Below are 144,179 nucleotides of genomic sequence, written 5' to 3'. Positions count from 1 at the left end.
TATTTACTGAACAGTGCTTAGGAGATAATAGTTTATGCACAAGTGTTTTTATTTCTTTGGGAAAATCTAGGTTCGAAGTGAAAGTATTTAGTGTCCTTTTTATCTTGGACCCCCAAATCCAAGAGATTTATTTGAATTGTACCAGGAGTCCTCAAAGAACATACCAGGGTTCTTTTCTTGTAAATTTCCTGATGACTTACAAATACTGACAAGAATTTATCAGCACAGTGTTGAATTGCTTGTTGAAGTATACTAGTTTAAATCAGTAGTCTTGTTCTCTATCAATCTTATTCACTACTTTGGTTTTCCCAATATATCATAGATTCTCCAAAGGTAGGAGATTGCAGAAGATACCTCAAGAGGTCTGCAGTCCTTCTCTCATCCTCAGAGACTTACAAATCTTTCGAATCATTTAAATTTATCAAGGGTATTTAAACGATAAAGAGAAAGACATTCTAACATCTCTGTTCAATATTTAACATACTTATTGAGGCTAAGTGATTCGAGCTTCAGCTGAAACCTGTTTTGTTGTTGGTGGTTGTTTTCCTTAGGATATGGGAAAGGGAAAACATGATTATTGTCCTGTTATTCACATACAAAGAAACCTAATAAGCAATAGTAGATAATATCTCATTGGAGATGACAGTAAATAATTTCCCACTATGCTAATACTCTTGCCAGGAAAATTCCATGGCCAGAGGAGCCTCGTAGGCTACAGTCCGTGGGGTGGCAAGGAGTCAGACACGACTGAGTTACTTCACTTGTCACTATGCTAATATATTTCACTTGATTCACTTCAAACAAACAAACAAACAAAAATGTGCCATATATTTTCCATTTCTTTCTTGGCCTCAAGTATTTGACCCTAATAAAATACCAGTTAATATGATTTTTCATATTTCGGGCTACATGTCCTCAGTCGTTACATGTTATTTTTATTTTTCCAGTTCTCTTTTTTTCTGTTGTCTTCTTTGGTGCAGAAAACAAATGGATCAATGAATGCATTTTCTAACTGAGAACTGGATTTCTTTTGAATGGAGCAACACATCAGTCCTTGAGATGTGATGTTCTATGCCACAAAGAATAATGTGTGATTAGAAATAGAAGAGAGGGAGAGGAGTTAGAAAAATAAGAGGAGGCAAAAATCAGATGAGGAAACAGCTCCTTTCCTTTTGAAGCACCTGATTAAAATTATGCAGTGATAATATGACTGATTAAAAAGAAAGTGATGGTTATGCATGTTTTCTCAAATACAATTTTTGTTTCCTCTCAAACAGATATATTCATCTATAAAGGTAAAGTCTTTACCTAAATCACTAAGTGACTGTTAAAAGAGTTAATTCTAGAAGCGTTGCTTGTAGATCGATTTTTAAAGTGACCTTTTTGTTTATTTACCACTGGGCCAAAAACCCTCAGAACAATGTTTCTCAATGATGATCAACTGATGAGAGATGTTGGAATTCTGTGAGATTCTCTCTTTTTCAAGGGATCTTTTGTTGTGGTTCTATAATTTGTTCTATTTTTTACATTCTACCTATGAGTGATAAGATAGAGCATTTGTCTTTCTCTTTCTGACTGATTTCACTAACCACAATGCTGAGTCATACATGGTGTTGCAAATGGCAAAATTTAGTTACTTTTTATGGCTGAGTGGTCCATTGTGTATTTATACCATATCATCTTTATCTATTCATCTGTTGATGGGTACTTAAGCTCTTAGGTTGCTGTCATATTTTGATTATTGTAAATAGTGCTGCTATGAACATTAGGGTACACATACCTTTTCAAATTAATGTTAAAGGGGCTTTTTTCTTTATTATGAAAAAAATGTTATTTATCCTTTAAAATATGACAGAAAGTTAAGTTCTTAAATATTCTACCTCCTAGATAATTTATGCATTTGTTTTTGTGTATAAGATGTTGTGTAGTTAGTAATTTAACCTGCACCACAGAGGGGTCTAGTGTTTGCCTTGTTCTTCTGAAGGTAATCTCTGTATCCCTTGAATGCCATATTTGGTAGGAGTAGTTTTGTTTGCCTGGGACCTTGGGCCATCCAGATAGTAACAGCGTGACCCATGGTGGGGTCATTGGGTTACGTGGTATCAGTTAAATCTCCTGAGGAGCTGACAGATATGTCAGTTGAGCATTCAGTTATCCCTCTGTGATGGAACCCTGATTAGGAATCTGGGTACCAAGACTCAAGCGGACTCCCTGGTTGTCAAGACTCCAGCATGTTGTCACACACTGATGCTCTGAGAGTGCTGCTGTCCATGACTTCAAGAAAAAGGATAGCAGAAGCTCCACATTTAGAACTTCCCCTAGACTCTGCCTTTTGCCCTTCTCCCCTTGGCCACTTTTAATGTAACAGCTCTCAGTGAGTTCTGTGAGTCCTGCTAGTGAAAGATCAAACCTAAGGGTAGTTTGGGGAACTCCTAACTTAATGTCAGAAGTGAGGGTGATATTGTGCCTTCCTAAACTGTACAGCTGGAGGAATTTTACAGACACCTATAAAACAGCAATATTTACTATAAAATTCTAAATATGAACAAGATACTGTATAGCATATAATAAAAACAGATATATCATCAAATAATGCTGAAGCCTCTGATTACTTTTCTCCAAATTCATTTCAATCCTTCTCTCCTAATTTTGTATTTATAACCCCAGATCACTAGAATTATTTGCATAAACAATATATGGTCTCTTTCATGAGTTTAAGCTTCATGTAAAAGATACCACCCTGCATATATTATTATTTTATTACCTGGTTTACTTTAAGCATGTTGTGTATTTCCCTGAAATCACTGTGGCATCTTCCTCTTCCCAGGCTTTCAAGTAGCTCATAACCAAGAAAAAATATCAAATGTCTTTGAATTAACAATAGTTCAATTAATTATATAAACAACAATATAAAAACCCTACTGAATTAACCAAATAGGCTGCTTTTCTTATAGGCATAATTCTATTATTTAAACAAGCACATGTTTTATTAGGTATATGAGGAATTAAAAAAGCATTTTCATGGTGAAAAATAAAAACCATCCTAATTCCTCATAAACAAAATTATGGAAATCCTTGTTGCCCACAAAGTCAGTCTTTATATCAGTTGTAATAGATGGAATTCAGTAGATTTAGTTTCCACTATTAAATAATCTGATTTTATTATAGATAATTAGTTTGCACTGGATTTAAGTATACCTTTAAAGCAGTATCTTCATGTGCTAAACGTGCTGTATAAAGTGCACTTCTTAGTTTCAGAATCATACCAATGCGTTGTAAGTAACAGAAGTAAAACCCAATGTCACTAGGAAACTGACTACAAATTATAAAATTCAAGAACACTGACTGCTCTGATGGTTCCTTTTGTACTAGCTAGCTTTAATGATCGGAGAAGGCAATGGCACCCCATTCTAGTACTCTTGCCTGGAAAATCCCATGGATGGAGGAGCCTGGTAGGCTGCAGTCCATGGGGTCACTAAGAGTTGGACGCAACTGAGTGACTTCACTTTCACTTTTCACTTTCATGCATTGGAGAAGGAAATGGCAACCCACTCCAGTGTTCTTGCCTGGAGAATCCCACGGGCGGGGAAGCCTGGTGGGCTGTCGTCTATGGGGTCACACAGAGTCGGACGCGACTGAAGTGACTTAGCAGCAGCAGTGAGGTAAATCCAAAGCTTTAGTCACATACCAGCGGTACATTTCATCATGGTCTGAAATGTAAGATGATTTCATGTTCGATAAAAGTAGTTTTCCATCCCTCTGGGGAAAAATGGCACAGACTCTCTGCTTGTCCTTTCTGCTTTAAGCTTTGACTATTTCCTGTAATCATAATCTTTTTTATAATATCAGGGTATGTTTTCTAACGGCAAGTTTGGTCTTGAAGATAAAACACATTAAGAGATAAATAATATTGTTTGTTATTAGTGAAGTTACTGCAAGTAAAGGAATCAAATAACAATGTTATTACAAGGAGAGCAGACAGAATATGAGTCAGTTAGTCACTAAAGCCTCAAGCTAACCATTCTATAGATATACTCAGTAGTAATTATCTCAGTTAAAAAACATGGTTTGTGCTGAATATTCTTAAGAATGTGTCTGCTTAATGCTTTTTGCCAATCTGTTGAGTCAGATTAAATAGGATTCTATTAGAAATTACAAGGAAAGGGAGAAGAGTTTTCTTTAATTGCTTAGTCTCAAGAATAGTTTATTTCCAAAATGAAACACTAATAGTATTCTACATGATATATATACATTAGATTTTATGATAATAAAAGTATATTAGGGATAAAAAACAAATGTGATTTGGAAAATAAGACATAATTGTTGACTCAATTTATCTGATTTAAATGAAATTTTAATATACCCATTATTGCAATGTTATGCATCCAATAAAATGTTTAGTTGGTGTTCTTAAAGAACTTTGTCAGACTGCTGCCTGTGTATGAATTTGATGGTAATAGAATCACTTTAATATAACGTTTAAAAATATGAAACGTAAGGGCCTCAAAATTGTACTCTGAAAAGATTTGACATTCTTTTGCTTTTCCCGTTTCATCTCACTTCTGTGGGACCAGGGAGGGGGGAACAAGCAAACAAGCATGAGCTGATCTGGGTAATACATAGAAGTAATCGATCCATACTGCTTCACCCACATTCTGTAAGTCAATGTGATTTTCAACTTTTGGGAAAGGGAATCAATAGAGAGATACAGAGGTTTCTCATACTTCCCTGTTCTTGGACTGGCATAGCTTCCCCCTTTATCATCATTGTGCCCAGAATGGTACAATTTTAGCCAAGAATGAACTTACACTGATACATCATAATCACAGTTTATAGTCTTGCTGTTGTACATTCTATAGATTTGGATAAATGTATATTAAATAGAGTCACCATTTTATCACTGCTTTTTTAAAATTAATTTTATTGGACTTTATTTGCAATGTTGTGTTAGTTTTTGCTGTACAGCAAAGTATATCACTATGTTTTTACCTGTTTATTTTCACTTAACTCTTTACTAGTGTGGTGGCTTTGAAATGTGTCAATTTGACTTGGTTTGGTGAGTTAATACAATACTTTTTGTGACATTCTGGGAGAGTGGAGAAGCAGTAGTCACTTTGTGGCTTATAACTTGCTACTTATCTGCTGGGTCACCCTGGTTTGGAGTTTCTTTGATTCCTCTACAGTGTGTCTTTTACTCGATAATGAAAGGTGCCAGTTTCTTTTTTTTTTTTTGCTTTTGTTTTCCTTTACAAACACACATATGTTAAGGAGAGGGACAACTAGAACTGACAAAGGCTTCAATCTATCTTGATTTTAGGTTCTAGCTCATACTCCTAGATTCCATGTTGTCCCTATTCTCACTTACTTCACACCCACCCATACTTTTAAAAATGGCCTGCTCAGTGGCCTTCAGCCTCCAGCTTCAGACTCACAGACAACAACATGACATAAACTGCTTTCAACTTCCCACAGTTGCATAAAGACAAATCTCTGTAAGAAATGTGCATGCGCCTGTGTGTGTGTTTACATGCACACTGGTGGTTTTTTTTTTTGGTGATTAACTTCTGATAAAATTAGTTTGTATTTTGTCACGTGGCTTTAAAATTTTTACCTAAGTATAAAAATTATGAACTAAAAATATTTGACAAGACAGGCACAGATGGAATTTATAAGAAACCCCCACACCAATATAATTATCAAAGTAAAACTAATATTAATTACACTTTTATAATGTGCCAAACACTTCATTAGGGCCATCTTTTTTAATCCTTGTAACTAAGGATGTGAGAGTTGGACTGTGAAGAAAGCTGATCACCGAAGAATTGATGCTTTTGAACTGCGGTGTTGGAGAAGACTCTTGAGAGTCCCTTGGACTGAAAGGAGATCCAACCAGTCCATTCTAAAGGAGATCAATCCTGGGTGTTCATTGAAAGGACTGATGCTAAAGCTGAAACTTCAATACTTTGGCCACCTCATGCGATGAGTTGACTCACTGGAAAAGACTCTGATGCTGGGAGGGATTGGGGGTGGGAGGAGACAGGGACGACAGAGAATGAGATGGCTGGATGGCATCACCAACTCGATGGACATGAGTTTGAGTGAACTCCAGGAGTTGGTGATGGACAGGGAGGCCTGGCATGCTTTGATTCATGGGGTTGCAAAGAGTCGGACACGACTGAGTGACTGAACTGAACTGAAATAAGGATTTGTAGTAGGTACTGTTATAACTGTTATTATTTCCATTTTGCCCATATGTTCACACATTTATTGAGCTTCAAAGTCCAGAGTAGAATTTTCAAGTCTGAAAATTTGTCCTCTGCAATATAATGTTTTTCACTTTAATATTAATCTTAGTGTATGGTAACAGGGAAGTGTTATAGGTATTAACTATTTCTCACCTTGAAAGAATGAATAAATGGTATAAATTTTATGAATTAGTTTAACAGTTCAATGAGTAATGATTAAGAATATGTTACATATACATATATAATCACATATAATATCAAGTTTATACCAAAATATAAGGACACCACAATTATATTAATGCATACCCATAAAATATTAACAATTAAATCATATGACCACATCTATCATATTCTTTGTCAATGCAACCAATTGTAGGATATAAGACTTTGTAAATTATTCATAATACTGTGCTTAGTGGCTCAGTCATGTTCAACTATCTGTGACCCCATGGACTATAGCCCACCAGGCTCCTCTGTTCATGGGGATTTTCCAGGCAAGAATACTGGAATGGGTTGCAATGCCCTCCTCCAGGGGATCTTCCAAAACCAGGGATCAAACCCAGGTCTTCAGCACTGCAGGTAGATTCTTTACTATCTGAAACACCAGGGAAGCCCAAGCAGCCAGAAATATTAAAGACACCATCAAAAAGCAGGTTTTTAAAAAATTTTATTTAAAATACTCACATAGAGAAAGACAATGCTTGACATTTCAGTTGTTGGAGGATTAGCAGGTGGAAGCATATGGCTAAACCACCTTGCCAACAATTTGATAGCTTTTAAATTGTGCTATACTTCAGAATAGTGATTATATTTTATGCCTTAATTTTATTTCTCCAATATTCTAATGTGTGACTCATAAAAATAATTATGTTTTCAATGTTTTTCATTTTTCTTTTGCAAAATGGAAGTACTGAAAACCTATTACATAAGACTGTATCAGTAATAAATCAAATGTCTGTATAAGTGTTTTGCTAATTTAATTATATCCTTTTTAACTGTGAAATGGATTTGGGGTGAAGTTCTTGAGAACTGGTAAGATGGAATACAAATATACATAAGTATTCCTGTTGCTTGTCTTAGAGTGTTCGTTTTCTGAGTCCATCATTTGAATAAAAAGAATGAGAGGTCAGTCAAATATCAGATGGAAGTGAAGTGAAAGTTACTCAGTCTTGTCCAACTCTTTGTGACCTCATGCACTGTAGTCCATGGAATTCTCCAGAACCAGAATACTGGAGTGGGTACCCTTTCCCTTTCCATGGGATCTTCCCACCCCAGGGATCGAACCCAGGTCTCCTACATTGCAGGTGAATTCTTTACCAGCTGAGTCACAAGGGAAGCCCCAAATAGACATTCTATAATATGTAAAGAACACCTTTAGACCTAGGTATTATTTATTCTTCTAAGCTTATTTCTTCCCAGAGTACAATTAACTGAAATGCTATAGTACATTTATTTAATACCAGATAAGAGTTCCTAGACCTCTGGAGAAACCTCTTATTTGTATGATTCATATTTGGAGCTGGATTATCTTGGAAAATTCCACGTTCATATGGATATGTGACTGAACCCCATTGTTTCAGTTGCTGTCAGTGGGGAATCAGGTCCTAGTTTCCCATTTCTGATTCTTATATGTGGACCCCTGAAAATTCAAGGCCAAAGGGAACTGTTAAATTCTTCCAGTTGCTTCAGATTTCTCTAACTTCTCCTTTTGCCACTAGGCAGAGATGATTTCTATTCATATGCTTGTGTGATTAGATTGAGCCCATGCAGATTGCTTCCCTTTTGCTATGTAATAAAAGATAATCATGGACGTACTATCATTCTTCACAGATTCCACCTACACTCATTGGAAGGCCAATGGTCTTTGGCAATCATTCTCTGAATTCTGTCTCCCACAGAAATAATTTTAGCATTAATATTACTCAGTATTCCCATGTGAAGGAGTCTTTGTGAGCGCTTTGTGAAATCCTGCCTTGTAGGAAGTTGAATAGCTCGCCAGACTAAAGATTTGTTAAGACTGTTAGTTTCATTTTTTTTTAGCAGAGTCCTTTTCATTTTTCTTCAAATAACATATCATGTTTTCAGAAATTACCTCAATATTTCATTTCTGAAAATTTTACCACTCTTCTTTAGGAAAAAAAAATGTCCTGTAATTTTCACAAATCATCAGTATGAATCAGTATGAAGTTCACTTTGAGCTCTTGCATTGCCTTGTAACAGCCTATAGCTATTGTAATAAATAGTGACACTTAATAGGTTTTAATTATAAATAATAATAATAATCCTAGTAAAGTGTAACTTGAAAGATTCTCCTCAATTATTCAAATATATTGGTTTCATATGCTTCATTTCTTCATCTCATCGTTATCATCTTTTCCTCTTTGATGTGACTGGAGTAAAAAAGTTCCTGCTTGTAACAAAATTCTGCCTCTCTCAGACTGTTTAAATTTACTTGCTATTTAGTTGTAACATGACCTCTGCAGTTAGATTAAACATGCAGCAATTTTAAGACTATATTAAGATATCAGATTATTCTGACATGGAATAAAGAAAAGACCAAAATAGTTCTCCTTAACAACATCAACGTACATTGAATCACCAGAATTTTACACTTGTTCAACTGCTCAGTCGTGCCAGATTCTTTGCAAACCCGTGGACTGTGGCACGCCAGCCTTCCCTGTCCTTCACGGTCTTCGGGAGCTTGCTTAAACTCATGTCCATTGAGTTGGTGATGCCATTCAACCATCTCATTGTCTGTCACCCCCTTCTCCTCCTGCCCTCAATCTTTCCCAGCCTCAGGGTCTTTTCCAATGAGTTGACTCTTTGCACCTGGTTGCCAAAATATTAGAGTTTCAGCTTCAGCATCAGTCCTTCCAATGAATATTCAGGGTTGATCTCCTTTAGGAGTGACTGTTTTGATGTTCTTGCTGTCCAAGGGACTCTCGAGAGTCTTCTCCAGCATCAGAGTTTGAAAGCATCAATTCTTTGGTGCTCAGCCTTCTTTATGGTCTAACTATCACATTCATACATAACTACTGGAAAACCATAGCTTTGACTAGATGGACCTTTGTGGGCAAAGTGATGTCTCTGTTTTTTAATATGTTGTCTAGGTTTGTCATAGCTTTTCTTCCAAGAAGCAAGTGTCTTTTAATTTCGTGGCTGCAGTTACCATCCACAGTGATTTCAGAGCCCAAGAAAATACAGTCAGTTGTTGTTTCCATTTTTTCCCAATCTGTTTTCCATAAAGTGATGGGACTGGATGCCATCGGGAGAGGGAACACATGTACACCCGGGGTGGATTCATGTCAATGTATGGCAAAACCAACCAATATTGTAAAATAATTAGCCTCCAATAAAAAAATATATATATATAAAAAAACCCATTGAGTTTTAATCCAGTCTTTTCACTCTTCTTTGTCACCTTCATCAAGCGGCTCTTTAGTTATTTTTCACTTTCTGCCACTTACAACTCATCTTAGCCAAAAGGCCAAGAAGGTCCCCAGAGTTTTGCATAACCATTTTTCTCAAATCTTTTTCTTCTTTCTTTTCAATTGGCATACAATCTTTAATCATATATATTTTTCCTTATTGTACTCTGATCTATTCTTTCCTTCACTCAGTTGTAAGAATTGAAATGCCTAGAAATTAGCAAATGCTTCTTTGAGGAACTGAAAGTAACTACAAAGGAAAAATTGCACAGCACTGGTTTTCTTGAAATTTAAATGTCTGTGGCCCAGCAAAGTTTTTTTTTTATATAATTCTTGAATACATCAAGATATGTTATTAAATTGGTACTCTTTTCCCAGTAAAACCTTAACATATTAGCAGCATATAGTTGTTTTATTCTTTTCTAAATAAGTGTTACAGTTATAGGGACAACAGCAGGAAGACACTGAAAAATGTGAGTGATTTTCCCTTGATCCCCTGATTGGTTGATGTTTTAGCTTTAGTATGTGGGCATGCTACTGGGAGATGGTGTCAGGGATTCTAGGTGTCATGTTATATATATAGGAGACTAAATCTGTATTCAACATTTTAGCTCTGGATCAACACTTTCTTGGATATACTCCTTTGGGGAAATAAGGAAATATGGTTGAGCTTTATTTCCTTTCTTTGCTGTGTTTCTTCTTTTTGGCAGCAACTTATAAACTTGATATCATTTTGATTACCAATTATGGTTTCTCTCTTACATATTTTTCTAATAGACCTTAAACTCTGTGAAGTCAGAGACTGAATCTGTTTTGTTTATCAATGAATGCCCCAGACCCGGTGATTCACCAGGCAAAGACCTGGGCTGGCCTTCCTCCGTGGTGCTTTCCCTTTCCTCTCATTGCGCCCTCCTTCCTGCTGCACTCTGCCCTCTTGGTCTGTACACCGGAGGCAGCCCAGACCTGGGAGTGCACGTGCAGAGACGGGGGCGGGGGTGGTGGTGCACGGGTTGGGAGCAGGCGTAGATCTAGCAGGGGCAGCTGGTGTGGACGCGCAAGGAAACTGGCTTTGGGAGGGGCTACGCGTGGGTGGAGTAAGCGGTTTGCGGGCATAAGACATGATTTGAGAGAAGCTAAGAAAGTGTGGCCGAGAGGAGCTACCCTTCTCCCAAGGTCAGGGGTGATGGCACAGGAGTGGCCTAGAGGAGCTATTCCACGTTCAAGGTCATGAGGGGCAGCGGTGAGGAGATACCACTTGTCCAAGGTAAGGAGCAGCAGCTGCCCTTTGCTGGAGCAGCCGTGAAGAAATACCCTACGTCCAAGGTAAGAGAAACCCAAGTAAGACAGTAGGTGCTGCGGGAGGGCATCAGAGGGCAGACAGACTGAAACCTTAATCACAGAAAACTAGTCAATCTGATCACATGGCTAACTCCATGAAACTAAGCCATGCTGTGTGGGGACACCCAAGATGGGCAGGTCATGGTGGAGAGGTTGGACAGAATGTGGTCCACTGGAGAAGGGAATGGCAAACCACTTCAGTATTCTTGCCTTGAGAACTCCATGAGCAGTATGAAAAAGCAAAATGATAGGATACTGAAAGAGGAACTCCCTGGGTCGGTAGGTGCCCAATATGCTACTGGAGATCAGTTTAGAAATAAATCCAGAAAGAATGAAGGGATGGAGCCAAAGCAACAATACCCAGTTGTGGATGGGACTGGTGATAGAAGCAAGGTCTGATGCTGTAAAAAGCAATATTGCATAGGAACCTGGAATGTTAGGTCCATGAATCAAGGCAAATTGGAAGTGGTCAAACAGGAGATGGCAAGAGTGAACATCGACATTCTAGGAATCAGCGAACTAAAATGGACTGGAATGGGTGAATTTAACTCAAATGACCATTATATCTACTATTGTGGGCAGGAATCCCTTAGAAGAAATGAAGTAGCCATCATGGTCAACAAAAGAGTCTGAAATGCAGTACTTGGATGCAATCTCAAAAACAACAAAATGATCTCTGTTCATTTCCAATGCAAACCATTCAATATCACGGTAACCCAAGCCTATGCCCCAACCAGTAATGCTGAAGAAGCTGAAATTGAACAGTTCTATGAAGACCTACAAGACCTTTTAGAACTAACACCGAAAAAAAATGTCCTTTTCATTATAGGGGACTGGAATGCAAAAGTAGGAAGTCAAGAAACACCTGGTGTAACAGGAAAATTTGGCCTTAGAGTATGGAATGAAGCAGGGCAAAGGCTCATAGAGTTTTGTCAAGAGAACGCACTGGTCATAGAAAACACCCTCTTCCAACAACACAAGAGAAGACTCTACACCTGGACATCAACAGATAGCCAACACCGAAATCAGATTTATTATACTCCTTGCAGCCAAAGATGGAGAAGCTCTATACAGTAAGCAAAAACAAGACTAAGCTGACTGTGGCTCTGATCATGAACTCCTTATCGCCAAATTCAGACTTGAAGAAAATAGGGAAAACCACTAGACCATTCAGGTATGACCTAAATCAAACCCCTTATGATTATACAGTGGAAGTGAGAAATAGATTTAAGGGACTAGATCTGATAGATAACAGTGCCTGATGAACTATGGACGGAGGTTCGTGACATTGTACAGGAGACAGGGACCAAGACCATCCCCATGGAAGAGAAATGCAAAAAAGTATAATGACTGTTTGAGAAGGCCTTACAAAGAGCTGTGAAAAGAAGAGAAGCAAAAAGAAGAGGAGAAAAGGAAAGATATAAGCATCTGAATGCAGAGTTCCAAAGAATAGCAAGGAGAGATAAGAAAGCCTTCCTCATCAATCAATGCAAAGAAATAGAGGAAAACGACAGAATAGGAAAGACTAGAGATCTCTTCAAGAAAATTAGAGATACCAAAGGAACATTTCGTACAAAAATGGCTTGATAAAGGACAGAAATGGCATGGACCTAACAGAAGCAGAAGATATTAAGAAGAGGTGGCAAGAATACACAGAAGAACTGTACAAAAAAGAGTTTCTCGATCCAGATAATCACGATGGTGTGATCACTCATCTAGAGCCAGACATCCTGGAATGTGAAGTCGAATGGACCTTAGAAAACATTGCTATGAACAAAGCTAGTGGAGTTGATGGAATTCCAGTTGAGCTATTTCAAATCCTGAAAGATGCTACTGTGAAAGTGCTGCACTCAATATGTCAGCAAATTTGGAAAACTCAGCAGTGGCCACAGGACTGGAAAAGGTCAGTTTTCATTCCAATCCCAAAGAATGGCAATGCCATAGAATGCTCCAAGTACCGCATAGTTGCACTAATCTCACATGCTAGTAAAGTCATGCTCAAAATTCTCCAAGGCAGGCTTCAGCAATATGTGAACCATGAACTTCCAGATGTTCAAGTTGATTTTAGAAAAGGCAGAGTGACCAGAGATCAAATCGCCAACATCTCCTGGATCATAGAAAAAGCAAGAGAGTTCCAGAAAATCATCTGTTTCTGCTTCATTGACTATTCCAAAGCCTTTGACTGTGTGGATCACAATAAACTGTGGAAAATTCTGAAAGAGATGGGAAACCCAGACCACCTGACCTGCCTCTTGAGAAACCTATATGCTGGTCAGGAAGCAACAGTTAGAACTGGACATGAAACAACAGACTGGTTCCAAATAGGAAAAGCAGTATGTCAAGGCTGTATATTGTCACCCTGCTTATTTAACTTATACGCAGAGTACATCATGAGAAACGCTGGGCTGGAAGAAGAACAAGCTGGAATCAAGTTTGCTGGGAGAAACATCAATAACCTCAGATATGCAGATGACACCACCCTTATGGCAGAAAGGGAAGAGGAACTCGAAGGCCTCTTGATGAAAATGAAAGAGGAGAGTGGAAAAGGTGGCTTAAATCTCAACATTCAGAAAACTAAGATCATGGCATCTGGTCCTATCACTTCATGGGAAATAGATGGGGAAACGGAAACAGTGTCAGACTTTATTTTTTTGGGCTCCAAAATCACTGCAGATTCTGATTGCAGTCATGAAATTAAAAGATTCCTTGGAAAGAAAGTTATGACCAACCTAGACAGCGTATTAAAAATCAGAGACATTACTTTGCCAACAAAGGTCCGTCTAGTCAAGGCTATTGTTTTTCCCGCGGTCATGTATGGATGTGAGAGTTGGACTGTGAAGAAAGCTGATCACCAAAGAATTGATGCTTTTGAAATGTGGTGTTGGAGAAGACTCTTGAGAGTCCTTTGGACTGGAAGGAGATCCAACCAGTCCTTCCTAAAGGAGATCAATCCTGGGTGTTCATTGGAAGGACTGATGCTAAAGCTGAAACTCCAATACTTTGGCTACCTGATGTGAAGAACTGACTCATTGGAAAAGACCCTGATGCTGGGAGATGGTGGAAGGAGGAGAAGGGGATGGCAGAGGATGAGATGGCTGGATGGCGTCACTGACTCGATGAACATGAGTTTGGGTGAACTCCAGGAGTTGGTGATGGACAGCAAGGCCTGGTGTGCTGCTATTCATGGGGTAGCAAAGAGTCAGACATGACTGAGCGACTGAACTGAAATACATGTTGCCTGAGAAACTGGCTAAATTCTGAAAATACCTACTCCAGAACAATGTGGTAAGAATCAAACAATGTAATGTTTGGGAAAACATTTGATAAAGCACCCAGTATTTAATTTTGTGTCTCATTTAGGATAAAACATCAGTAGCAAGTTGTTTAGGGTAACATTCAACCCCTTAAGAGGTAAAATGTGTGAAGATAGGGACTCTCCACAAATTATTATTTTGTTTATAAATACTCTTTGAAAGAGACAAAACTAGTCAATCCTCAAAGAAATCAACCCTGAACGCTTATTGGAAGGACTGAGGCCGAAGCTGAAGTGCTAATACTGTGGCCACCTCAGTTGAGAAACAGACTCATTGGAAAATACCCTGATGCTGGGAAAGATCGAAGGCATAAGGAGAGAAGGGTGGCAAAGGTTGAGCTGGTTAGATAGCGTCACCGACTCAATAGTTATGTATTCGAGCAAACTCTGGGACACAGTGAAGGACAGGGCAGCCTGGCTTGCTGAAGTCCACAGAGTCTCAAAGAGTTGGACTCGAGTTAGTGACTGATCAGCAACAACAATGTGGTTTGGAATGTCTCTAAGTGGTATCTTAGAAGATACAGACTTTCGTTGGCAATCCATCCAGGAAGAACCTGTAACTGAAGGAGCTGGAGAGCCTTTCATTGGAGATGACCTGTCATTTTTTATCTGGACATTCCTCACCGAGTTGGTTTTCCAAACTGGAAGTTTGCCTTCTTGATTTTTACTATGAAATGTTGATTTCCTAAAAACTTTGGTAAAAATATGTTTAAAAGGCTGGCATTAAGCTTAGCGTCTTGACAATTTTACTTTACTATACTATTTTGAAATTGTTCAGCAGATTTTGATGAGAGGTCAAAGTTGTTAACCTCAACTACCTACTTCAAACAAGAACACCTTGTTCTTTTACTCATTTTTAAAATAAAATTTTCTGAACACTTAGATTCACATTCTGTTGTATTATCTATAGGCCCTCCTGATGAAAATTACTATTCAGCTGCAAATTAAAGGACAGTTTTGATGAAAGTAATTATAATTTGGAGCACAGCCCTAGGATAAAACAGTTCAAAGGATAATTTCTTACTAAGTATGTGGCAGAGGTTTACGAAGTTGATTAAGAAACTGTCAGAATCTGTCTTCCACCATGAAAAAGGGCTATTGAAATTATAATTATTGATACCATGTGCCTTAGTAAAATTAAATAATGTTTTAGAAATTATGTCTCTTAATATGAGACAATATAAGATAAATAAAATAGAATTTTTATATTAAGAGAATACAACAATTTTACATATTTAGATATTTACAAAAGGCACAGCTACATAATATGTCTCATAATATACTTTATATTAGAAGTTGTGCAGTTAAAAAAATACCATTTTCTCTGAGGTTCTACATCAGCTTGGATATGCATTCTTAATATGCTTTTATCACATTGCAGTGCCCCTAAAGCACTTGTATAGTGAGACCTCCCATTACTGAAAGTGCTTGCATTGATAATAAATCACTTGCATTCCTGCTGTCTAACATCTTTCTTAACCTAGTACTCCACTCTTTCACTGACCAGAATCATTTTGTATAATCAGCTTAATGTTCTGCTGAACAGAGAGATGCTTATTTGTGTTTCACACAATGTTCTATTGGATTGATATTTAAATGCAGTGCAGTAAATGGAAAACTTGCTGGTTTGTGGTCATACCTTGATTGTGGTTAACCACCGTGTCATAAATCCATAATTCTAATTCTGTTCTGTTCAAGGGAGTCAGTTAACAAATAAATTTCAAAAGAATACTGACTAGTCAGGAAACATGAAAGGACTATTATTTTAATAAAATGAAATGAAGGATTATATGTCTATTCAATTAAACTGATTTTTCCTTAGCATATGTTATTGACTCATTTGTATCCGCTAGCATTTTGCTGCTTCTTTGAGGTATTCAACTTAATTCACATAACCTTACTCTATAAGAAAATTCAGTCATTTTTGGAGCGATAATATTTAATGTTTTCCCAGAACTATAAATTTATGAAGGAAAAACACAGTACAGAGTACTAATGTAAACTCAAGCCCATTGCATTCCTTTAGATTATTTCCTAATGATAATACTTTTACTACTAATAGTAATTTATTACTTTTTATCCTATACATTATGAGTTAGAACTTTGCACATTTTACTCTTAGATAATGACCATATATAACAAAATTATTTAATGAATATATACAATGGCTGATCACCAGGGAAAAGCATCCTAATAAAGAAACATATTAAATTGCAGGAAATTATCTCTCTAGAGAAGTTGTACCAGCCTTACTGCCTAAATCATGTGAAACTGGACTGGAAATAAAGAGTACTAGAAAATATATCAGGGGGAACAATCCTGCTTTAGCAAGAAAAGAAAGTAAGTGATGTAATGGTTGCTTTTCTTCCCTCTGCTATAAAAATCTTTAACTTGCCTCTCAGAGAGTCCCTTCCTTTTTTTTTTTTTTTTAGTTTCAGGTATACAACACAGTGATCCAGTTATATATACACACACACACCAACCTAGACAGCATATTACAAAGCAGAGACATCACTTCACCAACAAAGGTCCGTCTAGTCAATGGTGGAGAGTCCCTTCCTATACATTGGTGGGTTCAGTACAATCAACATATGAATCTTTTATATCTCCTTTGGAAATATTGACAATTTAGACTTATGGAAATGTATGTGTTGGGCTTCCCTGGTGGCTCAGATGGTAAAGAATCTGCTTGCAGTGGAGGAGACTGGGGTTTGATCCCTGGATCAGGAACATCCCCTGGAGAAGGAAGTGGCTACTTACGCCAGTATTCTTGCCTGGAGAATTGCATGGACAAGAGGAGCCTGGTGGGGTGCAGTTCATGGGGTCACAAAAAGATTTGGACAAATAAATGTATGTAGCAGTGATAATTATATTAAAATCAGTATGAATAGTCATAGTTATTTATTCTCTATTATTGCTGCTGCTGCTAAGTCACTTCAGTCGTGTCCGACTCTGTGCGACCCCATAGATGGCAGCCCACCAGGCTCCAACATCCCTGGGATTCTCCAGGCAAGAACACTGGAGTGGGTTACCATTTCCTTCTCCAATGCATGAAAGTGAAAAGTCAAAGTGAAGTTGCTCAGTCGTGTCTGACTAGTAGCGACCCCATGGACTGTAGACCACCAGGCTCCTCTGTCCATGGGATTTTCTAGGCAAGAGTACTGGAGTGGCTTGCCATTCTATATTATTCAGTTCAGTTCAGTCGCTCAGTCGTGTCCGACTCTCTGCGACCCCATGAATCACAGCACGCCAAGCCTCCCTGTCCATCACCAACTCCTGGAGTTCACTCAAACTCATGTCCACAGAGTCGGTGATGCCATCCAGCTATCTCATTCTCTGTCGTCCCCTTCTCCTCCCACCCCCAACCTTTCCCAGCATCAGAGTCTTTTCCAGTGAGTCAACTCGTCGCATGAGGTGGCCAAAGTATTGCAGTTTCAGCTTTAGCATCAGTCCTTCCAATGAACACCCAGGACTGATCTCCTTTAGAATGGACTGGTTGGATTTCCTTGCAGTACAAGGGACTCTCAAGAGTCTTCTCCAACACCACAGTTCAAAAGCATCAATTCTTCGGCGATCAGCTTTCTTCACAGTCCAACTCTCACATCCATACATGACCACTGGAAAAACCATAGCCTTGACTAGACGGACCTTTGTTGGCAAAGTAATGTCTCTGCTTTTTAATATACTATCAAGGTTGGTCATAACTTTCCTTCCAAGGAGTAAGCGTCTTTTAATTTCATGGCTGCAAAGGGCAAAATGATAGGATACTGAATGAGGAATTCCCCAGGTCGGTAGGTGCCCAGTATGCTACTGGAGATCAGTGGAGAAATAACTCTAGAAGGAATGAAGGGATGGAGCAAAAGCAAAACCAATACCCAGTTGTGGATGTGACCGGTGATAGAAGCAAGGTCCGGTGCTGTAAAGAGCAATATCGCATAGGAGCCTGGAATGTTAGGTCCATGAATCAAGGAAAATTGGAAGTGGTCAAACAGGAGATGGCAAGAGTGAACATAGACATTTTAGGAATCAGTGAATTAAAGTGGACTGGAATGGGTGAATTTAACTCAGATGACCATTATATCTGCTACTGTGGGCAGGAATCCCTTAGAAGAAATGGAGTAGCCATCATGGTCAACAGAAGAGTCCGAAATGCAGTACTTGGATGCAATCTTAAAAACGACAGAATGATTTCTGTTCGTTTCCAAGGCAAACCATTCAATATTACAGTAATTCAGGCCTATGCCCCAACCAGTAACGCTGAAGAAGCAGAAGTTGGATGGTTCTATGAAGACCTACAAGACCTTTTAGAACTAACACCCAAAAAAGATGTCCTTTTCTATATTATTAGGTTGGCCACAATATTTGAGTTTTTCCATAAGTTGTTATGAATGCACTTTTTGGCCAACTCAATAGATAATATCTCAGTGGAATTAAATGGAATTTAAATTTAATATTAAAGATACAACATATAGGATTATGGATGTCATGTGTTTTATACTTTTCATTTAACTTAATGTATTGGTGATAAATACTTTGGCCACCTGATGCGAAGAGCTGACTCATTTGAAAAGACCCTTATGCTGGGAAAGATTGAGGGTGGGAGGAGAAGGGGACGACAGAGGATGAGATGGTTGGATGGCATCACGGATTCAATGGACATGAGTTTGAGTAAACTCCAGGAGTTGGTCATGGACAGGGAGGCCTTGCATGCTGCAGTCCATGGGGTCGCAAAGAGTCGGACACGACTGAGAGCCTGAACTGAACTGAACTGATTGGTGATAAAAAAGAAAGTAATTTAACATCTTATTTACTGCAATAGAGGACTTACAGCCTAACAGGGGAAACATATTTGGCCTCTTATAGCTAGAGTGGAGAGAGAATTGTTAGGGAAAGCAAAAGCATAAACAAAACAAAAAATGTATATTTTCAAGTGTGTGAAAATTAGGCTCGTGCCCTTTAGATCTTATAATATCCTGAGAATTTTAGAAAATAAATCAGTCATCTGTTTTATGAATTGACCTGTTTAAAGCAAGTCTGAGTGAGCTGTGGGTAGAACTTTAAAGTACAGAAAAGCCTGTCAACATCGTTCTTATTTTTGTACTTTGGTTATTTCCTCCTTCAAAAAAATACGGAACAACTACTCTGTACCAGCCACTAACCTTATTCTTAAGCACACGGGGCACTATGGGGACCAAAAATAAGCCTAGTTGCTTTTTTTTTTCATGGCACTTGGACACTAGTGAGAAAGAATATGAACTAAAAAAATTTCACGACTGAGTGACTTTTTCAGTATTCTCAAGTACATACTCTGAGGGAGAGTGACACAGTTCCGTAACAGCAGTAAGCAAAGCTGCCTGAGGAAAACTTGGAGGAAGCGAGGTGGACAGTTAGGATGTGACCTAACAGATGAACAGGTATAACTCAATGAAAAGAAAAGAGAGGAAGGTAAGGAGATTATCTTCTAAACAGAGACAGCAGCATTTGCAAAGATCGTGTAGAAGGGGAAGATTTAAATGTGTTAACTGAAGGAAGGCACAGTGGTGCTCCAGTATAGAGAAGGAGGATGAGAGACTGGCAAAGTGGGCTGTACAGAGTACCCTGCTGGAAGTGGGAGTTGTGTGGTTAAAAGATCAAATTTGCATTTTAGAAATCTCTCTCTGAATTCCATGGGGAGAAAGATTGGGGTCAGGCCAGTTAGGTTAATAGGTTATTGCTCTCAATCTAGAAAAAAAGAAAGTTTACCTGACCTAAGATATTGATAATACATAATTCAAGGAATGGAGAATTTTGAATGACAGTTTCAAGGTGTAAAATAGGTGAGAATTTTTGATGGCTTGGACCTGCATGTTGAGATAGAGGTCTTGGAAGAATACTTAGGTTTTTGGTTTGCATAGTTGGATGGATAATGGTTAATGTTCATTAAAAATGAATCACTGAAAGATAAGCTGTTTTGAGAAGGAAAACTATGAATTTTTGGCATGAGTGTGAGTTTTCGATATTTTGAGATGTCCAAAGTAACAACATGCAGTTGTCATATCAGTTCAGTTCAGTTCGGTTCAGTCGTTCAGTCGTGTCCGACTCTTTGCAACCCCATGAATCACAACAAGCCAGGCCTCCCTGTCCATCACCAACTCCCGGAGTTCACTCAAACTCATGTCTATCGAGTCGGTGATGCCATCCAGCCATCTCATTCTCTGTCGTCCCCTTCTCCTCCCGCCCCCAATCCTTCCCAGCATCAGAGTCCTTTCCAGTGAATCAACTCGTCGCATGAGGTGGCCAAATTATTGCAGTTTCAGCTTTAGCATCAGTCCTTCCAATGAACACCCAGGATTGATCTCCTTTAGAATGGACTGGTTGGATCTCCTTGCAGTCCAAGGGACTCTCAAGAGTCTTCTCCAACACCACAGTTCAAAAGCATTGATTCTTCGGCGATCAGCTTTCTTCTCAGTCATATAACATTTACCATATAATGTTGATATTTTGTAGGACAAGTTAATATATCAATGATCTTATATGGTACAATCTAACAGATATAAGGGTTTCCCTGGTGGCTCAGCTGGTAAAGAATCTACCTGCAATGTGGGAGACCTGAGTTTGATCCCTGGGTTGGAAAGATTCCCTGGAGAAGGGAATGGTTATCCACTCCAGTATTGTGGCCTGGAGAATTCCAAGGACTGTATAGTCCATGGTGTCACAAAGAGTCATATATAAATATTTAGAGTTTTAGATTCAGATTGGGGATTAAAGGGTGAGAATTAACTAACAGTGGACAGAATCAAAGCTGGTGTGTGTACAACACTGGCTGTGGAACAAGTATCCATGACGAAGGGATGAGTCTGAGGCAAAGAAACAGAACATTTAATGGCTGAGGGGGAAAAATACAATAATCACTGACTGAAGAAAACTTAGAAAGAATGGCCAGATATGGTCTTGACAAAGTAACATTTTTCCCATTTTACTCCTGTACCCAAGACTGTCTGATGAACTAATCTCTAATGGTGAGAATAGCTTTGCTAAGGACTCAGAGCAACGTGAGAGTCACTGTTTTGTTTCTGCTGGTAACACGCGGACTAAAAAAGCAGCACGGGAGGGGAGATGATGAGGTGATGTTTGTGTTTGTCTATTAGGGCCCATATAACAGAAATACCATGGACTGGGTAGCTTGCAAACAGCAAAAAACACAGTTGGAGGCTGGCAAGTTCAAGACCAAGGTGCCTGCAGATTTGGTGTCTGGTGAGGGCACACTTACTTGGTTCATGGATGGCGGCTGTCTTCTTGCCACATCCTCACATGACAGCAAATCCTCTCTGTGGTTTCCATAAGGCCACCAATCCTATACATGAGGGATCTTAAAGACCCAGGCACCTCCTCAAGGCCCCATCTCCTAATGCTCTTTTAAGCACCCATCTCCTAATGCACCTTCTCAAAGCCCCATCTCCTAAGCACTGGGGCTTAGCATTTGACGTGTGAGTAATGAGAGGACACAGAGAGTGTTCAGTGGTTATCAAACTTCAGCTATGCAAGATGCATAAGTTCTCGAGGCTGTTGTTCAATACTGTACCTGTAGTTAACAACACTAAATTATACACTTAAAGATCTGTTGAATAGACCTCATCTCAAATATTCTTACCACAGTTGTAAAAGAAAAAGAAGAAATGAAGGATAAAACAAGGCAGTGGGTGGACAGGTACTGATGTATTGGCATTTTGCCAAGTCCTGCAGCACAGAAATGGACACCCTCTGTTCCCAGGGAGGGGTGCTAATTGTTCTCTTTCCCCTGTCCTGCCATTATTTTGAGCAAGATGGGAACAATTTTACAGAACAATTGCTTGGGCATTGATGAGTCTAAGTAGCCACCGTTTACAGCCATTGTGGGGGAAATTCAGCACTAAGACCTGGGGACTTTGGGGCTTTTGGAAATCGCAATTATTTCTGGGTGAAGGAAGCCACCTTCCCTAGGCATTTGGCCATAGACCTTCTCTTTGGAATGCAGAGGTTAGACAGTTTCTGAAAATAGATTGCATGGGTTTACATACCAGTTCTGAAACTAATAGCATGTGAAATTTGGGGCATGCCACATATGGTGTTGGAGAAGACTCTTCAGAGTCCCTTGGACTGCAAAGAGATCCAACCAGTCCATCCTAAAATAAATCAGTCCTGAATATTCATTGGAAGGACTGATGCTGAAGCTGAAACTCCAATACTTTGGCCACCTGATGCGAAAAGCTGACTCATTTGAAAAGACCCTGATGCTGGGATAGATTGAAGGTGGGAGGAGAAGGGGATAACAGAGGATGCGATGGTTACATGGCATCACCGACTCAATGGACATGAATTTGAGTAAACTCCAGGAGTTGGTGATGGACAGGGAGGCCTGGCATGCTGCAGTCCATGGGGTCACAAAGAGTCGGATATGACTGAGTGACTGAACTGAACTGAAAGACCTCTAATAGATCAATTTCAGCTCATGAGTTATAGATTCTAAGAAAAAGTAATCAATTGTATAATACGACTTTTTCAAATTTAATTTTTTATTAAAGCATAATTGCTTTACAGAATTTTATTGTTTTCTATCAAACCTGAACATGAATCAGCCATATATATATATATCCCCTCTCTTTTGAACCTCCCTCCATATCCCACCCCATCCCACCCCTCTAGATTGATAGCTCATGTTTGAGTTTCCTGAGACATAGAACACATTCCCTTTGGCTATCTGTTTTACATATGGTAATGTAAGTTTCCCTGTTACTCTTTCTATATATCTCACCCTCTGCTCGCCACTCCCCATGTCCGTAAGTCTATTCTCCATGTCTGTTTCTCAATTCAGTTCAGTTCAGTTCAGTTGTTCAGTCCTATCCGACTCTTTGCGACCCCATGAATCACAGCACGCCAGGCCTCCCTGTCCATCACCAACTCCCGGAGATCACTCAAACTCATGTCCATCGAGTTGGTGATGCCATCCAGCCATCTCATTCTCTGTCGTCCCCATCTCCTCCCACCCACAATCCCTCCCAGCATCAGAGTCTTTTCCAGTGAGTCAACTTGTCGCATGAGGTGGCCAAAGTATTGGAGTTTCAGCCATTCAGTTCAGTTCAGTTCATTTCAGTCGCTCTGTCATGTCCGACTCTTTGTGACCCCATGAACCACAGCACGCCAGGCCTCCCTGTCCATCACCAACTCCCAGAGTTCACTCAAACTCATGTCCATCAAGTCGGTGATGCCATCCAGGCTTCTCATTCTCTGTTGTCTCCGTCTCCTCCTACCCCCGATCCCTCCTAGCATCAGACTCTTTTCCAGCCATTACTGTTCTGTAAATAAATTCTTCAATACCATTTTTCTAGATTCTGTATATATGCATTAGAGTACAATATTTGTCTTTCTCTTTCTGACTCACTTCACTCTGTATAATAGGTTCTAGGTTTATCAGCCTCATCAGAACTGACTCAAATGTGTTCCTTTTTATGGCTGAGTAATATTCCATTTTGTACATGTACCACAACTTCTTTATCCATTCATCTATCAGTGGGCATCTAGGTTGTTTCCATGTTCTAGCTATTGTAAATACCACTGCAATGAGCAGTGGGATATATGTGTCTTTTTCAGTTTTGGTTTCCTCAGGGTATATGCCTTAGGATTGCTGGCTTATATGGTGGTTTTATTCTTAGTTTTAAAGGAATTTCCATACTGTCTTCCATAGTGGCTGAATCAATTTATATTCCCACCAAGAGTGCAAGAGAATTCCCTTTTCCCCACAGCTTTCCCAGAATTTATTGTTTGTAGGCTTTTTGATGATGGCTATTCTGACTGGTGTGAATTAATATCTCATTGTAGTTTTGATTTGCATTTATCTAATAATGAGTGATTGTGAGCATCTTTTCACGTATTTTTTAGCCAACAGTATGTCTTCTTCAGAGAAATGTCTGTTTAAGCCCTTTTCCCACTTTTTGATTGGGTTGTTTGTTTTTCTAGCATTGAGTTGTATGAGCTACTTATATATTTTGGAAGTTAATCCTTTGTCAACTGTTTCACTTGCTACTCTTTTTTCCTATTCTGAGGGTTGTCTTTTCACCTTGCTTATAGTTACCTTGCTGTGCAAAACTTCAGGTCCCACTTGTTTACTTTTGTTTTTGTTTCCATTACTCTAGAAGGATCTTGCTTTGATTTATGTCATCAAGTGTTCTGCCTATGTTTTCTTCTAAGAGTTTTATAGTTTCTGCTCTTACATTTAGATCTTTAATCTGTTTTGAGTTTATCTTCATGTATGGTGTTAGGAACTGTTCTAATTTCATTGTTTTACATGTAGCTGTCTAGTTTTCCCAGCACCATTTATTGAAAAATCTGTCTTTGCCCCATTGTATAATCTTGCCTGCTTTGTAGAAAATAAGATTCCCATAGGTGCATGGGTTTATTTCTGGGCTTTCTGTATTGTTCCATTGGTCTATATTTCTGGTTTTGTGCCAGTACCATACTGTCTTGATGACTGTAGCTTTGTGGCATAATCTGAAGTCATGAAGGCTGATTCTTCCAGCACCATTTTTCTTTCTCAAGACTACTTTGGCTATTTGGGGTCTTTTGTGTTTCCATATGAACTGCAAAATTTTTTGTTCTAGTTCTGTGAAAAATTCCATTGGTAATTTGATAGTGACCATATTGAATAAGTAGATTGCTTTTGGTAGTATATTCGTTTTCACAATATTGATTCTTCCTACCTAGGAACGTGGAATATCTCTCCATCTGTTTAGGTCGTCTTTGATTTCTTTCATTAGTGTCTTATAATTTTCTGTGTACAGATCTATGTCTCGTTAGATAAGTTTATTACTGATATTTAATTCTTTTTGTTGCAGTGGTGAATAGGATTGATTCCTTAATTTCTCTTTATGATTTTTCATTGTTAGTATATAGAAATGCAAGTGATTTCTGTGTATTGATTTTGTATTCTGCAACTTTACTAAATTCACTGATTAGGTCTAGTAATTTTCTGATACTACGTTTAGGGTTTTCTATGTATAATATCATGTCATCTGCAAACAGTGAGGCATTTAATTCTTCTTTTCTGATCTGGATTCCTTTTATTTCTTTTTCTTCTCTGATTGCTGTAGCTAGGACTTCCAGAAATATGTTGAATAATAGAGGGGAAAGTGGACACCCTTGTCTTGTTCCTGATATTAGGGGGAAGTCTTTCAGTTTTTCACCATTGAGAATAATGTTTGCTTCAGGCTTATCCTATATGGCCTTTACTATGTTGAGGTACATTCCTTCTGTGCCCATTTTTTGAAGAGTTTTAATTATAAATTGGTGCTGAATTTTGTTAAGGGCTTTTTCTGCATCTATTGAGATTATCATATGACTTTTATCTTTCGATTTGATAATATAGTGTATCAAATTGATTGATTTGCATATATTGAAGAATCCTTCTAGGATTTGAAATAGCTCAACTGGAATTCCATCACCTCCACTAGCTTTGTTCATAGCGATGCTTCCTAAGGCCCACTTGACTTCACATTCCAGGATGTCTGGCTCTAGGTGAGTGGTCACACCATTGTGATTATCTGGGTCATGAAGATATTTTTTGTATAGTTCTTCTGTTTGTTTTTGCCACTTCTTCTTAGTATCTTCTTCTGTTAGGTCCAGGCCATTTCTGTCCTTTATTGAGCCAATGTTTGCATAAAATTTTCCCATGAAAGTGAAAGAGGAGAGTGAAAAGGTTGGCTTGAAGCTCAACATTCAGAAGACAAAGATCATGGCATCTGGTCCTATCACTTTGTGGGAAATAGATGGGGAAACAGTGGAAGCAGTGTCAGACTTTGTTTTTTTGGGCTCCAAAATCACTGCAGATGCTGATTGCAGCCAAAAAATTAAAAGACGCTTACTCCTTGGAAGGAAAGTTATGACCAACCTAGATAGCATATTAAAAAGCAGAGACATTACTTTGCCTACCAGGGTCTGTCTAGTCAAGGTTACGGTTTTTCCCGTGGTCATGTATGGATGTGAGAGTTGGACTGTGAAGAAAGCTGATCGCCAAGGAATTGATGCTTTTGAACTGTGGTGCTGGAGAAGACTCTTGAGAGTCCCTTGGACTGAAAGAAGATCCAGCCAGTCCATTCTAGAGGAGATCAATCCTGGGTGTTCATTGGAGGGACTGATGCTAAAGCTGAAACTCCAATACTTTGGTCACCTCATGCGCTCTGGAAAAGACTCTGAGGCTGGGAAGGATTGGGGGTGGGAGGATACGGGGATGACAGAGAATGAGATGGCTGGATGGCATCACCGACTCTGTGGACATGAGTTTGAGTGAACTCCGGGAGTTGGTGTTGGACAGGGAGGCCTGGCATGCTGTGATTCATGGGGTCGCAAAGAGTCGGACACGACTGAGCGACTGAACTGAACTGAACTTCCCTTGGTATCTCTAATTTTCTTGAAGAGATCTTTAGATTTTCCCATTCTATTGTTTTTCTCTGTTTCTTTGCACTGATCACTGAGGAAGGCTTTCTTATCTCTCCTTGCTATTCTTTGGAACTCTGCATTCAATTGGGTATATCTTTATTTTTCTCCTTTGCTTTTAGCTTCTTTTCTTTCATAGCTATTTGTAAGGCCACCTCTGACAGCCATTTTGCTTTTTTTGCATTTCTTTTTCTTCGAGATGATCTCACCCCCTGTCTCCTGTACAATGTCACTAATCTCCATCCGTAGTTCATCAGGCACTCTGTTATCAAATCTAGTCTCTTAAATCTATTTCTCACTTCTCACTGGTCCCATCACTTCATGGCAAATAGATGGGGGAAACAGTGGAAACAGTGTCAGACTTTATTTTTTGGGGCTCCAAAATCACTGCAGATGCTGATTGCAGCAATGAAATTAAAAAACGCTTACTCCTTTAGATTGCTGGGAGAAATATCAATAACCTCAGATATGCAGATGACACTACCCTTATGGCAGAAAGTGAAGAGGAACTCAAAAGCCTCTTGATGAAAGTGAAAGAGGAGAGTGAAAAGGTTGGCTTGAAACTCAACATTCAGAAAACAAAGATCATGGCATCTGGTCCCATCACTTCATGGGAAATAGATGGGGAAACAGTGGAAACAGTGTCAGACTTTATTTTTTTGGGCTCCAAAATCACTGCAGATGCTGATTGCAGCCATGAAATTAAAAGACGCTTACTCCTTGGAAGGGAAGTTATGACCAACCTTGATAGTATATTAAAAAGCAGAGACATTACTTTGCCAACAAAAGTTTGTCTAGTCAAGGCTATGGTTTTTCCCGTGGTCATGTATGGATGTGAGAGTTGGACTGTGAAGAAAGCTGATCGCCGAAGAATTGATGCTTTTGAACTGTGGTGTTGGAGAAGACTCTTGAGAGTCCCTTGGATTGCAAGGAGATCCAACCAGTCCATTTTAAAGGAGATCAATCCTGGGTGTTCATTGGAAGGACTGATGCTAAAGCTGAAACTGCAATACTTTGGCCACCTCATGCGACGAGTTGACTCACTGGAAAAGACTCTGATGCTGGGAAAGGTTGGCGGCATGAGGAGAAGGGGACGACAGAGTATGAGATGGCTGGATGGCATCAACGACTCTGTGGACATGAGTTTGAGTGAACTCCGGGAGTTGGTGATGGACAGGGAGGCCTGACATGCTGTGATTCATGGGGTCGCGGAGAGTCGGACATGACTGAGCAACTGAACTGAACTGAACTGAACTGAACTCCTTGGGGGGAAAGTTATGACCAACCCAGACAACGTGTTAAAAAGCAGAGACGTTACTTTGCCAACAAATGTCCATCTAGTCAAGGCTGTGTTTTTTTCCAGTAGTCATGTATCAATGTGAGAATTGGACTATAAAGAAAGCTGAGTGCCAAAGAATTGATGTTTTTGAACTGTGGTGTTGGTGAAGAATCTTGAGAGCCCCTTGGACTGCAAGGAGATCCAACCAGTCCATCCTAAAGGAAATCAGTTCTGAATGTTCTTTGGAAGGACTGATGTTGTAGCTTAAACTCCAAATCTTTGGCTACCTGATATGAAGAGCTGACTCATTTGAGAAGACCCTAATGCTGGGAAATGTTGAAGGCAAGAGAAGAAGGGGGCAACAGAGAATGAGATGGGGAACAAAGAAAATCAAATTTTATATCTCCCTGAACAAAGCTAACTAAAGCACAAACAGGAAAACAAAACAAAGCAAGGTGCCAATTGGGGAATAAAGCAATGAAAATAAAACTAACACATGTGTTGAGAGGAATGGAAAGAAAGAATAGATATGCAAATGTAAATAGAGGTAGATAAAGAAGATTTATATCCATTAATGATTATCTGCAAGGGGAAAAGAACAGTAGGAAAAGCAAACAAAGCAATAATTGTAGAAATAATGATAAGTTTAAAAAATTAAAAAAGGGGAAAAAAAGAAAAGGAAAACTCCACAGAAATGCAAAAGCTAATATAGAGACAGAGGTTTACACATAATAAAAAAATATGACTGAGAAAAAAAGAAAGCTCAAAAGCTTAATTAGATTTCATAATGTCATTAAAGTCAACAACTATAACACAGGGGGTAAAAGAAAAAAGATCCAAAAGAAACTACAGAGCAAGTCAAAACATAAGAATAATAGATGTGTTTCTTGAGTCACTGCTGTCAGAGTCCTTTCCCTCACTGGGAGTCACAGTCCACCTCACCTCCCTAGGATGCCCTCCAACACTGTGCTGATCTCTGGACCTGCTGTGAAGGCACCTCAGATTCTTATCTGGTCCTACTCCAGTGTATCCAATGTCCACAGCTATCAGAACTAGTGTGTATTATTTTGTGGGAGCTCTCAATGACCTTTTATATATTCCTTAGAGTCTGCTGAGTTAATTTTGTGGATTTAATCTGCAACTTGTACAGCCTGTGGGAAGGTTTTGGGTCTTCTTCCTTAACCACACTGCCCCTGGCTTTCAACTGTGGTTTTATTTCCACCTCTGCATGTGGGTTGTCCACTGTGATTTGCTCCTGAGGCTGCCCTGGAGGGTTTGCCCCAGGGAGGGCCAGGTGTGGAGGGTGCAGCTGCTTGGGTCACAGGGGTTCTGGCAGCACCAGGTACTCAGGGGAGTTGGCGGCTAAGGCAGCAGGAAATATAGTGCTCTAGAAGGGTATGGCAACCAGTATTGGCCAATACACTCCAGTATTTTTGCCTGGAGAATCCCCCTCCCTGACACTTAAGCCTGGCAGGGCCAGTCTGTAGTGTCCCAAAGAGTTGGACACTAATGAAGCAACCCTGCGCACACAGATGCAAGACTTTTTCCCCCTGTGGCAGCTCTGCCCCAGTGCGAGTTGAGCATGAAGGTGGTGGAGCTGCTTGACTTGTGAGGACACTGACATGCCAAGTATGCTGGGACATGGACTGCCTCCGCCACAGGAGTTATGACCCTATCAGAGTCTTTTCTTGAGCCTTTTGTAGCTGGCAATCAGAAGGCATCTTTAGCCAGTCTTTCTCCGTAGCTCCGCCCGTTCAGGAACTTAGAGGGATCCCTTGCCTGGGGTCCTTCTCTGTTGTTCGGCACCTCAGGCACATAGAGGGGCCCCCTGACTGGGGTCCTACTCTGTGGATCAGCACGTCAGGCACTTAAAGGGGCACCCTGTGTGGGGTCCTACTATGTAGATAGATCCATCAGTCACTTAAAGGGGCACACTGGGTGTTGTCCTGCTCTGTATTTCAGTGCATCAGGCATTTGATGGGCTGTCCTCTGTATTGTTCAGCTGCTGATGCTCGTGTGTAGGGGGAGAGAGGCTATGGTGATGGCTCCACCCCTTTTGCGTGACTCAGCAGCATCTCCTTGCTTCCATAGCTGCCTAGCTTTCCTCCACAGGCATTTCCCCCCACAATCTCCTCCCTCACATCCCCTGGATTGGTCTCTCCACATTCAAGAGCAGCCCTCGCCCTGGGATCACTCCACAATCTCCAAACTCCAGCCCCCAGCCTCTGTGGCTTCCACGGGACCTGCGTCTCTGTCCGTGGTATGTGTGGCTGTGGCAAGGACTGTCTGATTCTCATTCCATTTAGGCTGCCACAGATCAGCTGTTTCACTCTCAGCCTTAAATGTTTCTCCTCTGACTCAGACAGTTACCCCGATGTGGGGATCAGACTCCTGCTTCAGTTCCCCCACCCACTGAGGGCAGGTCCAGTCCTACTAACACTCCTGTTTCTCCCCCTAGTTCCTTCACCCTATTGAGTTTTATGTGGGTCTATATATTCTTTTCCTCTGGTCAGGTACTCCTGTCCGTTCTCAGCTGGTGTTCTGCATACACTTCTGTGTCTGAAGGTATATTCCTGATGCATCCGTGGAGAGAGATGTACTCCATGTCCACCTACTCCTCTGCCATCTTGTTCTTTTCTACAGTATGACATTTTGAAAATGTTTCTGTTTTATAATCAGAGAATGAAATCATTAATATTAACCAATTTCTATAGTTGTAAATATAACAACTATTATCATAAGAATATTTAAGACTGCATATGGCATTTAATTTTACTTTGAGACTTAACATAATTTTGAAAACTGTATTACAAATGATAGTATTTATATGATAATGTATAAATGATAAACAAGAGAATGTTCTGTGTCAGTCGGTAAACTCAGAATGCAGGTTGATTTGAATTACATTTAGAACCTTAAATGGAGTTCACTGGATTGACTTGAAAACCTAGTTAGAACTTTGGTTTATGAAGCACTTAATTTCTACTGTGATTTGGGAGCAGTTTTAGAAGTTTAAAATTATTTAAAGCACAAAACATATAAAGAACTTTTCAAATGCCCATGCAAAGTTTTGGGTTAAACTTGGCAAGCTCTAAAATCTGCTCTGAGGTAAGAAATTAAGGCTAAATAATAGAAACCTTGGAAATCACACTAGATCCAGAGCTAAAGAAACACATTGCTAATTTTCAGAATACATAGGTGACTCAAAATCCACTCAAAACCCATTGTAACTGCTGAAATACAATTAGAATAGGGATTTTACCTCCCCTTCCTCATCAAATACATAAATTAAATTTCATAGTTTTAGGTTCAAATGCCAGAAGTCAGGAGAAAAAGCAGGATTATCATACACCTGACTATCATTACCAGGTCTTTGCACAGTATTATTTTGTTTTATTTTTATTGTGTTGAATGGCTTCCTCTAGTCCAGAGAATCTAAGAGAGAGAATCTAAGCTCATCTCTTGAAATACTCAGTGTCCCCTGTTTCCTATGTTAGTTGCTCAGTCGTGTCTGACACTTTGCAACCCCATGTTTCCTATACTGTTGAATAATAACCTGAAGACAATCTCTAAACGCCAGTATTATTACCTATATTGCATTGAGTCCTGGCTTTCTGATCTTGTACCTCAGTGGTAAGTGAGTGATAATGAAAGTAGGTAGTAGGATGTACCCCAGAATTCTTGTAAAAGACAGAAAATAATGGTTATTGTTCTGTGGAACTATGAATAATGATATCTTTAGTTAACTGATTATAGCATTTGTATGTAAGAACCCATGAAGACATGGAACACATCTTGGATCTTTGCCAGTGGGAGTTAATATTACAAGATTTAGAGAGTAAAATAAATATTTGTCTATGCTGCGCCCATTCTTTCAACAATATTTATTAAACATCCACTGGGGAGAAGATACGGTGTGCTTTGAGGCACACAGAGATAAATCAGATGAACATTCTGCCTTCTAGGAGCTCACGTAGGATATTGACAAATGAAGTGTAATATGCAATCAAGGACAACGTTAAGGTGTCAGATAAAAATAGATATTGATTGTGCATGTAGACTAGATAAAAAGACTAAGGCAGTTCAGAGGAAGAAGGCTTTACTTTCAGAAGTGAAATAGGAAACAGAGCACCTGGAATTTATTGTAGGTTCTCATGTAGTGTTTGAATACTGTAATAAAGAAATCCCAGGACAAAGATGGACACAGTCCTAATAATGGAGACTAGGTTAAGGATGGTGAACATAGAATAGTTCAATTTGGCATCACTGGAAGCACTGTGATGTGGCACAGTGGAAAATAAATTTGGGAAAGTAAAGTGAAGGCAAGTATTTGGTATTCTGTTTTCAATGTATAACATGATGGTTAAGCACAGGTCTTGAAAGGAAAACAGACTGTCCTTGTTTAATTCCTGGCTATCTCACTTCTGCCACAGAGTTGTGATCAAACTGCTTCTAAGACTCAGTTTTCACATCTGTAAAATAAGGGTAATAAGTAATACCCTACTTGATTTTGATATGAATAATGAAAAATGCATACAAGTATCAGGTATATGCTAAAGATTTAATACATATTATAGAGAAGTTTTTTTAAACAATACAATAAGGAGTTGCTAAATAGTTAATGGTAAGATCAAAATTATACTTCTGAACTAAGAAAGCAGGTTGTGAATAAGTCATTTAATGATGAAAAATAGAATACTGAGAGAAAAAACTGGAGCCAGAGAGAGTAGTGATAAGGTTATTGCTTGTTTCCCACAGGTGGAGTAGTATTAACAGTATCGACATAAATTCTAAGGGGTAGGTGCAAAATATTTGTCTGCATCATTGATAGGATTTAGCAATTGATACTGCATTCATGATCACTGGGGGCCAAGGATGGTAGCACTTTATGGGCAGTAATTCCTGAATCATCTTCCATGAAAGAAAAATACAAAAGAGATGTTTCTCTATTTAGGGATGTATTTAGTCATGTTACTATTAATACTATTTATATTTTTCCATTATATATTTACCTTTCTTTGGAACTACTTAGAAAGAAAATTAAAAGATCTTTAGTACATAAAGAAATATGGCATTGGGTCATCCAATTACAATGTGAATAAGAATTAGAAATTTTCCCCAAATTTAGCTTGCCAGAATGTCTGAGTCATAGTGCCTTCCTAGCTAATTGACTCAAGTTCATTGCTTAGTTTACTCAAATCATTGAGGTTTTTTTTTTTTTTCATTGTTTTTTAAGGTCAGGCTTGGGAGTAACATGATACAATCAGAAAGGGAATAACTAATGAAGCTTATTCTGAAGGGTCTCTCATACTAGCCTCTTTCAAAGCCTTGATATTAATTGATGATTGTCATTTTTAATCATTTTTATTAAGATGGGCTTCTAATTCTGCATGTCTTTCTTCATATGGGCTCCATGAGAACCCACAAGACCTAGATTAATCCCTGGAAATAATCATGAGTTCTTGTGTTTGTTGTATAGGTTTCAGATGACTTAGGAGTCCTTTGAAGTTGTTGGTGACCCTTTGTATCTATGAGCTTTTGTTGAGAAGGCTTAGGGACTTTATCTGATTTTCTAAGAGATCTGAAAACAACAGCAAACTTAAAGAACTTAAAGAAAAAAGTTAAAAGTTGGGATTAGAAGAGAGGTGAGCTGGAGGAGGAAAGGGATAAGGCAAGGCATATTTTAAAAATCCCTGGATAATTCTAGTGTGCATCCTGCTTTGACAGTCATGGACATATTGGGTTGGCCAAAAAGTTTATTCGTTTTTTTTTCTGTAAGAGGTTATGGAAAACCTGAATTAACATCTTGGACCACCCAGCAGTATTTGTCATCCTCGAACTGTGTTGGAATGGTTAGAAAGAAAGAGTCAAGATTTTATGGTTGAAAAAAAAATCCCATTCCAAATTTTGTGAAAGATATTCAACCCCCTCTGAGCTCTAAATTCTACATTAGGAAAATCAATATAATAGTATGAGCCTTGTTATCTAGCATAGGTAGAAATGCTAAGTGAGGAGGATAATTGAGAGTAAAGAATGGTAGTGTCAACAGATAGGAGGTTATGGTAACCAATGTGTCTTTATTTTGGAGTCAGGATATTAGATAATGTAAATGAGGAAGTGGAATTGAAGAAGAGAAATAAATTGTTAAAATGGTATTAGAGTGACAGATGTGTGAAGCCAATATTATTGATAAGTCATCTGCTGGTAATGATGAAAATTATGGCATGACCATGGAAACAGATGACTGAGTTTACACACATGGGATTTTTGGAGATGAGGAAGAATGGAACTGACTGCTCAGGGACTTGGAAGGATTTTCCATTGGTTTCTTGTCAATTCCAGTGGTTATTGTCAAGAAATTATCAACAAATGAAGAAAGTAATCCCAGATTCTGTACAAATAATCACATTTATGTTTTCCATGCCAAGAATATTTTTTAGCATTCCTATTGTTAGAAGTTTATTAATAACCCATAAAAAGTTTTACTTTAAATTGTTATAGTAAGAAACATAAAAAATGTAACCAATATGTCCTCCTGCAAAGAAAAATATTGGGTTGGCCAAAAAATTTGTTTGGATTTTTCTATAATATCTTACAGAAAAACCTTTATAAACTTTTCGGTCTACCCCAAAGATCAGTGACATACATCGATTCATTATTTTTCTTCTTGCTAAACACGAGGTAAATGACTGTTGTCTTTTTCAGTCAATAAGTCATATTTGATTCTCTGCAACCCAGTGGAGTGCAGCATGCCAGGCTTCTCTGTCCTTCAGTAAATAATTAAGGTGTTGTTAATCCTACCATTAATCAATCAGACCAATTTTTATTAATATTGAGTAAAGGGGAAATAATTTGGGGATTTAATGTTAGTCGGTGCAACTGTCAGTCTCAGTGTAACACTTTCTCAAACACCACTGAAACAAAAATCCGACATAGTCCTAGAACTGCCTCTAACGGCTTAGCTGGCAAAACAAACAAACCCCTTGTTCAGTCAGTATTTTGCAGACTGTAGAAAGAAGATTCTTGTTTGTTTTTCCATTTATTATGCTTCTTAATACTATTTCTCTGGAATTTCATACAGGAAATTGAGATAATTAAAGGGGGTTCTCCCAGGTTTCCAAAGCTCCTTGCTGACACAGCTGATTTTTGAGGCCTGTCAGAGCTTGTCACAGAAATGTTTGTATGTCCCCCAACTGCTAGCATCCTGTCCCTCCTCCAGCTGACTTAACACTTACACAGTTAATTGGGCACACAGCTTTCCGAACTTTCCATGTCTTAAGCTCTGCTTAACTTCAAGGGAGAATTCACCAATTATTTCCTCCCTGTAGCAGTGTCCTTTATACTCCCACTGTCATCCCTACTCTGAACCAGCTAAATGTTTTTTTTAAATAATAATGCCTGTCAGTTTTTATGCTCTTTAAATTCTCTAGGAGCTATATATCAATTTTCTGCTGTTGTGCTATTTAAGACATTTTAATTCTTTAACTGTCCAACTCTGTCTGACATCCTCACTCCTCTCAGCCAAGGAACTTCTCCAGAGGGAAAACAATTGTGTATTGCACTCTGTCTCATTTGACAAGTAATAAATGAAATCTTTAAAGGGGAAAGACCAATGTTTTCTTGCTGAACATTGTGCAAATAAATGCTGTGAGTCAAGTTTCCAATTTTTTTAGGGGACTGTGAAAATGTAGCACTTTTCCTCCTGTAAAAGTTATACTTTCTGAAAACATAGTTAAGTAGTTAGATCATGTTTTGTCAACAACTCCTTGTCTATTTACTATTTACTTAGAATTTCTGTTAAATTTGACAAAATTTCATTTTCATAATAGGATTTACTGAATTTTGTGTAAAGTGAATTTTTATTTATGCATAGTACTTTAGTATTTTTCAAGTGCACCACACGAGTTACTTGATCTAAAAAATACTAAAGATACCAAGTTATTATTTATACTTTGTACAAATATGGAAATTTAGATTCAGGGAAATTAAATGACTTTAATTCACACAGGGTTAAAACTAAGCTATTCTTGACATTTAATTATTTTCTCTTTGTACTCAATATTACCTCATTTTGAAAACTTTATAGTCATTCCTACAGAGATCCTTCATATATGTAATATTTATATATACCTGAAATTTGTATATATGAATTGGCTAAGGAAGTCAGATTTCAAATATACAGATATTATTCTTTATTTAAATAAATTCTGAAATGAAGTTTGCCAAATTTAAAAATGTTTTGTTAGTGTGACTCATGTATTCTGAATAACTGTGATACAAATTAGAACATCTTGCATAGCTTATGAAAGTAATTTAACCCAGTATGGTGAGTAAATTTTTCTTTATCCTTTTTTTGTTTGTTTGTTTACCTGTAAACAAGATTGAAATCACTGCCTACATATTATAGTTTGCATTTACTTTGGTATGAAAAAGGATTGTATCTTATACTTATCTACTCTTTGTTTCTAAGAGAAGGAATTTTTTTTAACCACTCTTTTAATTTCTCTCCATTCCTTTATTATTCTGCCTCTAGACATTTAAGTAATCTCCCAAACTGGCCCTTGTATATTCTGTCTTGTTTCAAACATGTATTAATTCCTTCAAAACTATTTCTTTTTGAAATAGCACATATTGTTCTAGGAATTGAGTATGGAGGGTTTTTGTTTGTTTTTTTTTTTTTTTAAAGCAAAGTAGGGAAGAGTTTACAGAATGTCAAGAAAGGCTTCTCTGTTGCTGATATATGGTAGATATTTTAAGGAAAAGAGAGGGTATCCTGTAACATTCAGAGCGAGGAAGGTTTTCTGCAGAACAGAGGTCTAAGTAGAAAGGTCCTGAGACAAGAGAATGTGTGGGTATTGAGGCATATACAGGAGGTGATTACAGCCTTAACAGCTTGATCAATCGTGATTGTGGCTAATTCTGTGACTCCACTTCTGTAGGCTCATTTATAACATTTGTTTAAACTCCACGTATAATCAATATCATATGATACTCGTCTTTACTATCTGACTTACTTCACTCAGTATGGCAATCTCTAGGTCCATCCATGTTACTACAAATGGTGCTATTTCTTCCTTTTTGTGGCTGAGTAATTTTCCATTGTATATATGTACACGGATGTAGAAAAGGGGAGAAGTGGGGATAAGTTGGGAGATTGGGACTCACATAGCCAAACTACTGGGTCCTGCTAAACAGCACAGGTAACTCTATGTAATACTCTGTAATGACTATATGCGGAGAAGGCAATGGCAAGCCACTCCAGTACTCTTGCCTGGAAAATCCCATGGATGGAGTAGCCTGGTGGGCTGCAGTCTGTGGGGTCGCTAAGGGTCGGACATGACTGAGCGACTTCACTTTCAATTTTCACTTTCACATATTGGAGAAGGAAATGGCAACCCACTCCAGTGTTCTTGCCTGGAGAATTCCAGAGACGCGGGAGCCTGGTGGGCTTCTGTCTATGGGGTCGCACAGAGTTTGACACGACTGAAGTGACGCAGCAGCAGCAGCAATGACTATATGGGAATAGAATCTTTAAAAAGTGGGTATATATATGTATATATAATTGTCACACTTTGCTATATAGCAGAAACTAACACATTGTAAATCAACAAAAATGAATATGAATATGGCTAGAAATGGAAATTTCTAAAAGGTATCCAGGAATCAGAATATGTAACGCATGTCCAAGGTTAATAAGAACTTTGAATTTTATTCTAAAAGTGGTTAGAAGCCATTGGGAGAAACAGGGGAGTAAAATAAACTAACAAAGTTCTGCATCCTATATCTGGAGGTATGAAAAATAGAAATGAGGGCTCCGCTTCAAAGTTTGTGGCAGTGTTTTAGGAAGGAGATGAGGTGGCTTTCAGGTGGCCCTGGTGGTAGTGAGAAGTGATTAGATATATTTTAACTATAAGTGATAACAACAGAATGGCTATTGGACTCAATATGGGTCTTGAAAAGTGAGAGAAATAAAAAAAATTCCCTTTAACTTTTCAGTTCAGTTCAGTTCAGTTCAGTCGCTCAGTCGTGTCCGACTCTCCACGACCCCATGAACCACAGCACGCCAGGCCTCCCTATCCATCACCAACTCCCGGAGTTCACTCAAACTCATGTCCACAGAGTCGGTGATGCCATCCAGCCATCTCATTCTCTGTCGTCCCCATCTCCTCCCGCCCCCAACCTTTCCCAGCTTTAGCTTTTAGACTAGTACAATTAAATGAGTATTGTTGCTCTTCATTGAGATGTATGGACTGAGTTAGGAGCTAGTTTTCTGGGGCATGGCAGTGGATTGGGTATGTTGAATTTATAATACATACTGCACTTTCAAGTGGACATGCCAGGGTGCCAGTTGAACTTATGAACTGGCATTGGTGAGTGGGGTTGTGCTTAAACCTCTAAGAAGGCAGTGAGTATAGTTTGAGAAGAAAGGGCATCTAAAGGTTGAACTCAGGAGCACTACAACTTTTAAAGGTCAAATGAGGGTAAAGTGAGACCATAATGGTATAAAAAGAGCAGACAGAAAGGCAGGCAGAAAAGCATGTAGTTTCCTGGAATTCAAGTGAAGAAACTGTTCAAGAAATAAAAATAAAATCAATTGTTTTGAATGCTCCTAAGATTTCAGGAAATGATAATTGAAAATTTCAGGTCTGGCAATATCAGGGGAATGGTAATTTAAGGAATAGTTTATTTTTGGTATTGTTGGTGGAAAAAAAAAAAGTTGAATGGGGTGGGTTTAGGAGAGACTAGAGCATCAGGAATTGCAGATAGTAAATATAAGCAACTTTTGAAAGTTTTGCTATAAAGGGAAGAAGAGGAATAAGGTAGTATTGGAAAGGAAAATTGAACCACAACTCTGTGCTTTGTTGTTGTTATTGCTGGTGCTGTTATTTCTTCGGATGGAAGACGTTTCAATATATCCATAGCCTGATAGAAATGTTCAACTAGAAATTTGGAAAAAAAAATGATGATGCAAGAGATAAAGAAATGGATTGTGATAGATTCCTTGAATAAATAGATAAACAAATATTCTCTTGAGTGTTCTAGCTGCCTTAGGAGCAGAGAGACTTTTAGATAAGAGAAAATAGAACACAGATATAGAGAAGTTGTAGATTCAGAGGGGGATCATAAAGAAATCATCCTTGGATTTTTTCTTAGTTCTCAGTCAAACGAGCAAGTTCATCATCTGAGAAAGATGAGAAAGAATAATGTATCAGAGAAGAAAGAAGGTGTAGAATGGTATGCACTTAAAATAGAATATAAACTCCATGCTGAATTCCTTCTGAATTTATTTTAAATTCCAAAATGAAGTTACTATTTGAGATGGCCTCAGTGTATCTCCGTATCTTCATCTGCAACCACCCTCTACTTCCTTTTCTCACTCTTCCAGCAAATCAAATTCAGCAACCCTTAAAAAAAAGCACAGCACAAACAGACACCATCCGTAGAAACGTATTCCAACTTTAGAAAAGTAGTATATTACTATAGTTCCCTCATATTAGCTCAGAGATTAAAAACATGATACTCAACATATAAACATAGTCTTTGACCAAATGTAACCTTCAAATTGTATTAAATATAAATAATTGGACATTCCTGTAGCATTGTATAGCATAATGCAATACTGTTGTTCAGTCGACAGTCGTGTCCAACTTTTTGTGACCTCATGAATTGCAACATACCAGGCTTCCCTGTCCCTATCTCCCAGAGTTTGCCCAAGTTCATGTTCATTGCATCAGTGATGCTATCCAGCCATCTCATCCTCTGATGCCCTCTTCTCTTTCTGCCCTAGGTCTTTCCCAGCAGTAGGAATTTTTCCAATGAGTCATCTGTTCGCATCAGATGACCAAAATACTGGAGCTTCAGTTTCAGCATCAGTCCTTCCAGTGAAAATTCAGGTTTGATCTCCCTTAAGATTGACTGGTTTGATCTCCTTGCTATCCAAGGGAATTTCAGGAGTCTTCTCCTGAAATTAATATATTATTGATACAATTAACATAGTATAATCAACACAATATAATTGTTATCATATAGTAAGTGTAATAATAAACCATGATGAAGCAATAAAAATTTACTGTTAAAGTTAAGAACAATACGGAGATATACTACTAATATGTATTATTATAATTGGTCTGGAAGTAATAATATATTTAATTAGACTACACAAATAGCAACAAACAAGCTGTAATATTAACAGATATATAGTAAAAGAGCCAACACAATCATTATGGTGTGAATGAATGAATTTGTAGAATAGCTGCTATCTCCCTTGCTCCTTGGAAGAAAAACTATGACAAACCTAGACAATATATTGAAAAGCAGAGACATTACTTTGCCAAAGATGGTCTGTCTAGTCAAAGCTATGGTTTTTCCAGTAGTCATATACAGATGTGAGGGTTGGACCGTAAAGAAAGCTGAGTGCTGAACAACTGATGCTTTTGAACTGTGGTGTTGGAGAAGATTCTTGAGAGTCCCTTGGACTGCAAGGAGATCCAACCAGTCCATTCTAAGGGAGATCAGTCCTGAATGTTCATTGGAAGGACTGATGCTAAAGCTGAAACTCCAATACTTTGGCCACCTGATGTGAAGAACTGACTGATTTGAAAAGACCCTGCTGCTGGGAAAGGTTGAAGGTGGGAGGAGAAGGGATCGACAGAGGATGAGATGGTTGTATGGCATCACCAATTCAATGGACATGAGTCTGAGCAAGCTCCAAGAGATGGTGAAGGACAGGGAAGCCTGGTGTACTGCAGTTTATGGGGTCACAAACGGTTGGACACGACTGAATGACTGAACAGCAACATCTCACTTAAACTTAATGACCTTCTGAGGTTGGTCCTCTTTTTCTTTTTCTGAGTCTAGTAGATGAAATAACTGAAAGTAAAAGAGTGAGCATGATACAAGTATTGATTATCCATGTGTGATTTGAATTGAATGTAGATAATTTAAATCTAATCTGTACCACTCAAGATGTGAACATGTGAAGAAGATGAAACTTAGTAACACTAAAATTGAAAGGCTATCACCTTGTTTAAAAGTAGATGTGAGTGTAAGTCAAGATTTCCAAAACCACACTAGTTTTTTGGCACCATTCAAATCATACTTAAAATAATGGTGGACATTTTACTACCAATTTGCCTCACTGTATTAGACATAGTCCCTGAATGTGGGATGCCATTCCAAGTATTTTTGTGGAGTCTTCTTGGTATCACCTGTAAATCACCCTCTCATACTTCACATCTAAATTACAGGTACAACATTTTATTCCACACAGAAAAAAAAAAAAGGAAAAAGAACAGAGTGGGAGAGAAAAGAGCAGAGTAAGCTTTTAAGACAGATGAAAATAAATTATTACATTGAATTTGAATATTTTTTTAAACAATGAATGTAAGAGCAGAACAAGATGTATATAGAGAAATTTATGATACCTGGGGAAAAAAATGTCCTCTCAAAGAGCAATGGATTTCGTCAAAACTGAATATAAGCTCAACGTAAAAATTAAGGAACAGATGTCAGCATTTTATATTTTTTGAAATAATAACCTATGACTATCGGAAGATCACTGAGTTTTATTTTATTTTTTTTTCAACTTTTTTTCTATATTTTATGGTTTTGGATTTTGATACAGTTTTGTATTTTATTTATTTATTTATTTTTATTATTTTACAATATTTTATTGGTTGGTTTTGCCATACATTGACATGAATTCGCCCCAGGTGTACATGAGTTCAGGGTACGTCAGTTCAGGGTTGATGCATGTTACAGGATGCTCGGGGCTGGTGTGCGGGGATGACCCAGAGGGAGGATAAGGGGAGGATGGAGGTGGGAGAGGGGTTCAGGAAGGGGAACTCATGTACACTGAGTTTTAAATGAATCATAAAATATCCCTTAACGTTAATTATATCCTTAGTTAATTCAATTTGTTTAATTTATTCTTTCGATATGGCTCTAGGTGTGCTATTTTTAGTGTGAAATTTATGATGCCTCTTCTCTTTAAGTGATAAATACCTGTATAAATAAGACGTGCTTGGGAAGCTTATACAAGAGTAGGTACGTGCCTGGATGTAGATAGGGTATCATGGATTAATTTCTAACTCTGCCATTTAATGTTAATAGCTGTATGACCGACCTTGTGAAAGCTGCTTGACTGACCTGTGTTTCATTTTTTTCATCTGAAGTTGAGATAATAAAATTTTCTACCTCATAGGATGACCTGAAGTTTAAACATGATAATACATGCAAAACAATTAAATCAATTCCTAGTCTTTATTAAGGTAAAATTGCAGTAACATTTGTAGGTGAGTGTTTGTGTGTTTATTGCCATCTCACATGGCACAGATTTATTTCATCAATATTTTTGGAAAAATATATCAATTTTAATTATCATGACAGAAAGAGTGAGTTAATGTATACTGAAGCACAGTGCATTCTGGATTCTTATTTAATCACATCCTCTATCCAGTCCATTAGCCTGTCTTGTTGATGCCACTTAAAATGTACCTAAAATTAACCATTCCTCATTATTCTTTCTCTTCACCCCACTACAGGGTACTCTCCACATGGTACTCATATAAAATGAATATATAGAGATCACTCTGGGTATTCTTATTGCTCATTTTTTAAAAGAAATTTATTGCAAATCAAAACCCCAGTGTTATTTAAGAAAAAATAACACCACTCTGAAATTTCACTACTCTATTAAAATTGATTAATAAATCCCAAATTCATATTTCATAGATTCAAAAATTAAGATTAACAGTTGTGCACAAAAAGCATTAAATACATTAGAAATCTGACAGTTCTCCATAGCACCACATTAGCTTTAAACTGTGTAATGGCATAATTACACAGTTAAAACAATTAAACTGTGTAATGGTGAAGCTGAACAGGATTCATGTGATTGATTCAAGGATACCTTGCCTGATTAAAAGTTGAAGCTTTTCTTTAGAGTGTTTTTCTATGCTGCTACTGCTGCTAAGTCACTTCAGTCATGTCCAACTCTGTGTGACCCCATAGACAGAAGCCCACCAGGCTCCCCTGTCCCTGGGATTCTCCAGGCAAGAACACTGGAGTGGGTTGCCATTTCCTTCTCCAATGTGTGAAAGTGAAAAGTGAAAGTGAAGTCGCTCAGTCGTGTCCGACCCTTAGTGACCCCACGGACTGCAGCCTACCAGGCTCCTCCGTCCATGGGATTTTCTAGGCAAGTGTACTGGAGTGGCTTGCCATTGCCTTCTCCGGTTTTTCTATGAGAGGTTCACAAATTTATGGAGTGAAAATGGCTTATGTTGATTCCTGGATGAGAACCAAAGTATTATTCCTGAATCTTGAAAGAGGAGTCAATTTTTAGAGACAATTTAGATAAAAATTGTAATCAATACAAATGAGAATTTATTCCAAAAGCTATTTAGATTATTTTGTATAAGATTATTTTTATATTCTTTCTTTTTAATTTTATTGAATTAGAGTTGATTTGTAATGCTGTGTTAATTTCTTCTATACAGCAAAGTGACTCAGTTATATGTGTATACATATTCTTTTTCATATTCTTTTCCATTATGGTTTGTCATAGAGTATTGAATATATTAATGATTCCCTGTGTTACAGAGTAGGACCTTGTTGATCATCCATCCTATATGTAAAATAGTTTGTCTCTACTAATCCTAACTGTATACAGCGTTAGTTAAGAAACAAACCAAATTCATGGAAAAATAACAGGTTCTGGTTTTCTATTGAAGGAAAAACACTACTCTGGCTTATCGTTGTCATCCGTTTAGTTGTCACATCATGTCCGACTCTTGTGACACTGTGGACTGCAGCCTGCCAGGCTCCTTTTTCCAAGGGATTTCCCAGGAGAGAATACTGGAGTGTGTTGCTATTTCCTTCTCCAGGGGCTCTTCCCCACCCAGGGATCAAAGCCAGATCTCCTGCATTGCAGGCAGATTCTTTATGACTGAGCCACCATGCTATTTTAAGTAATGGCACTGTATACTTTAAATGAACTAAAATAAACAAGATAGCTAACAATAACCATTTCAAGTTCTTCACTAACATTTTAAACCCATAGTGTGTCTAGTTTAGACAACATTTTTCTCAATCAGAAAAGCTGTGTTTGTGAGACTGTCCAAGTCATAATACTATGTGTAGAAAAACCCAGTGGTTCTACAATTCTGTAGACCTAGAGCCCAGAAGATTGAGTGCTTTCTTTGGAAATCTTTGTGGCTTCCATTGCAGATATAGCTGATCAATCAATGCCATATGGCTTTCAAATTGTTACCCAATCATTCTAAAGACATTTTAAGTCATGATACCTTTGAATAGGAATGCTACTTTCTAGTTTCTGCTGATAGGCATATGGATTGTACGAACCCAAAGACCTCATTATTGTGGCAAGAAATCAACTTATTCTGGGCCTATAGGTGCCCCTTATCATGTGCATACTAAATCATTATAGTTGTAATCAGAGCTATGGAACTATGTCTTAAGGAAAGTCAAAATCTCTGATTTTCAGTTTCCTCTTTTACAATATTGGAGGTTATTAGATGTGACAGAGACATTATTTTGTAGAGTAGTGATAATATTAGAAGGAATTTATGTCTTTTCTGAAAATAGTGAATTATCAACAATTAAAAAAATAGGTTTTATTATCGTAGAGCTTCTACTATGGTGCAATTGCACTCATCTCACATGCTAGTAAAGTAATGCTCAAAATGCTCCAAGCCAGGCTTCAGTAATACGTGAACCATGAACATCCAGATGTTCAGACTGGTTTTAGAAAAGGCAGAGGAACCAGAGATCAAATTGCCAACGTCCGCTGGATAATCAAAAAAGCAAGAGAGTTCCAGTAAAACATCTCTTTCTGCTTCATTGACTATGCCAAAGCCTTTGACTGTGTGGATCACAACTGTGGAACATTCTGAAGGAGATGGGAATACCAGACCACCTGACCTGCCCCTTGAGAAACCTGTATGCAGGTCAGGAAGCAACAGTTAGAACTGGACATGGAACAACACTGGTTCCAAATAGGAAAAGGAGTACGTCAAGGCTGTATATTGTCACCCTGCTTACTTAACTTATATGTAGAGTACATCATGAGAAACACTGGGCTGGAAGAAGCACAAGCTGGAATCAAGATTGCCAAGGGAAATATCAGTAACCTCAGATATGCAGATGACACCACCTTTATGGCAGAAAGTGAGGAAGAACTAAAGAGCCTCTTGATAAAAGTGAAAGAGGAGAGTGAAAAAGTTGGCTTAAAGGTCAACATTCAGAAAACTAAGATCATGGCATCTGGTCCCATCACTTCATGGGAAATAGATGGGGAAACAGTGGCTGGCTTTATTTTCTAGGGGCTCCAAAATCACTGCAGATGGTGATTACAGCCATGAAATTAAAATATGCTTACTCCTTGGAAGGAAAGTTATGACCAAACTATTACAGCATATTACAAAGCAGAGACATTACTTTGTCAACAAAGGTCTGTTTAGTCAAGGCTATAGTTTTTTCAGTGGTTATGTATGGATGTTAGAGTTGGACTATAAAGAAAGTTGAGTGCCAAAGAATTGATGCTTTTGAACTGTGGTGTTGGAGAAGACTCTTGAGAGTTCCTTGGACTGCAAAGAGATCCAACCAGTCCATTCTAAAGGAGATCAATCCTGGGTGTTCATTGGAAGGACTGATGCTGAAGCTGAAACTCCAATACTTTCACCACCTGATGCGAAGAGCTGACTCACTTGAAAAGACCCTGATGCTTGGAAAGATTGAGGGAAGGAGGAGAAGGGGACAACAGAGGTTGAGATGGTTGTATGGCATCACTGACTCAACAGACATGGTTTTGGGTAGACTCCGTCAGTTGGTGATGGACAGGGAAGCCTGGCATGCTGCAGTTCATGGGGTTGCAAAGAGTCAGACACGACTGAGTGACTGAAATGACATTAAATATGGCAGAATAGATATTGCCACTTTTACCCTCTTTTTCTTTTAATAAATAGACACAAGATGACTCCTTTAATGTCTTAAGTAAAATATAATTCTGGTTTCCAATTATATGGATATAATACCTAAAATACCAAATCGTTAAGGCAGAGATTCATATGTATATACCTTTTTATTATTACCATTGATTTCTGTTGAAATAAAATTAAATGAAGCAAGGTCGCATGGAGTAGCAATTGCTCACCCTCATAGAAGACCACCATCTTACAGAATGCCTTGAGAGATAAGTTGATGAATTCCTTCAGTGATGTTATAGAAAAAATGAAAGGCTTGGGTTTTGAGAATAAGCAAGAATTCCCAGTAAAGAAGATAAATTTGATTTAAATTCTCATTATTTAATATCTCTGTGCTTGGAATATATATATATATAGAGAGAGAGAGAGAAAGAGAGAGAAATTATATTATATATATATATATATATACACACATACATACATACACACACATCATGTTTTTTTGAAAAATAGTTTTGATAGATGGCATAATAGTATGGTCTTTGCTCAGTGAGTAGATCTTTTGTGTTCTCATCCTGCCTCCTGAAAGTTGTAATTTTGTGAAATGATGACCACAGTTTAGCTGACACATCCATCACCTCACACAATTACCACTTTTGGAAGGGGGAGTGTAAACATTATAGCTGTGTACATAATTTTACTAAATTTACATGCACAGTACATCATGCAAAATGCCAGGCAGAATGAAGCACAAGCTGGAATCAAAATTGCTGGGAGAAATATCAATAAGCTCAGATATGCAGATGAAACCACCTTTATGGAAGAAAGCGAAGAAGAACTAAAGAGCCTCTTGATGAAAGTGAAAGAGGAGAGTGAAAAAGTAGGCTTAAATCTCAACATTCAAAAAACGAAGATCATGGGATCTGGTCCCATCACTTCATGGCAAATAGATGTGAAAACAATGGAAACAGTGAGAGACTATTTTTTGGGCTCCAAAATCACTGCAGATGGTGACTGCAGCCATGAAATTAAAAGATGTTTGTTCCTTGGAATAAAAGCTATGACCAAACTAGACAGCGTAATAAAAAAACAGAGACACTTTGCAAACAAAGGTCCATCTAGTCAAAGCTATGGTTTTTCCAGTAGTCATGTATGGATGTCAGAGTTGGACTGTAAAGAAAGCTGAGGGCCATAAAATTGATGTTTTTGAACTGTGGTGTTGGAGAAGTCTCTTGAGGGTCACTTGAACTGCAAGGAGATAAAACCGGTCCATCCTAAAGGAAATCAGTCCTGAATATTCATTGGAAGGACTGAGGCTGAAGCTGAAGCTGCAATACTTGGCCACCTGATGCGAAAAGCTGACTCACTGGAAAAGACCCTGGTGCTGGGAAAGATTGAAGGCAGGAAGAGAAGGGGATGACAGAGGATGAGATAGTTGGGTGGCATCACCAGCTCAATGGACATGAGTTTGAGTAAGCTCTGGAAGTTGGTGATGGACAAGGAAGCCCAGCTTGCTGCAGTCCATGGATAGCAAAGAGTTGGACAGAACTGAAGGACTGGACTGAACTGAACTGAACATAATTTTAGTTTGTCAATTATACCTCTATAAATTTGGGGGGATAAGCACAACCATAAAAATTCAAATATATATCAAATTTAGAGTTTCTTGACTCAAGTCTTCTCATTTTTGGGCCGCTTTTAACAATAAGAACCACCTCTGCATTTCTCTGGTGAATTATTATCAGTTGTGTTGGCAAAAAGTGAAATCCATATCTTTTATTTCAAGATTGAGATCATTACCCATAATTAATGTTGAACAATGTTAGGTGTCAAGCTCAGAGTTATGCAGGTTTAAACAATTTGCAAACATCTTGACCTCAGGATGAAGCCCTATTGTTTTCGCTGTGACTATGAACTGGAAACTGTAAACTAGAATAATTTGGTTTTCACCAAATTAAAAAAAAAGTCACTCTGTAACCTATGCAGATATCTAAACATTGAGTTACCTGGTTCATCAGCAACTGACTGTCAATAGTACCGTTTCGTTCCGTCGCTCAGTCGTGTCCGACTCTTTGCGACCCCATGGACTGTAGCCTACCAGGCTTCTCCGTCCATGGGATTCTCCAGGCAAGAATACTGGAGTGGGTTACCGTTTCCTTCTCCATAGTACAAGTGATTTAAATTTAAATTCTCAATAGTACAAATGATTTAAATGGAGCTCAACCATATTTTCTTGTTCCCTAACCTCTCTAAAACTTACTAATTATTTGGAATTTTAGAGGCATGATGATTGTGTATTTTACTAAATATAATATATATGATGTTCATTAATGATATTTAGTAATTAACCTAGAAAACATTAAAGTGAAAGAAAGTGAAAGTGAAGTCGCTTAGTCGTGTCCGACTCTTTGCACCCCATGACTGTAGCCTGCCAGGTTCCTCTGTCCATGGGATTTTCCAGGCAAGAGTACTGGAGTGGGTGCCATTTCCTTCTCCAGAAAATCTTCCTGACTCAGGGATTGAACCGGGGTGTTCAGAATTATATACACAAGAATAAGGAGCATCAGTTCAGTTCAGTTCAGTTGCTCAGTCGTGTCTGACTCTTTGCAACCCCATGGGCTGCAGCACACCAGGCTTCCCTGTCCATCACCAAGTCCCGAAGCGACTCCATCGACTCAGTGATGCCATTCAACCATCTCATCCTCTGTCGTCCCCTTCTCCTCCTGTCTTCAGTCTTTCCCAGCAACAGGGTCTTTTCCAAGGGGTCAGTTCTTCTCGTCAGGTGGCCATAGTATTGGAGCTTCATCTTCAGCATCAGTCCTTCCAAGGAATATTCAGGGTTGATTTCCTTTAGGAGGGACTGGTTGGATCTCCTTGTAGTCCTAGGGACTCTCGAGTCTTCTCCAACACCACAGTTCAAAAGCATCTGTTCTTCAGCGCTTAGCTTTCTTTATAGTCCAACTCTCACATATATACCTGACTACTGGAAAACCATAGCCTTGATTAGATGGACCTTTTTGGTAAATTAATGTCTCTGCTTTTTAATATGCTGTCTAGGTTGGTCATAGCTTTTCTTCCAAGGAGCAGTGTCTTTTATTTTATCATTATTATTTTTCCGCAGTGTCTTTTAATTTCATGACTGCAGTCACCATCTTCTTTGCATTTAATAGCACATGTTAGGAATAGCACAAAGATCCATCAGATTCACTATATTCACTCAGTGGACTACAGCATTGTGCACTTCTTAAATATAATGTCATGACTTTTAATATATAGAAATGGAAGGGTTATGCAAATTCATAGTAAAGTTAAAATTGTTAGTATAACCTGAATTTGGGGAAGAGTTTTACAAACAAGCAAAAAATGCTATTAGCACTAATGTACTCCATATTAGCTTATATATACACAAAGAAAAAAGTGAGAAAATATTCATTGAAAGTGTTTGTCATTGTCCTTGGGATTAAAATTACAAGGATACCTGCTATTTTATGTACTTTTGATTTTTGATCTATTTTGACAACAAATAGCCCTTTTTTGTAATTAGAATATAAAATCAATATAATGTGAAGTATTATGAGAAGTAACACAGAGTTTAAATATTTAAAAAAATTTTTTTACAGAAGTACCTGATTAACTTATGATATAGTGATTCTTTTATTTAAATGATATAAAAGAAACTTTAGTTTGAAGCATCGTAGAGTTTTGTTGAATTTACAGAATTATAGTTGATGGTACAAACCCTTGTTATTTGAATAAGAATATAAGTTTTGTTAGGTTTTCCTTGAATTCAAGTCAGAATATTTTCATTTACTTTTAATAAACTTGAATTTCAATATTACTTAACAGCAAGAATGATATAATTTACAGAAAGCACAAAACCAACCTTAATGGTTAGATGAGTTAACCAAGAAGGAGTAACTCTTTCTTGATAGCAGTAATAATACTTTTCATTTGTATAGATTTTATAGTTACCAAATTGTTTATACAAGCATTTATTTGTCCAAATCTTACAACAGCCTTTGCTAAAGCAGGGAAAAACTAAATCAATACCAAAGACTAAAATGCAGGCAAGTTATTCAAAGGGACCAGAACACAGGTTTACAGATTATTTTCTAATGACTTTGCAAATCAATGAATGTCCTATATCTGAAACCATTTCTATGTTGCATTTCCGGTGTGTGCTCTTATGCTTTCATATATTAATTATCCATATCCATATACTTTGAAAGTATAAAGTATTTTAAAGTTAAATGCTATTAGGGATTCTTATATATTGATAATAATAACTTTTAAGCAACCTTCCTGTTATGTGATGAACATACTTCAGATAATATCAGGTAAACATAAGAAATATTGATATTAAGCATCATTTATTTTTCATCAATTACTGTTACTGTATTATAAGCATTTCTGAAATGTCAGACTTTGACCTAGACACAGGTTATATGAAAATATTAAAAAAAAAATCTTTCATAATCACCAGGTGTTTCAAATTTTACAAATTTGATCCCACTTGTAGAGGAGTCTACACATCCTCCTTAAATTTGCGAGCATACTTTGAGAAAGTTATAAATAAACTGATTTGTTGATTACTTAGATAAAGCAGTTCTCTTTCTCTGCTGAAATGTAGTCATTCTTGCTGAATGTTATGGACAATATTTGAACCCACTTTTTCATTTCTGGAAAGTTTTGATTCGGTCTTGTATGCTAGGTCATTTATTCCTTTATAATATTCATCACAAAAAGTGCTATCAAGACTTTAGTTGCACACTACATATAAAGCAGATCTGTAGGTTATATGTGATATATTCCCAAATTTGTCAAGTTGGAAATATAAGTCTTTAATGCATGATGTTGTTTTCATTTGTGCAATTATAATACTGCAGTTGTGATTTGTGCCTTCAGTAATTCACAGTGTTCATCAAATTTCATATTACAGAATAAATATTACTGCTGATGTCATACTGAAAATATAGGGGTTTTATATATACCATCAGAAGATTTCCACAATACATGAAACCCCTAATGCATCGACCTGCTGTAATGACCTCTTGTTAAATATGAGATGGATTCAGATACAAGCTGCAGGTTATATTAGTTCATTGCCGATTTGTCAATATGTGAAGAATGGATTTGTTCTGTATTTTTGTGTTCTGTTCTTACTTTCTTCTCTCTCTTTTCCCTCCCTCCTTCTACAAAGCTTTACTGTAGAAATATATTTGATGGAAAATTGTAGTGAAATCTAAATACATGAAAATACAATTTTGGGGACATTAATACTAAATGATATTGATCAGTGAAATTTGTATCAAAGGAAAAACATCTTGGAGAAAGAGAATTAGAAACTTTCATAAAGCTCCAAAGAAAACTCTTGGGTTGTTGTTGTTATTATTTTGTGAGAATTGCTTTGAACGTGCAAGTTCAAAGATGTATAAGAGAATGATAAGAAAGATAATGGAAAGAAAATTAATTTAACGTTTATAGACCTCAATAAAGAATTTATTTTCAGAAGGGTCAATTGGTTGAGCTAATTTGCTCAGCCCTAATAATACTATTTTAAGTGATTTTAGATTCAGTGTCTTTAACGTACTGGAAAATATTTGTCAAGACTAGATACATTCTATTCAAATATTCTACTTTCTTTTATATCTACCAGATAACACTTCTTATGGTCCATGAAGGTACTTTTTGGAAGTTTAAGGAAGTATTGTAGAAAGTGTAATTTTTAAATATATATTTTATCATGTGTTTGTTAGCCATCTTTATGTCTTCTTTGGAGAAATGTCTGTTTAGTTCTTTGGCCCATTTTTTGATTGGGTCATTTATTTTTCTGGAATTGAGCTGCAGGAGCTGCTTGTATATTTTGGAGATTAATCCTTTATCCATTGCTTCATTTGCTATTATTTTCTCCCATTCTGAAGGCTGTCTTTTCACCTTACTTATAGTTTCCTTTGCTGTGCAGAAGCTTTTGATTTTAATTAGGTCCCATTTGTTTATTTTTGCTTTTATTTCCAATATTCTGGGAGGTGGGTCATGGAAGATCCTGCTGTGATTTATGTCGGAGAGTGTTTTGCCTAAGTTCTCCTCTAGGAGTTTTACAGTTTCTGGTCTTACATTTAGCTCTCTAATCCATTTTGAATTTATTTTGGTGTATGGTGTTAGGAAGTGTTCTAGTTTCATTCTTTTACAGGTGGCTGACCAGCACCAGCACCACTTGTTAAAGAGACTGTCTTTTCTCCATTTTATATTCTTGCCTCACCACTTGTTAAAGAGACTGTCTTTTCTCCATTTTATATTCTTGCCTCCTTTGTCAAAGATGAGGTGTCCATAGGTGCGTGGATTTATCTCTGGGCTTTCTATTTTGTTCCATTGATCTATATTTCTGTCTTTATGCCAGTACCATACTGTCTTGATGACTGTGGCTTTGTAGTAGAGCCTGAAGTCCGGCAGGTTAATTCCCCCAGTTCCATTTTTCTTCCTCAAGATTGCTTTGGCTATTCGAGGTTTTTTGTATTTCCATATAAATTGTGAGATTATTTGTTCTAGTTCTGTGAAAAATATCGTTGGTAGCTTGATAGGGATTGCATTGAATGTATAAATTACTTTGGGTAGTATACTCATTTTTACAATATTTATTCTTCCAATCCATGAACATGGTATATTTCTCCATCTATTAGTGTCCTCTTTGATTGCTTTCAGTAGTGTTTGAGAGATGCAAATCAAAACCACAATGAGATACCATTTCACACCAGTCAGAATGGCTGCTATCCAAAAGTCTACATGCAATAAATGCTGGAGAGGATGTGGAGAGAAAGGAACCCTCTTACACTGTTGGTGGGAATGCAAACTAATACAGCCACTATGGAGAACAGTGTGGAGATTCCTCAAAAAACTGGAAATAGAACTGCCATATGATCCAGCAATCACACTCCTGGGCATACACACCGAGGAAACCAGAATTGAAAGAGACACATGTACTCCAATGTTCATTGCAGCACTGTTTATCATAGCCAGGACATGGAAGCAACCTAGATGTCCATCTGCAGACGAATGGATAAGAAAGCTGTGGTACATATACACAATGGAGTATTATTCAGCCATTAAAAAGAATACATTTGAATCAGTTCTAATGAGGTGGATGAAACTGGAGCCTATTATACAGAGTGAAGTAAGCCAGAAAGAAAAACACCAATACAGTATACTAACGCATATATATGGAATTTAGAAAGATGCAAATGATAACCCTGTATACGAGACAGCAAAAGAGACACAGATGTATAGAACAGTCTTTGGGACTCTATGGGAGAGGGTGAGAGTGGGATGATTTGGGAGAATGGCATTGAAACACGTATGTTGTCATATGTGAAACGAATCACTAGTTCAGGGTCAATGCATGTTATAGGATGCTCGGGGCTGGCATGCGGGGATGACCCAGAGGGAGGATAAAGGGAGGAGGGAGGTGGGAGGGGGGTTCAGGAGGGGGAACTCATGTACACCCGGGGCAAATTCATGTCAATATATGGCAAAACCAACCAATATAATATTGTAAAATAATTTGCCTCCAATAAAAAATAAATTAATTACCAAAAAAAATAAAAATAAAAAGCAGAAAAAAAAATCTAAAAAAAAAATAATAAATATATATTTTAAGATTTTTTAAAATACAAAATTAATGTAAATAATATGAGGATCTTAAGACAAGTGAAAGTGGTTCTCTTCATCTTTTAAATATTCTGTTAGCATTTCAGGTATTTTTGCATGAGAACTAAAAAGGGAAATTGACTAGCAATCAAAGTGAAACTGCCTACTCTGTATTCATTGTCTAAAGTCTACTGTGCATATTTTATAACTTTCCAATCAGTTCCCTTCTAAAGGCAGAATAGTTTTGATCTCAGAACAATTAAGAATTCTTTGTAGAAAGCTAACTTCCTGCAACTGATTAAATTAGTATATCGTTAAGAAACATTGATAAAATTTCTTTTAGTATCTTCTTATACTTCAGGTACATAGTTTGTGATTTGACAGTTCTTCTGCAAAGTCAAGTCAAAGGTATTGTCAAGTAATAATCATTTATTTGTTAATCATTAATGTTGGAAAAATTCTGAAAATAAACTAGTGACTGATACATTGGAATACAGATTAGCTTATACAGAGTAGATGTACTAATGTCACATGGAAATGAGTAGAGATGCTATACTGTGTATCTTAAAGTGGATTATGGTACTTCAAAGATGTATTCTTTAGTATTTTAAACCACTGATGAATGTACTACAACATATCATTATTTGTTACCCTGAAGCATACAGGAACAGGGAAATAATATATGTCACCCCAGGCAAAATAAAAGCTTTTGTAGGTGATTCAAGGCAATTAAATCATAACATCGGCTACCTGATTAACCTATACTATTTTTTATTTGATAAATCACTGCTGATAAAACTTTCCTCTTCATTTTCTTTTGTGACAAACCATTTACCATTTGAGGATCAACAAATAATTTCATTTTTATTTCTGTTTAGACTGAAAATGAACATTTGTAGGTAGATACAACATTCAGTCCACAGGGTCGCGATAGTCGGATATGACTTAGCGACTAAACCACCACCACCATAACATTTGTAGGTAGATAGCTCAGTTGGTAAAGAATCCGCCTGCAATGCGGGAGACCTGGGTTTGATCCCTGGGTTGGGGAAGATCCCCTGGAGAAGGGAAAGGCTACCCACTCCATTATTCTGGCCTGGAAAATGCCATGGACCATATAGTCCATGGGGTCCCAAAGAGCTGGACATGACTGAACGACTTTCACTATCACTTTCATAACAGTAAAGGAACTTTTGGCTTCAAGTTATTAATAGAAAGGACACAAGTTAACTTTAATAGTATGGAACTTTTATATCCACCCAAAAAGTTATCTACAGATGGGGTTGCCTCAGGGTAAGTACTTTAGAGAGGCCCAGGTTTTCTGATCTTTATATTTTGTCTTTCTTGATGTTATCTTATCTTCAGGCTTTCATTACTAATGGCCATAAAATATGTACTAGCTGGAATCAACAAAACAATTAATTAAAAAGAGAAAAAGATGAAACTGTGTGTCCACAAAGAAGAGAATTTTCCCACAGGAAACTGTCAACTGGCCTAGCATCTTATATATAACCCACCCACACAAAACCTGATTGCTGGAAAGGAAGAAATAATACTGTGATTGATGTAGAACAGCATTCCCTGTTCATTGAGATGCCACTGAAGGTAGTCTTTGACAAAAAAATGGATACAAAGGAAAACCAAATCAAGCTTACTTTAGAAGAAGGGAAGAAAAATATTGGAGAAAGAACTAAAAGGGTACCCTAGTTTTACTGAATTTACTAAGAAAATTCAGATAATACTCATTTTTTAAATGAAGCAGAAAATATACATAATGAGAATTATAATTATACAATTTCATGAGTTTGGACAGAAATTTATACAGGAAACATCTTAACTAAGCCAGGAGACATTTTCACACTTCAGAAAGTTCCATCACCTTCATGTCTTTTTCCATTCCGTTCCTATATCATTTAAAAATGACTATTTTGACTTCTGTTATGATAGATTATTGTTCATGTTTTTGAACTTCTTAGGGTGTACATTTTGTGTTTTGAGGGGGCCTGGCTTCTTTTTATCAATGTCATATTTTTGATGACTGCATGAATAGTTCAACATGTATTTACTATTCATTTTCTGTTTTTATTAATCTATCTGTTTATATATTGTTCTAATGATAGGCTTTTTTGTGAATATACATTATTGCTCTTGGGTGAAAATCTAGGAATAGAATTACTAGGTTAGAGGATATACATATATATATATGTGTGTGTGTGTGTTTACCTTTAGAAGAAATTGTTAACTAATTTTCCGAGAGATTAATTACTTGCTCATTTGCAGTGTATGAGAAATGCAAGTGTTCCACTTGTTGTTTAGCATTTGATATGGTCACTCTTTTGTGTTTTAATATAATTATTTTTTACTTTGTTTTCTTTTTAATTGAAGCATAGCATCATATTAGTTTTACATGTATACCATGATGATTCTATATTACATACAAAGCAAAATGATCACCATAATAAGTCTAGTTAACATCCATCATCATATATAGTTAAAATATTTTTTCTTGTGATGAGAATTTTTAATATCTACTCTCTTAGCAACTTTACAGTGTTTCTGTTAATGAGTTACCATGCTGTATATTACATCCCCAGGACATATTTACTGCTGAAAGATTGTACCTTTTGAATATCTTCACCCATTTTGCCCACCCCTTAACCTCTAGCAGCTATCAGTCTGTTGCCTATTTTATTTTATTTTTTCCTAGATTCAACATATAAGTCAGATAATATGGTATTTTCTCCACTGACTTATTTCAATTAGTGTGATGCAATCAAGGTTCATCCATGTTGTCAAGCATGGCAGAATTTCCTTCATCTTTATGGCTGAAAAATATTCCATCATATATGTATGTTGTTCAGTTGCTCAGTTATGTCTGACTCTTTGCAACCCCATATATACAGAAGCATGCCAGCTTTCCTGTCCTTCAATATCTCCTACTGCTTGCTTAAACTCATGTCCATTGAGTTGATGATAGTATCAAACCATCTAATCCTCTGTCACCCCCTTCTCCTGATATCAATCTTTGCCATCATCAGGGTCTTTTCCAATGAGTCAGCTCTTTGCATCAGGTGATCAAAGTATTGGAGCTTCAGTATCAGTCCCTCCACTGAATATTCAGAGTTGATTTTCCTTAGGATTGACTGGTTTGATTTCCTTTCTGTCCAAGGGACTCTCAAGAGTCTTCTCCAACACCACAGTTCAGAAGTGTCAATTCTTCAGTGCTCAGCATTGTTTATGGTTCAAATCTCATGCCTGTAGATGACTACTGGAAAAAACATACCTTTGACTATATGGACCTATTTCAACTGAGTGATATCTCTACTTTTTAATGTGCTTTCTAGGTTTGTCATAGCCTTTCTTCCAAGGAACAAACATCTTTGAATTTCATGTCTGCAGTTACCACTCACAGTAATTTTGGAACACAAGAAAATAAAACCTGTCACTGTTGCTACTTTTTCCCTACCTGTTTACCAAGAAGTTAAATAACTCCAGGAAGAATGAAGGGATGGAGCCAAAGCAAAAACAATGCCCATTTGTGGATGTGACTGGTGATAGAAGCAAGGTCTGATCCTGTAAAGAGCAATACTGCATAGGAACCTGGAATGTAGGTTCCTTGATTAAAGGCAAATTGGAAGTGATCAAACAGGAGATGGCAAGAGTGAAAGTCAAAATTATAGGAATGTCGTGAATGGGTGAATTTAACTCAGATGACCATTATATCTACTACTGTGGGCAGGAATCCCTTAGAAGAAATGAGGTAGCCATCATAATCAACAAAAGGGTCCAAAATGCCGTACTTGGATGCAGTCTCAAAAACGATAGAATGGTCTCTGTTTCCAAGGCAAACCATTCAATATCATGGTAATCCAAGTCTATGCCCCAGCAAGTAATGCTGAAGAAGCTGAAGTTGAACGGTTCAATGAAGACCTACAAGACCTTTTAGAACTAACACCCAAAGAAGATGTCCTTTTCATTATAGGGGACTGGAATGCAAAAGTAGGAAGTCAGGAAACACCTGGAGTAACAGGCAAATTTGGCCTTGGAGCACAGAATGAAGCAGGGCAAAGACTAATAGAGTTTTGCCAAGAGAACTGAATGGTCATAGCAAACATCTTCTTCCAACAACACAAGAGACGACTCTACACATGGACATCACCAAATGGTCAACCTCAAAATCAAATTGATTATATCCTTTCAGCCAAAGATGGAGAAGCTCTATACAGTCAGCAAAAACAAGACTGGGAGCTGACTGTGGCTCAGATCATGAACTCCTTATTGCCAAATACAGTCTTAAATTGAAGAAAGTGGGAAAAATAACTAGACTATTCAGGTATGATTATACAGTGGAAGTGAGAAATAGATTTAAGGGACTAGATCTGATAGAGTGTCTGATGAAGTATGGACGGAGGTTCGAGACATTGTATAGGAGACAGGGATCAAGACCATCCCCAAGAAAAAGAAATACAAAAAAGCAAAATGGCTGTCTGAGGAGGCATTACAAGTAGCTGTGAAAGGAAGAGAAGCAAAAGGCAAAGGAGAAAAGGATAGATATACCCATCTGAATGCAGAGTTCCAAAGAATAGCAAGGAGAGAGAAGAAAGCCTTCCTCAGCGACCAGTGCAAAGAAATAGAGGAAAGCAACAGAATGGGAAACACTAGAGTTCTCTTCAAGAAAATTAGAGATACCAAGGGAACATTTCATGTAAATATGGGCTCAATAAAGGATAGAAATGGTAGGGAACTAAAAGAAGCAGAAGATATTAAGAAGAGGAGGCAAGAATACACAGAAGAACTGTACAAAAAAAGATCTTCAGGACCAAGAAAAGCATGATGGTGTGATCACTGACCTAGAGCCAGACATCCTGGAATGTGAAGTCAAGTGGGCCTTAGGAAGCATCACTACAAACAAAGCTAGTGGAGGTGATGGAATTCCAGTTGAGCTATTTCAAATCTTAAGTGAGGATGCTATGAAAGTGCTGCACTCAATATGCAAGTAAATTTTGAAAACTCAGCAGTGGCCACAGGACTAGAAAAGGTCAATTTCCATTCCAATACCAAAGAAAGCTAATGCTAAGGAATGCTAAAATTACTGCACAATTGGACTCATCTCACATGCCAGTAAAGTGATGTTCAAAATTCTCCAAGCCTGGCTTCAGCAATACATGAAATGTGAAGTTCCAGATATTCAAGCTGATTTTAGAAAAGGCTGAACCAGAGACCAAATTGCCAACATCCACTGGATCATTGAAAAAGCATGAGAGTTCCAGAAAAAACATTTCTTTCTGCTTTATTGACTATGCCAAAGCCTTTGACTGTGTGGATCACAATAAACTGTGGAAAATATGAAAGAGATGGTAATACCAGACCACCTGACCCGCCTCTTGAGAAACCTGTATCAGATCAAGAAGTAACAGAACCGGACATGGAACAATGGACTGGTTCCAAATAGGAAAAGGAGTACGTCAAGGCTGTATATTGTCACCCTGCTTATTAAACTCATATAGCAGAGTACATCATAAGAGACGCTGGTCTGGAAGAAGCACAAGATGGAATCAATATTGTTTGGAGAAATATCAATAACCTCAGATATGCAGATGACACCACCTTTATGGCAGAAAGTGACGAAGTACTAAAGAGCCTCTTGATGAAAGTAAAAGAAGAGAGTGAAAAAGTTGGCTTAAAGCTCAACATTCAGAAAACTAAGATCATAGCATCTGGTCCCATGACTTCATGGCAAATAGATTGGGAAACAGTGAGATACTTTATTTTTGGGGGGTTCCAAAATCACTGCAGATGGTGATTGCAGCCATGAAATTAAAAGACGCTTACTCCTTGGAAGGTAAGTTATGACCAACTTAGACCCCATATTACAAATCAGAGACATTACTTTGTCAACAAAGATCCGTCTAGTCAAGGCTATGGTTTTTCCAGTGGTCATGTATGGATGTGAGAGTTGGACTACAAAGAAAGCTGAGTGCCGAAGAATTGATGCTTTTGAACTGTGGTGTTGGAGAAGACTCTTGAGAGTCCCTCAGACTGCAAGGATATCCAACCAATTCATCCTAAAGGTGATCAGTCCTGGATGTTCATTGGTAGGACTGATGTTGAAGCTGAAACTCCAATACTTTGGCCACCTGATGCGAAGAGCTAACTCATTTGAAAAGACCCTGATGCTGGGAAAGATTGAGGGCATTAGGAGATGGTTGGATAGCATCACTGACTCAATGGATATGGGTTTGGGTGGACTCCGGGAGTTGGTGATGGCCAAGGAGTCCTGGCATGCTGCAGTTCAAGGGGTCACAAAGAGTTGGACACGACTGAGTGACTGAATTTAACTGAACCAATGGGACTAGATACCGTGATCTTAGTTTTTTGAATGTTTAGTTTTAAGCCAGCTTTTTCAGTGTTCTCTTTCACCTTCATCAAGAGTCTCTTTTGTTCCTCTTTGCTTTTTGCTATTAGGGTGGTATCATCTGCATATATGAGGTTACTGCTATTTCTCCCTGCAATCTTGATTACAGCTTGTGATTCATCTAGTCCAGCAGTTTTTCATGTTAAACTCTGCCTATATGTATACACCCTTGACATACTCCTTTCCCAATTTTGAACCATGTTTTTGTTTCATTTCACTTTTGCCTCTTGAAATGTTGCCTCTTGTAACCTGCACAAAGATTTCTCATGAGGCAGGTAAGGTGCTCTGGTGTTCCCATATCTTTAAGAATATTCCACAATTTGTTGTGATACATCTATATAGATCATATATATATATAGATATGGACACTACATTTTCTCTATCCACACAAAGATGAATGAACACTTAGGTGGCTTGCATATTTTGGCTGTTGTAAATAATGCTGCAATGATGATAAGGGTACAGATAATCCTTTTGAATTAGTATGTTCATTTCATTTGGATGATTGCTGGGTCATATGGCACTTCTGTATAATTTTTATGGAAACTTCATATTGTTTTCCATAGTGCCTGCATCGGTTTACATCTCTACAATAGAGTTCTCTTTTTTCTACATCCTTAGCAACATTTACCTCTGTCTTTGTGACAATAGCCATTCTAACAGTTGTGATACCTCCTGGCAGTTTGATTTGTATCTCCCTGATGATTGGTGATGTTCAGCAGCTTTTCACGTACCTGTTGGCCATCTGTATGTCTTCTTTGGAAAAAAAATGTCTATTCAGGTCTTCTGTCCATTTTTTAGTCCTTTTTTTAATATTAAATTATGTAGGTTATTTTTATATTTTAGATATTAATTGCTTATCAGATATATGATTTGGAAGTATTTTCTCTTTTTTGGAAGTTGCATTTTCATTCTGTTGTTTCCTTCACTATGCATTGCTTTTGAGTTTGATATAGTTTCACTTGCTTGTTTTTTGTTTTTGTTTTCTTTGCTTTCAGTGTCATCACTTAATTTTTATAAACATATTTAATGATTGCAATAATATTGAATATATTAAGATATTTCTGTTTTTGTTACTGTATCCAGAAATCCTTAAGTCCACCTTCAGACTACATAATTTGCTGGAAGCAAACACAGAACTCACCAAAGCTGTTATACTCATGGTTATAGTTTACTTTAGTAAAAGGATACATATTACAGTCAATAAACAGAAGAGATGCCTGAGGTGATGTTCTGGAGGAAACACATATAAGGTTCTAGGTATTGCCTCCCAGTGAAATGACAGAGATGAGCTTAATTCTCCCAACAAGAAATATCAACAGACACAGAAGACTGCCAGCCAGAGGAGCTCACCTAAGTCTTGGTATCAAAATTTTTTCTGGGGGGGTCCATCCTGTTAGCATGAAGCACATGAATATCTTAAGTACTTAGTCTCTAAACCCCAGAGCTCAAACTAATACAGCATGGCCCAGGACCTCAGACATTAAAAACAAAATGTTGTTTAGCCTGTAAGTTACCCTGTTAACGGGCTTCCTTGGTGGCTCAGAGGGTAAAGCCTCTGCCTGCAATGTGGGAGACCGGGGTTTGATCCCTAGGTTGGGAAGATTCCCTGGAGAAGGAAATGGCAACCCACTCCAGTATGGCTGCCTGGAGAATCCCTTGGAGGGAGACGCCTGATGGGCTATATAGTCCATGGGGCCGCAAATAGTTGGACACGATTGAGCGACTTCACTTCACACTACCCTGTTTGTGCACACTGTCTAGCCAAACTGATACAATGTAGCTTAGGGTCTCAGGCATAGACAAATGAATTTCTCAGGAATAACATTCTAGTGACTCAGAGGTATTTTTTCAGAAGCTAGGCAAAAAGCAGTCCTTTCTTAGGAACACACAGAATCAGAGCAACCTGGTCCTTCTGAGTTAACCCTTTACTGCTTAGTCACTGACGTGTCCGTATGGAAATGTAATTATTGTAGCAATACTTCCCAGTTAATTGCTATTTTGAATTGTTAAACTTTAGGCTCACTGATGTTGAGCAATTTTTCAGACTGTTTTTAATTATAATACTGAGAGAAGTAATTGCCAATAAAGAAACATAGGGTATACTAATTAAGTGAAGGAATAAGTACTCTGGGTTATAACAGAATTCTGCAAAATGATTCCAAAGATAATCAGTTGAATTACATAAAAAGTTTTCTTCGTATTAGTATTATTCACTCAGTTGTTTTGCTTTCTGGATACATTTAGCTTACAGCTGAAAATAGGTGATTTTTAGAGTGACTGAGTGTACATGATGGCAAATATAGTCCATCTCAATTTAGGGAAAAAAAAAAAACTTTTTCAAAATTGTTTTTCTTTTTTATATGCTCAGCTTAAATATGCTAGGCTGCAGTGGCAAACAATCCTGAAGCTATACCAGCATAAAATATAAACGTTTAATTTTTCACTTATGCTAGATTCCTATACAGATTATCAAGGGACACATGATCATCAAATTCACTGAAATATACTAGCTGATGAAATCTCCACCTTGACATAAGCTATCATAAGAGAAAAATCAAATAAAGAATTTGTTGTAAACCATATGCCTTCTCTTACAGTGTCTGCCTGGGATCGTCACTTCCTTCAAATTTCCTTGTTTATATCAAGTCATATAACCTTGCCTAGGGGATGGAAATATAAAGTATTCCTATATTTAAAAATATTTTCCATCTTTATTGAGATATAATTGACATACAACATGTGTAAGTTTAATGTGTACAGCATGATGACTGGATACACACACATATTGATAAAAAGATTGCCATAGGAGTTATATCACTGACATAATTACTATTTCTTATTTGTAATGAGAATATTTAAAATCTACTCTCTTAGAAGAAGAAGAAGAAGAAGGAGAAGGCAATGGCAAGCCACTCCAGTACTATTGCCTAGAAAATCCCATGGATGGAGGAGCCTGGTAGGCTGCAGTCCATGGGGTCGCTAAGGGTCGGACACGACTGAGCGACTTCACTTTCACTTTTCACTTTCCACTTTCACACATTGGAGAAGGAAATGGCAACCCACTCCAGTGTTCTTGCCTGGAGAATCCTAGGGACGGGGGAGCCTGGTGGGCTTCTGTCTATGGGGTCACACAGAGTCAGACACGACTGAAGTGACTTAGCAGCAGCAGCAGCAACTGTCTTAGAAACAGTCAAGTATATAATACAGTATTGTTAACTAGAGTCATATCTTGTATACTAGATCTTCAGAAATTATTCATTTTGTAACTGGAAGTTTGTACCCTTTGACCAATGTCTCCCTTTCCTCCCACTCCCCAGATCCTGGCAGTCATGATCTACTTTCTATTTCTTTGAATTCAGTTTTATTAGATTCCACATGTAAGTGGTACCATGCAGTAGTTGCTTTTCTCCCTCTGACATTTAACATAGCAGAATGCCCTCAAATTTCATACATGTTTCATACATGTGAAGGACCCTTAAGTTGTTTCCATATCTTGGTTACTTTTTTGTATTATTTATCTGTTCCTCTATAACTACTGCATGACTGAATGGCTTAAAATAACAACTGGACATCTTTACATAGTAATCACAGAACTTTAAGAAGACAAGAGAAAAAGCTGTTGTCCTCATTTGGAAGTCAGCTACACTTACACTAAATTCTGTCGGTAAAAGCAAGTCAAAAGATTGACTAAGAGTCAAGTGGTAAGAAAATGTACTCCACTTCATAACAAGGAAAGTGTCAAAGTATCTGTGGTCACTTTTATATATGAAAAAACAGTTGAACTGCTCTCCTATTCATAGGAGCTTGACATCAAAAGTGTTGTTTTGAGTTCAAACATTCCAAGTTACTTTTTTCTTTTTTTCTTTAAGTTGGTGAATCTTTTGATAATATGACTCAAAATTTAATTGGCTTCATGTTTAGCTCTTTCCAGGCTTATCCTTTGCCAATAGCCTGACAAAATTATCACTAATAATTCTAATCTGTTTCAAGACACAATTTCCTCTCTTGATTATTGATAAAACTTTTCGACCATCCTTGTTAAAACTCACCCTTGGTCTCTTCTTTCTGAGCAGTTTTGGTCAACTGCTAGGATTTATTGGGTGCCACCTTAATTTTATTTCATAGTTTTTTAAGAGGAGGTTTAATGATGATCCTTTACAGAAGCTGAGCTTTAATTAGTGCTTGCCATTTAAAGATCTTACTTTTATCACCATGATGTTCACAATGAGGATCTGTCAAATCTTCCATTATGAGGGTTCTCAAATTTCTTCAATCTCCTTATTCCCTTTATTTCTTGCTTGCAAAATTCTTAGTACTTTTCTGTGCTTCTAATGGAACTGTAGAATAACTTTTCAAATGTTACCAGTAAGTAATCAACTCATGCTACTTACATTCATTATTCTTAATTCTTTTCAAAAGTGAGAAATTCAGTAGGTTGATTATATACAACCTGATTTATTTGTAGTATTTTATGATGTTTCACCAAGTATTACATGGATTGACATTGTTCCAGCTTCCAAAATGGTCTTATTACTCTCCCTTGTGCAATCCAGAGTCAGTGACATATTTCACAGTGTTTGTTATTGTAGACCATATTCCTGATTCAAATGTCTACATCTGTAGAATAGACTGTTGTTGCTGTTGTTCAGTCACTAAGTCACGTCCAACTCTTTGCAACCCCATGAACTGTAGCACTCCAAGCTCCTCTGTCCTCCACTCTCCTTTGGCTACATGGACCTTTGTTGGCAAAGTGATATCTCTGCTTATTTAGAATATGGTATAATACTAAAACTAACTTCCTGACCCTCTCCCATTTGATGGATTCGGAATTTTATCATATGTCAGGTATCAAGTGTTCACTTACCAAAGAACTACCAGTATGATCTGTTGAATGAGAGCAAATTTATGTCTGTATCAAGGAAGGCCACTGCACTTAGTGATGTCCATGAAAGGAGAGCTCACCAGCAGAGTATTTGTGTAGTCTCAGCATCCAGTTTAAGGTGGTTCTTTAACTGCAGAGGTGTTGATCAGGCTTAAGCAGAATTGGTTAGGTTTGGTTGATATAGCCAGGCAAGGTGTGTAAAGCAGGTGATTACCAAATTGGCAACAGTTAGGTGAGTCTAGTTGAGTGAACTCTTTGCTCTGGGAAAGAATTTTTCCCTGATGACAACAAGCTCAATAGTCTATTTTTGAACAAATATATTTTCAGAATGTCCTTAATGTAAACAATAATGCTAAGTGCATTCTCACTTCCTTGGCAGCCATTTTTTTGGGGGGGAGGGGCTGGCACAGTCATGTTACTGTAGAGAATGTTTCTCTGGCTGTAGATGATTTCAATTCTCATAGGTCAAACTTGACTTGGAATTTAACTAATTCCTACTTTAGAAAATGGCATATTGGTGAGAGGACATAAAGTAGTTGAGCACTCTTCTCATTTTTAAAAATTATATAACAAACTTTAACTTTGCAACTTATTTAATAGTATGGGAGCTATTATGCTGGACTTAATTTTCATACTGTATTGAATTAAAGATGGATGCTATGAAATATATGATGTTCCAGAAATAATATTTGAGTAGTAGAGCGTACGAAAATGCTAGAATTTACTTTGCTTATCTGAATTTTGCAAATAATGCATTGAATAAGAAGTTTCTAAAAGCTCTTTAAGAACCTGATTTGTAATAATAGTATTTAGGCTTTTATCATTGTCATTTATCATGTGCTATAAGGCAGAAGAGGCTATGGTTTTTCCAGTGGTCATGTATGGATGTGAGAGTTGGACTGTGAAGAAAGCTGATCGCCGAAGAATTGATGCTTTTGAACTGTGGTGTTGGAGAAGACTCTTGAGAGTCCCTTGGACTGCAAGGAGATCCAACCAGTCCATTCTGAAGGATATCGATGCTGGGTGTTCATTGGAAGGACTTATGCTAAAGCTGAAACTCCAATACTTTGGCCACCTCATGCGACGAGTTGACTCACTGGAAAAGACTCTGATGCTGGGAAGGATTGGGGGTGGGAGGAGATGGGGATGACAGAGAATGAGATGGCTGGATGGCATCACCGACTCTGTGGACATGAGTTTGAGTGAACTCCGGGAGTTGGTGATGGACAGGGAGGCCTGGCGTGCTGTAATTCATGGGGTCGCAAAGAGTTGGACACAACTGAGAGAGTGAACTGAACTGAACTGATAAGGCAGAAGACGTCTCATTTGTTAAACATTAATTAAAATCACATATTTAGTTCTTGCTGCTATTGATGATGCTTTAGTTGGTGAATTATTTATGATAACTAATAGTAGTTTAGTTACTTGGCTTCTCTCTGTTTAATATGCATGTAATACATCATTTAGAATTTCTTCTTTTCCACATTAAAATCCACCTTTACTTTACAGCCCTGTATATTAATGTGTAATTTTTCTTGTTTGAGAGGCGTCCTGGATGACGTTATCTCTAATCACAGCAGTTTGTTCAGTAGTTTGTGCTATACAATTCTGAGTTTAAAGGAATTTATACTGACACCAGTATCTCCTTTCTTGTTATGAATAGTAACATAACAAACATGATGATAAGGAATCAGAACTAGCAATTCAGGCAAGACTAAAGAGTTGAAATGCATGTTTAAGAAAGGTGTTGAATTATCAGATCATTGATAGACAATATAGTTTTTTTATATGCATATAATTCATTTATCATTTTCAAAGATAAATGAAATGAACTAAATGTAGAATGAATGAGTCTTAGAAGTAATTCTAAAGTGAGAATTGTTTCAGAAGAGACTGTTAAAAGTTTGACCTCAAGTCTTTTAGGGTTGATCATTCAAGGTGGGCAAATGACTAGGGTTTAGCAAAATTCATTAGGACCCAAGGAGAGGACAGTGTTAAAATAAGTATCTGTTACTTGAGAAGTGATGGTTGGTCTGTAGAGAAGTTTCTTGTCTTTAGTAAATTGATCTTTAGGAATTTTCTGAAGCAAATCATGAAAGGACATGTGGTTTTACAGTCTTATCTTTCCCCGGGAAATCTTTGTCATTTTGACACAGTCTCTGACACCAAAGCCACCTTAGCAAGAGATAACAAGAATTTACTGTCTGTTTGGAACTTAGATTTTGGTGAGTGTGTGAAAAATTTAGTGCAGCTTCATTGCTTGGATCCAGAAAGACTAGAAGGAGCCCCATCACCTGGTGGAAACTGGAATAATGTGAACTACCTTAGTCTCAAAGATCAGGACCTTTATGTAATCATTGTTTTATCCCTCATTTAGGCAACCAGAAAATTATTATCATGGCTTATGTGGTAGGCATTCTACATATTTCTGGAAAGACAAATGATATTCATATAGACATGGTTCACCTGCTAGCATGGAGCTATAGCAAACATTCACATCCTGGAATGTGAAGTCAAGTGGGCCTTAGGAAGCATCACTATGAACAAAGCTAGTGGAGGTAGTGGAATTCCAGTTGAGCTTTTCAGATCCTGAAAGATGATGCTGTGAAAGTGCTGCACTCAGTATGTCAGCAAATTTGGAAAACTCAGCAGTGGCCACAGGACTGGAAAAGGTTAGTTTTCATTCCAATATCAAAGAAAGGCAATGCCAAAGAATGCTCAAACTACCACACAATTGAACTCATCTCACACACTAGTAAAGTAATGCTTAAAATTATCTAAGCAAGACTTTATCAATACTTGAAACATGAACTTCCAGATGTTCAAGCTGGTTTTAGAAAAGGCAGAGGAACCAGAGATCAAATTGCCAACATCCCCTGGATCATGAAGAAAGCAAGAGAGTTCCAGAAAAACATCTACTTCTGCTTTATTGACTATTCCAAAGCCTTTGGCTGTGTAGATCACAATAAACTGTGGAAAATTCTGAAAGAGATGGGAATGCCAGACCACCTGACCTGCCTCTTGAGAAACCTGTATGCAGGTCAGGAAGCAACAGTTAGAACCGGACATGGAACAATAGACTGGTTCCAAATAGCAAAAGGAGTACGTCAAGGATGTATATTGTCACCCTGCTTATTTAACTTATACGCAGAGTACATCATGAGTAATGCTGGGCTGGAGGAAGCACAAGCTGGAATCAAGATTGCCAGGAAAAATATCAATTACCTCAGATATGCAGATGACACCATCCTTATGGCAGAAAGTTAAGAAGAATTAAAGATCCTATTGATGAAAGTGAAAAGGAGAGTGAAAAAGTTGACTTAAAGCTCAAAATTAAAAAAACTAAGATCATGGCATCCGGTCCCATCACTTCATGGTAAGTAGATGGCGAAACAGTGGTAACAGTGTCTGACTTTATTTTTCTGGACTCCAAAATCACTGCAGATGGTGATTGCAGCTGTGAAATTAAAGATGCTTACTCCTTGGAAGGAAAGTTATGACCAACCTAGACAGCATATTAAAAAGCAGAGACATTACTTTGCCAACAAAGGTCCATCTTGTCAAGGCTATGGTTTGTCCGGTGGTCATGTATGGATGTGATAGTTGGACTATAAAGAAAGCTGAGCGCTGAAGAACTGATGCTTTTGAAATGTGGTGTTGGAGTAGACTCTTGAGAACTGAACTGATAGCAATGTATAACATGCTCTTAAGTGGCAAAGGTCACCCCTTGCCACACAACTGTGAGATTATTAATTTTCAAACAAGTTTCACAATTAAAGACTGTTAGGTCAAGATGTGGTGTGTAAAAATGAGGTATTCATCATCTTTCTTCTAAACTGGATTTTCCATGTCCATGAAGAAGAAAATATGAAAGCTCAAGGACATTCTTTACTTTATTTCTTTCTTAAATACCCTGAATAACACTGATTTTTCCCTCTGCTAGAATCCTTGTTTGTAAGGATGTGATTGGAATTTAGAACTTAAAAAAACATTACTTTGTTTTCTCTTTATTTTTGCATGCCTTAGCCATGCTTTGCAATTAAGGTGCCTTAAGAAACAGGAATAAAATAAAATTTTCTTTCATATCATCTCTAGCACATATCTCAATATAAATAGCATATGCTTCATAAAAAGTTCTTCACTGACTTGGTGATTGATCAAGGATTTATTGAGTAAGGCAATAATTTAAGCTGCTTACATTATTGTACAAAAGCACTTGGCATGTGATAAGTATTATATGCAAACAAAGAATCCAGATCACTCTTCTGATTGCCTCCTTTGAATAAAGCAGTTAGCTCTAGTTCAGCAAGCCTCAGATCTACTCAGATATTCATTTTATGTATCATATCCACAGAGAATTCAGTATTGTTTCTTGAGTAGATAAGTCAGTATTTCAGGAATTAAATTTTGCCATGTAATTCAAAAATTGTTCTCACAATCTTTGGGGACATGTTCTGCAATTTTTACATGAATAAAACACATTGAATTCATTTAGAAGTTTCACATAAAAGTGACAAATTGCATTGTTGGGCCAAGTAACTTTAGACTTAGAGCCAAAGATAATTATAATATTTTGGAAAGTCTGGGATATAATAGAAGGAACGGAACATGACACATTTTTCTTTGAACATGGAACACTAGTATACAATTAATAAAATAAAAAATTGATGTATTTAATTGAAATGATACATGATTAGAAAGTTGAACTCCCTTTTTCACATACTTAGTCTGCAGTACAAAGCACAGCCTTGGATTATAATAAATTACTGATGTAAAGATGAAACAGTGATTATTGGTTTTCCTTTTCCACAAAAATACTGAAGAAAGCTGATCGCCAAAGAAGTGATGCTTTTGAACTGTGGTGTTGGAGAAGACTCTTGAGAGTCCCTTGTACCGCAAGGAGATCCAACCAGTCCATTCTAAGGGAGATCGATTCTGGGTGTTCATTGGAAGGACTGATGCTAAAGCTGAAACTGCAATACTTTGGCCACCTCATACAACGAGTTGACTCACTGGAAAAGACTCTGATGCTGGGAAAGGTTGGGGGCGGGAGGAGAAGGGGACGACGGAGAATGAGATGGCTGGATGGCATCACCGACTCTGTGGACATGAGTTTGGATGTACTCCGGGAGTTGGTGATGGACAGGGAGGCCTGGCGTGCTGTGATTCATGGGGTCGCAGAGAGTCGGACACGACTGAGCGACTGAACTAACTAACTAACTGTGGAGCTAGGAAAGAAGAAGTGGAGTGCAAAAAATTAACGCAATCACTGGTTGCTAAATTTGGTCATATTAGACTATTTTTATACAAAGGTGTTATTACTTATTAAGTAGGACATATTGATCTAATAGTGACGAGTCCTCATCCTCCTTGACAGACTTGATCACACTCTTCTCCTGGAAATATTTTCTTCACTTGGCTTACTTCACTGGCTGTTCCATCTTCTTTTTTTTATTTGTATCTCTCCAATTGCTAATATATTGATGTTAGAATGTTAAAGCTTAGTCTTTAAACTGCATGTTATTCTCTCTTAGTAAATCTTACCTTCATATTATTCTCTGTTTGTGACCTTATCCAACTCCAAGGGCTTTAAATATCACCTTTCCCTGGTAGCTCAGTGGTAGAGAACCCTCTTGAAAATGCAGGAGACACAGATCTACTCCAGTGTTCCTGCCTGGGAAATCCCATGGACAGAGGAGCCTGGCTGGCTACAGCCCATGGGGTCGCAAAGTATACATGACTTAGCGACTAAATAACAACATGTATTGATGACTCGTAATTTTTATCTATAGCCCAGTCGTTTCCCTTATATTCCATTTAGATGTTTTAATTATTTAAAAATCAATATATCTCAGATTTAACTAATATGTTCAAAATTTAACTCCAAAACCACTTACCGCCTCATTTAATAGCAAGTAATCTTCTAGTTGGAGAAGGAAATGGCAACCCACTCCAGTATTCTTGCCTGGAGAATCCCAGGGACGGGGGAGCCTGGTGGGCTGCCGTCTATGGGGTTGCACAGAGTTGGACACGACTGAAGCGACTTAGCAGCAGCAGCAGCAGCAATCTTCTAGTTGATCAGTCCAAAAGTCTTGATATCAGTTTTGACTCTTCTGTATCTCACACCTCTCATCCATTTGACTGAATGTGCATGAGAACAAATGTATCACAATACATTCACAATTGGCACATTTCTCAATAATACCACTGTACCTGCCCTCACCCAAACCACTACAATTTTATTTTGTGGCTGGGTTATTATAATATTCTCCCGAACTTGTCCTAATTTTTCTACATTTGCATTTGATGTTTAGGAATGCCTATGAGAACTTTTTTTTTTCAATCTTTTTTCCATTCTTACAACATCCTTACGAAGTTAATACTGTGCTTCAGTTCAGTTCAGTCGCTCAGTCGTGTCCGACTCTCCGCGACCCCATGAATCACAGCACGCCAGGCCTCCCTGTCCATCACCAACTCCCGGAGTACATCCAAACTCATGTCCACAGAGTCGGTGATGCCATCCAGCCATCTCATTCTCCGTCGTCCCCTTCTCCTCCCGCCCCCAACCTTTCCCAGCATCAGAGTCTTTTCCAGTGAGTCAACTCGTTGCATCAGGTGGCCAAAGTATTGCAGTTTCAGCTTTAGCATCAGTCCCTCCAATGAACATCCAGGATTGATCTCCTTCAGAATAGACTGGTTGGATCTCCTTGCAGTATAAGGGACTCTCAAGAGTCTTCTCCAACACCACAGTTCAAAAGCATCAATTCTTCGGTGATCAGCTTTCTTCACAGTCCAACTCTCACATCCATACATGACCATGGGAAAAACCATTGCCTTGACTAGACGGACCTTGGTTGGCAAAGTAATGTCTCTGCTTCTTAATATACTATCAAGGTTGGTCATAACTTTCCTTCCAAGGAGCAAGCGTCTTTTAATTTCATGGCTGCAATCAGCATCTGCAGTGATTTTGGAGCCCCAAAAAATAAAGTTGGACACTGTTTCCACTGTTTTTCCATCCATTTCCCATGAAGTGATGGGACCAGATGCCATGATCTTTGTTTTCTGAATGTTGAGCTTCAAGCCAACCTTTTCACTCTCCTCTTTCACTTTCATCAAGAGGCTTTTTAGTTCCTCTTCACTTTCTGCCATAAGGGTGGTGTCATCTGCATATCTAAGGTTATTGATATTTCTCCCAGCAATCTTGATTCCAGCTTGTGCTTCTTCCAGCCCAGCATTCCTCATGATGTACTCTGCATATAAGTTAAATAAGCAAGGTGACAATATACAACCTTGACATACACCTTTTCCTATTTGGAACCAGTTTGCTGTTCCATGTCCAATTCTAACTGTTGCTTCCTGACCTGCATACAGGTTTCTCAAGAGGCAGGTCAGGTGGTCTGGGATTCCCATCTCTTTCAGAATGTTCTACAGTTTATTGTGATCCACACAGTCAAAGGCTTTGGCATAGTCAATGAAGCAGAAATAGATGTTTTTCTGGAACTCTCTTGCTTTCTTCATGATCCAGCGGATGTTGGCAATTTGATCTCTGGTGCCTCTGCCTTTTCTAAAACCTGCTTGAACATCTGGGAGTTCATGGTTTACATACTTCTGAAGTCTGGCTTGGAGAATTTTGAGCATGACTTTACTAGCGTGTGAGATGAGTGCAATTGTGCGGTAGTTTGAGCATTCTTTGGCATTGCCTTTCTTTGGGATTGGAATGAAGACTGACCTCTTCCAGTCCTGTGGCCACAGGCGAGTTTTCCAAATCTGCTGGCATATTGAGTGCAGCACTTTTAATTCTCATTTTAAAAAAGAGAAAATTAAAAGAAGCTAAGTTACTTGTTTAGTACCTCATAGCCAGTAAGTGGCAGAGTTGAGATTTATCTTGGGCTGTGTTAAAGAGAGGATTCATTTTGGTGTCAAAGCTTTGTTGTTGAGTGGGCAAGACATACACCGTATTTGTAGTATAATTATTATGTAGAGATTTCCACATAAATTTCTAACATAACAATTTAATATATATGTTAATATTTGTTAAATTTCCAAAATCCGGTGTTTAACATAAGTATATTTTATTCATAAATTTTAAGAACAATTAAATTGGATTTAACAATGTTCATAATTTAATAATGAATTTTAAAAATTTAATTAGAATTAAATACTTGTGAAATTCTAGAAACACATACTGGAATTATTCTGATCAAAATTCTTGTTGTAATTCCTAATCTATACAGAATATGGCACAACAATTAAGTGTATTATTCCCGTTGATATATTTTTGTGTTTCCAAAGAAAAATTCAGGTCTACCCTTCATGAACTATAATTTGGCTCACTATAAAGTTGATTCTTTTTTCTATCTCAACTTGTATTTAATATTAATTGGTACAAATATATGTGGTTAATTACAGGAAAAGAAAAGTAAGGCTATTAAAATGCTTAAATAAATATTATAGATCTTAGAAGTTCTATTTTTTCCCCTCATTCTTTGTAAAAGGAAATTAGATTTTAGTTGGAGACTCTAATTGAATATCCTAGAAAAGATGTCCAGTAAACAGCTGGCTTCATAAGATTGAACTTAACTGAAGAAGTCAGAGCTGGACCAGGAAACTCACTTGAATATAGTGTTATTTAGAGCCAGTAGGCTGGAGAGATGATGATGAGAGAGACCCTTGGAACGCTCAGCATTTAGCAGCCAGAAAGAGGAAATGTTTGGAGAAGGGTGAGGTGAGGGATCATGGGGAAAAGTTTTTCTCCTTAATTAATAGTTGGGAATTTTTTAAGTATTTTGAGTGAAAAAGTACAGTGTACAAGGGTGGTTACTAACTCATATAAGATGCTCTCTTGGGGAGCTTGTCATCTAAGGGAGAGAGAACACATGTACAAAGTGATAAACAATAATTAAAATCAGGTAGGAATAAAGACTTTAAAGAGACAAACTGAAAAGCAAAATTTTCTTACAGTCATAATTAATAGCATGTTTGGTTAAGTCCTGATCCTGTATTCATCTCAGGCTAGAATGTTTTTAAAACAACAAATTTCAATGCTCAGATTGCTTTTTCAGAAGCCATTGGTGTTAGTGGTGTTACAAGAAGATTTTTTAACCTTTCATTTTCTAATATGGACAATATGACAAGATTTTGCTAAAGGTTTCACCTTATCAAGAGACAAGAATAACTCACTGCCCTCAAGTAGTTCAACAACAGACATGTAGTTACGATTCTTTTAGGCATAAAGCATTCAGGTCTTGAGATGGTAGATACACTAGTATTCCACACAGAAAATACACTAGTGGGTTGACAATTGGGTAAAGAAGAATAAAACTCTTTGAAAATAGCCAAGAGCAACAACCACAGCTGTTTTCCCACACTGGGTAGTTCAAACCACAAGTAATACTATGATTTTTAAAGAGAAAATGCAGCATTGTTGCATTGTTGTTATATGAATGCACTGATATATGCATACACATATAAAATACATATAAAAATATGTATCCATGTATGTATGTGTATATATATATAATTTTCTCTCCCATATGTTGAAGCTGGTTAAGGTTTCTTTGCAGTAAATTAACAATTTCAGTTTTAATTTTGTATTGGAAGGACTGATGCTAAAGCTGAAACTGCAATACTTTGGCCACCTCATGCGACGAGTTGACTCACTGGAAAAGACTCTGATGCTGGGAAAGGTTGGGGGCGGGAGGAGAAGGGGACGACGGAGAATGAGATGGCTGGATGGCATCACCGACTCTGTGGACATGAGTTTGAGTGTACTCCGGGAGTTGGTGATGGACAGGGAGGCCTGGCGTGCTGTGATTCATGGGGTCGCAGAGAGTCGGACACGACTGAGCGACTGAACTGAACTGAACTGAACCAGTACACTTTTAGAGGCTATGCATATGTTAGTAAACATGAATATTAGTATGTTTAGCAGTGTACAAATGTCTCAACATACTAAAAAATTATACCAGCATTAAAACATTAAATATGCTTTTAATTTTAAGAATGGCAATTCTATAGTTGATTATATGCCTCAATAGGTAGGCTTGAAAAATTAGGGAGACAAAACCATAGCGTGTTTTATTAAATAAAGTCAGGTTGTACACAGGATTGTATAATTTTTGCAGTATTTCTTTTCTCTAGAAGTATATGTGAGTTGATTCAATTGATAATGACTTGAATATTTTCTTTCCTCCACCTGTTTATAGTGTAATTTTTTTCCAACAAAATGACATATGGGCTATGTACGTGGCTCATTCCTTACAGATTATATGTCCAAAGGGCGTTTTGTTCTTCATCCGCAGATGCCATGATGTGATGTCATGGATAAGAGAGCAATAGTAATCTTGACTTGCATTCTTTTAGCATTTGTTTCCTATCTAAACCTGTATTTCAAATTGTGGTACTGGAGAAGACTCTTGAGAATCCCTTGGACAGAAAGAAGATCAAACCAGTCAATCCTAAAGGTGTTCAACCCTAAATATTCATTGGAAGCACTGATGTTGAAGCTGAAGCTCCAGTACTTTGGCCACCTGATGTGAAGAGCTAACTCATTGGAAAAGATCCTGATACTGGGAAAGATTAAGGGCAGGATGAGAAAGGGGTAACGGAGGCTGGAATGGTTGGATGACATCACCAACTCGATGGACATGAGCTTTCACAAACTCTGGGAGATAGTGAGGGACAGAGAAGCCTGGCATGATGCAGTCCATGGTAGTGCAAAGAGTCAGACCCAACTTACCAACTAGGCAACAACAAACCTGTATTAGGCAATAAACCCCTTTTCCTTTTTGTAAGGTCAAATCATTTTTCTCTACTTCCTGCTTCAAATTATTGGACCTGGCCATGATTCTTATATCCAAATCTCATTTTCTACAGTCTCTTATCAATAAGCATTGGCAAGTATCTGTATCTGTGTAGAGACCTGGGAGCGGTGGCGTCTGGCTATGAAGTTGTGTTCCCTCTAAGAGATAGAGGATAACCAGAGAGCTTGATTCTGACACTGGCTGGTGATTAGAACACAATGCTGACACTACCATTAAGAATTAGTGCAGATCCCAGATTATCAAACACATAGTCCTCAATGAGACTGACTTCACTTCAAATTTCAAAGATGCACTTTAGGAGTCTTTGGGCCACTTGTACTTTGGGAGTCCTTGCGCCACCTGCACTTTTGATCAACTGGCTATGAATTCTAGTTTCCATAACTTCACTGGAAAGACTAACAGAATTCAGTAGAGCACTGCATTTATGATTATAGTTTTATTATAAAGGATACAAATCAGGACCAGTCAATTAAAGAGAGATTTGGGAGAGGTTCAAATGCAGAGTCTTATACCTTTGTCTATGGAATCAGTGCGCAGAACTCTTATGGTTCTCTGTGTTCACCAACCAGGAGGCTCCAGTGAGTTCTAATGTGCAGACTTTTTATTGACGTCTTATTGTATTGACTGCTTTGATTGAAATATTGGCCATGTGGTTAATCTCCAGTCCTCTGTCCCTGGAGGCTGGACTGGTGTAGAGTGCCAAGTCGCTAGTCATGGGGTTAGTCTCCCTAGTGACTAGTGACCATTCTGTGGCATCTGTTTAAACTCACTGTGATCCAAGGGCTTCCCTGTTCTCTCAGTGGTAAAGAAACCACCTGCAATGAAGGAGACCTGGGTTCAGCCCCTGGGTCAGGAAGATCCCCTGGCATGATAACCCACTCTAGTATTCTTGCCTGGAGAATCCCATGGACAGAGGAGTCTGGTAGGCTATATAGTTCATGGGGTTGCATAGAGTCAGACATAACCGAAGTGACTGAGTATGCACACACACACTCACTGTGGTCCAAAAGGTTAATAAATAACAAAAGCAATTCTAGTACTTAGAAAAGTCTCAGGATTTAAAGACTTCCTCCTGAGAATCAGAGACAGTGGTCAAATTTTTTATCATACAGCACAAACTAAGAGGAAGGGGTAAGGAAGATAAGAAGGGAGGCACGGGGAAACATGGAGCTGGAAAGGAAAAACAAATGGTTTCTAAATCCTTTGGGAGGACCTGCTTTAAAAGGCCAATGTTTTTTCCATAACTTGTGTGTGATTATTTTATATCCCATTCATGCTGATTAGGATGCATAGTTTTCAACTGAAATGTATTCCAGGCATTCCTTTTAATGGGTAAGGATAAGAAAGTGGGCAAATGACTGAAGTAAAATACCTTACCAATAAATGTAACAAGAAATTACAAAAAAAAAAAAAAAGAAGAAATTGACTCATGCTTTAGACTATAAAACAGATTCTTATAATTCCATTTATTGTGTCAATTTGTAAAACCTTCTTCTGTTGCTAAATTAATACCTTTCATATACTCTTATCAATATTAATTACAAAGAAAATGACTATGTTTCCATGTGTTTCTCTCTTCCTATATTACATGTATTATAATATGTATATAAACACACACTAATACATACATACATATATATGTATGTGAAATATGTGTATATACCTGTTTACATATATATTAATATATATATCTTTATCTACCATGTAAATGAAACATGCATTGGCTATAGAAAAATCATGACATAATCAATATATTATATCTGGCTTATAATTTACAACATACAATTTTATTATTGCCAATTTAAACAAGTATATACTATGCATTTCTGATGGTGAACAAAAAGGAAAGAGGATTTTTGGTATTTTCTGAGGTACATTTCTGAGGTATCCAATAAAATACAATAGCCATTTTTAGTTAGCTTTTTTCTATTACTCTGTTTGTATTAATATAAAATTATGTTCAATTATGTTCCATGACATATAAATAACTGACAGGTTTTAATAAATAATGATTAATAAACAGGGCTTCCCTGGTGGCTAAGCTGGTAAAGAGTCGGCCTGCAATGCGGGAGACCTGGGTTCGATCCCTGGGTTGGGAAGATCCCCTGGAGAAGGGAAAGGCTACCCAATCCAGTATTCTGGCCTAGAGAATTCCATGGACTGTATAGTCTATGGGCTTGCAAAGAGTCGGACATGACTGAGCGACTTTCACTTTCACAATAAACAGGAACTGTTTTTCTGTTTTCTATATTTAAAAATACCAACCTTCTTAAGGAGATTTTTATACCTCCTCAGCAGAAAATATTTTAGAAATTACATTTAAAGTTAGGTTAGCACAGTAATTTTCACAGGAGAAGCCAGGGTAGCTAATGACCACTGTAGCTGCTTATAGTTACATCTATCTCCAAGGAGAAAAATATACACATTTTGAAATATATACGTTTTGCAAAAAGTGACAGTTAATGAAATGAAAGCTTAATTAGAGTTTCATGGAGTATGTGTGTGTAAGACTGGAATGAGTTGTTAAAAACTTTGAATTCTGGGTTCAGAATTTTATAATGTAGAAAAATTATTTTATGTTTGATGAAACTATTTACTGTGGTGCCCCAACATAGATTAAATAGATACAAAAACTAAATCTATATTTTTTTGACCAGCATCCAGATTAGTGTAAGACATGCTTTAACAAATTACAAATGATTTGATATTTCCTAAAAAATAAATATGGCTACTTGGCTTGAAGCTCAACATTCAGAAAAAAAAGATCATGGCATCTGGTCCCATCACTTCATGGCAAATAGATGGGGAAACAGTGGAAACAGTGTCAGACTTTATTTTTTGGGGCTCCAAAATCACTGCAGATGCTGATTGCAGCCATGAAATTAAAAGACTCCTTGGAAAGAAAGTTGTGGCCAACCTAGATAGTATATTAAAAAGCAGAGACATTGCTTTGCCAACAATGGTCTGTCTAGTCAAGGCTATGGTTTCCCCAGTGGTCACGTATGGATGTGAGTTGGACTGTGAAGAAAGCTGATCACCGAAGAATTGATGCTTTTGAACTGTGGTGCTGGAGAAGACTCTTGAGAGTCCCTTGGACTGCAAGGAGATCCAACCAGTCCATTCTAAAGAAGATCAATCCTGGATGTTCATTGGAGGGACTGATGCTGAAGCTGAAACTCCAATACTTTGGCCACCTCATGCTGCGAGTTGACTCACTGGAAAAGACTCTGATGCTGGGAGGGATTGAGGGCAGGAGGAGAAGGGGATGACAGAGAATGAGATGGCTGGATGGCATCACCGACTCTGTGGACATGAGTTTGAGTGAACTCCGGGAGTTGGTGATGGACAGGGAGGCCTGGCATGCTGTGATTCATGGGGTCACGAAGAGTCGGACACAACTGAGCGACTGAACTGAACTGAACTGAACAGGTCTTTTACTGTTCTGAAAAGTAAAGTCTCTAGGGGAATATACTTAAGAAACATTAAAAATAAACATAAAAAGTAAATTAAAAGAAACTTTTTCATGTTTATAAGATTAATCCCAGTGGCTGTAGCTTACTGTTGGCAGGAAACATACAGGAGCTTTGTATATTTATGAGAAAAAGGTATGGCTTTGCTAGAGTAAAAGGTAAAAATATTAGCAAATGACATATGTATGCTTATATATCTAATTGTGTTTAGCATTAGATATATTTAATTATAAGTTATAAGAATGTGCTTTTATAGGTCAGTGTAATCTGTCATCTCCAATGCTTCCCACTTTCATTTTTGCATCATAACATATTATCTTGCTTGTTCTCATTATTGTTGCTTTGTTTGTTTATAGCATCAATAACTACAGAGAGAGTTTCACAGCATATGTACTCTTAGTAGGACACACTTGATAGCTAGTCTCTTAAAATAAGACTCAGAATTATTCTCTTGAAAAATTATGATAGAACTTTTTAAAATCACCTTATGGGAAACAGAAATTAAAAAGTCTGTAAATTTAAAATATTTAGGAATCAAACACAGAGAAACGTACACTATGAATTGTTAACTTTTGAAAACAGTGAGATATAATAAGTTAGAGTATAGCAATAGATAAAATCATATCATAGTGGAATTCTTTAGTGAGATTAAGAAATAAAACCATCCCAGTATCAAATGATACTATATTCATAGAGACATGTTTAAGTGCCTAGAGATTTCCATACGGATCTTTGAACCAGCGATTACCCTAAGTGAAAGCAAAATGATTCAAAATACCTTTTATGATGTTTTATAGTAATTTACATGCTCTGCATCCTTTTTATCTTCTGGATTACATCATTCACCCATTTATCCATAGTTCATCATGAAATAGAGATATATTGTGATGTATATATAGATTCAGTGGTAAATGAAATGATTCAAAAACCAATAACCTCAGTAGAATAAGTAACTACTGCTGTTTTTAAGACTAAAACATGCTGCAGGAAAGAAAAATTTGTTGCTATCTCTTGCTTAGAATTCTGCAATTCAAGTACTTATTAGTAAACCTGTCATTATCTGCTTTATAAGTAGAGATGTCTTCACTTTTAGGTTTGATTACTGTTGTAGACTCTTGGGGGAAAAGTGAAAATAATTTTCATTGTTTTAGCATCAACAGTTTTTAAATATTTAGGTCCTCACATGAAGATTTTTTTTTCAAAGAAAAATAATGAGTGTTCCTCCCAAGGCAAAATGTTTTCCATAGTCTTATGGTCAACAGTGTTCTTCTGAATGATTCCAAAGACAAGGAATTCAATACTTTGTGAAGAAACTCATTTCATTGTTGGATAGTTCTAACAGGGGAAAAAAAAAAAAAACTTCATACTTTAGACAAATTTGCTTTATGTGCTTGCTATTTTTGCATATTCTTTTTTTTGTGTGATTTCTGAAGTAAAAAATGTGTGATCTTTTCTCCACTTTTAGCCTGCCTTTCAAAGATGTATAAGTGGCTGTTCTCAGTTTAGTCTATGACCAGAATAAAAAGCCTTGCAGGCAACTGTACAGCTTCTGGCATCAGACCTGTTGGGTGTTAAACCAAGCTTCTTCATCTGACACCTAATTGGCTTTTCCCAGGTTACTTTCTAGTTCTAAAATTAAGATTCCTATCTTAAAAATGAGAATAAATTACAACACTCTGCATCCTAGGGATGCTGTTTGGATTAAGTGGCATTAAGAGAACAAAAACAATCCTTGGCACAGAATATGAGATTTGTAAATGTTAGCTTCTCTGATTACAACTGCAGTTGAGTTCACATTTCTTTCAGTAATATTTGTAAGAAATATTCATGGTAACGTGCAAAGTAAAAATACAGATTTTTAACATTGAATAATCTGTCAATTTAGATTATTTAGCTATCATCTGTCCTTATTTAGTTATCAAATTCATTTGATTATTCTAATAGCATAAAAAGAAATGAAGTTTTTCATTATTTAATTAGCTCATAGTTATTAATTAGCCAATTATTTAATTAGCTATAGTCATTAGCTAATAGTTCTTAGGGCTTCCATGATGAATCAGTGGTAAAGAATCTTCCTGCCAGTCTAAGAGTCACAGGTAAGAGCCTCTTGATGAGAGTGAAAGAGGAAAGTGAAAAAGCTGGCTTGAAACTCAACCTTAAAAAAACTAAGGTCACAGTCCCATCACTTCATGGCAAACATTGGAAAAAGTGGAAAGAGTGACAGATTTTATTCTCTTAGGCTCCAAAACCACTGTGGACAATGACTGCAGACAATTACTCCTTAGGAAAAAAAAAACTATGACAAACCTAGATAGCATATTAAAAACCAGAAACAGCACTTTGCTGACAAAGATTCATATAGTCAAGGTTATGGTTTTTCCAATAGTCATGTATGGATGTCAGAGTTGGACCATAAAGAAGGCTGAGCACTGAAGAATTGATGCTTTCAAACTGTGGTACTGGAGGATATTCTTGAGAGTCCCTTGGAGAGCAAGGAGATCAAACCAGTCCATCCTAAAGGAAATCAACCCCTGAATATTCATTGGAAGGACTGATGCTGCAGCTGAAGCTATAATACTTTGGCCACCTGATGTGAAGGGCCAACTCATTGGAAAGGACCTTGATGCTGGGAAAGACTGAGGGCAGCAGAAGAGGTTGACAGATAATGAAATGATTGGATGGCATCTTTGACTCAATGAACATGAGTTTGAGCAAACTCAGGGAGAGAATGTAGGACAGGAAACGCTGGCCTGCCACAGTCCATAGGGTCACAAAGAGTCAGACATGACTCAGCAACTGAACAAAAGCAACAGTATTTTTAACAATAACTTTTAACTGTGTCTTTCCCTCTAAGTGTCTTCAAATCTAATAATACATTTGCATATGTTGCTGGAATTTAGTATCAAGCATACGGATTCCATGATTTACCTCATTTACTGCTTTATAAAATTGGGACCTATAGACATAGTCTCAAGTTTCTACAAGATGATTAATATTACTCCCAAATTTGGATGAATCAGAATATTTTTCAGTATCAAAAAACATACAAATTAAAATATTTACCATTATATTGATGTATTGTTATTGTAATACTATCGGAGAAGTATTTTAAAACCAAATAAAACTTTATGAAATAAATTCAGTGAAATTCTACTTTCTAAAAGTAAAAATTTCAAAAATCAAATGTTATTTAAAAACCTATAATTTTTGAATAATCTCAACATTTATCAACATTCTCATTTATTCTTCTGACTAATTACCTCAAAATTTGTGTCTCTCCTCTTTTCTTGATTGTATTATTTCCTTTGGAATTGTCCAGAGATGAAGATTAACCCCTGCTCCACTACATTAGCATTTTCTACTCAAAGGCTGATTGCAATATTATGCAAAATGAAACTCACCAAAAATAGTTGAAAGACAGAGAGGGCACTAAATAATTTATCCCAAATCACTCCAGATGTGGGAAGATGTCTTTGAAATGCCAAATGCATGATTTTGAATGCCCTATTAATATATATTTAGTGGGTTGATGAGCTATATTATATTATAAATTGTGAATTGTTTGATGGGTTCTTCAACTTCAGTTCTAATTACAATGTAGTCAACTCTTGATTATCCATTGTAATAAGGACATGAATAGTAGACATAAACAGAATCTACAGATTTTCCCCATATTTTTGAAAACCATTAGTTTTATTTTTCCACATGTGACTTTAAGCTGCCCTCCACATTCTTTCACCTTCTATTTTGAACAAATAAGTAATAAAGTAAGCTAAAATCTATGACAAGTGTAAGTTAGTCTATCTCTTATATTTGTTAAACAGTACATGAATTTGTAAAACCTTACATGAAATTTCTGTATCCCACCAAAGATATGGAAATACAGAATATTAAAGATCTTATTCCAATGATTCCACTGCACATTTGTGATATAGAATAATATGGACTAATTAAGTATTCAGAGGTATGATCATGTCAATTTTAGATACTTTCATTATGAATAGATAAACTTACCTTTTTACAGGTGGCACTAAATTTGGACATGTCTGAGCGTGTGCCCCAAGTATTTCTTCTTTCTGTTTGATTGTGAAACCCCAACTCTAATTCTAGGATACAACCTAAAGCAAGGCTAACAGGTTTAAAGAAAGTAAATAAGATAAATGCAAAGATGTTTCTCCCTCTTTCTTTCTCCAGAACTAGACAGTTAGAATAATAAGAAATATCCACAGAAAATTAAGATTTTAATACATATTTTTCAAAGTGCTAATTCTAAAGATTTGGGAAATTCTTTTAATAGCTGAGAAACCAGGCAGACTTTAAGAGGTCAGTGTTCAGTAATGTGATGGAACATGCTTGTATAGATTTCTGAGAACTGACTCCTATTATTTCAGGGCTTTTGCCAGCAGCATTGCTATCTTAAAATAGACTGTGGTAGAAATAGTTAAACCTATATTTGCAAAGGCTGTAAATCTGGTTTTGATGTTTTTTGTTTTAACATTCCATCCCTAGTACACAACTGTCGCATTTGGCCAGTTCCTTATTTTTATATGGAGCTGTGTAGAAGGGAAATAATTAATACTCTTCTTCATAATAGGAAGAGTCAAGTTCTTTGTAAAAGCAGCAACCTTGTGAACTCCAAATTGTGTTTAAGTGATTTAGCAAAAGTTATGCTTCTTGACACTGTCAGCATTTAAATAACTATATCTTTTATTTCTCAGATTCTACACTGCTCTGAAGACTCTTTCTCGTAAGTTCCATGCAGTCAAGATCAGTCATAAATGTAAATTCATCATGTCTGAAACAACTAACCCAGTCCCTGGCACATAATACCATTCAAAAATATTTACTGAATGAATAAATTAATGAATGAATTGCTCCAAATTAGATGCTCTGAGTTCTAATCTAAGTCTTGCAAGCCTGCTGGCAACCAGTTCTCACTAAATGGTTTCCTAAATCAAACACTAAGAGGTCTGGGGGTGATTTAGACACTGAGTCATGTCCAGCTCTTTGCAACTGAATGGACTGTAGTCCACCAGGTTCCTGTGTCCATGGGATTTCCTAGGCAAGAATACTGAAGTGATTGCCATTTCCTTCTCCAGGGAATCTTCCCAACCCAAGGATTTAACCTGTGTCTCCTGCATTGCAGGCAGATTCCTTGCCACTAAGTCAGAAGGGAAGCTCAACGGGGTCTGAAATCTGTTAATAAATTTAATCTGATTTAAATAATCTGTAATACTTGAAGTTGATTCTCTCTAATACTGTGTGAGTGGGATTCTGGCTGTTCTCTATGTTCAGTATATCATTGCACACCTGCCTACTTGCCTCCTCTTCTTCCTCATGAACTTTTACGTTTTTCTAAGAGTCTGTTCTGTTGCTATTTTCAGACACATCTTTGATTAATCATTTACCATCCAATCCAAAAGAAGAAAAATTTAAAAGAAAACTTAAAAAAAAAATACTTTCTAGTTTGTCCCAGTGTTAACACAAGAAAAATCACAATGTTACAATGAACACATGAAAAAGAGAATGCAGGTTTTCTCCCAGTGGTTTGATAGATCATTATTTTTCATTGAAAAGCAGTTTAGCAGACAAGACACACTTTTTGCCACCCTGCTGAGCCTTCACCAGCTCACCTTTGCTCTTCTGCAGAACAGCCATCAGGGTCTACAAGAGGGAGACCAAGCTGGCACCTTTGTTATTGCCCCAGAGTTACTTAGCTTGTTCTCATCCCCTGCTGTTTCCAGTTATATGATCAAGTAATTCCTGACACTACCCATCAGACTGAAGCTGGAGAACTGACAAATTTCTCATAGATTAGGTCAAATTGAAGTAAGCACACAGGAGGCAGGGTGAAAAGATTTCAGTTTCTGGATAAGGGAAATAGTAAAGAAGTAATCATAAGCTTTTCAGTTTCATGTAGTCCAACTTGTGTATTTTCTTTTGCTCCCTTTGGTGTCATAGCCAAGAAATCTTTGCTGAGGCTAATGTCAAGAAGCTTTTTGTTGTGTTTTCTAGAAGGTTTACATCTTCAAATCTTATAGCTAAGTCTTTACTCTGTTTTGAGTTTATTTCATGTATGACATAAGATTTTGGTTCAAATTTCATTCTTTTGGATTGGATATCAAGTTTCCCAATGCATTTTGTTGAAGAAACTATTTCACATTGTGTATTCTTGGCATGTGTTGAAGATCAGTTTACTGTAAACGTGTGGGTTTAATTCTAGGCTCTATTTTTCCCACTGGTGTATAAGTCTATCTTTATGCTAGTGTCATATTATTTTAATTAATGTACCTTGTAAAACATTTTGAATGAAAAATATTTCCAGACCACGTATCTGGTAAGGACCTGATCCAAAGTTCAAAATACATAAGAACTCCTATGATTCAATAGCAAATATAAATAAATCAATAAGCCAAACAAAAAGTGGGCAAAAGTCTTCAAATATCTCCAAAAGAAGACACACAAATTGCCATGTATGGACTTGAGTTGTTGCTGTTGCTCCGTCACCTATTCGTGTTTGACTATTTGAGACCCCAAGGACTGTAGGAGCCCAGGCCTCCCTGTCCCACACATCTCCTGGAGTTTGCCCAAGTTCATGTTTATTGCATCAGTGATAGTGTCCAGCCATCTCATCCTCTGATGCCCTCTTCTCTGTCTTTCCCAGCATCAGGGACTTTTTCAATGAGTTGTCTGTTCACATCAGATGACCAAAATACTGGAGCTTCAGCTTCAGCATCAGTCCTTCCAGTGCATATTCAGGGTTTATCTCCCTTAAGATTGACTGGTTTGATCTTCTTGCTGTCCAAGGGAGTTTCACGAGTCTTCTCCAGCACCACAGTTCAAAGGCATCAGTTCTTTGGTGTTCTGCCTTCTTCACAGTCCAGCTGTCACAACCATACATGACCACTGGGAAGACCATAGCCTTGACTATACACACCTTTGTCGGCAGAGTAATATCTCTGTTTTTCAACATACTGTCTAGGTTTGTCATCACTTTCCTGCCAAGAAGCAAGCATATTCTGATACTTTGGTTGCAGTCACCATCTGCAGTGATTTTGGAGCCCAAGAGGAGGAAATATGTGACTACTTTCATGTTTTCCCCTTCTATTTTCCATGTAGTAATGGGGCCAGATGCCATGATATTAGTTGTTTTTTTTTTTTATATAATATTTAGTCTTAAGCTGGCTCTTTCACTCTCCTCCTTCACCCTCATCAAGAGGCCTTTTAGTTCCACCTTGCTTTCTGCCATTAGAGTGGTATCATCCACATATCTGAGGTTGTTGATGTTTCTCCCACATTTCTTGATTCCAGCTTGTAACTTGTTCAGCCCAGCATTTCTCATGATGTTCCCAGATTGTAGGTTAAGCAAACAAGGTGACAGCAGACAGCCCTGTGGTACTCCTTTCTGGATCTTGAACCAATCATTTGTTCAATACAGCATTCGAACTGTTGCTTCTGGTAAAGAATATACAGTTTCTCAGAAGACAGGTAAGATGGCCTGGTATCCCCATCTCTCTAAGAACTCTCCACAGTTTGTCATGATCTACACAGTCAAAGGTTTTAGCATAGTCAGTGAACAGAGATAGATTTTTTTTTTTCTGAAATTCCCTTGCTTTCTCTATAATCCTGCAAATGTTGGCAATTTGATCTCTAGTTCTTCTTCCTTTTCTAAACCCTGCTTGGATATCTGGAATTTCTGGGTTCACATAATGCTGAAGCCTAGCTTGCAAGATTTGAACCTTGACCTTACTAGCTGGGAGATGAGTGCAGTTGTCTGATGATGAGCACATTCTTTGGTACTATCTTTCTTGGGAATTGGGATGAGGATTGACTTTTTCCAGTCCTGTGACCACTGCTGGGTCTTCCATTTGCTGGCATAATAAATGCAAAATCTTGATGGCATTGTCCTTTAGGGATCTGAATACTTCTGCTGGAGTTTCTTCACATCCACTAGCTTTATTAACTGCAGTGTTGCTCAAGGCCCACTTGACTTCACACTTAAGAATGTCTGCTCTGGGTGACTAACCACACCATTGTAGTAATACAGTTCGTTAAGACCTTTTTAAATATAGCTTTTCCATGTATTCTTTCCATCTCATGTTGTTCTCTTCAGTCTACTAGGTCACTACCATTTTTATCCTTTATTGTGTTCATCTTTGGGTAGAATGCTCCCTTGATGTTTCCAATTTTCCTGAAGAAATCTCTAGTCTTTCCCCTTTTGTTGTTATACCATAAATAAAAGGCTGAATGCTGAAGAACTGATGCTTTCGAATTGTGGTGCTGGAGAAGACTCTTGAGAGTCCCTTGGACAGCAAGGAGATCAAACTAATCAATCCTAAAGGAAAACAACCCTGAATATTTACTGAAAGGACTGATGCTAAAGCAGAAGCTCCAATACTCTGGACACCTGATGCAAGGAGCTGACTCACTGGAAAAGATTCTGATGCTGGAAAAGATTGAAGGCAAAAGGAAAAGAGTGGCAGAGTATGAGATGGTTAGATAGCATCCCCAACTAAGTGGTCTTTAGCAAACTTCGGGAGATAGTGGAGGACAGTGCTGCAGTCCATGGAGTCACAAAGTGTCGGACGTGACTTAGTGACTGAACAACATATTAAAAGACACTCAACATTGTTAATCATCAGGGAAAGGAAAATTAAAACTACAGTGAGGTAATACCTCATATTATTTAGGGTGGCTACTACAAAAATAAGCAAAAAAGCTAGGATTGGAGAGTATGTGGATAAATTGGAACTTTTCTTCACTGCTGGCAATGTAAACTGCTGCAGCTGCAATGGAAAATTGTAAGTACATTCTTCAAAAAGTTTAAAATAAACTACCAACAATGCCATTTCTGGGTATATACCCAGAAGAATTGAAATCGAGATCTGAAAGGCAATCTGTACTCCCATGTTCATGATGGCATTATTCATAACAGCCAAGTCATGAAAACAACTGAAATGTTCATGAACAAATGAATGGGTTAGTAAAATGCGGTATATGCATATAACAGAGTATTATTCAGCCTTAAAAAATCGGGCTGTTTGCAAACAACTTGGATGAACCTTAATGGCATTATGCCAAGTGAAAAAGCCAGTCGCAGAGGAACAAATGCTGATTGCATTTAAATGAGGAACCTATTATAGTCAAATTCACAGAAGCAGTGAATAGAATGTTGGTTACCAGAGAACATGGAAAGAGACAACAGGAAGTTCTTGTTCAAGATGTATAATGTTTTGATTATGCAGGATGAATTTCCTTTAGAGATCTGCTGTGTATCATAGTACCTGTAGTATACTTCATATAGTAATACTGTACTATCCACTCAAAACTTGTTAGGAGAGTAATCTCCTGTTAAGTATTCTTAGCAAACACACAGACACAGACACACACACATACACACACACACACACAGAAAGGACACAAGGAGACTTTAGGAGATGATTGGTATCTCTGTTACCTTGATTGCTGAGAATGTTTCATAGGTATATATATTTGTCCAAACTCACAAAATTGTGTTCATTATATATGTGCAGGTTTTTGACTATCAAAAGTAAGTAAATAAAAATAAAATCCTTAGTTGAAATAAAGAATTGGTTGTAAGTAGGCAAGAGGTCAGCAAGAAGAATATCATATGTGTCTGCAAGAAGGAAAAATTATGCTTTTAAATTTGACCCCCAAATGTAAAAAATAAAAAAAAATAAAAGAAATATTCACCATGCCTGTTTTTGAAAGGCCAATTACACCTATCACAACCTCCCTTCCCTCCAAAAAAGGACAACTACTTGGGGAGAAAGCTCATAAATAAATAAATGCTGTCAGTCTTGCCAAGAAGTATTGGAGAACATATGCTGACTTTACAATACGTCCTAACATAGAACACAAAGGCACTCTGCTCCCACATTGAAAAATATCTCTGAGCAGAGAAAGAAAAATCTGTAGAGATTTGGACAAATCCACCACAGCTGTGCCAACATATGGCACGCTGATTAATACAAGTGTCACTAGTAATAATGAACTGTGCAAAAATATTATCCATGTAAACTGTTTATCTTAGAAATGCAAGTGTTTCTTTCCAAATTTATTCTTCAACTATTTGATCAAAAATAAGTAAATTTTAAAAAACTTGAATTTTCAAAGATTTCCAAAGAAGTGTGTAATTTAAAATATTAGGGTAGTCAGATAAACATATTTCGAATCATGTTATCAGTAGGTCCTCTTCCTTTGATGGGTCTTTGCCTCCTTCAAAAATGACCTCTTATGAAGGACTTGAGTGTTTAGCATGTATAGAAATTTGATCCAGAAATTTAAAGTGCAATATTACGCCTTTTTATGCAATAGAGTGAGATATGATTTTTTTTTCTGGAATAGAAATCTGAAATATTTGATGTTGGGGCAGGTCACCTAATAGAACAGAGTGGTTTTTAGGGATTAATACATCCATTCTTAATGGGGCAAGTATTGCCCCAGGGGAGCCATAATTGGTTTGAGGGTGACAAACATATCTTCTATATTACAAGGTTTGTGATCTTCTAAAAGGTTGTGGTAGATAGGTATATAGTAAAAGGGCAGTGTCAAAAGATTGTGGAAGTTGGCAGAATGATTAGTAAAATTAATTATGTTTAAACAGTGTCTGTAATTAGTGATAATAATTTTGAAAAGTTGATTAACCTTGGCTAATGACTGCCTGGGTCCAAGTGAGGGTTGTCAATCCCTGGGGCTAAAACCAGCTCTCAGAATTAAAGCAGGGAGCAAGACTGCAGTTGTGGGGCAAGGAGAGGAAGTACATATGTAACAGGTATTTACTGGGAGTTCATGGTGTAGCAGCTATGCATTTAGAAAGTGAAATGCACAGATTAAGAATTTCAGGGACTTCCCTGTGCCAGTGGCTAAGACTACACATTCTCAATGCAGGGGGCCACGGTTTGATCCCTGGTCAGGGAAGTAGATCCCACATGCTGCAACTAAGAGTTTGTGTGCTTCAGGGAAGATCCATGATCCTACTTGCTGCAATTAAGACCCAGGATAGATAAATGAATAAACTTATTTTGAGAAGTTCATAAAACAAAAGTACACAGTTGTCAGCTAATATATAGGTCATTCAATTAAATTTGATTTCAGATCAACAATATGATCTGGAGCATATAAGTAAAGGTGAAAGTGTTAACAGCACAGTCGTGTCTGACTCTTTGCGACCCCATGAACAGTAGCCCGCCAGACTCCTCTGTCCATGGGATTCTCCAGGCAAGAATACTGAAGTGGGTAGCCATTCCCATCTCCTGGGACTCTTCCTGACCCAGGGATCAAGCCTAGGTCTCCAGTGTTGCAGGCAGATTCTGTACTGTCTGAGCCACTACATATCATTCATTATCTTGGATTCAAATTTAACTTTGTATTTCATATTTTTGATGAATCTGGCAACTCCTTCCTGCCCAAGTGCCAGTTATGTATTGGAAAAAATGAAAAACGAATCCTAAAACTTTCAGTTATCTAGAAATTCATGGTCCCTAGAAAAGCTCTCTCTGTTTTTAGGTTAATTTATAAGTTAAGGAATTAGTTTACACTCAAAAAGGGTGAGATACTAACCTACTCTTATTTTTTTGCAGTCAATCTTTGTACATCACTGTCAACCTAGGTCAATGTGTCTCTGCGGCCCTGGAAACCATATAAATATAAAATTAAAAATTTACCCACAAAAATATATAAGAACACACATACTTAAATGTTTATAATTACATCACAGGAAGGAGCTATGCCACGCCCGAAGTCAGGGGAGGCAACTGGGAAGAACTACCCCATGTCCAAAGTAAGGAGCAGAAGCTGCACTTTGCTGGAACAGCTGTGAAGAGATAGCCCACATCCAAGGTAAGAGAAAACCAAGTAAGATGATAGGCACTGAGAGAGGGCATCAGTGGGCAGACAGACTGAAACCACAATCACAGACAACTAGCCAATCTCATCACATGGACCACAGCCTTGTCTAACCATGCCATGTGGAGCCACCCAAGATGGATGGGTCATGGTGGAGAGGTCTGAGAGAATGTGGTCCCCTGGAGAAGGGAATGGCAAACCACTTCAGTATTCTTGCCTTGAGAAACCCATGAACAGTATGAAAAGGCAAAAAGATAGGACACTGAAAGATGAACCCCCCAGGTCAGTAGGTGCCCGATATGCTACAGGAGTTCAGAGGAGAAATAACTCCAGAAAGAATGAAGGGATGGAGTCAAAGCAAAAACAATACCCAGCTGTGGATGAGACTGGTGATAGAAGCAAGGTTCCATGCTGTAAAGAGCAATATTGCATAGGAACCTGGAATGCTAGGTCCATGAATCAAGGCAAATTGGAAGTGGTCCAACAGGAGATGACAAAAGTGAACACCAACATTCTAGGAATCAGCGAACTAAGATGGACTGGAATGGGTGAATTTAACTCAGATGACCATTATATCTACTACTGTGGGCAGGAATCCCTTAGAAGAAATGGAGTAGCCATCATAACCAACAAAGGAGTCCGAAATGCAGTACTTGGATGCAATCTCAAAAATGACAGAATGATCTCTGTTCGCTTCCAAGGCAAACCATTCAATATCACGGTAATCCAAACATATGCCCTGACCTGTAACTCTGAAGAAGCGGAAGTTGAACAGTTCTATGAAGACATACAAGACCTTCTAGAACTAACACCCAAAAAAAAAAATGTCCTTTTCGTTGTAGGGGACTGGAATTCAAAAGTGGGAAGTCAAGAAACACCTGGAGTAGCAGGCAAATTTGGCCTTGGAGTATAGAATGAAGCAGGGCAAAGGCTAATAGAGTTTTTCCAAGAGAACGGAATGGTCATAGCAAACACCTCTTTCAACAACACGAGAGAAGACTCTACACATGGACATCACCAGATGGTCAACACCAAAATCAGATTGATAATATTCTTTGTAGCGAAAGATGGAGAAGCTCTATACAGTCAGCAAAAACAACACCGGGAGCTGACTATGACTCAGATCATGAACTCTTTATTGCCAAATTCAGACTGAAATTGAAGAAAGTGAAGAAAACCACTGGGCCATTACGGTATGACCTAAATCAAATCCTTTATGACTATACAGTGTAAGTGAGCAGTCGATTTAAGGGACTAGAACTGATAGACAGAGTGCCTGATGAACTGTGGACGGAGGTTCGTGACATTGTACAGGAGACAGGAATCAAGACCATCCCAAAGAAAAAGAAATACAAAAAAGCAAAATGGCCTTACAAATATCTGTGAAAAGAAGAGAAGCAAAAAGCAAAGGGGAAAAGGAAAGATATACCCATTTGAATGCAGAGTTCTAAAGAATAGCAAGGAGAGATAAGAGAGCCTTCCTCAGCCATCAGTGCAAAGAAATAGAGAAAAACAATAGAATGGGAAAGACTAGAAATCTCTTCATGAAAATTAGAGATACCAAGCAACATTTTATGCAAAGATGGGCTCAATAAAGGACAGAAATGTTAGGGACCTAACAGAAGCAGACAATATTAAGAAGAGGTAGCAAGAATACACAGAAGAACTATACAAAAAGGATCTTCATGACCCAGATAATCATAATGGTGTGATCACTCACCTAGAGCCAGACATCCTAGAATGTGAAGTCGAGTGGGCCTTAGGAAGCATCACTACGAACAAAGCTAGTGGAGGTGATGGAATTCCAGTTGAGCTATTTCAAATCCTGAAAGATGATGTTGTGAAAGTGCTGCACTCAATATGCCAACAAATTTGGAAAACTCAGCAGTGGCCACAGGACTGGAAAAGTTCAGTTTTCATTCCAATCCCAAAGAAAGGCAATGCCAAAGAATGCTCAGACTAGTGCACAATTAGACTCATCTCACACTCTAGTAAAGTACTGCTTAAAGTTCTCCAAGCCAGGCTTCAGCAGTACGTGAACAGTGAACTTCCAGATGTTCAAGCTAATTTTAGAAAAGGCAGAGGAATCAGAGATCAAATTGCCAACATCCGCTGGTTCATCGATAAAGCAGGAGAGTTCCAAAAAATATCTATTTCTGCTTCATTGACTATGCCAAAGCCTTTGACTATGTGGATCACAATAAACTGTGGAAAAGTCCTACAGAGCTGGGAATACCAGACCACCTGACCTTCCTCCTGAGAAACCTGTATGCAGGTCAGGAAGCAACAGTTAGAACTGGACATGGAACAACAGACTGGTTCCAAATAGGAAAAGGAGTACGTCAAGGCTGTATATTGTCACCTTACTTATTTAACTTATTTGAGAGTACATCATGAGAAATGGCTGGGCTGGAGGAAGCACAAGCTGAAATCAAGACTGATGGGAGAAATATCAATAACCTCAGATATGCAGGTGACATCACCCTTATGGCAGAAAGTGAAGAAGAACTAAAGGGTCTCTTGACAAAAGTGAAAGAGGAGAGTGAAAAAGTTGGCTTAAAGCTCAACATTCAGAAACCTAAGGTCATGGCATCCTGTCCCATCACTTCATGGGAAATAGATGTGGAAACAGTGGCTGACTTTATTTTTCTCTGCTCCAAAATCACTGCAGAATATGATGTAGCTGTGAAATTAAAAGACGCTTACTCCTTGGAAGGAAAGTTATGACCAACCTAGATAGCATATTAAAAAGCAGAGACATTACTTTGCTAACCAAGGTCCGTCTAGTCAAGGCTATGGTTTTTCCAGTGGTCATGTATGGATGTGAGAATTGGAATATAAAGAAATCTGAGCACAAAAGAGTCGATGCTTTTGAGCTGTGGTGTTGGGGAAGACTCTTGAGAGTCCCTCAGACTGCAAGGAGATCCAACCAGTCCATTCTAAAGGAGATCAGTCCTGGGTGTTCATAGGAAGGACTGATTTTGAAGTTGAAACTCTAATACTTTGGCCACCTGATCCGAAGAGCTGACTCATTTTAAAAGACCCTGATGCTGGAAAGATTGAGGGCATGAAGGGAAGGGGACGACAGAGGATGAGATGGTTGGATGGCATCACCGATTCGATGGACATGGGTTTGGGTGGACTCCGGGAACTGGTGATGCACAGGGAGGCCTGGCGCTCTGTGGCTCATGGGGTCTCAAAGAGTCAGACATGACTGAGAGACTGAACTGAACTGAACTGAACAGGGAACTCAGTGATATGCACTAAGCTTAGGCTTCCCTGATGACTAAGCTGATAAAGAATCCATCTGCAATGTGCTAACATAGGGTGAAGAGAGATTCCATTTATATATACAATTTATATGTATTATATATGCATATATAGTTATATATATACAATGTATATATATAGATATTTTTATATATACTGTTTGAGCATTTTGTTACTATTTTCATTTGGCAGATAGGTAGCTAGACAAATAGATAATAGAAAGAAAAAATTATTGGCCCTATATCTGACTCTTGGATAAATGCATAATATACAGTCAATCAGCTGACAAATATCCTTTCTTTAATACCTCCATAAGTTTTAAATTTCTTATCAAAGGAAGGTCATTTCTTGTTATAGTTTTGGGTTGGCCTCAGACTTTTAGAACTGCTGTTTTATCCTTTCTTTCATGATATATTCCTCCACATCATTAATTGCTCCTAATATTCAGTCATAATCAGTCTTTATCACCTGCAGTCTAAGGAGCTAGATTACTGTTAGGTACCTCTCACTTCTTTTGGAAAAACTCCAAGCATATATCTGAAAATAGATTATTTATTGTGCAGCTGGCCCTGTTACAGCTCCCATTTCCATCCTGCATACAGTCTTATGTTGAATTAACAGAAAAAAAATGAACATTAATTATGTAAATTAAGTATCCAGATCTATAGTTTGAAAAACAACAGTGCCTTGAGGATCCTTTAATGTATCTTCCTGTTTCATTCATTGTGATTGGGGCAAGGTGGAGAGATCAAAAAGGAAGATCAATAATCCTGACCTGGTTTTGTTTAAAATTTTGATTTATTATGTTTACCATGGATTTTTCCAACTAATTTGATTTTAAAAATATTTTATTAAAGTATTGCTTATCTTGATTACTGGGATTCTTGACATCCTTTAAATTATGCATCCAAACCAAGTACTTCACTGGATTCTCCCTTGTCCAGCCTTGACATTGACAAAGTTGTTTGTTCAAGAATAGATTTTTTGTTTTAATTTAATGACTAAGGTTGGACATATTATTTTCTATGATTTAATGCAACCATGCTGTGTATCATAGATATACCATCTTAGTTTGGTAAGGACAATTATTTGTGCCTTTTTTCCAAGTGCAGGTATCCAGTTTGGAACATTCTATTGCTATGACACCCATCAGTCAGTGGGTATTTGATAATTCTTTAAACTTAACTCATGACCAGTCTAAAATTCTTTAACCAATTCATGGTTTTATCAATACTGTCATCAGTGAATAAAGAAAACTCATTTTAATATGAATAAACTCTTTCAAGTGAGTATGGATGGAGTTGCAAAATACCTAAAAGGCCAGAGAGACATCAATTAGAGCACCACTTCTGACTAAGATTTGATTTTATTCTGTGACGTTTTGTTAGTATCATATATTTAAAATGCAAAATTAAAGATTTTTTCAAAAAAATTCCATTTTATTTCCGTTAATCTTATATAATTCTTTTATCCACTACAAAGAACATCATAATTTGACAGCTTTTACTAGAGTATTTTCCAAAAAGATGAAATTGAAAATGAAAATGAGATGGCTGAATGGGTGTCCAATCTGAATGAAGTCTGTAGTTCTAAATAGAGGTACTCACGAATGAGAAGAAAATTAGTGCTGTCATTATTATGGTCAATGTAGAGAATGTAGTCAAAAATGTAATAGAACAACTTTCTACATTTTACAAATTATATGCACAAACTCAGTGTAAGTGGGACCCATTGAGCCTCCACATAAATTTTAAATGAGTGAGAAAGAACTCCATGTTATAATGCCTTTAAAATAGAGAATAAGGGGGCCAGGACCAGCAAACACAGACAAAACAATTTTCAATTCACATCTGAAGTGTAGCTCTAGGTAATTACACTCTACTCATATTCAGATGCCAGTAAGAGAGCATTCCATAGCTATAGTACACTGAATTCCAAGGACACAAATACATTTCACAGTTCTCAGAAACTTGATAATAAAAATAATTGGAAAATTGTGAAAAAAAAATAATAAAAACAATTACATGGAGTATCAAGAACATGTGGTGTAGAGTTGTGGTTATATTTATGATGTATTTTAAATATTCTGATAGATTAATGATATTCATATGTTTGCTAAGGTCTTACTGAAAATTAAAGACAAATATATTTGAAAAAATCTCAATTATAAATTTGAAGATAAATAGTTAAATATTGATCATCTCCTATTTGAAAGCTTCTCTAGAAATGAAATAATGTAATGTAATGAAAGAACTATTTTTTGTTTTATAACATGAATCAGCTGCATAAAAGGCATTAATTTTTGATCATGAAAAGTAATCTGAAGTGATTTCTGGTATTGTTGCACAAGGGTTTTAAAAATTCAAACTTTAGAACAGTCTTTGGGACTCTGTGGGAGAGGGTGAAGGTGGAATGATTGGGGAGAATGGAATTGTAGCATGTATATTATCATAAGTGACCAGTCCAGTTTCGACGCATAAATTTTCCTCTGTTCATTTCTTTGCATTTGTGCTTTTTTAATAAAATTCTTTTTTAGAAATAAAAAAAAAATTCAAACTTTACTTCTCTCATCTTGTGATCACTTTGATTTCCCAGTACTTTATATCTCCCTATATCTACATCATCTTATCATTAATTAAGCACACATAACTAGTGCTAATAATATATGCTAAATCTTGGAATGTATATTAAAATCATTTTCCTCAAAAACACATGGACTTAATAATGCAAGTTGTCCTTTAAGAAGATGTCTCCAATATATTTATCTTCACTCCAGAATTCTCTATACTTTTGGGAATGTATATTAAACAGTAAAGGAACATTGCTGTTTTGATGCCTGCTCAGTATACCTTGTAACTCAGTTGGAAAAGAATCTGCCTGCAATGCGGGAGACCTGGGTTCGATCCCTGGGTTGGGAAGATCCCTTAGAGAAGGAAATGGCAACCCACTCCAGTATTCATGCCTGGAGAATCCCATGGACAGAGGAGTCTGGCAGGCTACCGTCCACGGAGTCGCAAGAGTCAGACTTGATTTAGTGACTAAAACACCACCACCACAGCACATGAAAATTATATTTCCAAATATAAGAATTCAGCCAAACAGGAAGAGAATTTCCATTTTTTATAGTCTTTTTATAGTCATTCTAGTCAATTCAAGACTTCAGACATGAGGCATCATAAAGCTGAGAGACTGAAAAATAAAGGATTAGAAACCTAGCAAAGGATTTTTGTATTTCAGTGTCAAGATAAAGAGGTAAGAAATGTAATAAGCAAGAATCGGATAACTTAATTAAGCTTGATAATAAAGTCAACTATGGTACTTTCTACAAGTGCCTAAAATAACCTGAATGTGTGAACTGATCTGTATCTATAGGTGTTCACTCTTCTTTTTGAAGAGAGTTATAAAATGAAAAGAAAAGTTGGCATTCTTCCATGATCTACAGACTATAAAATATATCCTAGTTTCACCCATTCTCCCAAAACATATTTAAATGTTTCATTATCATAGTTATGTTCTTCTCTGTGCTGGGTTATTTAAGTACTCCATTTTCCCTTGATAATTCTGTTTATTCAGAACTAAGTCCATTCTTCCAGGAAGCCTTCATAAAGTCCTCCAGACTACAACACATTCTTCAGTTGTATTTTCTTCCACATCAAGCATATTTTTCCAACTACCCTTTTTTCATTGTGGTTGGCTCAAACAAATAAACCTCATGTTCATGAAGGGCAGGGCTATGCTTCTTCTATTTTGTATCAGCAGCAACAAAAATTCTGATTCATAACAAGGGAGCAATAGATGCCACTTTAATTCCTTCATTCATTTATTCAACAACCAGTGTTATTTCAGATATTTATTGAGAGCATGTAATGGGCTAGGTGCTATGTATGAGGAGAAAAAAGTTCTTCTAGACCAAGACCTAGGACACTCCAGCTTTTAGTGGTTATCGTTGTTCAGTCGCTAAGTTGTGACCAACAATTTGTGACCCCACGGGCTGCAGCATGGCAGGCTTCCCTGTCCTTCACTATTTCCTGGAGTTGGCTCAAATTCATGTCCATTGATTCTGTGATGTACTTGTAGGAATGGCCTATCAAGTGCCTTCTCTGTTATAAGGCATAGACATATATAGGAGTAAATAATCCAAAGTCCTCCCGTTGAAGGACTGGGGACCATAATAATGTTGGGTGCCTTAAAACAAGAGCATTGGTGGTTGTCATTTCATGTAACTTTGTCAGGAAAGTCTCTTTTATTATAATGACATTGAATAGGACTTAAGATGTTTTGGGAAATAGTGTTATAGGAAGAGAAATCTCAAAATCCCTAATTTGAGAGCATTCTTGGAATATTTGAGGCAAAAAAAGAAAAAAAAAAAGCAGGTGTAACTGTAGGGAGCAGTCTTTCATGGTTGAAGGGAGCCACAAGGTCGAATGGTGGCTGTGGCTGGATCTGGAATATTTGATTTCTGAGCTCCTACAGTTACTGCAGTTTGCATGCTGAATAAGATGAAGTGCTGACTTTTGAGCAGCCTAGTGTCACTGTTGATTTTTGCTTTGAACGATAATTGAGAAGATGTGTAGATGTGAAAGTGAAGGATTCTCTGAGAATCAGTTGCAATCCTAGTGTTAATCTCCAAGGACACCTACAGCCAAACCTGAATGTAACGTATTAAGTACTGATTACCACAATCTGGCTGGGGTCTGAGTCAGACCACAGGTAATCTGTATTTATTATCTGCTTGTCCTCATAGTTTATGAAATAATGTTTGTACCTGGTTTCTGTTGTGTCTTTAAAATAAAGCTTTCCTTGTTCACATCACCGTGGCATTCCTCTCTCTTGACCTCACTCAGACTAACACACTGGGCCTTGGGGTTCTCTGCATGTTAGGCTATCCATAACGGCCGCCTTGGTATCTCAGTGTCTTGAAGAGATTTTGGTAGAACTTCTTTATTTTTCACTACTTTATTTTCTTTCTCTCCCCAAGAGGTACTAGGGCAGGCTAGAGAACAATCAAAGCAATCACATCATGTATTAAGTCCCTGATTATAAATTTTCCTCACCAATATTTTTGCACTTTGCCTACCATGACCTCTTTCTGGAAAGGCTTATTTTTTTTTTTTTTCCTTTTTTCCTTTCTTAATGATTCTTGGTAGCCCTGACGGGACTTATTCATAGGGTATGCTCGGCTGAGTTTCGATAACTTAAGATTCCAAATCTATGTGATTTTGGAAAATTACCAAGAAATACGAACAGTGAAGTATTTTGAAATGATTCAATATATTAAATGTCTAATCCCAGATAATACATTGTTTGATTTTTTTTGTTTGTCAACCTAGAGCCAGAAAGCATCATAGAAATCATGTTAAGGGCAAATTTGTTACCCCAGAGGACCAAATATAATTATCCTTGGTACTTAAGGAAGTATACCAGCTACATTAAAGGCTAAAAACAACAAATAGTTTTACTGAATTTTCTTAATACTCTGTGGAAGGTTTGTCAAAATGCTTCCCCTTAATCCTGATTTGTAAAAAGCTGTATGGAATTTGAACTCTTCAGATTTTTCAATATATTTGATCTGTTTACATAGAGGACCGACTCACTCTCAGTTATGGTTTAGAATTTCTTAAGAGAAATTACTTAATAGCTGTATAAACATTAACATCAAAGGCATTAAATGCAATCCAATTAGCATAATTTTAAAAATTTCTTTCAGTATTAATGAATTATATAAATAAACATGGAGAGTATTTTCTTTCCTTTTGATTAACGTTGGCTTTTACAATGGAAAAAGCATACACAAAGTAATTATTCAATAATTTTAATAAGTAACATTCTAAAAGAATAAAAACTATATATATTTATATGCACTTAGTTGCTCAGTCATGTGTGACTCTTTGTGACCCCCCTGGACTATAGCCTGCTAGGTTCCTCTGACCATGGGAATTCTCCAGGCAAGGATACTGGAGTGGGTCGCCATGCCCTCCTCCAGGGGGTCCTCCCAACCCAGGGATTGAACACAGGTTTCCCACACTGCAAGTGAATTCTTTACCATCTGAGCCACTAGGGAAGCCTGTATATATATATATATATATATATATATATATATATATACGTATTTATATGTGATTTTAGGAAGCCATTATCAATTAGGTTCCTATAAGAGAAATATAGGGCTTCCCTGGTGGCTCAGATGGTAAAGAATTCACTTGCAATGTGGGAGACCTGAGTTCAATCCCTGGATTGGGAAGATCACCTGGAGGAGGGCATGGTGACCCACTCCAGTATTCTTGCCTGCAGAATCCCCATGGACACAGGAGCCTAATGGGCCACAGTCCATGGTGTCACAAAGAGCTGGACGTGACTGAGCGACTAAGCACACACAAGAGAAATAAAAACAAAAGTCAATGTAGAATGTTCTTGAGATTTTTATTTCCAAATTTATATGTGCATCACTTAAGAGAGTAAAAATGTGAGCTTAGATTAACAAATCAAATAGATTACTATAATAGAGATATTTCATGTGAATTTAACTCAAAAGTGGCAAAAAACACTTGAAATTAAACCTTACTTTTCCTATAACTACACACATGCACACACACACACTATGTAATAAAAATGAAACCAAATAAAAATTTTATAAAGAAATAAAAATCTCAGGGAAATTCGACATTGACTTTTATTTTTATTTCTCTTATAGGAACTTAAATGATAGTGGCTTCCTAAAATCACGGAGAATTTTTTACTAAATATTACTAAATAGTAGCATATGCTACTATATTTTTTTTCAAAGTTCTTATTCATAGACACAACCTGATTGTCTAGATATGTAGAGAGGAGAAGAGATATAAAGTTACTGTTTTAGATTTAGTAAGCTATTCTTAAATGTTTATGCAGTAATATAGCATTGGAGTAATGAGCAGACAAGAGTTCAGAGGCACCTCATAATGACGATTCTAGAAGCTTCTGTGTACTCCCTTAACTTTCAGATTCTCTGAAGCTTTGATTTTAACTGGCTTCTTTTATACCCTTGATAAGACATATACAGGTTATAGATTCATTGTAGAGTCCTCATTCTACACAACACAATTTTTTTAAAATGTGAAGGAATATAAACTTCATCTGATAAGAAATCCTTTCAAAGACAAACAGTCAAAAGGAAAGAAAAACGTGTCAAATAGGCAGTAGCTATGACTGCATAAAGCATTGTTCATTTAAAGGCATTCTGGCAGATTCAAAAAGCCTTCTAAAAAAGCTCTGAAAGACATAAAAATGATTTCTGAGACATCTGAGTCAACTGTCCTGTACTTTTCTCCAAATAAGAAAGAGAGAGAAGAAAATACAGGAACAGAGAAAGAAAGCCTAAGAAAGAAAACGACACTTTTATTTTGAACAGTTTCTTTTATTATTCTTTTCGTCACCTTTGCAACATTCCTGTTATTTTCTGTTCTTTTCATGAGTGGACGTGAATTTATAAATCCAGATAATATGTAAAAGGATGAAGATCTCCATACTAACAGGATATCAGTGGCACTCATAGTGTTGATTCAGGGAAGAGAAAAACTATGGTACCACTAGCTGAGTATTACTTGGAACCTCAGTGGTCTTGTCTGCTTAGGAATGGCTCGATTTTAAGTGAGCCGAGGCATTTGTGTGAAGGGCCTTCAGGAAAACCTATTCAAACAGTAAATGAAAATCCTGGAAGAAAACAATGCATATTGAAATTTGGGCAAGTCGGGAGGCATTCAGTAAGACAAAATGTGGACAGACTCTAGTGAAACCTCTGGAATTGTGCTATTTCCTGGGGCTACTAATAGAAAGGCACCATTAGTACCTTTGGTTCAAAGGAGCAAGTTGTGGAAACCATTACCAAAGCGTGGAGAGAGGGCTCCTTGAGAAGCATTGTGACTCCTTTACAAGTGATGCTTTCAAAGCTTGAAGGAGGAAAATGAGTAAGGGATGTAAATCGCCAGCCTCACTCTATGCTTTGCTCCAATTTCCTGCTATGCTCTCCTTCCTGAGAGAAAGCAGGGAGACTTATTTGCATGGTCTCTATTGATCAGTGTCCCAATCTGTACTGATCATAGAGCAGGATAAAGAAATGTGGAAATTTGGGTCTAGACTAAAGGGCAAGTGTGAGATATCCAGCATGGTTAGAAATAATGACAAGGAACAGAGGAGATACATTTAAGAAACAGAGAAGAGAAAGACATGTCAGGAACAATTATGTTTTCTTGGGGAAAATGCAGAAGTATAGAGTGAATCCCAGAAAACCTTGCTTCTTTGGTTTTATTGTGACTGTTGTTGCTGATGAGATTATTTGTTTCATCTGAGTCCTTTTCTTCCGTTTAAGTGGAAGATAATTTCTGGAACACGGACTGAGATAGCTGGGACTGGGGCCACATCAGATGCTTATTTTGTTTAGTGTGGCAGGAAAGTCCCCAAGTTGTGGAAATATGTGTGTTCCCAACTAAATTTCAAAAATGAAGACAGAATAAAAAATATAGAAGAAATTTTATATTATCACACAGGATTTTCAGGGCTGTTTCAGTTATCTTTGGAGAAGGAAATGGCTACCCACTCCAGTATTCTTGCCTGGGAAATCCCATGGATAAAAGAGCCTGTTGGGCTATAGTCCATGGGGTCACAGAGTCAGCCATGGCTGATCAACTTTCACTTCAGTTTTTCACTTTAGATATCTCTAGTTACATAGCAAATTAGCTTACAGGTGGTAGTTTAAAACAATAATTTTTATTTGTCATGATTCTGTGAGTTGACAGGTCACCTGGGCAGTTCTTTAGCTCCACATAGTAGAGTTGACGGAGAAGGCAATGGCAAGCCACTCCAGTACTCTTGCCTAGAAAATCCCATGGATGGAGGAGCCTGGTAGGCTGCAGTCCGTGGGGTCGCTAAGGGTCGGACATGACTGAGCGACTTCACTTTCACTTTCACACATTGGAGAAGGAAATGGCAACCCACTCCAGTGTTCTTGCCTGGAGAATCCCAGGGACGGGGGAGCCTGGTGGGCTTCCGTCTATGGGGTCACACAGAGTCGGACACGACTGAAGTGACTTAGCAGCAGCAGCAGTAGAGTTGAAGTTGCTCATGTGGTTTTATCAACTCTGGGCTCAGCTGAAGCTGGAGTGTACACAGTGGCATATTGTCCTCCATGGTCTCTCACACTTTGGTGGTCTAACTTGTGTTTATTACATAATGTAGACTGCTTTCTAAATGGAACATTTCAAGAAGATAATACCCAAAGTGCAAGTGTCTATTAAGCCTCTGTTAGCATCATATCTGACAATGACCTTGGTCAAAGAAAATTGTTCAACCAAGCCCAGAAGCAGTGCAGGAAGGACTGTAGACAGAGGGCATTATTCACTGTGGATCACTGATGTGGAAGTTGAAAAAAAAATTGTTTAAACAACATGATGTCTTTATACTGCAATTTTCTATAAGTCCCAATAACTCTAATTTACATGGGATATGAAAAGAAAAAAAGGTTAAATTCATGTGTTCAAGTTCAAGTACTTTGCAGTGCCACAAATGGGACAGGTACTTTCAGAGAAGTGCTGTAATAGAAGCTGAAGTGTTTGGAGAAATCTGAAAATGGAGTCACAATCTCAATCTAGGGTTTGGGATGATGGAAATTATTTTCTTTCTTTCTTTTTCTGTTTCTTGAGGAAGAGCTAGCTTTTTGTGAGTATAGAAGGAATAAAATCAGGATAGTGCAGGAGAGTGATGGGAAACAATGTGGTAACATGATTGTTTTTCATGTGTTTGGGAAAGTGAGAAACTTTGCCTAAATAAAAAAGAGATTATGTCGAGTAGACTGAAAGTGACAAGGAAGATCAGTCTAGTTTTGAAATGTTGGAGATGCCCAGCTTCTGTGTCATATAAGAGAAAGACACATTAAATGTCTGATAATGGAAGACAATGTGAGATACATGACATTTCCATTAAAGAATATCCAGATTCATCATGTCAGATACCCATGGGCTATTTCAGGTAGGAGCCAAGCTTGCAGATGCTGTGTTTGTGAGGAAGAGAGGTCAAATCTTCCTCAAAGGTCAAATCCTTCCTGAGTGGAGAGAAGCCAGTGTTAAGACTGGCTTGCTGCTGCTAAGTCACTTCAGTCGTGTCCGACTCTGTGTGACTCCATAGATGGAAGCCCACCAGGCTCCCCCATCCCTGGGATTCTGCAGGCAAGAACGCTGGAGTGGGTTGCCATTTCCTTCTCAATGTGTGAAAGTGGAAAGTGAAAAGTGAAAGTGAAGTCGCTCAGTCGTGTCCGACCCTTAGTGACCCCACAGACTGCAGCCTACCAGGCTCCTCTATCCATGGGATTTTCTAGGCAAGAGTACTGGAGTGGCTTGCCACTGCCTTCTCTGAGGACTCACTTAAGCCAGGCTTAATAGATAATTGCACTTGGGGGTCTTATCTTCTTGGAACTTTCCATTTAGAAACCAGTCTACATTATGTAAAAGAAATATTTGTGCCAGATCAGAGGAATGAAGCAAAGGAGTAATACGAATCATGAAAACAGCTAATGGAACTCTGTTATTACAAACTGATATAAGTCATGGATACAAGCTTAACCAGGGGCTTATCAGCTTCTTTTAAGTGTTTCTAAAATTTAAGATCCTCACATTAATTTGGATTCAATGATACCTATTTTAGACTACTGCTTTAATAATTAAATCATGTATTCATTCATGCTAAGTCTCTTCAGTCTTGTCCAACTCTTTGCCACTTTATGGACTGTAGCCCTCCAGGCTCCTCTGTCCATGGGATTTTCCAGAAAAGAAGCCATTCTTTTCTCCAGGGGATCTTCCCAACCCAGGGACCAAATCTACATCTCTTATGTCTCCTGCATTGACAGGTGGGTTCTTTACCACTGGTGCCACCTGGGAAGCCCGTAATGTACAATGTATATAAAATATTAATTGAACTGCTTACAGAATGCAGACAATTATTAAATGGTAGTGGCTATTGTTTTTATATATATGATTTACTGAACACCTCATTAAACATTTTACTATCATTAATTCTAACCTCCAGTAATACCCTACAAAGTAAATATTATTTTTATTGTATATAAATGAGTCTTGGAAACATTAAGTCCTTATCCAAATTCACAAGGTGAGTCAACAGAAGAACCCCCATTCAAAGTGAGATCCTCCTAATTTACAAGGCTGGTCACTCTTAGATTCTGCCATAATATTGATAGTATTGAAAAATGACACTTTATTAGGTATAAATTATCACGTAAATATGAATGATTTCATCATTTCATCACCGTTCTAATTGCTGGCTCTGATTTTACCAAAGAAGACATCTTATAGCTGGGATACAAAGCTTACAGAAAATATAGAGGGGACAGAGGTTCCTGGGCTTCCCAGGTGGCTCCGTGGGTAAAGAATCTGCCTGCATTGCAGGAGACACAGGAGATGTGAGTTCAATACCTGAGGCAAGAAGAGCCCCTGGAGGAGGAAATGGCAACCTACTCCTGTATTCTTGCTTGTGGAATCCCATGGACAGGGGAGGAGCCTGGCAGGCTACAGTGTTTGGGTCACAAAGAGTCAGACACAACTGAGTGACTGAGTGAGCATGCAAGCATGGAGGGTCCTTGGATAAAGACCTTATTGCTTTTGAATATATTTCATTTAGGATATCTTTCCTTTTGGAAATTAATAGCGTGCCTTTGTAAACATACATCTGAGTTAATGAGGAGCACTTTAAAGAGAACATATAGAGCAGACACAAAAGACCTTCACCACATGGGCAGGAACACTCCATTGGGTGGAGTTCATCTTATGTGATACTGAGTTGAACACTTTGGGGGTGAAGGTCTGTATTGGCCTTGACATTCTCCACGAGAAGTGTAGAGCTTGAGGGATGGCTTAAGGAAAGACAGGACATCAAATACAATCTTCTTTGGAGAATCCATCCCTGCCTCTCCTTTCCCTTTCTTGATGTCTACCCCCTAGATAGTAACTCTGGCCTTGGTTTAAAGGATCCAAAGAAAAAGACATAGATGATTGTATTATCATTTCCTGAAGCTTAGAAAGTGAGATATCGGGACATGAAATGGTTTTCCCTTGCTCATGTCATAATGTTACTTCATACTCTGTAATTGATTTTCATTGAATACTTGGAATAACCTAATGAGGAAATGCCTGATACAGCTCACCTACGTCTCTTTAAATACCTCTACTCTCTCACTTTTTATTCTTCAGCAGCACTGCTTTTCTTCAGGAAAAAACTAAAAACAAGCATATTCCTTCCTGAGGACCTTTGACCATACTGCTCTCTCTCCCGGGATGCTCTTTCCCCAGGGTCTGTGAGGATGACTGTTCGGGTTGCAGCTCAAATAGCACCTCTCCTCTAAAGTTTTCCTTGGTGATTCAGTTTAATGGAACCTCTCAGTCTTACCCATAAACATTCTTTCAATAGGTTCTTTTGCAAATGTCTTCATCCTACAGATCGCAGCCTGAAATTCATGTTGTTTAAATGATGTATCTTTTCTATTATTGTTACTTCGGAATATTAGAAGGTAGGGTACATGGCATCAGAACCTTGCTTGTCTTTCTCAGTATTACTGATATTTACATGCCTGAGAAGCTGCCTTAATGGTAGTGACCAGTGCATACTTGTTGCATAAAGGAGTGGATTTTCAATTTAGTTGCTAAAAAAAGAAGTGGACCCATAATGAAGTTAGATGTGTTCCCATAGTTTGGGAAATTTTTCCAGTGAAGAACCAAATAATATATATCTGGGACTTTTAGAGCTCTGTGTATTATGTTACAACTACTCAAAATTACCATGGTAGCATGGCTGTATTCCAATAAAACTCTTAAAACAGACAGCAGGCTATAGTTCACCAAACTCTATTGTAGCATATAGAAATAAGGCCCTGATATTTGTGTATAAGCCACGAGTATGGGATCATCTTCAGATGTGCCAGTAGCTGTGACAAATGTGTATGTGATGAGTCAAATTTTATCCCATTTTCTTTTGCTCTATATCAAGTAGCCAAATATATACAGTATTTTAGGTTTAGGTGGCTTGTTTTATGAACTCGATTGGTAAATCAAAAGGAATATGATACTTGTTCTCATAAGTAAAACACTTAATGAGTAAGTTAATCTCTAAGCAACATTTAAACAACTTACATTTGTCTTTATTTCTCTTTCATATGCTCTTATCCTAGCTACTGGGGCAGTTTTTAAATATATTTTATTCCAAATATTATATTTTAGAGGAATTATTTAAAATTATATATAGATTATGGTTTAAAATCACAGCTTCAATAGAATAAGATCTAGAATATCAGCAGCATGTCATACCCTCAGCCTATACAATTTTTTCTTTACATATTAATTTCTGTGTATTAATTTATTTGTTTTCCTCTACCTGACTTCATGTTTAAAAAAGAATTAAACCCAATAATGTCACAGAACAATATGAAATAATTGGGGAAATTATTTCACCTCATTAAATAACAATGCTATACCAGCGACTCAAGAAACACAAAGCTGCTGTAACATAATTTCTATCTTTTGCTTGAGTATATAAAAATAATGCAGAAAACATAGTAACTGAGAATTCCAGAAAACAACAGTTTTGAATTTATTTCTGATTACCTATGAATTATATTGCAATGTTGAAATTTGATTGAAATATTCATTAAATATTATCATTGAGTGAGATGATTGATAAAATTTAACAAGTTAACCTATATACATTGAAATTTCATGCTTCAGTATCAGCTGTCTCCAAAATTTTATGCAGGTATAATTTAACTTTTCTTCAGAAAGACTATTCATCTTCGTGATCGATGACTGTGGATTTTGATGTCTCTCTGTCACACTGCTAAATGTTATCTTTGACACTGGCATGTTTATCTTTTATTTACGCATTATAAATATGTCTTATTTTCTGAAATTCGAAGAATATGTCATTTGATCCTGTATATTATTCATATTTGAATGGGGAAATATTCCCTAGGTTTGGCCCTCAAGAAGATTGATTCTCTCAACTGAAAACCTGTTGTTTTGCCAAATAATTTTTTCATAGGTCCATTAAATAGTCCATTAAATAACAATAATTCATATGCATTTCAGTTAGGACTTAAATCTGCCAGATGGTTTATAGCACAGTTGACTTCAGCTATTTAGAATGCTATTCATAAACATTTGTCATCTTAAATCTTGTCATGAATCTCTTTCATGCAAGTGTTTTCCTTTGTAGGAAATTGTAACATGTAGGTTAGTTGCTGCTGCTGCTAAGTCACTTCAGTCGTGTCCGACTCTGTGTGACCCCATAGACGGAAGCCCACCAGGCTCCCCCGTCTCTGGGATTCTCCAGGCAAGAACACTGGAGTGGGTTGCCATTTCCTTCTCCAATGTGTGAAAGTGAAAGTGAAGTCGCTCAGTCGTGTCCGACCCTTAGCGACCCCACGGACTGCAGCCTACCAGGCTCCACCATCCATGGGATTTTCTCGGCAAGAGTACTGGAGTGGCTTGCCATTAGTTACATGGTACTAATTCTTTACGAGCTACTTCTTCCTTCTACAAGCTCATTAGTTTTTCCTTTTTCCCTAAACAGATTTGCAGAATAATGCCAAAGGTCTTTTATAAAAGTGCTGCCATGTAACCTTTGAGCTGGTTTTACACCACTCGTTCTAAAATAATTAACTATGACCTCAAGAAAGCAGAGATTTAAGTGATAGAAATTAGATTTTTGAAAAAGAGTAAAATCCCATTTTTACTAAAAAGACTGTATCATTGTGTTAAATCCTTTATAAAAATGTGTCATTTAGAGAAAAATACATCTTCACATATGGAGCAACCAATGATCATATACATGACATCAGTTAATTATACTATTAAAATCTGAGGCTACTCTTAGGTAAAGTAAATGTTCAGAATGTTAGCACCTGCAACTTCAGTCTCTGTGTTAGCATACATATTTAGTATGTAAGTCAGTATTGTTAGTGAAATGAGATGAATTTTAATGGAAAATGCAGATTTGTTGATTATACATCAACAAATGATTTTATGATTTTATTAGAGTCCTGAGACACTGAGTTCAAACATTAATGTACATAATGCTATATCATGTTAAATATGATATAGTCTAAACAGTATTTCCAAAGTCACTATATTTTATGATAGATATTCCACATGTCTATTAAGGAAATGTTGAATGAATGAATAGAATATGTACCTGTAAAGGTTCAGAGACATATGCTTGAATGTAATATAAATATTATATTTATTTTAAAGTTGGAATAGATAGCTCTATTAAAATCATGTAAAAGTACTATATTTAGTGATGAGATAAAATACACTGTAATTATTTTTTGAAAGGATATTTGAAATTCAGTAACATTGCTACCCACTCCAGTATTCTTGCCTGGAGAATCCCATGGACAGAGAAGCCTGGTAGGCTACAGTCCACAGGGTCTCAAAGAGTCGGACACGACTGAGCAACGGAATGGAACGGAACATTGCTATAAATTGTTACAATTTTATTATGTATAAATGTGGCCCAGGACCAAAATTTATTTTTTAATTATTTTTTTTCTACTTTGAGATACTACTGTAATGTAATATATGTGAACTTAAGGTATACAGTGTGATGATTTAATATATGTATAAATTGCAAAATGATTACCATAAGTTTAGTTAAAACCTACATCTCAAACGGAATCAGTTTAAAGTAATTGGATATATGGTTCAATATATTGCACTTAGTTCATTGTTGAACTTTTATGACTAAATGAATTGAGAAATGGCTCAGTAAATCATATAATAAACCAAAAATAATTAATGCTTTTTCTACGTTAGCTATCAAAATGAGATTTTTGTATCTAAAATGTGTTTATGCGTACAAATTTCAGAAACAAAACATAAACTGAACATATGATACATTATTCACCCTTATGTCTAGATTCTAGAACAATGTTGACAATTTCCAATATTCTGTGATATTTTCAGCAATATTGGGCTTAGACAGTTGTATAAACTTTAAAAATGGAGATGTGTTAACATTCAATTCAGATTCTTTTTGTGGTAAGCAAATTATCAGAACTCATAAAACAAAATAAAGGACTATCATATACTACAATGTATCCTCTAATCTTAAATCAGATACAAATAAGTATTATAAGAAGTCTGTACAGTGATTAAATAATTTTGTGGACATGTATACTCAATGGACATGGGTTTGGATGGACTCCAGGAGTTAGTGATGGACAGGGAGGCCTGGCGTGCTGCGGTTCATGGGTTGCAAAGAGTCGGACATGACTGAGCGACTGAACTGAACTGATACGTTACTGAAAGTAACATTATTAAGTTCTTTAAATAATTCACATGTTCATATGTAAGAATGCAAAAATAATGTTAGGATATAAACAAATAGATGCATTTTAAACAACTTGCAAATAACAGATGCCTTTTTATTTACCTTTTATCCCATCTCCACAGAAGAATAAGATACTTGCTGCATTTTTCATTTATCTAATGTGTTTAATCTCACTGCTTTTCTCTTCTTATTATTGTGGCATGATGCTTGGGAGTTATTACTAAAACAGAGCTTAATTGAATTTATAATCTTCTACCCTCAAGAACTACTATGTTCATAAGAGAAATTTGCAATGTATAGACACCCATCTTCTATTGTTCTCTATTTTACAGAAAGAGAGTGCTAGGATTTGCAGTATATCCCTATACTATACACAGCAAATCATACCCCCCCCACCAATTGTATAATATACAATAGTTGAAAGGAAAATATGATTAGGGAAATCATTCTCTTAATTTCTAGTTTCGTTATTGGGCAAATTGTCTTATTCTATGTCTCTTTAGAGACTCATTTCCATGTAAAGGAAAAAAAAAAGTAGATTAAAACAGTTTCAGAAGATTTTCCAAATAAAGAGGAAGAAAAATACATTTATTATTCACTGGGGAAAAAGTATGGAAAATAATTTTTCTGTGAAGTTTGTCTTTAAAGGTGAAGAGAAATATTTTCCAAAAACAACCCTCCCCCAACTTGATCTAATAGTTCTTTGACCAGAACAGGATCTTGTGGACACCCCTAACTTCAGGGGCAGGGGCTGGTAAATAGCTAACCTGTTCATGGAGATGGCCATTGGATGATACACAGAGGAAGTTTGCTTAGTCAACTAAACAGCACAGTACTTCACATCTTGATTGACTCCAGCCCATGCATCAAGTCAGTGCCTAAACACTCTTTCCTCCAAGACTTGTCTCTTGGCCCTTAGATCTAGCAAGGGCCTCTGTTCTATGCTTCCGTATTATATTAGGCATTCTTATTCTTTCATAACATTTCTAACAGCAAATTTAAGAACTCATTTGTCAACATGTTATTACACACTAAACACCTTGAAAAGACTGTTGTTGCTTAATAATAAAGAGCTAGAATAAGGCACAAATTGAACATGAAACAATAATTTAAGAAATGTTCCCCAGAAAAGAATGAGGGAACTAAAAATGAATGAACAGCTATTTAAAATACTTGGAACAACTTAGATAATTACTAATTTTAGCTTCTTTCTTTTTTGCTCTATTTCTTTAACTTTTCAAATTTATAAAACTTTGAAACATGAAAAAGATGAGATTTGAAGAACCTAAAAGAATTTTAAGCGGTATCTAAAGCATATTCATACATACTCATGCTCAGTTGCTTCAGTTATGTCCAACAGCTTGCCATCCCATGGACTATAGCCTGCTCAAACTCCTCTGTCCATAAGATTTCCCAGGCAGGAATACTGAAGTGGGCTTCCCTGCTCTCCCCCAGGGGATTTCCCAAACTAGGGATCAAACCCGTGTCTCCTGCATTGCAGGAGGATGGAGTCCTTGCTACTGAGCCACCAAGGAATAGCTAAAGCATAATTTAGTAATTTGGATTCAGAATTCACTTGAGTTCTAGTTTCAAATCTTACATAAGAGGTAATAGAGGTACCTAGCTTATAGGGTTGTTATAGAGAATAAATGAGATAATTCAAATTAAATAATGTCCCTATAATACTAGATAAGCAATGAATATACATAAGGTCAGGTTTTTCCAGATTTTAAGGCAACTCTCTATTAAAGTAGACCCAACAGTGTGAATGGACTGCTTGCCTTTCATCATAATTATATTGACGTTATTTATCTAATAAATATGACTTTCTCTTTTCAACTTACAAAGATGAACAACTGAAGTGAGTGTGAGCTCAGAAGAGTTAATGAAAGTTTTATCCTTAGTGGATCAAAGTACAGAAGAATAAATCCTGATGATTAATCTATTCTTGGAGTTTTATACTTATTAATAACCTGAGCAAAGCAATTGAAAATCTGCTCATCAGTTTTGCAGATGATACTAAATTAGGCAAGGTTATTAATGACTCTGAAAGTGAGAAGTGTGATTTTAAATGAATTTGAAAAATTGTAAATGAGTATTCTTTTCCAAAAGCTTAAATAAATAATACATTCATGATGACTTTATTTATTTATTTATTTTAGGACCAGAAAGCAGAATGAACATATATTATGGGAATATTAGCCAGACGAAAGCACAGAAGAATGGAATGAAAGACAAAGGTAGAAGAGGAAAAATGTGAGTTAACATATTTTTCTTTTTCAAAAAAAAAGTTTCAAAAATGAAGTTCAAAATTGTGTTGAATACACATTTTCCTAGAAATTTTTACATTATTATTTTGACTTTGCTTGATTTCATCACATTACCCTACTTCAGTTCAGTTCAGTTCAGTCGCTCAGTCGTGTCCGACTCTCTGTGACCCCATGAATCACACAGCACGCCAGGCCTCCCTGTCCATCACCAACTCCTGGAGTTCACTCAAACCCACCTCCAATAGAGTCGGTGATGCCATCCAGCCATCTCATTCTCTGTCGTCCCCTTCTCCTCCCGCCCCCAACCTTTCCCAGCATCAGAGTCTTTTCCAGTGAGTCAACTCGTCGCATGAGGTGGCCAAAGTATTGCAGTTTCAGCTTTAGCATCAGTCCTTCCAATGAACACCCAGGATTGATCTCCTTTAGAATGGACTGGTTGGATCTCCTTGCAGTCCAAGGGACTCTCAAGAGTCTTCTCCAACACCACAGTTCAAAAGCATCAATTCTTAGTAGATCTGAAAATGTTAAAAACTTTCTCTTTCCTTAGCAACTAACCAATATGCATTAGTTGAATACATGCTTACTAGCTTAAATTACTGTCTCTTGAAAAATGACTTCACCTGCTGCTCTTATTCTCCCTCCATTTTGTTGAAAGTACTCTTGCTAACGTCATTTGTGCCCTCAATAAAGAAACCTTTTCATCATTTACTGTATTTGTTCAACTCTCGAATAAATATTGGACTTATTTGGCTGTATTATTACACAGCTGTTATACAGAGGCTGTGAATTAAGGATGAGTTTCTCGTGATAATAGACGTTGTGTTTCTGACAGGTTGAAGCTCGAAGGCATAGATTTTCCATGGTATTGTACAACTCTCTAATGAACACTTTGGTAATTTAGAAGGTATTATTGTCATTACAGTGATTGGGGAGTGTCATTGGCCAGGAGTGGAAGGCCTCCGGGGCATTGTTGAGCACAGGATAATGCTTCACGTCATTCAGTTGTTATAAACTAAGTTTAAATACCCTACTGGACATTCATGTGCAGGGGTTTGTGAAAAACAAAACCCTCTTCAAATCATGAACCTAGAAGCTCACTCTTCTACCACATAAGCACAAATAATGTTTCAGGATACACTGAATTTCCAAAGATTATACTAATTCTGCCTCTGGGGAAGCAGCTCAGGCTTTTTCTAGCTGCGGGGTGGAAGGGGATGCTTTCAGTCTCCTAGGATTGAAACGTGTTGTGTTAGGAGCATTTTTTTTTTTTCTAGTAGTTGCTTGGTTCAACTTTTATTGAGGGTATAATTAGGAGTCAAAAATTGTCCCTGTCTCGAGGTGCTCACTGTCAAGTATGGGAGACAAACAGGGGGAAGTGCTAGGATGGTGAACACACAGAGAACTGTGGGAGCCCTGCAGGGACTGGACAGGGGAGGGTCAAGGTGTGGTAGACGTGTCAGAAGACTGCGTGAAGGCAGTGGAAGTTAGGCTTTGGCTGAGACCTGATGGTTTCAGTGTAGGAAGGGAGGAAGGCCTGATGGAACCCTGTGTGCAAAGACAGGAGGCAGGAGAGAATTCAGTGTTTTCAGGCCCATGGTGGTCTTGGGGTGAGTATAAAGCAGTAAGAAATGGCTATGCAGAAAGAAAGAATGAATATCGACTCTACATCTACTAATCACTTTACATCATGATTGACTCTTTACTCAACTTTTGCATTCCCTAAGGAACTATTTGTAATGTTTTTTTTCCAGTCATCTCCATGTTGCTTATCGAATTATTATCAGACCTGTCACTGATGAAACATATTAGGAAAAGTTATTAGGAGAACCCATTCGAACCAGTCTGAATTTGTACTTGTCACATGTATGGTGATTCTACATTGAGGTGGAAACTACTGGCTAGTTTATTATATATTCTGATTAATCCATTCTAAGCATTTATTTAGTGAAATATGTATTATTTTATTATAAAATACTTTGTGATTTCATAAGAGTATTCATATAATTATATTAATTTTAATGATGGTCGTGTAAGTCATACCATCTTTAATACAATTTTATGAATGCATAGAGTTGTATAGAGTACTTGTTATCATAAGAGATTTTGTTGAAGCTGAGTGCCAAGGCTATAGGTTAAGATAATGACATTTTGAGCAGTATTGTTACTGGAGATCCTCTAAAGGAAAGATCATCCCTGTCAATCAGTAGGAGATCCTCATTCAGGAACTCTTATCTGGAAGACGAACCTTCAGTCAGTCAGTTCAGTCGCTCAGTCGTGTCCGACTCTCCGCGACCCCATGAATCACAGCACACCAGGCCTTCCTGTCCATCACCAACTCCCAGAGGTCACTCAAACTCATGTCCACAGAGTCGGTGATGCCATCCAGCCATCTCATTCTCGGTCGTCCCCTTCTCCTCCCGCCCCCTTCTCCTCCAGCCCCCAACCTTTCCCAGCATCAGGGTCTTTTCCAGTGAGTCAACTCGTCACATGAGGTGGCCAAAGTATTGCAGTTTCGAAGTAAAAGACTTCTGTGGCTTTGAGAATAAGAATACATGTGAGATTGTTTTTATTTGGGGGTAAATATGTTTTCTGCCAAGCAGAAGCAGATAGAGATTTAGACAGGGAGGTCTCCATGTTGTAGGTCATAAACTAAAAGTCACATTAAGTAGCTGCTTATTGTTGGCTGTGCCTATTTACCTTTTCCTAATCCACAAACTTTAGTAATGTTTAGAAAATCTCAACTGTGCTCAAACGCATTAAGAAAAGTACCCTTTTTGTGTGCTTGGAGAATATTATGGGGAAGAAATGCTCTCTTAATCCAGTTTAAATAGTAGCAGGAAAGGTGCCTTACAGAATAAGAAAGGAACGTTAAGATCCATTTCTTATACTTCTTATTATTTACTCCTTACAACTTTAAGGAGCCTGGTATGAAAAATCATAAGGGTGCTAGCCAAATTCCTTACACTCTCCAAATTAACAGATTGATTACAAATAGCCAGTTGTCTCTTCTTCTAAGTCTAGCTGTTAGGACACCCATTTCCTTTTATGCTTCATTTCTTCTCAATCTCCATCAGTAATTTCTTTTTTCGTGTCACACTTTTAAATGGTGGTGCTTTCAGTCTCCTAGTTACAGCCTTATTATTTTTTCCCCTTAATATATCCTCATCATGAGAAATCTTATATGCATGAGTTCCTCTAAAATCTAAACACAGATGATGAAATGTAAATACTTAATTATTGAGTTCTACATTTATTTTTCCAGTTTTCCATTATGCATCTTCATCTAGATTTACCGAAGCTGCTTCAAACCAAACATTTATTTTTGCCTCTTTATCTAGTTTTTCACTCCCCCCAAGTGGTACCTCATCCTGCATAACATGTCTATTAATCTCTCAATAACCACTCCCTATTGTAAAATAAGTCACTGAATTCTGTGGCTGTACCTCCTGAATATCCATGAGATTTCCAATTTCTCTTAATCCCCATTGTCATGATCACTACTCTGCATGGACTATAACAATACATTCATAAATATTTTCTTGTGTTCTAACTGAATCTCCTTCTCTATGTCCTCTTTATCTGATTTCTAAAATGTGTGTGTGTTCATTCACATCTGACTCTTTGTGACCCCATGGACTCTAGACCACCAGGCTCTTCTGTCCATAGAATTTCTCAGGCAAGAATACTAGAGTGGAGTGCCATTTCCTTCTTCTGGGGTTCTTCCCAGCATAGGGAACTAACCCATGTCTCTTGCATCTCCTGCATTGGCAGGGAGATTCTTTACCACTGGACACATAAGAAGCCCAATTTCTAAAATAGAATGTAGAAAATGATCCAACAGAAAACCAAAATATTATCACTCCTGTGGCAGTTTTACTAAGGCCACAATTTCTTTTTCACCCCTGCCACTGAGAAGCGAGCTATATGTCTGTCCCCTGAAGCTGTGATCTGTGACCATTAGAATACGTAGAAATGGTACTCTGCTGGTTTCAGGTCCACAAAAATGGAGTTTTTTTGTGTTAAGAGCAGGTTATCTTTCTAGGAAAAATCATGGTTTTACAATTTCTAAGACACTAGCTGTTTATTGTAGAAATATATATGCTTTATTTTTTCAGAACAGATTTAGATTCACAGCAAAATTGCGAAGAAGGTACAGAAGTTTCCCATATACCACCTGCTCCCACCATGCATTGTTGTTGTTTAGTCGCTCAGCTGTGTCTGACTCTTTGTGACCCCAGGGACTGCAACATGGCAGGCTTCCCTGTCTTTCACCATCTGCCAGAGTTTGCTCAAACTCATGTCCATTGAATCAGTGATGCCATTCAGCCATCTCATCCTGTACCACGCCCTTCTCCTCCTGCCTTTAATCTTTCCCAACATCAGGGTCTTTTCCAGTGAATCAAATCTTCACATCAGGTTGCCAAAGTATTAGAGTTTCAGCTTCAGCATCAGTCCTTCCAATGAATATTTGGGGTTGATTTCCTTTAGGATTAACTGGTTTGATCTCCTTGCAGTCCAAGGGACTCTCAAGAATCTTCTCCAATACCACAGTTCAAAAGCTTCAATTCTTTGGAGTTCAACCTTCTTTAGGGTCCAACTCTCACATCCATACGTGACTACTAGAAAAACCATAGCTTTGACTATATAGACCTTTGTTGACAAAGAGATGTATGTGCTTTTTAATATGCTGTCTAGGTTTATCATAGCTTCCCTCCCAAGGGGCAAGAATAGCCTCCCCCACTATTAACATCCCCAACAAGAGTAGTACATTTGTTAATACAACTGATGAACCTACATTGGAAACATCATTATCACCCAAAGTTCATAGTTTACATTAGAGTTCATTCTTGGTGTTGTGATATTCTATAGTCTTGGAGAAATCTATAATGACAGATACCTGCCTTGATAGTATCATGAAAAATATGTTCACTGTCTAAAATTTGTGTCATTTACTTTTGAGATAGTTTTCAGTCTTTATCCAAGCGTATATGCTTGTCTTAGTTTCCCAGAGGCTTCAAAGCTTTGTTTAACCTCATGCTTTTTAACCTCACATCTTGAGCACTCTCACATTTAACTTTGAGTTGCTCCAGCCTTTGTATTTGTCCTTTTTCAGAGTCTTGACATATACAGTTGGCCTCATTTTTGTCTATTTATTGATGCTAATATTTATTTGTATTTCTAACACACCACTCTAAATCCTACTAGGGAAATCTGGAGTGAGATATTGTAAATGCCAGGAACATAAGCCACTCAAATTCTGAGTAGTCTAATTCTCCTCACGATTCAAGCAACATCTAATCCAGGTCCAGAATCTACCTACTGAATTTCAACCTGTCTCCCTTCTAGTTCACACTATTCCATCTAAACCATTCTTTGTGTTGTACTTCTTTAAAGAGTCTCTTAAAGCAGAGGTCCCCAACCCCTAGGCTATAGACCAGTCCATAGCCTGTTAGGAATGGGACCTCATAACAGGAGGTGATCAGTGGGCAAGGGAGCAAGGGTTCATTACTGCTCCCCATCACTCACATTACTGCCTGAACAACCCCTTCCCTCAGTCAGGGAAAAACTGTCCTCCACTGGTCCCTGGTGCCAAAAAGGTTGGTGACTGCTGCCTTAAAGCAAATTGCCTCTTCTTCAAGGAGTAGTCAGCATTCAAGGCGCTTAGAAGTCCGGATCTGAAATTGCATCAGTTATCATGACTCAACATACTCTTACTGACTGAGATGAAACTTCAGATTTATAATAATTTAGAAAGTCACAGGAGTTACCCAGAAATAGATTTTATACAGTTCAACTTAAGTGTAATATGTGGAAGCAGACACTAGTTGGACTTATGGATGAGTTTTAAATCTCATTTCTCTTGTCTTTTCTCCTCTGCTCTTTGTCTCATTTTCTGTTCCACACCAAACCTCCCCACCAATAATTCTTTTAAAATGAGCAAGACACCCGCATACCATCCCAACTTGTTACCCTCATCAAGAGACCCCACGTCTTAGGATCACTTGAGCAAATTATTGTTATTGAGCAGTGAGACTCCAATCTTAGAAAAATATCTCCTAATATTCATAGATAGAGTGGCCAAGATACACTGAGAAAGCTCCCTTATAAAAATAGGGAGCAGTTGGTTGAAATACTGCGGTGCTCATTTAATTAGGATTTTCAGGATAAAAGTCCCATCTAGGCTTACAGAAACTTTCCTGTGTGGTTTTGGTGTATTTTACTTTTGATGGAATAGCAGTGAGAGACCAGATGGCAAAAACTGAGAAACTACATATTTTAGGATAATAGATAACATGACAGGAGGCTTAATTTTTAATATGAACGATGGTGGTTGTTTATCAAACAATCTGAGAATATGTTTAACACAATATTAGTTTTCTTGCTCATAATCCTGTAAGACATGCCACATCCTATCACCCTTAGAAAAGCTAAAGGAACCCTGCCAGTGGGGCATTCTAAATGTTTGTTATAAACACCACCCCCCTCCCAAATTCTGCAGTAGTACAGCCTGTTGTCAGGCATGTCAAGGTAATCTGAGAGAGGCTGACACTAGGACTGCCATTGTACTAGGAGATATTTATGGGATGTTATAAACTCTGGCTTAGTTCTGTCAGCAATTGCTGAGTTAAGTGGTCTGCAGTCAATAGTACATTCTTACTCGAAGAGCAACCTGACTGCATTCATTGTAAGCTCAGCAACTCAGATTAACAATCCTCCTCAATTTAAACACATGTCCTTTGCCATAACGGTGTGTCATGGGTCTCTGGAATTCCTGGTGTTTTTTAATCAGAAGCCCTGATGGCCTTTGTCCCGGACTACAATTCTTAGGATTTTGTATAGCAGGTTGGCTTACTGTCCAGTACAATAAAGATAATGCCTTCAGCCGGGGCAAAATTAAGATGGTTAGCTTTCCAACCACTATATAAGACTGGGGTTTCCTAAACTTTGGCTTTCGCCTTGGCTCCTTGGCACTGCCTCCAGGAGACTTAGGGCAGAAGGGGAGTCAGTGTGAAAATGAAGTTCATGCCCTTTGTTATTCTGTGAGTAATAAACACCTTTGTCTCCACCCCAGGCGGCATGTGTCTTCTACTATAAAGAAACTTTGGCTACAACATCCTACGTCCATTTAGGATTTGGCCTGGAATGTAAAATGAGCTGAGGGTCAGGGACTCTGGGCAGAAACACTTCTGAGTATAATAAACACTGTAAAATATATCAGGGCCACACTCACTTCATTTCCTGGCATGGGCACATTTAGGGACTGAGAAGATGCAACATAAGAGATTTTTGAAAAGAAAGATGCACATTTCACTACTGATCACAGCATGGTTACCATGCAGATGATGTGGACAGGAGGGCTAATAGCTGATCCTTCATAGGCACATGGAGTCTTGCAGTGCTGTGGGGCTTTGGGAACCAGTGTAAGGACACCAAAGGATAATTCCCAATAATGTGAAGTGAGAACCTGACCCAAAGTCATGTGGACTCTCAATTGTCTATTTCAGATATCTTACCTCATCTGTTTTTTTTCTTGCATGGTCTCCAATGAGAAGTCTGCTGTAATACTTATCCTTGTATCATCATACTTTTTTACTTTTTTTAATTTCAGGAATTGTTTCTTTGCCTGTGATTTCCTGGAGTTTTAATATAATATCCCCCAGTTGGGATAGATTTTTATTTGTTGTTTGTTTGTTTTCCAGTCTTGCTTCTTGTTGTCTTAGTTTTCTGGATGTGTACTATGGTGTCATTATTTGTAAGCAGTTCTGGCATTACCACTTCAAATATTCAATTTTTTTCTCATCCTTCTGTATTCCAATTATGATTTTATAATATTCTTTAAAACTGTCCTACAATTATTTGGTGTTCTGTTCTCCATGTCTATGTTTTTTCACGAATTTTCTTCTTAGAACATCAATTGTGGATGTTACTGCTGACATGTATTCAAGCTTATGATTCCTGGGTCATATCAAGTCTACTGGTGACCTTGTTAAATCTTTATTTCTGTTATGGTGTTTTGATTTATAACATTGCCTTCAGATTCTTAAGTTTCCGTCTCTCTGCCGACATTACTTATCTGTTCTTGTAAGTTTTTTTTTTATCTTAGAGCTCTCAGCATATTAATTATGCCTATTTAAATTTTGTTATTATTCCAACATCTTTCTCTTATATGAATCTGATTCTGATGGTTACTTTGCTTCTTCAGAGGACTTTCTTTTTCTTTTCACGTGCCTTATTATTTTTGATGAAAGTCAGTCATGTAGCAGGTAATGGAAAATCTGTAAAATAGGATTTCAGTGTGAGGATATATGTTAAGCCAGCTAGGAACTGAGTTGTGTTTAATGTTTGCTTGTAGCTACAGGTGCCAGAGACATCACAACCATTTAGTGTACTTGTTTTTGTCTTCATATTAACTTTGTGCTTTCCTAAGTGCTCATTCTTAGAAGGATGCTGCGTGTTACAGCTTTCAGTTGTAACCCATTGTTATAATACTAGAGACCTGCTAGCGTGGTGTTGAGTTTTGGAGACAAAGCAGGGCATTCTGTAATCTTATAATAAGTCTCATCTTTCAGTCGACCAATTGGGTTGGGACTTTCACAAGTGTTTCTCCTGTGAAAACACCCATCTTCCCTCACTCCCAGCTTCTTACTCACTTCCCTGGCTACATCAAGTCTATTTTCTTGATACCTATGCATTTTTCTCCCCTTTAACTGGGGCCAGAGGACTAAGGGAGCTGGAAAGGGAGCAGTGTCCTTTTACCAGCTGAGATAAGGCTTTGCTCCTGAGAAGGAAGTCTTTCTCCATGGAGAGTGAAAGAAAGAAAGTGAAGTTGCTCAGTCATGTCTGACTTTTTGGGACCCCAATGGACTGCAGCTTACCAGGCTCTTCCATTCATGGGATTTTCCAGGCAAGAGTACTGGAATGGGTTTCTATTTTCTTCTCCAGGGGAAATCTTCCTGACCCAGAGACCAAACCCCAATCCCCAATCTCGGTCTCCCGCATTGTAGGCAGACGCTTTACCATCTGAGCTACCACGGAAGCTCACCCATGGAGGGTAGCCTTTTGTTATGAAAACATCTCTAGGAGAATTTCATAGTGACTACTCTTACCCTTCCCTTGCTATCAACACGAAGTTTGTTTCTCATATTATACTATCCGACTGGGTTCCTGAAAGTAAAGCACTCAAGTGTGGGTCTCCCTAGTACTACAGCTTTAAAGCAATTCTCATTCTTATATTGGTGTACACTCAACCTCCAGCAATTAATTAAAATCACCATTTATGTGTTCCCAGCAGTTTATGGTTCCATTCGTTTCTGCTCTGGGTAAGCAGATCTTAGCTGCGACTCTCTGGATGTACTTTCTCCCTGGTTTGGGTTGTAGTTTCGAGGTAACACTTTGCCTGTGACCTTAGTTCTCTGATGATTTAGGACGCATTTTGATATTCAGTTTGTTAAGTTTTTTCTCATTTTAAGGTTGGGAGTGATGGTTTCCAAGCACTTTGCTTGTTGAAGCTGAAACTAGAAGTCTAAAAATCATGTCTTAATTTTTAAAATAATTTTTCTGCATCTCTACAAAATTAATAACTAATATATATTCTACAGGTAAACAAGATTTAAGGAAATATAATGTCCCTTCACTCCCACAAAAATATGAATTTGCCATTTTCTTGGAAAATATCCTATCATTTTTGCCAACTCTTCTCCCACACTTTAGAGTAACTTGTCTTTCTTTTCATTCCTCTGAATCAACCATCCTGTTTCCATCTCTTTTTTAATTAATTAATTTATTTTAATTGGAGGATAATTACAATATTGTGGGTTTTGCCATACATTGACATGAATCACCCACAGATATCCCATTCCCATCTTTTTCCATTCCTAGAAACTACAATAAAGTGCAAATTTGACAATCGTTAGCCTTAAAGACAGCATAAGCAGTCACCTGCACAGTTTGAAAGTGCACAAGTTCAGGAATGTCTCTGCAAGCATGTCAGACCAAAGCTCAGTGGTGCTGGACACTTCTTTGACCCTGTGTACCAAAAATACGGGAGAAAGACATATTTACTAGATTCTGAAGAGAACTGACCAAAATAATTAAAGAGATGAGCAGTATAGATTGTGGGGAAAGATGAAAAGATTTTAATTCTTTTGTTTGAAAGTGAACATTTGTAACTTGGACCTGAGATTACAAAGCAATGAAACAGGATAGTAAATGAAAGGACAATGCTTTGATTCCTACAAATATTCAAGGAGAATAGAAATTGTGATCTCTTAAAAGATTTATATATATTATAGAGTTTTTTCTAAAGAGGAAAATGGGACCTAATCTATTTATGGCTCTTCAAGAATTATAATTCTGTGAAGCTGACTTAACAATCTTCCATCACATTCATTTTGACTTTATGTTCTTCAGGATAATTCCATGACCTTAACTTGGCTTTGTAAATAGGTTTCTTCTGATGGGAAAGGAATACATTGATAGAAAACAAGAGGAAGGTTATCTCGGTAGTTATAATTCCCACGGTAAATGAATATATTGACATTCTCTTTAACAAATTAGTGTTCTGTGAATTTGGTAAGCCTATGGTAGATTGTTAATAAACCTTTTAATCATGGAAAAAGAAGACTTGAAATTGAGGTAACTGACTCTAAGACCTTTAAGGACAAAGATATATGCCACCAAAGGAAATCTGTAAATGCAAATAATCTACAACTTGCAAATATAGGCTATATTATTTGCTATTACTTTACATTTGTTATTGGATACTGATGAGGAGATGTGTTGACCTTGGCATATTAGCAATGCCCCAAATGCAATACAACTAACTTAACAAAATGTGATTAGCTAAATGGATTATTAATGTAATCATTGCTGTGGGCACTAATTAAGATGAAAATTAATTTCAAGACCTGGTATAAGAAAACATCTAATCACATAAATTATCACTATTATGGAAAACTGTTTGCCTTAAGAAGCCACATCTTTAAAAGGGTTGTAATAAACCACCTTGTAAAAATTATTTTTCATATCCATCAAGTCATTGTCCATGAATACATATTAAATGCTTATGAGATTTTCTATGACAAATGTTGTGATTTTTGAATGATACATAGTTATTACTTAGAATTTTTTTTACAATCTTCATTTCAACTAAGTGGAAACTTAAGGAAATTATATACTGTATTATCACATTAAAGTTTTTGCACATGTTAATGTTTTTTTTTGAAAAATGTGTATGTGCATGAATGCTATACTGATTCTTCTAAGTTGTCAGTTTCTAAATGGATACAAAACAATCCAAGGTACAAGAAACGCTTTCTAAGATTTGACTTAGTTAGGGAAAAAACTTAATTTATAGATCATTCAGTCACTTCTTAAATATTAGATACATTTTCTGAGCTTTATACCAGGAAGTAAGAGCACATACATCAAACACAGGTGCCTATCCATACTGATAGTACAAAGACTGATGCTATAAGGTCCCCACCTTCTAGAAGATTAAAATCCAATGACACAAACATATTCTTTCAACACAAAGTGATAAGTTTTAAAACAAAGTCATGAACATAATAATAAATAATACAAAACAAAGACTACATTAAGAGTTGTGTTGATTGTTTGCCAGATGTTAAGCAAATTTTGTGAGTTATCAAATATTTCTAAACTTCATAAGGCAAATGATATTAGTCTCTCGGGAGGAGAAGGGGATGACAGAGAATGAGATGGCTGGATGGCATCACCGACTCTGTGGACATGAGTTTGAGTGTACTCCGGGAGTTGGTGATGGACAGGGAGGCCTGGCATGCTGTGATTCATGGGGTCGCGGAGAGTCGGACACGACTGAGCGACTGAACTGAACTGAAAGAAATTAAGTAATTTACCCATTTATTAATATGAATTACTAGCCAGAATTTGAATCCCAAAGATCTGATTTCAAGAGTACCACCAGTGCTCACATGCACCTGTAATATTAAAGGCGTAGTTCACAGAAGAACACAGATGAGGTTCCCTTAAAGTTCTCTCACAGTGGGAACTAAAGTAGGGGAAATGCACAAGAATATCAGGATATTTGGGGAAAAAAAAGCTTTTATACACTACTATGTCTAAAGTAGGTGACTAGTGAGTCCTACTATATAGCCCAAGGAACTCTACTCAATGCTTTTTGGTGACAAAGAGGCAATATATATACATATAGGTGATTCATTTTGATGTATATAGCAGAAACTAACACAATATTGTAAAGCAACTGAACTAAAAAAAAAAAAAACCTAAAATACAGAAACTTGAATGACTTCCTTCTTTGCAAAATACAATAATACTGATATCTCTATTATAGATGACATTGATTAGAAAATTTAGATAAGAGGGGAAGCAAAGCTAGTTTAACCTCTGTTGCAGCTCTGTAGAAGCAGCTGTTCAGGTTACCAAGTTATTTTTAGGGAACATGTGCTTGGGATGCTATTGAGTGTCATTAAAATACTGGCAGATATTTTAGGTATATAGGTATAGGTATTTAATTGAGCTTCCCTGGTGGCTTAGGTGGTAAAGTGTCTGCCTGCAATGAGGGAGACCTGGGTTCGATCCCTGGGTTGGGAAGATCCCCTGGAGAAGGAAATGGCAACCCACTCCAGTACTCTTGCCTGGAAAATCCCATGGACAGAGGAGCTTGGTGGGTTACAGTCCATGGGGTCGCAAAGAGTCGGACACGACTGAGCAACTTCACTCACTCACTCACTCGTAGATATAAAATTATCGCTAATTCTCATTGATGTCAGAGACCACCACAACACTGTAATTATCCTCCAATTAAAAAGAAAAAGAAAAAACACCACAAAATAGTATCAGAGGTCTTAAAAACTATCACTGGCAGATGAGGAGTAAAACAATATAGGATTAATATTATCTTAGAAGTTTCTATAAGTAAGCAAAGATTAGCTTTAAAAATGCTCTTTCCAAACTAAGACCTAAAAGTAAAAGGACTGGGGGTGAATAAAAATAGAGAAAGAGATCAGCTTAAAGCAAGAGACATTGTTACATTGAAAAAGAGAACAAAAGGCTCTTTTGATCATGTAAAGCACATATGATACCATTGTTTTAGAAGAAAGACTCCACAGTAGTCAAATGAAGTTGTCCTAGACTTGCCCCATGCTATAGCAACATGACAATAGAAAGAAGAGTAACTAAGAATAGATCCCCTCTGGAACAGAAAAGCAACATCCCTCTAAGACCTTTGTTAGGAAGTTGATGAGGAGGGATCCTGAGTGGATTTAACAGGGAGAACAGAGGCAACATGTCTGGTTTTGTGTACCTGTGTGACACCTAGCCTGAAAGTGTGAAGAATTCTCGTTTCTGCATATACTTGTCTTTCTACTACTGCTTTAATCACAGTCAATATGAATAATTCTGACAGTAAGACACACTGCCTCATTTCAGCATCTGTGTATGAATGGGTTTATGGACGAGATAGCAGAGCTCATCCTGCTGGTGGTCCTTCGAAAGGAGAACTGAGGTTGTGGCATTCATGACAATGTGCTCACTTGTTTCCTTCTTTCCCTTAATTACTGTTGAGAAGGATGGTTTCTTCCCCAAATAGGGAGAAGGGGGGAATTTTTTAAGCATCTACATCCAATTTCCCCTTGAGAAAGATTTAGATGACAGCAGTTACTCCCAAGAGCAGCAGGCTCTTCTTTGTTGTTTCTTAAACTATGCTTGAAAAGATGAGGGAAAAAAAGACCAATAGTGGGATGACAGTTTCTTTTTTCAAAATCATTAGGATAAATATGATCAAATACCTTCCAAAACACTTTAAAAAACTTCAAGAGCTTTGCTAAAACAAATGCTTTGTAAACTTGTTTTCTTTTTTTTCACAATTAAATTCCTATTATCCATCGCCTCAAGCAACTACTTGATCAGACTGAAGCCCATTCTACTCTCTTCTTGTTGTTTGTTCTTTTAATCAGCTTCTGCAGTGGCTTACTGCAAAAGGTCAGTTTTCCTTCCAATCCCAAAGAAGGGCAATGCCAAAGAATGTTCAAATTACCTTACAGTTGTGCTCATTTCACATGCTAGCAAGTTCAGTTCAGTCGCTCAGTCGTGTCTGACTCTTTGAGATCCCATGAATCACAGCACGCCAGGCCTCCCTGTCCATCACCAACTCCCGGAGTACACCCAAACTCATGTCCATCGAGTCGGTGATGCCATCCAGCCATCTCATTCTCTGTCGTCCCCTTCTCTTCCCACCCCCAACATTTCCCAGCATCAGAGTCTTTTCCAGTGAGTCAACTCGTCACATGAGGTGGCCAAAGTATTGCAGCTTCAGCTTTAGCATCAGTCCCTCCAATGAACATCCAGGATTGATCTCCTCTAGAATGGACTGGTTGGATCTCCTTGCAGTATAAGGGACTCTCAAGAGTCTTCTCCAACACCACTTTCAAAAGCATTGATTCTTCGGCGATCAGCTTTCTTCACAGTCCAACTCTCACATCCATAGTCAATGAAGCAGAAATAGATGTTTTACTGGAACACTCTTGCTTTCTCCATGATCCTGCAGATGTTGGCAAATCATTCAAGTTAGGCTTCAGCAGTATGTGAACTGAGAAATTCCAGATGTACAAGCTGGATTTAGAAAAGGCAGAGGAAGCAGAGATCAAATTGTCAACATTTACTGGATCATGGAGAAAGCAAGAGAGCTCCAGGAAAAACATTTTCTTCTGCTTCATTGACTACACTAAAGCCTTTGACTGTGTGGATCACAACAAACTGTGGAAAATCCAGTAAGTTAACTAATAGAATAGGATTTGACATATTTTTTTGGCACCAGGAAATATGACATGGCAACTAGGTTATTTACTGTAATCTCTGTGCTATCAATATTTCATATTGCTTATTTTTAAGGTGCCCATTTTAAGTGCCCATTGTCCACTGCTGAAATAATTTTAACACATTGGCTTTTCCTAAATTTCTGACTTTTTGGAATAGAGAAGGATGGAAACTATAGGATCTAATAAAGTATTCATGTTGTTCTGTTGTTAAAGATAGCATTGGGTTGTATTTGGAAAAATAGATAAAGCAATGAGAATTAAATGCAACATTATTTTTGGAAATTTGAAGTCAGCCTAGTGTATTTTCTCACAGAAATCTCTAACTCTTGTGAAGGAAAAAAATGGCACAAAATGTACTTACTAGAATTCTTTCTTTCGCTGATGGAAATGTTAGAAAACAAACACCATTTGAAACTGATTTAGTTAACAAAGTGTACGATTAAAGCCCTAATTCAGTGAAGTGGATCATAGGGCAAGTAGGGTCAAGAGTTCCAAAACTCAGGATTTTTAATTTAAGCTATCACATTAGAAACAACACGTTTTATATTTTTCAAAATTGACTTTGTTATCAAATCCTGATTGCTGATTTTCTGCAAAAGCCATGAAAATAGAAAAATTCTCTAGATGAGCAAGTATAGGTCTGACTGTGGGTGGGTGTCAAGAACGGAGCATACCCAGCAGGTAGCCAGCTGTGGGACTGTAATCACAAGAACCTGCAATCAACTTTCAGGGAAAGAAAAACTATATGCAGCCAATTACTATGTCAGTTGCTCTTTGTCATCATTAAACACAGAGGGTATACCCTGCATTTTTAATTCTTCAGTTCAGTTCAGTCCAGTTGCTCTGTCGTGTCCGACTCTTTGAGACCCCATGAATCACAGCACGCCAGGCCTCCCTGTCCATCACCAACTCCCGGAGTTCACTCAAACTCATGTCCATCGAGTCGGTGATGCCATCCAGCCATCTCATTCTCTGTCATCCCCTTCTCCTCCCTCCCCCAATCCCTCCCAGCATCAGAGTCTTTTCCAGTGAGTCAACTCTTTGCATGAAGTGGCCAAAGTATTGGAGTTTAGGCTTTAGCATCTTATCTTCTCCCAAATAAGCTGAATTTTCTTCCTAGTATGCTTTAAAAAAAAAAGGTATAAAATTAAAAAATGAAAGAAAAATGAATTTGTTTCACTTTCATTAAACTCATAGAAGAAGATGACATTATTTTTCTAATACTGCTTTGCTCATGCTCAGTCACTAAGTCAAGTCCAACTCTATGTGAACCTATGGACTCTAGCCTGCCAGGCTCTTCTGTCCATGGGATTTTCAGGCAAGAATACTGAAGTGGCTTGCAATTTCCCCCCTTATTTTCTCAATTCTCAGGCTCCTCTTTTTACACATTTCTTCCACCTACTCTTTATTTGATTGGTATTCCTTAAGGTTGTAATTTCCGTTGTCAGATGCTCCCACTGGAGGAAATTCTCATGACTTTACCTATTGCCAAAATTGTACTAGCTGTCAAATGTATAATTTTAGATCTAATTCTTCTCTGTTTCAAACTCAAATTTCATACTTCACATGATATATATATTTATATTTATCAGAGATGGCTCAAATAAACATGGTCAAAGACAACATGATTATGCCTATCCATGCTTTCAGTCTGTTACTGAGCCCAAGAATGCCATAGACATGATCTTTCTAGTGAGAAATTTTTGTTATATTCAACTATTTCTCCTTAAGCAGCCGTTTCATTAATGAATCAGAATGTCTCCTATTTCTCTCTTCTTGTATAGACTGCAACTATTGCTAATTCCTACCTAATGATTTCAATATTCTGTTTATTGATCTTCCTTCTTTTACTTTACCTCCATTGGTGGGTTTTTTTTTTTTTAATTGAAGGATAACTGCTTTACATAATTTTGTTGTTTTCTGTCAAACCTCAACATGAATCAGTCACAGGTATACATATATCCCCTCCCTTTTGAACCTCCCTCCCATCTCCAACTCCATCCCACCCCTCTAGGTTAATACAGAGCCCCTGTTTGAGTTTCTGGAGCTATAGAGCAAATTCCCCTTGGCTATCTATTTTACATATGGTAATGTAAGTTTTCATGTTACTCTTTCCATACACCTCACCCTGTCCTCCCATCTCCCCATGTCCATAAGTCTCTTCTCTATGTCTGTTTCTCTATTGCTGTCCTGTAATATATTCTTCAGTACCATTTTTCTAGATTCTGTATATATGCATTAGAATATGATATTTATCATTCTCTTTCTGACTACTTCACTTGGTATAATAGGTTCTAGGTTCATCCACCTCATCAGAACTGACTCAAATGTGTTCCTTTTTATGGCTGAGTAATATTCCATTGTGTATATGTACCATGACTTCTGTATTCATTCATCTGTCGATGGACATCTAGATTGCTTCCATGTTCTAGCTATTGTAAATACTGCTGAACAATGTAAATACCCATGAACAATGGGATACATGTGTATTTTTCAATTTTAGTTTCCTCAGGGTATATGCTTAAGAGTGGGATTGCTGGTCATGTGCTGGTTTTATTCCTAGTTTTTAAAGGAATTTCCACACCATCTTCCATAGTGGCTGCATCAATTTACATTCCCACCAACAGTACAAGAGAATTCCCTTTTCTCCACACCCTCTCCAGCATTTATTGTTTGTAGACTTCTTGATAATGGCCATTCTGACTGGTGGGAAGTGATATCTGATTATAGTTTTGATTTGCATTTCTCCGGCAGTGCAGACGCCAGCTCGGCACAACCGACCAGGCACAGAAGCGCGGCCGAGAGGAGCTACCCCATGCCCAAGGTCAGGGCGGTGGCCAAGAGGAGCTGTACCATATCCAAGAGGCGGTGGCTGCGCGGGCACAGGAGGGCAGAGAGGACCTACTCCACATTCAAGGTCAGGAGGAGCGGCCTTGAGGAGATACCCCTCGTCCAAGGTAAGGTACAGTGGCTGCACTTTGCTGGAGCAGCTGTGAAAAGATACTCCACGATCAAGGTAAGTGAAACCCAAATAAGATGGTAGGTATTGGGAGGGGGCATTAGAGGGCAGACACACTGAAATCATAATCACAAAAAACTAGTTGATCTGATCATATGGACCACAGGCCTATCTAACTCAATGAAACTAAGCCATGCCGTGTGGGGCCACCCAAGACGGACGGGTCATGGTGGAGAGGTCTGACAGAATGTGGTCCACTGGAGAAGGGAATGGCAAACCACTTCAGTATACTTGCCTTGAGAACCCCATGAACAGTATCAAAAGGCAAAATGATAGGATACTGAATGAGGAACTCCCCAGGTTGGTAGGTGCCCAGTATGCTACTGGAGATCAGTGGAGAAATAACTCCAGAAAGAATGAAGGGATGGAGCCAAAGCGAAACAAATACCCAGTTGTGGATGTGACTGGTGATTGAAACAAAGTCCGATGCTGTAAAGAGCAATATTGCATAGGAACCTGGCATGTTAGGTCCATGAATCAAGGAAAATCAGAAGTGGTCAAACAGGAGATGGCAAGAGTGAACGTAGACATTCTAAGAATCAGTGAATTAAAATGGACTGGAATGGGTGAATTTAACTCAGATGACCATTATATCTACTACTGTGGGCAGGAATCCCTTAGAAGAAATGGAGTAGCCATATGGTCAACAAGAGAGTTCGAAATGCAGTACTTGGATGCAATCTTAAAAACGACAGAATGATTTCTGTTCGTTTCCAAGGCAAACCATTCAATATTACATAATCCAAGTCTATGACCCAACCGGTAATGCTGAAGAAGCTGAAGTTGAATGGTTCTATGAAGACCTACAAGACCTTTTAGAACTAACACCCCAAAAAGATGTCCTTTTCATTATAGAGGACTGGAATGCAAAAGTAGGAAGTCAAGAAACACCTGGAGTAACAGGCAAATTTGGCCTTGGAGCACGGAATGAAGCAGGGCAAAGGCTAATAGTTTTGCAAAGAGAACTCACTGGTCATAGCAAACACCCTCTTCCAACAACACAAGAGAAGACTCTACACATGGACATCACCAGATGGTCAACACTGAAATCAGATTGATTATATTCTTTGCAGCCAAAGATGGAGAAGAACTATACAGATAGTAAAAACAAGACCAGGAGCTGACTGTGGCTCAGATCATGAACTTCTTATTGCCAAATTCAGACTTAAATTGAAGAAAGTAGGGAAAACTACTAGACCATTCAGATATGACCTAAATTAAATCCCTTATGATTATACAGTGGAAGTAAGAAATAGATTTAAGGGTCTAGATCTGATAGATAGAGTGCCTGATGAACTCTGGATGGAGGTTCATGACATTGTACAGGAGACAGGGACCAAGACCATCCCCATGGAAAAGAAATGCAAAAAAGCAAAATGGCTATCTAAGGAGGCCTTACAAATAGCTGTGAAAAGAAGAGAAGCGAAAAGCAAAGGAAAAAGGAAAGTTATAAGCATCTGAAGGCAGAGTTCCAAAGAATAGCAAGGAGAGATAAGAAAACCTTCCTCAGTGATCAATGCAAAGAAATAGAGGAAAACAACAGAATAGGAAAAACAAGAGATCTTTTCAAGAAAATTAGAGATATCAAGGGAATATTTCATGCAAAGATGGGCTCGATAAAGGATAGAAATTGTATGGATCTTACAGAAGCAGAAGATATTAAGAAGAGGTGGCAAGAATACACAGAAGAACTGTACAAAAGAAGATGTTCACAATGAAGATAATCACGATGGTGTGATCACTCACCTGGAACCAGACATCTTGGAATGTGAAGTCAAGTGGGCCTTAGAGAGTATCACGACGAATAAAGCTAGTGGAGATTGTTGAATTCCAATTGAGCTATTTCAAATCTTGAAAGATGATGCTGTGAAAGTGCTGCACTCAATATGCCAGCAAATTTGGAAGACTCAGCAATGGCCACAGGACTGGAAAAGGTCAGTCTTCATTCCAATCCCAAAGAAAGGCAATGCCAAAGAATGCTCAAGCTACCACACTGTTGCACTCATCTCACACGCTAGTAAAATCATGCTCAAAATTCTCCAATTTGTTCACCAATACATGAACCGTGAACTTCCAGATGTTCAAGCAGGTTTTAGAAAGGGAGAGGCACCAGAGATGAAATTGCCAACATCCACTGGATCATGGAGAAAGCAAGAGAGTTCCAGAAAAACATCTATTTCTGCTTCATTGACTATGCCAAACCTTTTGACTGTGTGGATCACAATAAACTGTGGAAAATTCTGAAAGAGATGGGTATCCCAGACCACCTGACCAGTCTGTTGAGAAACCTGTATGCAGGTCAGGAAGCAACAGTCAGAACTGTACACGGAACAACAGACTGGTTCCAAATAGGAAAAGGAGTACGTCAAGGTTGTATATTGTCACCCTGCTTATTTAACTTATATGCAGAGTACATCATGAGGAACGCTGGGCTGGAAGAAGCACAAGCTGGAATCAAGATTGCCAGGAGAAATATGAATAACCTTAGATATGCAGATGACACCACCCTTATGGCAGAAAGTGGAGAGGAACTCAAAGGCCTCTTGATGAAAGTGAAAGAGGAGAGTGAAAAGGTTGGCTTGAAGCTCAACATTCAGAAAACAAAGATCATGGCATCTGGTCCCATCACTTCATGGGAAATAGATGGGGAAACAGTGGAAACAGTGTCAGACTTTATCCTTTTGGGCTCCAAAATCACTGCAGATGGTGATTGCACCTATGAAATCAAAAGACGCTTACTCCTTCGAAGGAAAGTTATGACCAACCTAGATAGCATATTGAAAAGCAGAGACATTACTTTGCCAACCAAGGTCCATCTAGTCAAGGCAATGGTTTTTCCAGTGGTCATGTATGGATGTGAGAGTTGGACTGTGAAGAAAGTTGAGCGCCGAAGAATTGATGCTTTTGAACTGTGGTGTTGGCGAAGACTCTTGAGAGTCCCTTGGACTGCAAGGAGATCCAACCAGTCCATTCTAAAGGAGATCATCCTGGGTGTTCATTGAAAGGACTTATTAGAAAGCTTAAACTCCAATACTTTGGCCACCTCATGCGACGAGTTGACTCACTGGAAAAGACTCTGATGCTAGGAGGGATTGGGGGTAGGAGGAAACGGGGACGACAGAGATGAGATGGCTGGATGGCATCACCGACTCAATGGACATGAGTTTGAGTGAACTCCGGTAGTTGGTGATGGACAGGGAGGCCTGGCGTGCTGTGATTCATGGGGTTGCAAAGAGTCGGACACGACTAAGCGACTGAACTGAACTGAGCCAAACTGAATAATTAGTAATGTTGAACATCTTTTCGTTAGCCATCTGTATGTCTTCTTTGGAGAAAAGTCTGTTTAGGTCTTTTTCCTAATTTTTTATTGGATTGTTTGTTTTTCTGTTATTTAAATGTATGAGTTGCTTGTATATTTTGGAAATTAATTCGTTCTCAGTTGTTTCATTTGCTATTATTTTCTCCAGTTCTGAGGGCTGAGTTTTCACCTTGCTTATGGTTTCCTTTGATGTGTAAAAACTTTTACGTTTAATCAGGTCCTACTTGTTTACTTTTGTTTTTATTTCCATTACTCTAGAAAGTGCGTCATAGAGGATCTTGCTTTGATTTACGTCATCAAGTTGTGACTATGTTTTCCTCTAAGGGTTTTTTTGTTTTTTGTTTTTTTGTGGTTTCTCGTCTTACATTTAGGTCTTTAATCCATTTTGAGTTTATCTTTGTGTATGGTGTTAGGAAGTATTCTAATTTCATTCTTTTACATGTAGCTGTCCAATTTTCCCAGTACCATTTATTGAAGAGGCTGTTTTGCTGCATTTTATATTCCTCCCTGCATTGTCAAAAATAAGTTACCCATAGATGCATAGGTTTATTTCTGGGCTTTCTATCTTGTTCCATTGGTCTATATTTCTGTTTTTTGTGCCAGTACCATACTGTCTTGATGACTATAGCTTTGCATTATAATGTGAAGTCAGGAAAGTTGATTCCTCCAGGTCCATTTTTCTTTCTCAAGACAGCTTTGACTATTCAGGGTCTTTTGTGTTTCCATATGAATTGTGAAAATTTTGTTCTAGTTCTGTGAAAAATGTCATTTTTAATTTGATAGGGATCACATTGAATCTGTAAATTGAATTTGATGATATAGTAATTTTCACAATATTGTTTCTTTCTACCCAGGAACATGGACTATCTCTCCATTTGTTTAGGTTGTCTTTGATTTCTTTCATTAGCATCTTATAATTTTCTGTGTACAGTTATTTTGTCTCCTTAGGTACTTTTATTCCTAGATATTTAATTGTTTTGGTTGCAATGGTGAATGGGATAGATTCCTTAATTTCTCTTTTGATTTTTCATTGTTAGTATAGAGAAATGCAAGTGATTTCTGTGTATTGATTTTGTATCCTACAACTTTGCTAAATTCACTGATTAGCTCTAGTAATTTTCTGATACTATTTTTAGGGTTTTCTATGTACAGTATCATGTCATCTGTGAACAGTGAGAGCTTTACTTCTTTTTTGTTCTGGATTCCTTTTATTTCCTTTTCTTCTCTGATTGCTGTGGCTAGGACTTCCAGAACGATGCTGAATAAAAGTGGGGAAAGTGGACACCCTTCTTTTGTTCCTGATCTTAGGGGAATGCTTTCAGTTTTTCACCATTGAAAATGATGTTTGCTGTAGGCTTATCATATACAGCCTTTACTATGTTGAGATAGGTTGCTTCTGTGCCCATTTTGTAGAGGAGTTTTAATCATAAATGGGTGCTGAATTTTGTCAAGGCTTTTTCTACATCTATTGAGATTATCATATGGTATTTATCTTTCAGTTTGTTGATATGGTATATCACATTGATTGATTTGCATATATTGATGAATCCTTGCATTCCTGAAATAAACCCAACTTGATCATGGTGTATGAGCTTTGTGATGTGTTGCTGATTCTGTTTGCTAAAATTTTGTTGAGCATTTATGTATCTATCTTCATCAGTGATATTGGCCTATTGTATTCTTTTTTTGTGGAGAGTCTTCTCTTGTGTTATTGAAAGAGGATGTTTGCTATGACCAGTGCATTCTCTTAGTAAAACTCTATTAGCCTTTGCCCTGCTTCATTCCATGCTCCAAGGCCAAATGAAGCAGGGCAAAGGCTAATAAAATTTTGCCAAGAGAACGCACTGGTCATAGCAAACACCCTCTTTCAACAACACAAGAGAAGACTCTACACATGGACATCACCAGATGGTCAACACCGAAATCAGATTGATTATATTCTTTGCAGCCAAAGATGGAGAAGCTGTATACAGTTAGCAAAAACAAGACCAGGAACTGACTGTGGCTCAGATCATGAACTCCTTATTGCCAAATTCAGACTGAAATTGAAGAAAGTAGGGAAAACCACTAGACCATTCCGGTATGACCTAAATCAAATCCCTTATGATTATACAGTGGAAGTGAGAAATAGATTTAAGGGACTAGATCTGACAGATAGAGTGCCTGATGAACTATGGATGGAGGTTTGTGAAATTGTACAGGAGACAGGGATCAAGACCATCCACATGGAAAAGAAACGTAAAAAAACATAATGGCTGTCTGAGGAAGCCTTACAAATAGATGTGAAAAGAAGAGATGTGAATAAAAAAGGAGAAAGGAAAGATATAAGCATCTGAATGTAGACTTCCAAAGAATAGCAAGGAGAGAAAAGAAAGCCTTCTTCAACGATCAATGCAAAGATATAGAGGAAAGCAACAGAATAGGAATGACAAGAGATCTCTTCAAGAAAATTAGAGATACTTCAACAATATGTGAACCGTGAACTTCCAGATATTCAAGCAGGTTTTAGAAAAGGCAGAGGAACCAGAGATCAAATTGCCAACATCCGCTGGATCATGGAGAAAGCAAGAGAGTTCCAGAAAAACATCTATTTCTGCTTCATTGACTATGCCAAAGCCTTTGACTGTGTGGATCACAATAAACTGTGGAAAATTCTGAAAGAGATGGGAATCCCAGACCACCTGACCTGCCTCTTGAGAAACCTGTATGGAGGTCAGGGAGCAACAGTTAGAACTGGACATGGAACAACAGACTGGTTCCAAATAGGAAAAGGAATACGTCAAGGTTGTATATTGTCACCTTGCTTATTTAACTTATATGCAGAGTACATCATGAGGAACGTTGGGCTGGAAGTAGCACAAGCTGGAATCAAGATTGCCGGGAGAAATATCAATAACCTTAGATATGCAGATGACACCACCCTTATGGCAGAAAGTGAAGAGGAACTAAAAAACCTCTTGATGAAAGTGAAAGAGGAGAGTGAAAAGGTTGGCTTGAAGCTCAATATTCAGAAAACAAAGATCATGGCATCTGGTCCCATCACTTCATGGGAAATAGATGGGGGAACAGCGGAAACAGTGTCAGACTTTATTTTTTTGGGCTCCAAAATCACTGCAGATGCTGATTGTAGCCATGAAATTAAAAGACGCTTACTCCTTGGAAGGATACTTTTGACCAACCTAGATAGTATATTAAAAAGCAGAGACATTTCTTTGCCAACCAAGGTCCTTATAGTCAAGGCTACAGTTTTTCCAGTGGTCATGTATGGATGTGAGATTTGGACTGTGAGGAAAGCTGATCGCCTAAGAATTGATGCTTTTTTTTTAAATTTTTTAAAATTATTTTTTATTGGAGGCTAATTATTTTACAATATTATATTGGTTGGTCTTTCCATACATTGACATGAATCCGCCCAGGGTGTACATGAGTTCCCCTTCCTGAACCCCCCTCCTACGTCCCTGCTTCCTTTATCCTCCCTCTGGGTCATCCCCATGCACCAGCCCCGAACATCCTGTATCATGCCTTGAACCTGGATTGGTGATTCGTTTCACATATGATAATATACATGTTTCAATGCCATTATCCCAAATCATCCCACCCTTGCCCTCTCCCACAGAGTCCCAAAGACTGTTCTATACACCTGTGTCTCTTTTGCTGTCTCGTATACAGAGTTATCATTACCATCTTTCTAAATTCCATATATATGCGTTAGTATACTGTATTGGTGTTTTTCTTTCTGGCTTACTTCACTCTGTATAATAGGTTCCAGTTTCATCCACCTCATTAGAATTGATTCAAATGCATTCTTTTTAATGGCTGAATAATACTCCATTGTGTATATGTACCAAAGCTTTCTTATCCATTCGTCTGCAGATGGACATCTAGGTTGATTCCATGTCCTTGCTGTTATAAACAGTGCTGCGATGAACATTGGAGTACATGTGTCTCTTTCAATTCTGGTTTCCTCGGTGTGTATGCCCAGGAGTGCGATGGCTGGATCATATGGCAGTTCTATTTCCAGTTTTTTGAGGAGTCTCCACACTGTTCTCCATAATAGCTGTACTAGTTTTCATTCCCGCCAACAGTGTAAGAGGGTTCCCTTCTCTCCACACCCTCTCCAGCATTTATTGCATGTAGACTTTTGGATCAGAGAAGGCAATGGCAAGCCACTCCAGTACTATTGCCTAGAAAATCCCATGGATGGAGGACCTGGTAGGCTGCAGTCCGTGGGGTCGCTAAGGGTCGGACACGACTGAGCGACTTCACTTTCACTTTTCACTTTCACACATTGGAGAAGGAAATGGCAACCCACTCCAGTGTTCTTGCCTGGAGAATCCCAGGGACGGGGGAGCCTGGTGGGCTTCCGTCTATGGGGTCACACAGAGTCGGACACGACTGAAGTGACTTAGCAGCAGTAGCAGCAGCAGACTTTTGGATAGCAGCAATTCTGACTGTTGTGAAATGGTATCTCGTGGTTTTGATTTGCATTTCACTGATTATGAGGGATGTTGAGCATTTTTTCAGGTGTTTGTTAGCCATCTTTATGTCTTCTTTGGAGAAATGTCTGTTTAGTTCTTTGGCCCATTTTTTGATTAGGTCATATATTTTTCTGGAGTTGAGCTGAAGGAATTGCTTGTATATTTGGGAGATTAATTCTTTGTCAGTTGTTTCATTTGTTATTATTTTTTCCCATTCTGAAGGCTGTCTTTTCACCTTGCTTAGAGTTTCCTTTGCTGTGCAGAAGCTTTTAATTTTAATTAGGTCCCATTTGTTTATTTTTGCTTTTATTTCCAATATTCTGGGAGGTGGGTCATGGAGGATCCTGCTGTGATTTATATCGGAGAGTGTTTTGCCTATGTTCTCCTCTAGGAGTTTTATAGTTTCTTAGGACTATATCTACCTAAAGAAACAAAAGACCAGTACATAGAGAACTATAAAACACTGGTGAAAGTAATCAAGGAGGACACTAATAGATGGAGAAATATACCGTGTTTGTGGATTGGAAGAATAAATACTGTCAAAATGAGTATACTACCCAAAGTAATTTATACATTCAATGCAATCCCTATCAAGCTACCAACGATATTTTTCACAGAGCTAGAACAAATAATCTCACAATTTGTATGGAAATACAAAAAACCTCAAATAGCCAAAGCAATCTTGAGGAAGAATGGAGCTGGGGGAATCAACCTGTCGGACTTCAGGCTCTACTACAAAGCCACAGTCATCAAGACACTATGGTACTGGCATAAAGACAGAAATATAGATCAATGGAACAAAATAGAAAGCCCAGAGATAAATCCATGCACTTATGGACACCTTATCTTTGACAAAGGAGGCAAGAATATAAAATGGAGAAAAGACAGTATCTTTAACAAGTGGTGCTGGGAAAACTAGTCAACCACTTGTAAAAGAATGAAACTAGAACACTTCCTAACACCATACACAAAAATAAACTCAAAATGGATTAGAGATCTAAATGAATTGATGGTTTTGAACTGTGGTGCTGGAGAAGACTCTTGATAGTCCCTTGGACTGCAAAGAGATCCAACCAGTCCATTCTAAAGGAGATCAATCCTGGTTGTTCATTGGAAGGACTGATGCTAAAGCTGAAACTCCAATACTTTGGCCACCTCATGTGACGAGTTGACTCACTGGAAAAGACTCTGATGCTGGGAGGGATTGGGGGCTGGAGGAGAAGGGGACGACAGAGGATGAGATGGCTGGATGGCATCACCGACTCGCTGGACATGAGTCTGAGTGAACTCTGGGAGTTGGTGATGGACAGGGAGGCCTGACGTGCTGTGATTCATGGGATAGCAAAGAGTTGGACATGACTGAGTGACTTAACTGAACTGAACTGAACTGAGGGTTAGTTCTGTGGAAGTCTAGAATCTTGGAGTCAGTGCTCCCACTCCAAAGGCTCAGGGCTATATCTCTGGTCAGGAAAGAAGATTCCACATGTGATTTGTTATGGCATTAAGTGAGGTTAAAACAAATACCCAAAAACAAGAAACCAAAGATGAACACCAGACAAATGGAAGTTAAAAAATCAGGCAAATAATAGTTAAAATAATGGAATATACACATATACACCCATTAGCAAAGTCAAAACATTCCAACAGAAATAAGGTATAATAGACTGACCTAGTGAAAAAAGGAAATCAAATATTATATTTACCAGTTAAGAACAAACTAACTAAAGCACAAACTTGAAAACAAACTAAAGCAAGATGCCAAGTGGAAAATAAAACAATGAAAACATAACTAGCATATGTTGAGAGGGAAGGAAAGAAAGAGAAGAAAGAAAGAATAGATATGCTAAGTTACATATAAGTAGATGAAGAAGATTTATATACATCGAAGAGTAACTGCAAGGGGAAAGGAACAATAGGAAAGGCAAACAAAACAATAAATGTAGAAAAAGTATAATATGTTTAAAAAATTAAAATTATAAAAAAAAGAGAAAAGAAAAATAAATGGAAGAAGGAATAAAGAAAGGAAAACTCCACAGAACTGCAAAATCCCATCATAGAGGCAGAGGTTTCTAATAATAAAAAGTGTGACTGAATATACACATATACACATATACCCATAAGCAAAATCAAAACAGTCCAAGAAAAATAAAGTACAATAGATTGACCCAGTAAAGAAAGGAAACCAAAAATTGTATCTACCAGTTAGGAACAAAACTAACTAAAGCACAAACTGGAAAACAAAACTAAAGCAGGGTGCCAACTGGGGAATAGAACAATCAAAATAAAACAAATGTGTTGAGAGGAAGGGAAAGAAAAAATAGACATGCAAAGTTAAATAGTGGTAGATGAAGAAGATTTATATATATTAAAGTTTAGCTGCAAGGGGGAAAGAACAGTAGGAAAAGCAAACAAAGTAATAAATGAAAAAATATAATAAGTTTAGAAAATTAAAATTAAAAAAGAGAAAAGAAAGAAAAAAAGGAAAACTCCAGAGAATTGCAAAAGCCCAACACAGAAGCAGAGGTTTATAACAACAATAAAAAATGTGACTGAGGGGGGAAAAAGCTCAAAAGTTTAATTAGATTTCATAGTGCCAATAAAATTGACAACTACTATGGGGTGGGGGACGGAGAAAAACAAATCCAAAAGAATCTACAGAACAAGTCAAAACATAGAAGAATAAATATTTTCCTTGAGTCACTGCTGTCAGAATCATTTCCCTCCCTGGGAGTCAAAGTCTACCTCACCTCCCTAGGATGCGCTCCAACTCTGTGCTAATCTCTGGACCTGCTGTGTCATCTCAGATTCTAACTTGGTCCTATTCCTGTGTGTTCTTGCCTCTAATGTCCATTGCTATCAGAGCTGGTGCATTTTCTTTTGTGGGACATTTCAATGTCCTTTTATATATTCCCTAAACACAGAGTCTGGCAAGTTGATTGTGTGGATTTAATCTGCAACTTGTACAGCTGGTGGGAACGTTTTGGGTCTTCTTCCTTAGCCCCACTGCCCCTGGGTTTCAACTGTGGTTTTATTTCCACCTCTGCATGTGGGTCGTCTGCTGGCATTTGGTCCTGAGGCTGCCCTGGAGGACTTGGGTTTGCCCCTGTGAGGGCCAGGTGTGGAGGTGGTGCAACTGCTTGGGTCGCAGGTGTTCTGGCAGCACCAGGTGCTGAGGGGAGTTGGCAGCTAGGGCAGCAGGAAATATAGTGCTCCAGAAGGGCATGGCAACCAGTATTGGAGAGTATGCTCCAGTATTCTTGCCTGGAGAACCCCCTGACAGAGAGGCCTGGCAGGCCACAGACTACAGGGCTGCAAAGAATTGGACACGACCAGAACAACCCTGCACTCATAGATGCAAGATTTTTTTTTTTTTTTTTTTGTGCACGACAGCAGTGAGAGTTGAGTGTGAAGGCGGTGCAGCAGCTTGGCTTGTGAGGACCTTGGCAGTGCAAAGTGTGCATGGACACGGACTGCCTCCAACCAGGAGTTATGGCCCTATCAGAGTCTTTTTTCAAGCCTCTTGTAGCTGGCAATCAGAAGGCCTCTTGGCCCGTCTTTCTCTGTAGCTCCGCCCATTCAGGCACTTATAGGGTTCCCTTGCCTAGGGTCCTTCTCTGTTGTTCTGCATGTTAGGCACATAGAGCTCCCCCGCCTCCGGCTGGGGTCCTACTCTGCAGATTGGGGCATCAATCACTAAAGAACACCCTGGGTGTAGTCTTACTCTGTAGTTCAGTGTGTCAGACCTTTAATGGGCCAATCTCTCTATTGTTCAGCTGCCGATTCTGGTGTGTGGAGAGAGAGAGGCTGTGGTGATGGCTCCACCCCCTCACATGACTCAGCAGTATCTCCTTGTTTCTATGGCTGCCCGAATTTCCTCCACAGGTATTTCCCACCATAATCACATCCCCTCAATCTGGTTCTCCGCAGTCAACAGCAGCCATCACCCTGGAATTTCTCCACGATCCCTAAACTGTGGCTCCCATCCACTGCACCTTCTAGGGGACTTGTGTCCCTGTCTGGAGTATGTATGGCTGCAGCAAGGACTGTCTGATTCTCATTCCATTTAGGCTGCCACAGATTTCACTCACTGCCTTAAATGTTTCTCATCTGACTCAGACAGTTGTCCCAATGTGGGGATCGGACTCCTACTTCAGTTCCCTCACCCACTGAGGGCAGGTCCAGTCCTACTAACACTCCTGTTTTCCCCCTAGTTCCCATATCCTACTGAGTTTTATGTGGTTCTATATATTTTTTTCTGCTGGTCAAGTACTCCTGTCCACCCTTAGCTGGTATTCTGCATGCACTTCTGTGTCTGAAGGTGTATTCCTGGTGTATCCATGGAGACATCCATGGATCCATGTCCACCTACTCCTCTGCCATCTTGTTCTCTCCACTGGTTTATTTTTGTCATTCTTGTTGGTGAAAAAAAATTTTCCACTCTGTTCCATTGCATTCATGCATTGTAAAGGGAGATTGTGTGTGTTCTGATATTATACTGGAAAAGAAGATTTCATATGTATAATATGTAAATTTTAACAATATAAATATATATATATATGAATATGCACAAAATCATATTTGTATTTTGACTGAAAATGGGGAATGACTGGGCAAGTCCCCCACATGAATGGCTTCAAAAAGACCACGCAGAAAGTTCTTACTTTGGTTCCAATGAAAGGTAAAAATGGCTGGGGCAAGTTAGTGGCAATAGTAAATGCAAAGAAGGAAATAGAATTGTGAAATAGTAGGTGTAATCAATAAAACTTTGCTTTTGTTGATTGCAAACTGTAAAGAAGCTAATTTTCAGATAAGAAATTGGATGTACCCATAAGGCATGCAAACTGAAGGATATATGAGCCTAGAACTTTTAAGGGAATTCTGAGAAATAGTCTTTAGAGTCAGCAATATTCAATGGAATACTGGATTAGTTCACTAGCGGGAAACCAGTGTGTGATAACAAAAAGAAAATATGGAACAGAGGCATCAGTGTTGCCATCATCAAAGGGAGAATTAGGAAGAGGTTTTTGTTTTTTTTTTAAAAGACTGAATTGTCTCCCAAATCTGAGAAAATCAGTTGAATGTGTGTTTTCCTTGGCAAGAGAAAACAGTATGAGAACAGGAATTTCGTCCCCATTCTTACAAGTATTGGCCTCAGTGGGACTTTAATTTCTGTTCAAATGATAGCAAGCTTATTTCATCTCTTTTTTTTTTTTTGTACATGAACTTACATTTTTTGGCCAGAAATTTACTTCTTAGTAGAACTGGATATATTTTTCATTTAGCTAACTTTTGAAAATCTAGTCTTCCAAGCCTCTGTCCTTATTTAATAGCCTTTCTGCATTTCAGTCTTGTTACCCGTAAAAGTAATTATAGTATATTAGAAGTCATAGTATTTTTTCAAGTAACCATGACATTAGCAATGTCTGTACCAAAGCAACCATCAGCAAAAAAGAAACAATCCAGTCTTATTCATCTTGGGTTTAATGGAAATCACAACTGAGAAGAAAATGAGAGAGATCATTACACAGCCCTGTAGAAGAGATCTTTTGCT

The sequence above is a fragment of the Moschus berezovskii genome, chromosome 17, assembly GCF_049115385.1.
Source record: "Moschus berezovskii isolate FMDL1 chromosome 17, NW_MosBer_1.0, whole genome shotgun sequence".
NCBI classification, from domain to species: Eukaryota; Metazoa; Chordata; class Mammalia; order Artiodactyla; family Moschidae; genus Moschus; species Moschus berezovskii.
The sequence above is the reverse complement of the archived record's forward strand: the minus strand, read 5'-3'. Positions refer to the sequence as shown.